Below are 144,179 nucleotides of genomic sequence, written 5' to 3' on the forward strand. Positions count from 1 at the left end.
GCGTATACTATGAGTCCTATTGTTATTTTTCCCAGCTTAATTCTTCCTAAAATATTTATTTCTCATACTATTTTTCCAGTACCAGGTTACACAACATTGGTGATAGTGCATCCCTTTACCGGATATCTGTTGTCACCTTCGAGGGTGATCACAGGCTGTGATGTTGTGTTTGCTATCTTAACCTTTATATCCGTCTAATTGATGTTGGCTCCAATGAGGTTTACAATCTTACTTGGGAATCTAAATTCTTTTAGTATTTATATTAGGCTTTCTCTATGGATAGAATCATAAGCTTTTTTAAAATTCATAAACAATATGTGTACATCCTTATTGTATTCCCAACTTTTTTGGAGGATCTGTCTTATTACGAAAATTTGATCCGTTGCAGATATATTGGACCTAAATCCTTCCTGATAGTGTCCTAGTAAAGTCTTTAGTATCTATTCAGTATACAATATGCTAGGATTTTATACGTGGTGTCGAGTAATACTATACCCCATTAATTATTACATTCCTGTGGATCATTTTTTTTTTGTAAATAGGACAAAGTAGTGCAGTGCTCCAGTCCTTTGGAAGTCTTTCTTCATGATAATTTTTTTTGATTTTTTTAAAAAAACCATAAACTTTTTATATAAAGGATCCAAAGATTACAAAATTATTAAAAAAAAGTTTTGATATTTACGAACAACCGAAATACCGTTAAGATGTTTAAAATTATTTTTCAGTTATTTAAATATTAGTATAAGTGGTGTTGTAAGTATAAAAAGGATTTATTTATATCGTAATACTTGTTATCAAATATATTTATGCAACTAGCATAAATTAAAAATAATGTTAATTATAATTTTTAATTCAATATGATACTAGTTGTGATGAAACCCAGACTTCAAATCAAAATGCAGCCAATAATTACAAAAATGATACAGTTATGAAAAACATAAGAGTTATGCAAGCCTATGTAAAGAAACGAAAACAGACTATAAACATATACCGACTTTAGCAAACAGAACTTGGTATAGTGATGTGCAAAAAAATCGATTTATTTTAAAATCAATTTTTTTAAATCGAAAAATGGATTTTTTGAATCGATATTATCAGTCCAATATTTTGATGAATCGATTTATTTTGGTCAGAATCAAATCGTTGATTTTTTTCTCCGATTTTTTACTTTTTGAAGTTACCTTGGTTAGGTTATAAAACTTATTATGTCATATAATATTTGACAATTATTTTTGTAATTCTTAACTTTGACATACTTAATGTTAAATTAACTTTTTTTATTTATTTAAAGAATAGTTAAATTAATATTTCAGCAACATCTAGCGAAAAAAATGATATTTGAAGTATATTTTGTGAGTCAATCCTGTTTTTTTTTTAGTGAGTAGATCTTTAAAAAAAATCGATTCACTTTAAAGATTTGCCCATCACTAACTTGGTGTGAATAATTAATATTAATACAGTAAAGCCTGTGTAATATGGAACTTGAATAACGTGGAAACATGACTTTTATGGAAAAATGTTACGGTCCCGACAAACCTAATGTATTTTTAAATACTTCGTTCCCTGAATAAGATGGAACCTGTTTAACGTGGAAATGGAAACGTTATTTTGTCATGTACCTGAATATCATGAAAATATGTACATACAGTATAACCCGTTTAAGACGCAATCGCTTAAGACGATTTCCCGACTAATTTGCTCATTTTTACGAGTCCCTTGATTTTGAGAACATCATTTTGCTCCTACGTAATACAATTTCCCGCTTAAGACACTATTTTTAACTGGTCCTTTGGAGAGCGTCTTAAACGGATTCTACTGTATATTTTAAAATTCAATGAAGTCAATTATATAGATTATTTTGTTGCCATAATTTTATTTTATCAATAAGTGTCGTAGTGGTATATTATTAATAATACGAATATAATTTTACAGGAAAGACAAAAAATTAATTTTCTTAATAATGATCGAATTTTTGAGACTCCAAAATTTATTTAAATATTCAAAATGTAGCACCTTATTTACCTGCATGGGAGCCAAAATTTTTTTCAAAATCCATAAAGTGATACAAAAAAAAAAAAAAATTTGACTGTTACCTTTTCCAAATCAATAAATTTATTTTAGAATTTTGTTTGGTATTAAGTTTTTTTTTTGATTTAATATTAAAATAACTCTTGAAAATAAAATATAATCATAACTTATGATATAGTCATAGTTATAATATAGTTATAATCAAGGCTCGGAACTTTAGGCATTTGCATATTTGTTTAGAAAGTGCATATTGAAATTTTGATTCGATACAAATTCTATTCATAGTATGTATATTCCAGATATAAAAATTTTTGTTGCATAATTTTGTGTATTTTGTTACTTTTTGTACCAATTCACATAATTTAGGTTTAAGTACATTTATATGCATGTTTCTTGGATTTAACAAAATTTTTTAAAAAAAAAAATGTATAGTTTAATAATATAATATAAGATATATGACAACCAAAATTCTAAGTTTTATATCGTTTGACAAAATAAATTAATTCATCTACGGCTGTTATTTGTATTGCTCCGGCTCCCAATGCATTTAACAATAATATTATAATCTTTATAGTACTCAGAACTCGTAATAATGACCACCGCCGGCCAGTATTTATTTTTATACAAATTTATCACTGTATTAATATTTTGTAACATGACATAAACAAATTGAATAACCATAGGTAATTCGTAAACAATAATCTAACCTAATGTATCAGCTTATGCATAATAGTATTTCTGTTCGTTATAATTATAGACCGGATTTTTATGTTTTTACATATTTTTACTGAGAGTATGCAGCTCCATTTGGATAAGTTATCTGGACGATTCCTTTACCTATGAACTGATATACAAAAGTTTTTAGAGCATAAAAAAGAATATTTTGAGGTTAAAGAATATTTTGTGTAAAAAACATGTTTTAGGAATATATTGGTATATTGGGGTTTAATTTGAATATTTTATAAAAAATCTAATGGTTTATAAAAAAATCCCAAATTTTTTTTTTATTATAGGTTAATATACAATATATTATTTATCTTGACGAAAGAAATATTGATAAGAACTTAACATTGATAAAAAATTCAATTAAAAATTATTATTCTCTTTATATTATCTTATCTAATTTTTATAGACGAACCATGGTAATAGTTCCCGCGTTCTACTTTGGTAGCACTTATCTTGCTCCACATACTTCATTGTCCTATGCTTCTGCGCATGTGCATAAACTACTCTAACGTCTCTATCTGTGATATACTGATATCACGGGTTACAGAATACAGATATCAAATAATCTTTACAAATTCATTAACCATTTTAATTATTGTTAAGTCTTAAGTGTACTTATAACGTACTAACGAGATGTGAACAGACCACATACTAATTGAATAATGAAATTAAATTGGAAATTATACCACAGTTGTTTTGTGATTAATCCCCCATCGACACTTGCTCTCATGGTATTACGTGCGTGAAGTTAGCCCCCCGACATTGTCTGATCTACTCCGGACCAATGCCAATATATTGTAACTCATTTGTAACTATTTGTAACACAATTTTCTGAATTTGTAACTCCTTACTTTGGGCGCTATAAAAAATATTTGATTGGGGAACTTCATGTAGCCCGCCAGCGCCTAGGAAGTTTCTCCCATTCCATATGGTCCATATAGTAGACTTCAAAAAAAATTGCTATCCCTGACTCCGGGTATTTTTGAAAATTTCATTTTTACTAACTATTTTTTAAATTTTTCATTGGGTATTATTTTTTTTTAATTAATAGACATTTATATTAATTGTATTTAATAATTGTTTTTATTAATATTAATTTAATCTTATCAGTTCTTAGAACTTCTTAATTTCACCGTAATAAGCTTTTTTAATTGAGTGGAGGATAATTCACGTAGCCCCCTACCACTTTGTTCTATTAATTCCAAACCTTCACTTATATTTTACCTTACTATCTCATAGCGTACTTATGTACCTACCTATTTTTGCTGTGTATAGTGTAAAATATACTCAGTGGCGGAACTACGTATGGTTAAGGGCGAGATTTTTCGCGGGCTTCATCGTTAAGGGGGCCTCGGCATTTCGCAGCAAGATTCTGTACTGTTTAAAAAAAAATTGATTCCTTTAAGTGAATAAAATCATTGAATACTGAAATAATACAAAGCATACAGATAAGTGATTACTGAATGTCTATAGTGTATACGGATTATCCGTTATCCACACACGATACTATTTAAACTACTAAGTACTATTAATAATTAATGTGAATAATAATAATAGTATACGAGTATAATATCATATCATATAATATATAATATATATATTATATTATTATATTCAATATATAATAAAATATATAATCATATAATATCAATATCGCGGGCATGCGGCTCGAAGTGGGCCTATAGCTGGTATACTTTTATATTTAGAAATAGATTTTAGAATACTGGTGATTTCCCTATGCTATGTTTATTGTCAAGTAAAAATAAATCATTAATTATTATTTTAATTTCATTCCAACGATTTTATGAGACGGTTGTGTGACTGGATGTTTGTCGGAGTTTGGTGACAAAAACAACGTCTAAGATACTTCGGTAAGCAGTTTTACGAATTCTATAATTTAAATTAAATAACTTTATAATTTAAAATTTGATGAAAATTAGTTAGTAAAATTACGCGAATTGTCATATTACTTTTATTAAATATATCGTGAACGTGAAATCCCAAATTTACAATCTTAGTATTATACCGTGTACGCAAATCGTCACGTTATATTATATTGTCGTGGACGCGATTATAACTTATTATTATATTATACATTTTATTAATATGTGTATATAAATAAAGTTAATTCAATATTGCCCATCAATTTCACTAAGTTAGAGATTAACCTTATGTTAACAATTAATTTTTAACTCAAGTCAGTGGGGTACATTTAATCTTGCTCTGGGGGTGTTTAACAAAAATAATCGTTATAATTTTTTTTTTCGTTGCACAGATAAATAAGATAAATAGCTGCTATAAATAGATATTATGTTATACAACTTTTTTACCAATTTACAGTTTAATTTTACATTACAGTCAGGGCTGGGCAAGATACCTCAAAAAAAAAGTATCTAAATATAGATACAAGATACATTTATAATTAGTATATAAATACAAGATACAAGATACTATTATAATAACCGACAGTCATCAGTCAGCGACCGGTGATCAACGAAGTCTTATCGCTGATATAATATTATCGCCAGATACCAAAGTTACTGTAATCTAATCTTAAAACATATAATTACTTATTGAGCAATTAGGAAAATTGTTATAAAATTGAAATATGAAATATATTTTTTGAATGTATCTAGTATCTTCATTATAAAAAGATACTAGATACAAGTCAATAAAGTATTTAAATACCCAATACATGATACATTCAAATTATGTATCTCGATACAAGATACAAGATACAATTGTATCTAAGATACGTATCTCAAATACTAGTATCTAAGATACTGCCCAGCCCTGATAACAGTAAATTAATAGTTATTGGAATATAAAAACAGCATAGTTAACAAAACTTTTCAAACACCTATCAATTTAATTATTTAATTATCATAATATTTGTATAGTTATATATTTTAAATTTAAAGCGTAATAATGAAACTACGAATATATTACACGTCATCAATAATAAAACATTTATTTTTTTACTTTTTTGGCTCTGGGGGGGGGGGGTTTGAACCCGGAACCCCCTCCCCATGTATGTACGCCACTGACTCAAGTTAAGTTAGTTAGAAAAATAATTAGTTTCTGTTCTCATATAGGTAAAATTAGAATAAAACCTTAAATTGTTTGTATAATTATGGCAAAGAACTATTTGTATTTTATATGTTCTAAAAAGTAACAACGCTTATATTGTTATAATTTTAGTGTACAACTTGAATTTGAAAATAATATTTATAATGAATGATCCGAAAAAAATATTTGAAAGTGGAGCGAATAAACGAAAACGCAGAGCAGAGGAAGAGAGAAAAACTTAATTGTTACCGTCTGTTTCAAAATTCTTTACTAAAAATCTGGAAATTGAAAAACCTAGTCCTTCAAATTCATTTTTAGCCAATGTTGTACAAAATATGCCATCAAGTCCCTTTCCTTCTTCTTCGGTCAACATTATCTCACATGAAATATCATCCAGTCCACTATCTTTTTCACTCACCACTATTGCACATGGAATATCATCTAGTCCCTCACCTTCTTTATCAACCAACGAAATTTTTGAGGAAATACCATCCAGCTCTTCTTTGTTTTCTCCAAATAGCAATATTTCAAATTTAGATTTCTTCGCTAAGCTTCTAGCATTATCAAATCCTACTGATATTGGCCATTTTAACCATTTAACGTTATCTGACGAGTTGAAAAAGTTTATTGTTAAATATGGATCTTGTCAACCATAAGTATATTATATACTAATTTTCTTGTATATATATATTTTATTATGTTTTAAAGTCTCTTGGGGGGGGGGGGATTGTTCCAGTTTTTACCCCTTAAATTACGCTCCTGTAGTATACTGCATGGCGAATTCCAAGATCTTCTCATGTTAAATGCTGATGTAAATTTATTATATACGCACCCGGCAGTAGCCGACGTGATTTGACCTGCGACGACCTTCGCCACTTGTAAAATTTGTAGATATTATGCAATAGTCAATAGGACAATGAATCACCGATAAATATTTTAAATGTGTTCACCTAAAGCCACCAAAAAAGATTCAATACAAAATAGTTTACTTTATGCCAACGATGTGTTGACACCGGCCATGGGAGTCCATTCACTCATGTCAACGACGTATTGACACTGGCGTTCAATGTTCAAGCAAGGATAATGTGTCAATATCCAATTTTAAAAAATATAGACATGTGTCTTTTACAATAAAATGGCAATTAAACAATTACACGTATTTTGTTTTGATAACGGTGTGTGGTGCTGCTGCATTATCGCAACATGTTACGCTGAAACATAAGAAAATATGGAGTTGTGTAGCCTATTCTATTTATAACTTAACGGTCAGTACAAAAACCCAACGCAGGCAATGGCGACACGTACAACTACAAGCGGCAATAATGCATCGTGTGGCCCGATCCTTAAATAAAATTATTTTTATTCTTATTATTAAACCTATTGTGTTTTTTTTTTTTTTTTTTTTGTGGTGTTGACGAGTTTTTACATGCGTGCTGTATTTCGTTGGGTTTTCCTATTTTGTATGTAATGGTATCTTCCATATATGCCGATTTCTGTAGACAATAATATTACGGGCTAGACTTTACGGTTTAATAACAATAATATTATTAAATTAAAATTAAATTGATTCTGTTCTCATTTGCATTCCAGACGTCCAGTCATATGCTAGTGAAATTTCTTCATTTATACTTAATTGCTTATATATTTTATAACAGTTGAGTGTTTTTTTTTTTTAATTTTTTTGAATACATCGTTATTATAATGGTAAGTTTAGAATTATTTTAAATTACAATAGTATGTGATTGCCTATTATTAACGTTCATTATCCTGGCTCCCTCACCTTAAAATGTATGATTTTTTTCATGCATATAATTAGTACATAATTTGTATGAATTTGTACGACAATTTTCAGAATTTCTACGGAACTCGTTCACCGAGAAAAATTTGTTTTTCGCCGGAGGGGCTGGAATAATGTTATTCCAGCCCCTCTCATCAGTAAAAATACACTTTTACAAAAGTTTATTTTGCAAATAATTAGTACGTAATTTGTATGAATTTGTACGTCATAATTCTTGTAATAATTATTGGTGTCATAGGATGGAGTCATGGTCACTATGTGTTTTATGTTAAGCGTAATAATATTTGGGAGATACATAATGATTTACAACGTAAAATTCAAAAATCTTCTTCAAAAACTAAAATTAGCCCTCCCTTAATTAAAGGTATAAACTTCAATATTATATTTAAGGTTTTTTTAATTATTTAATTTTTTTTTAAATTTTAAAACGATTAGAATCATTAAAAATAATTTTATTAAAGATGTTCATCATTCAATTCAATAAATATATGTTCATAAGAAATATAACATACAGTTTTTTTAAATTTAAGTGAACTGTTAAAAATTTATATACCATATTCGCATTCAAGGTAAGTAAAATTTAAGTTAATTTTACCAAGTTGTACTATGACCAGTAAACCGTGATTTCCGGGAAAAAAATTAAATATTATGATTACCTGAATCTAGAGGGTTAGTAAGTGATATGCCATATACAGAAATGTTATAATTATATATTTCATATAGGTAATAAAAAATTTAATCCAATCCTACTAATGGTATATCTAAATATTTTATACCAATTACCACTAACCATTTAATAATATTAAAACGAGAACATAAACTACTTCATCACATAACTGAGTCGGTCAAAAAAGAGTAAGGTATATGTTAAAAAATTCTGAATCAATATTTTTCAATACTTTAACTAGGATTAAAAAAAAAATTTGGTGACGGTCGCCGCAGGTCAAATCACGTCGGCTACTGCCGGGTGCGTATATAATAAATTTACATCAGCATTTAACATGATATTGGAATTATCCATGCAGTATACAGGGGCGTAATTTAAGGGGTAAAAAATGGAACAATCCCCCTCCCAAGAGACTTTAAAACATAATAAAATATATATATACAAGAAAATTAGTATATTTTACACTATATACAACAAAAATAGGTAGGTACATAAGTACGCTATGAGATAGTAAGGTAAAATATAAGTAAAAGTTTGGAATTAATAGAACAAAGTGGGAGGGGACTGCGTGAATTATCCTCCACTCAATTAAAAAAGCTTATTACGGTGAAATTAAGAAGTTCTAAAAACTGGTAAGATTAAATTAATATTAATAAAAAATAAAATAAAATAAAAAAAATAATACCCAATGAAAAATTTAAAAAATAGTAAAAATGAAATTTTCAAAAACACCCGGAGTCAGGGATAGCAATTTTTTTTGAAGTCTACTATATGGACCATATGGAATGGGAGAAACTTCCTAGGCGCTGGCGGGCTACATGAAGTTCCCCAATCAAATATTTTTTATAGCGCCCAAAGTAAGGAGTTACAAATTCAGAAAATTGTGTTACAAATAGTTACAAATGAGTTACAAAATATTGGCATTGGTCCGGAGTAGATCAGACAATGTCGGGGGGCCAACTTCACGCACGTCATGGTATTTACTATTTTCACAGAATATTCTTAAGATTTTCATGGGTTTATAGTGTTTATACAATAACAATGTTATAAAAATATAATAGTAAAATATAGCCCATTTAATGACTATTAGGTAAAGTTATTTTTCATATTATTTTCATTTACAGGAAATTCATATTAAAATAGTAAATTATAAATATACTAAAAACCTCATTTAATAATTTACATTATTCTTTGCACTAAAATTAACTTAAAGTTAACACGTTAATATTAAAAAAAACTAACTTATTACGTTAAAGTTAATTTGTAAAATAGTAACAAGTTAATTAACTCAATTAAAATTAACTTAACGTTTTAACTTAATTTTAATTTTTAACTCGTTCAGCCTTGATTAGATGTACTTGGACAAGAGACATTTTTTACAATCTGGAAATCGCCAAGATACTATTTGCAGAAAATATTGCTTCTATTCAAGGGCGTATTTGAGTTGAGGCAATGGGGGGGGGGGGCGAAACTAATTTTTCTTCAATACAAACTTTAAACTAATTTACAGTTCATAAAAGTGGCGTAACCAAAGGGGGAGGGAGTTTTGGGTTCGGAGCTCTCCCTATTGAAATTTCTACATACTCAATGGCTTAATAAATAATTAATAAATTTCCCTTTATCTTCAATATACAAAGTTTATAGATTATAATATATCTATAATGTATAAAACATGTTTAATTTATACTGCTTTTTTAATATTATTTATTATTGTTAATTAAACAATGTATTTTTTTAGTACATTTTACTACCAAATAAAAATTGATTTCAAATTATAGTATCTACCTTTTATGAAACCTTTGTGAAAAATATGTATGATATATGTATAACTATTGTGACTATTACTATAATTATTAACAATAATTTGTTGGTATTGAATTAAACTATAATTATAATTAGAGAACAGATAAAATAAAAAATTTGAACCCTCCCTCCTATTAAATTCTTGGTTCATTACCTAAAGCTCATGTTCCTGTTGTTAATTCGAGTGAATAAATAAAAATACAAGTACCAACCAAATTAAATTAAATATTTATTTAATAAATATATTTAAAACCTACTGCATATAAAATAAGTATTAATAATAACAACACAAATAGTTCTTATATTAAAATTGTACCTTCAGCCTGAATCCTGTATAAAAAACAACAAATACCAATCATAGTAGTAATAGTACCTATTAATTATTTTTTAAAAGCTTTAAAAACAATTAAGATAGGTAACTTTATTCAACAAATATCTAAGTATAAAACATAAGGTTGGTAAAAAGTCAAATAACAAATCCGAAATTTCTTTTTTTAATTTTGAAAAATTTGTTGATTGTTTCATCAATGGATACAATAATATTTTTATGCGCATGCAGCAAAACCAAACCTGTTGATCTATGCTGGCCTATTCTTGATCTTAAGCATGTTTTCAGTCTACAAAAATATATTTTTGGCTAATATTTGCAAGTAAAAGAATATGGAAACAAATATTGTCAGTTATTATGATTATTATTCGGGTTAGAGACTTCTAACTCTATAAAATACACAAATATGCATACATTTGTACACATGGGCACCCGTGGGGGGGCAAGAGGGGGCATTTGCCCCCTCCATGCAATTCAATAGAATGTTGAATATTTTAACTTTTATTTTGATTTATCAACATTTTATCGATATTTTTACTTTAGTGTGTGCTGTGTGGTGTTGTTGATCGTAATAACAATATATTATAAGGCGTACCGACAAAATAATGCGTATTACATTAATCGCGCAAAATTCAATACGTTTCAATTCTGTGAATTGATATTAATCACCTAGTGTGTAAACCACTTATGAAGATCGACGCACCACGCACACATAGCTTCAGTTTTTATTTAACTAATTTTTTAGGTTGTAAGGAATATATTTTTTAATGTTCTTTTTGGTGTTGAATTTCATATAATTCTAACACAATTTGTAGTTTACAAGGAATAAACTTTTTTTAATGTATTATTTTTTGTATTTGATTTCATTATGCCCCCCCCTGATAAATTTCCTGTGGGCGCCCATGTTTGTACACGAAAATGACTAAATACCTATGCATAACAAAAAGCACCAGATATTATGTTGTAAAAAAAAAAATTGACGAGTAAAATTATTAAGGACTAACATAGCTCTAATAAATACAAAAATATACAGTACGCATAAATGTACCAAAAAATGATGAACTAGTAAATATGTTGTAAAAAAAGTGTTACTTTAAATTACTTTATATTATCTGATAAATACCTCGGTTATGGTTGTAAATGTCTATAACCGTAGCAATATCCGTGGAAGATAATACCACTATTCGTTCCGCAACCAAAAATGTTAGAAAAAGATAAACAAAAATTGATACCCGTGACCAAATTGACATATTATTGAATTTATTATCATATTATATTGATAGACTAGTAATTTATATTCCTAATTATTTATACATTACATTTTTTAAATAAATCAATGTATTATATTCAAAAAAAAATACGAGTCATGGGGAGAGCAAATGCCCCCTTACCCCCTCAAATACGCCCTTGCTTCTATTCTTGGTGGTTGATAATTAGTTTGTTATAATCTTCTGTTAACTTAATTTTTCTTTATGCAGTATAATTTACTATTCATAAATTATTTACCAATTGTTTTCCTTTTTTTGTATTGGTAATTTTCATTCCACGATATGAGCTTTAAATCTTAAGAGTCTAATGGTATACTGAATCTTTTAAAAAAATTCGTAAGCTGGATTGATATGAAATCAGCGATATTTTTATTATAATAGAATATTCTTAATTATATCATAATGTATTTGTGTTAAAATGTTTCGTTTATTTTCTGATACCATGTCTAGATATATTTTTTTTGGAATTATAAATCTCTATAGTTTAAGTTATGTACATTTTTAAGATTAGTTCAATAGTTTATTAATTATATTTTATAATACACGAGTATTGTACGTATCGTATATTAAGTATACACGATCAACACACGAGTGTTATGTTACCGCATAATACTTCTCAACTTGGCGTTTTGAACAAAAATTCTTCAGTGTGTGATAACATGGCAGACATTGTAGACGAAAACATTATTTTGTTTTTAGGTTACCATTTATTGATAAAAAAGAAAAAAAAAGATCAACAGGAAAATGTGGGTTTATCATTTAATCAGTTCTCGTCCATCCGATAGTACGTTTACTTTCATTTTTTGAAGGACTCAGAAGTGATCCTGATAAGTTTTTTAATTATTTTCATATGATTTTCGTCAATTTTTTTAATTTACCTATAATTTTTTGATTCTTTATATCCAGCTCTTCAAATTCCGGTTTCATTATACAAAATGTCTCTCCAGCATTTCCTTTTATCGTTTCGGTCCGAGTATGAATCTAATGTCTTATCACATGACAACGGCCTCTCCTCTACTGATGTTATACATAAGTACTTATAAATACTGACAGTATTTGAGCATATCGACAGTATAGTTTTCAGACGACAGTCAGTATTTAACTATCGTTAGTACTCAGTATTAATTTGCTTTTGATTGCGTTGGTCCTTGTTTAAAAAAATATTTTTGTTTTATTTAATAATTATTGTTGGATATGGATGAAAAGCGAAAAACGTGTAAAGGTACGGTTTCCAATGTGCGACTGGTCGCAACGACTAGTCGCAAAGACTGATCTATATTTAATCAATGAAAGTGGTTTCCCATGTGCGATTGACACGTGCGTGTCGATAACAGTCGTTGCGGCTTGCGACTATAGTGAACCGATAGCAGTGTCGTTTATGAGTCGCATGCGTGTTTTATTTTCCTTCATAATAATTTTCTTTTTACACATAAGCTTAAATTTTAGAAACCAAAACTACAATTTTTTTTGTTGAAAACATATTTTATTTTATTCTATATTTTGTTATTCCATTATGTATATCTGTCTGTTAATATTTAAATGTTTAAATTTCTTGCTCTACTCTGTCATACGAAATATATATACATATTAATTTAAATTATAAATATTTATTTATTTAACTTAAAGTTACTGCTAATTTTTCTTCAGGTTTAATTGGTTTTTTAACTTGTTTAGATGGAGGTAATGTTATATCATTCTTTATCAATGATAGAATGAACATAAATTGATCAAAATTGATACGGAAAAATTCTCGGAATTTCGGTTTTTCTATTATTTAAATGTTCATTTATCAGAATTTCAAAAAAGCCTTCATCTACTCGAGTTGAAAAAAACTTGTCTATTGAATTTATTGAATTTCTTTTAATAGTTACTAATGGATTTTCATCTTCCTCTAGTAGAATACTAATTGAATTATTATTATTAATAATAATTTTCTCCATTGCAGTTCGTAAAGTATAACAGAAATTATTAAAATACAAATAATAAGTTAATACTAAATAAACACGTCTTTACACTACCAAATCATAGGATAAAATAGATTATTATTCCACCAGTCGCTAAGTGTAGTCGCATTAAGGAAACCAGTCGGTACGTAGCGTTTAATCATTGCGACTAGTTGTTGCGATCAGTCGTTGCGACCAGTCGCATATAGGAAACCGTACCTTAAGCAATTATATAAGCCTTATCCATTCCGAATAATAAACGGGTAGTCGATAGTGATGGGCACTACCGAATGAAAACTATCGAACTGTTTGGTAATTTAAACTATCTATTCACTCGGTTGTTTAACCGTTTAACTCGATTGTTTTCGGACTATCTAAACAATCGACTATTGACCATCAAAACAATCGACTGTTATCGTTGTATCTGAGTAATACTTAATTAGTATTAATGTTTATTTTTTGATTCGTCTATTTCACTGTATGATTTAATATTAGTTTATTATTAATATAAATATATATAATATAATATATTAACATAATTTTTATTTTTTATTATTTATTTACATGTTTAATTCATAATGCCACTTCCCAAAAAAAAAAAAAATTGTTCTATCGTTTGGAAGCATTTTAAAAAGGATGCAAATAACTCAGGCGTGGCTATTTGCACTATTTGTAAAAATAATTATTAAAGATATAATGGTACAACTAATTTATTGGATCACCTAAAAAGAAGTAAATACGCTTAGTTTTGTACTTGTGGTTTGTGACTTAGAAATTGATTTCAGCAGACCACAAATGGCATTGCAAGAATTCGATCAAATCTTCGACTGTTGTTTCCAACAATTAACTAACTAGTAGTAATAGACACTATCAAGTGGAAACTAACGGACTATTCGGTAGTTTAAACCATCTATTCACTCGGTTGTTTAAATGATTGTCTCGATTGTTTTCGGACTATCTATTCATGTATAAAATAATATTTGATGGTTTCGATTAACTCGATTGTTTTTTAAAACTGTCGATAGTCAAAACTAGTCGGTAGTGTTCATCAGGTTCAATAGTTCAATCGATATTTTGAAAAATATCGAATAATTAATACTATCATCCGTTTGAATAACCACTCGGTGTTTTATTAAACTATCGATAGACTATCGATAGTCAAAACTAGTCGGTAGCGCCCATCACTACTAGTCGACAAATGTTATGCACATCTTTATGGCCCTATAGTTCACCCGGTTTTCAGAGAAATTCTTCCGTTTCTATTTGTCGTTATTCAGTGAAATGTCCACGTGATTTTAACGGTGTCTTTGGATTTCGTTTTCGTTTATTTTTAGCAATGTTACGATTATTCTTTTCCTGGAAATCGTCGATGAAGGCGACCTGCCGCGATGATGTATTTTTGCAGCTTACTTCTTGGTTTACGTTTTAATGACTCGTACACAGACACGGTTATAATAATAGTTATTATTTATTAGATATAAGTAATTATTACACATAATTTTATATACATATAGTTTTTGTACAGTGAAACTTGTGTAATTTTACAAATTCGTATAATTATTTGAAATAAAACCCAAGTGAATTTTAAGCATAGTTTATTTTATAATTTTCAATACATAAGTTCGACAAAACGATTTATAAATTTATCATATTTATCATTCATCAAATAATAAATAATAATGAATATACCTGGGCTGTAAAAATTACGGTCTCGCGGTGGTGGCCGACGTCGACACGTAGTCGACCGACGTTGTGCGCGGTCTAGTTTAGGCGCGAATACACGGGCTGCGCACGTTAAATTACATCGAAACACTCAACGTGTTAACGAGTTTTGTTAATTGTTTACTTGCACCTCGGTGTTTATTTAGTTAAGTTTCAGTTCTTGCAATGGAGTATTTTGTCAATAAACGGGGCAAACAGTATTCAAAATGTTGCTTGACCAATTGTAAAAGTCACATGTTGAACAAGGATTCTTTAAGTTTTTTTACTTTCCCAAAAGATCGTGCTAGGTAAGTAATAATTTTATATACTTTAATTTTATATTTTTTCTCGTTTTGAATACAAAAATGTTTTAAGCATTAATAGTTCATTAATACGCTTCATTCAGCCCAATCAAACAATAGTTACTTACATATCTTAATATGTCTTGTTTTTAATGATATTTTTAAAAATTATTATAGACGTGCTGATTGGATCAAAAATTGCAAGTCTAATAAACTGAATACAATCGACAATTTGGCTGCAAACACTAAGCATCGTGTTTGTTCTTTACATTTTGAAACTGATATGTTTTCTAATTTAAAAAAAAATCGACTAAAGCCGTACGCTGTACCTACATTGTTTGATGCTTTGGAAGTTGAGAGAGTAGATGAATCAAAGAATAATGATGACCCTGCATGTAGCACATCAGATTTCATACCATTATCAAGTTCAACTCCTGGTATGTCTTATACAAATATTGAAATATATATATACAGCATTTGTATGATCATTATATTTGATAAATATTTTTTGACGGTCTTGACAAAAATATTTTATAGAATATTGTGTATATATATATGAGTACATACACATATATACTTATACATTAATAAATTAATCAATGTAATATATATATTACAATATCTTTTACATTATTGTTTATAAATAAAAGATTATGTATATTAGCAAAATATTTTATTTTAATATAATTTCTGGAGATATTGTAAATAAAAACTCAAATAATACAGTATTGTATGATGACATTAGTAATAGTAAAGGTAAATAATATAAATATGATAAATATTTAATATAGAAAACTTATGTTTCATTTTCCCTGATTGTTTAAGTTTAACATACAATTAATACATTTTTTTTTTTTTATATTACAGAAGCATTTGTAAATAACATTAAAGTTGAAACATGTTTTGATAGAAATGAAAATAAAATTAGCACTGAAATGATCAATGAAGGTATATAATTTTTATAAAATAATTTATATAAAATTTAATTTTTTCAATGGTCAAATATTCATTTTTAGATAGTTACAGTGACATTGATGTTGACAATTCAGGAGCTGATGAACTATATGAACCTGCCAGAAAGCATTCTTCAGATTTACTTGGTATGTTACACTTTTTATATTGTAATATATTATTATAATTATATAATTACTATTTCTCAAAACAACTTAAAACTACTTAAAAATTTTTGTTTATTTTTATTTTTAAATTACAACAATTAAATTTATATTATAATTAAAAGTATCCATAAATCATTATAATTATTTTATTTAGATATAATATTTTATAAAATATTTTACAGCTTCCTTTGAAATATCTAAACTAAATAAAGAATCAAATGTAAAAAATTCCTATTCAAAAACTATTGATGATAGAAAAAAATGTTCAACAAATAGTAATGGAAAATAATATTTATGTAATATTGTTAAATTTGATAATTTTTAAATTAATTTTTATTTTTTTAGATATACTTAAATCTCTAAATCTCTCAGTAACTAACCTAAGGTATGAAATAAGAGATTTAGCAACAAAATTCAATAGAATTGAGCAAGGACAACTAATGTGATATATAAACTACCACGTGAGGTATATTTCTTAACTATGTTAATTTATTTCACAATGATTTGTTGGCAAAATTCTCCTATGTTAGTCAAAAAAGAAAAAAGTATTTTCAATTCTACACTTATGCACTGTTGTATTTTTTAAGGATCAAAATAAATTATAAATTATAATTAACATAGTACCTTATTGCTTTTTATTTTAGCTATTTTAGCTAGAAGTGTACAAAATTACAAAAATTGTGCAGATATTGACATTATAAGGCCATTAAAGCCATACTTGACTAATGCTTCTATTAGAGGAATACAAAAATATATTGCTCAGTAATTTTACATCAAAACATTTTAAATAACCTTTAAATGTATTAATAAAATATATAACAATTGCAGTGACAATAGTTTATACTAGGTACCTATTATTTTATGTATATACTTATACACTATACTCTACTTGTTATTGTTATTATGTGATTATGTTAATAATTAATATATTATTACAAAAACTGACGCAACTTGGGGTGGGATTTGGGGGTTGTAACCCCCCTCCCCCCCGAAATTTTTCTGAGGTTTTTACAAATTCTACATAGGAAAATAAAATGGTTTATTTTGAAGACGCGAATTGGCTGATTGATATGAAATATGAATATTACTCGTATTATAATTCATAATTATAATAACATGACAAATGGAACGTTTTGTAACGTTCCGTTAAACTTTAAAACATCAATAATCTTGCTATTACGATTTCTCGATAGTCGATTGTATAATACTTTTTTTTTATGGTATCGCAATATGAAATAGAAGTTAAACAGTTAAATTTGTAATTTTAGGTGAAAATTATAATTTAATAAAATATTGAAAATTTGTTTTCTTTGTACCAGAATATGTATAATATTTAAAAAGATCATTAAAGTACATAAGTTTAGTATTAAATAATTTTAAATGTTTTCAACTATTTTCAGAATTCAGATTATTCAAATTGGTTATTTGTAACAATATAAAGTTTACATTGAAAACTTTATACTTTGATATGGTGTACACTGTCTACCAATTGTGCTCACTATAATAATTATTACGATTCGAAGTATAATTCAAATGTTCTAAGAAATTGTTAAAATCTCAAAATGATTTGATTTTGAGTAAAAGATAAAGTTATTAATATTACTATAAATGATTATTGGTTTCGGCTTAAACAATACAATAAAAGTAGTTTATATTTTTTGAAATGGCTTTATTTGTGAAACTACTATCTATAAAAAGAATGTTTATAATAAATAATAATTGTATAGCAAAGGGAATTAATTATTTAAACATGAGATGGAAATCACATAACTGACATTTCTCAACATTTTATAGGTACTGCAGTTTTTAAGTCGCAGCGCCAATTTCTTTTAAGTCATCTGGTAGGGAAGTAAAATTGATGTGAGATCCTTGATAAGTTAATTATTGTTGTATTAAAGTTGGTCGTGGAAAAGTTTATAAGAGTGCAGCAGTTTCGTAGATGGAAAAGAATCAAAGGTTGAAATTTAAGGTCTTATTTGAGAGAAATCAGTATGTAAATAGTTGCGACTTAAATAGTATTTATATAGGTACTAACTTATATTTACGTTTAATAAGTTTCTCGATAGTTATATTTTACAGAATAATTTTTTTATTTTAAAAGTTTTTTTTTTATTTAGATATATCGTAATTTACAAAATACAATATCAAATAACCAATAACATAAATAATTATAATATTTTTTTTAAGTTTGTACATTTTAAAATAGCTATTTACTTCTTTTTATGTAGTGTAATAGATTTTATACTCATACACAGGTAAAGTTAAATTAAATATTATGTAATACGATATTTCCACTTCACTGTAATAACAGGTTATAAGTATGTTATATGTAGGTAGGTACACTATACTTTGTATTAAATTATTAATCTTTATAAAAAAAAATAATTATTGTTAAACGTTTTAAAATATGATACGTGTACAATAATACGAGTCATTGCAAATGTAAGCTTGAAATAAAACTACCTAATAACGTATTTAAAATAAAATAATATCGCGTTTCAAATATTTCGAATATACTCTACTCAAGTAATTTAATTGTACAAAATATTTTCATAAAATGTAGAAAGTTATAGATTTAATAGTAATACGAGGAATAAAAGGAATTTTTAATTTAACTAAATGTAATATAATAATAAATCAAAATGTTTTTAATAATTAATCGGTTTTATAATAATATAATATATTTAATTGTAATTACACCTAGTAGCTACTACATATTTTTTATACAATAATAAATTATAATTTTTTTTCGTAACTAAAATATAATAATTGCATACAATAAGTGTTGATTAATTTTTAAATATCGCATTAAACAATTGGAATAATCTTTAAAATATATAATATTATACATACGAAAATATGCGTTAACCGTAGGGTAACTTCTTTAAATTACTTTTATTAAATATTATAATTTAATCTATAAATATATGTAGTTATTTAACTATTGTAATTGTAATAAAATGTAGTTTATTTATTAATTAAATTAATATTAGATAGACGAGTTCCGATATTTTCAAAAAAAACATTTTACATTAGGTACAATATGAAATATCTACAAACTATGTTATATTAGATATTAATTCAATGGCGTCATTTGGTTTGGGTCAGTAGCAGAAAAAATCCAAATGATAGAACTACAATAACTTAATTTTTTTATGGTCAATGTTTAGTATGAATACAATGCTTTTCTTTTTTATGTGATGTATTTCTAATAGTATACATTTATAAGTTACTATGCTTCCGTGACCATAGAAAATGCGGATAGTTTTTTAAACTTAGTTTTGATTAATTCACATATGTTTTAAATCTAACCAATTGCGTCTTCGTACGAAAAAAAAGGAATTTTGATAACTTGTAGAAAAATAAGTTAATGAGTATAATTAATTATGATGTAGGTACTTTAATAATAAAATAATAATAATTAATTAAATAATAATACATTCACTTATACTGGCCGTGCGTCCATAGACGCTTCCTAAGGAATCGCACCGCCTCTTATTAGACATAAACAATTTACAGATGAATTATTTATCTATTAAAAAAATCAAAATTAAAAATTATTAGAAATAAAAATGAACCACTGCATTTATTTTATTATTTTTCTTAGAACAAATATCGATAAAGGTATACTGACTCGAGATTCTTAATCCATTTGCCACTTTAACTTATTGAAAAAAATCATCATAGTCGTAAAATAAGTATACTATACGCCTGTGGCGCATGGGCAACAACAAAGACGGATGAAAATGACTAGCTACGTTTGAACGAAAGATTTTTAGTAGGATATTTAGGTTAAAAAGAAACACTAGGGGACTTCGGATTAAGAACAAACCGAGAAATAGAAAAACTATCTGGTGAAACAAATATAATTGGAGTCCTTAAGAGTAATAGACTGGGATGGGCTGGACATGAGTGGAGGTCCTATAGGATTGGCCACGAGTTGGAAACCGGACATAAGAAGATCGAAAGGATGACTCAGATAACGGTGGAAAGATGGGATTATAAGTGATGCATCGAAATTGGGAGTAAACGACGGAAAAGAACTAGCTCAAGATAGAGATAGATGGAGGTAGTTGGTTGTTGCGACAATAACCTAAATGGCCCGTAAAAGCCAAAAGAAGAAGAAGTCGTAAAATAAGTCCAATATTTTGTAGTTTTCAAAATCGTTGCTTTCTTTTTTTAACAAATCTGTTTCCGTCTACTTTTGAGAATCTAATCTAAAATTCAATATGAGTGTGGTCAATACTGCGTAATAGAACGGCTATAGATTGTTTTAAATTATTTTTAGTTGCGAGCTGTTAATGCGTTGAATTCCTACTGAAGATATGAGACGTATTTCGTATTTAACTAAATATTTACCGTGAATAATAACAAAAAAATATTTTTAATAAGTTAATAATATATATATTATACATTTATGTAAAAGCGTTTATGACCTTGAATATTATATCTATGTCGAACGATGTCTGTAAATTTCGAAATATTCGTGCACTAGTTACTAATCAACAACATGATCGATTTCCATAAAGTTTATACCGACTTATTGGAAAAAATTGTGCAAATTATCTTTAAATGCAAATGATAAATATTTTAATGCGAATTATGATACAGTATTCCGGATGACGGTGTCCAACGTTTGTCGTATTTTCATGCAATCACAACAACTGAATTGAGTAGCATAACTCGTGAATGCAATTCATTTGTACACATAATTCGATCTTTAGGAAAATTCCTACTATGATACTTCTCGAATATAAACTTTCAAATCATACATTGAAACATTGCAATTATTTCACAAATAATTCTAGCTTTTCAAACATATTAGATGTTGGCGAATTGTTTTGTTGCGTTATTTGTTTATATTTGTGACGTATTCACGTGCTAGGTAATCATTTTATTTACCATCATTTAAACGCATAATTGTCGGTCAGTTATTCCCGTCTTCGTTTAACACACGCGCAATAATTTATAGCTATTGTCGTAATTGAAACGATCGGAGATTACGCATATTCGCAATTCAATTACACACCGTAACGTCTGACTCGAACGCGCAGCTCTAGTCCTGTTACGAGTACTTTGTAACGATATGCGATTTTTGTAATAAACTTTTGCGTCGTTCGAGTTGATATTTATGAAAGTAGTTATGACAACAAAAAAAAATATACGTATACCCGTAAAACGCCGTAATCCGTTTGAAACGTTTCGATGCGGAGAAAAAAAAATATATTGCGCAATAAAAATAATAACAGTTCCCCCACTAACCGGCGCGCACCGTCAAACCGTGAAAGTACGCGCCGAGTGCGTAACGACGTCGTGCGCGTTATCTATTGCACGTCCGTAACGGTTGCAACCGGTATCGCGCGATAGTTTGGCGCGGGCGTCGAGGTGGCACTGCGGCCGCGCGCCGAAAGGTTCGTTGACGTCGCGGCACACGGCCCAACAGCAGCTGCGCGCGTGAAATCGACGACTGCGCGACGGCGACCGCGGTGTACCCTCGTGTCGCCGCTGCTACGCCGACCCGCCGCAGTTCGCCGCTCTCCGTCCGCCAAGCGGTACCCGTTGCGCGTCGGCCGACCAACGCACGTCACAACCGAACACCCGGTGAGTACACGAACAAAGCTTTGTCGTCATTAATTTTAACGCTGCCGGTCGCGCACGACGATTTTCGTACGGTACCCGATAACCGTGTCGCGTCGTCGCCGAACGAAAACGATTTCGGACCATTGCGGACCAACGATAACGTTATCACGTGTTCGAGTTGATAAGACCCGGGCTGCTACTATAGTGGTGAGGACCGCACGCGGCCGTCCGGAACAGCTGACCGACGTGTGCAACCCGGTGTTAGCGCCTCCGTGGTCTCGCGCTCCGTCGTTTATTCGGACCCAATTCCCGTGTCTTCCCGTCACCGTGCAAACGTTACGATATTACATATCGTCCCCAATGTTTGTCGTTCCTGTCCGGCACGTATTGTTTTGTTTCGTGATCCGAGTCGAAAGTAAATACATTAAACGAACGCACGATTTCGGTAAATGTTACACTATTGAACATAAAAATAGTATTGCGACGGATTGATTATTACGCCGGATACGTTTATTGAATAACATTACCCCATTTTTATGACATTTTTTTATATCGAGTTGAAAATAATACCCGCACGAGAAAGGTCCCGTTCCCATTAGTCCGGATTGTGACTGTGGACACGAAATGGCCCATCCGAGTCGACCCGGAAGAGACGTTCACTTTCTCCGGGTTCGTTCCGTGTCATAATACTTTTAACATTTTAATTTACAACATGCAGTTTAGTCGTTTACACCGAGTGCACACAAGTCTTGTCGCAACGTGTCCGACAGGCATTATTTGGCAAACCCGTCCGGGAACCTTGAGAGTTAATTGTATACGACAATATATTTCCGACATGGACGATCGGTATGAACCCGGCCCGGACGAGTGTGAATCGTCAGATATAAAATCAATAAGATAATATTTTTCTGAAGAAATGTTTTAGCTCGGAAACGAGTACTAAAATAAGATTTATAATTGATAAGGGACAAACAATATGGTTGAGTGATGTTCACTTACGTTTGAAAACAATATTTCTATAAATCATATCAAAATTCTCTACTTTAAGGTAATATTTTAGTTTATAGAGCAAGAACAATATTGTATATTATTTTAAAATGTTTCATATTTTTTTGGTATAGTAACTATTTTTCTAGCATATTAATTCTGAACATGTTTGGAATACCTGCCGATATTTTAAAAACCAATCTACTTGTTAAATAAAATTGGTATTGCATACCTACCTATCGTTAAAAATATTTAAATTAAAACGTTTTCCATGAAAGGTACGTGTTTCATATATTATTCCCGTGACAATATAATATAACGTGTTTTTAACGCAAACAATTTATGGATGAGACCATGTTACACGCATTATTGTATTATAATTTTTGTGATATAGCATTATCATAAGCGGAAATTTGGTGAAATTAGTGGGGGAGGGGACTGAGCATTATTTGCTTATTACACCTATAGGTACCCCCGTACGCCATTATTTATTTCAACAAGGCAATTTGCAAAGTTTGACAATTTGACATACTCAACAATTTAACCAAAAATACAATTAGGTGCCTTATCATAAACATTTTTGGAGTAAGTATTCTAAACAGAAATTATTAATTAATTAAATTAAACAACCGATGTGGGTATTATTACATATTATTAATATTGCATTAATTACGGTCGTTCCAAGCCATGACAATAAGTTCGTAAAATCTTACGAATTTGATCACAGAATATTTTTTTTAATTCAGTATTAAAAATGCATTTTACAATTATAATAATTATTTTATTTTTAATAATTTAACAATTTTTAGGGCTAGGGCAACTAAGACCTATACTTTACATTTCTAGGGAGGGGGGGTTTAGTCCCCTCAAGCCCCCCTCCGATTTGCGCCTATGAGTATTATATTGATAATCGCAAGGAAATGTTGTGTCGGCGTAAATGTTTATGCGAATACGAACCACTGTTTTCTCTTGCCGGCAATAAAAACAGCGAGAAGACATTGGAACGTGCACACGCGCACGCATACGCATAATTAGATATTCTGATCGTGTCTATTGTGCGTTATAAAATCGCATTATCATTGTATTTCGACACAGATGACAACGGCTGCGCCAGTCACGAAGATGAGTTCGTCAGCTGCAGACGTTGGCGGTGGCAGCGGCGGCGACAGCGCGAAAGCAACGGATCAGTGGGTGGACGTCAACGGCGTGGCCACTCGGGTGCTGTGCTGGGGACGGCCTATTGACGACCGCGGTGGCCTCGGCTTGAAACGGGTGATTCTGTGCGTGTGCGGCAACCCGGGCGTCACCGAGTTCTACGAGAGATTCTTGCAGCAAATCTACCGGGCCCTCAAAGTCCCCGTTTGGATTGTGTCGCACGCAGGTAAAATTATCATTGCGTACCGGAGCATATTTTAATATACAAAGTACGTGGCACTCAGTGGCGATTCCACCGTGGGGGGGGGGGGGTTAACCCTCCCCCCCATAAATCAGGAAAAATATATATTAGAAATCAATAATTTTATGAATTAAGGAAAAGATTTTAATAAGATTTTAAGTATATAATTTGTATTTTTATTCATACAAGAAACTAGTAGTCCTAGATTTAAATTAATGTATTATATTACTTACTATTATCTTAATCCATTATCAATCACTGACTGCAATGTTATAAAAAATATCCCAAGGGAAAACAGTTTTTAACCCCCCCCCCCAAAAAAAAAAAAAAAAAAATCCTGGATCCGCCACTGATGGTACTAGTGCTTCCCAGTGATAATTGAATGCCACTTAATGGTGGGTGATCGTGCCATTAACCAACGCATTCTCATAATTACCGTAATGACAGGAGTTTATTTTCCCTGTATGTTCCTCTGCAGAATACCACGTCTACGAACTACGACGGTAGACAATTTTATCGAAGTGCCACCCAGTGAAAATTACTTAAAATATGGTCTGTTACTTACCGTTGGAATCGGCTTAAGTTTTCGAGATTAGTATTTTGACCGTTAGAACGATAATAAAGTTTGCTAAATGTACATATTTTTTAGTACGCGTTACCTTGTAAAGAATTACGTGCACTATACTGCAATTATTATTTTTTATATTATATATATATATTGTTCGTATCGATTTATATGCATTGCAAAGCAATGTAGGTGTAACGTATGGTACCATACAGTAAAGTCATTTTTTTAGCGTTTACAATTTTAAGGCGATGTTACGGCCGTTCTCAAAGATATCATTTTTATTTGTGATGGGTGTTTTTTAGCATTCGCTACACGCAATTTACAACAATTATTTGCACTAGGTTTTAAAAATTATAGTTCGACTCCAATAGGTATTCTGTGATATCACTTAAAGTGACTTTAAAAATAATATAAGATACTTAAAATTCTGGATATGGTAAGATACACGTTATTTTATTGCCGGTGTATCCTCAAAACGATCTTTTGGTTCTTGTAACTTGTACATCTCAAGGACTACGAGTCTTTAAATGTATTATGATATTTACAGACTTCAAACAGTAGAACATGTTTTATATCATTAGACAATAACTATTTATGGTATTTTACTTGAAAGTTTTATATTTTCACGTATCGAACACTTTGAAACTTAAATTTATTTATTATTTCTGGCCGTTGTGAAAAATGTTTGAGCAAAATTTTTTTACTTACGTTATTTTCTACGTACTTCGATATTTTATTCATAATCATGTTTATGTCTAATTATCATTTATATTATCATAATATAATGTAGGTAGAATAATAATATTGTACAAAAAAAAAAACAAACTAGAATTATTTATTCATCTTTAATAGGGGCGGCTCCATAGCCTTGGTTAGGGGGGGGGGGCGAATTATAATTTTACAAAATTTTATAACAAAAAGAAAATAACAATTTTTACAACACAAATTCAAGTCGTCTATTTTTAAAATTGGCAAAAATATCAATAATAGGTATGATCTATTTTATCTAGAATATCTACTTTACAATATACATTAATTAGACGTAATGCTGATAGTCTATCTTCAGTCATCATTGAACGAAGCCAGGTTTTTTAGTCTCCGAAGTGTGGAGAAACTCCTTTCAACCGTCATACCTCATGGCTCTATCTACATACTTATGTGTGTCGTATGATAGTTTATAATTATGATATGCATTTTTTTGTTAACAATATACATTTTTTTATAAATACAATACGGGCTTAGGAGGAGGCCGCGGCTTCTAGCCCCCCCTCCCCGGAGTCGCCTCTGATCTCTGAATAGTAATAGGTTTTCATGTATTTTATTATAACACACTGCATTCAACTAATATAAATGAAGAAATATTACTTATATTTTTCCCGTTATAAAGTTAAATGAAAATTGTATTTTGTTGAACCATTACTTTTGAAATAATGAAGCACAATTTTAACTTAAAACATATATACATATATTATTGAAAAAATGTAGTGCATATAATGATATTTCATTTTAGTATTTGTTTATATTTTTTTTAAGTCAAGTAAATACATTTTATAAAAGTCGATGGTTGAAAAATAATAATAAAACTTTAGGTACAGATACCTGAGTGTTTATTTGAATTTTAACATATTAGTCATGTTTGATTTTGAATAAAAATTGTATTTAAGTAACTTGCAAAAACCCGTGGATATCAACCTGTTAAAACTTTTTTAAACATATTTATTCCAAATGAAATGCATATTATAAAAATTGAATAGTAAATACTATAACAGTTTAACCTTTAATTTTAATAAGTAATTTAATTGAATGTATATTAAATATTAAAAACGTATACATTTTCATGCATATTTAAAAATGCATGAAAACAATTTTCACTTTCAAATTTTCAACTAACGTATTATTTTTAATTTTATTATTTTTAAAGGTACCCACTTATTTATTAAAAAAATAAGTTATTAAAAAATACATTACTGTTTTAATAATGTTCCTTAAAACTTTTGAACTTTAATATACGAGACATACTTAACTTAAGAGTATATACAATATATACTTATATTTTGCAGAATAAATCATTATTAAAAAATTACTCTGCATATTCATATATGATTTAGCAGTTTCTTAGATGTAACTACTCTATAATTCTTCCAATTATCGTTTTTAAAATACATTTCCATTATTAAAAGGAACTTAATATAATTTATAATCTTTATCATTGTATTACAGTATATCACTTAATCAATACACTTAAAATAATTAAACTTATATCATAAAGATTTTTAATAGTTATATTTTTTTTTTTACTTAAAATCGATTATTTTACGATGTTTTGAAATTTAATTCGTTAATGTCATCTTTGTATATAATTTTAACATGAAAGTACTAAATACTAGATGTTGTGTTTATGGTACAACAGTATTTCTAAATGCAATTTATGTAGTACAGTTTTAATAAAGTACCTACAACAATATTTATTAATATTTAAATATATGACCTTAGTCCAAAGTTTAGTCCGTAGTAATTAATAACACAATATAGTCTACAGTAATTTATATTTATAAGTTTTATTTAAAAATTGAATATTACTTTTTAATATCTATATTATATCAATATAAATTAATAGTTTCATATTTTAATTTTCAGGCCATGAAGTTCCTCCTTCAAATTCAGAACTTAAAATCCCTGATCCTAAACAGAATCCAGACTTATACACTCTCAAGGGACAAGTAGAACACAAAATGCGATTTATTGAGAAGTACGTGCCAGACAATTGTGATTTATATTTAGTGGGTCATTCTATTGGGTCAAAAATAATATCAGAATTACTAAAAGATAAAGTAATTGCTAAGAGATTATCTATTAAACGATCAATATTCCTGTTTCCCACTCTTCAGAAAATGCGCGAGACACCGAACGGCCGTAAACTAATATTTACTGCATCAAATTTACTGTCAGTGACTATATTTTTATCATGGGTAAGTTTTTTTGTGCATTAAATTGTTATGTATTTAATTAATTAAATATACGAAAGAGTTTAAGTAAGTCTAGGTTATCGTGCAATCCGATATTATTGGTATTATATAACGAATGTCACATTTTTTAATGCATTCAATTATGGGAAATAACGTATAAACCATTTTTAATAGCGTTTCAGAAGTTGATAAGACCAAACGTATTCATTTTTTCAGAAAATTGTTTATTGTTTATGGTCGTTTCGATGGAGTTAGTAGATAAGTAGTATACATGTAGTATAAAATAGGTATACTATATATAATTAACGATAAGTTTTCAGAAATTCTCGTTTATCTCGACACTGCTTTGTGTGTTCTTCGGGTAGGTATATAAGATTACCACCCAAGGGGTACAATGCTACATGTGGCCAAAACAACTGGTTTAGGGTTACTTTGGGTTTAAGAATTATTGCTCGCATGAAGTCTCTCAGTTATGTAGCATTTCAAAAATCAGTACTTGGTGACCGTAGCACGTTCGTATGGAAATTATACTCATAAGATCACCACCTGGTGTTTAAAACTTGAATAACATATGGAATAAATTATTATTATATGTATTTTTATCAGTTTGGGATCCATAAAAACTAAAAAATGTATGATATCAAAGGAACCTAAAAGAACAGTATTGTAAAATAGTTTACTTTTTTATAGTTTATTAATATTTTTTTTTTATTTTGAAAATTGTACGCTGTGGGAAAATAATTATATTTTAGTGTCAGTTAGAAGTTATTTGATAAATTATTTAAAACATTTAAAGTGTAATTTGAATTTACATTTTATTGCGTTTTGATATCTTATTTAGTAGATAAATGAAATTAATTAAAAAGTATCGTATATAAATTCTAGAATAATAATGAGTGTTCTGTAAAAATCTGTAAAGAAAATAAAATTCAAAGATATTTAATATTCGTTTCAGCATTTTTTGAAATATATTTTTCAAACAACTTGATATTTTAAATATTCACTTAAGTAAAAATCTGTGCTCAATTTTTACTGTGGCCAATTCATAGTGTAGTAATAATATTTAAAACAACTCGGGAGAATTTACACATTTCCTACAGTCAACCATAATTTTGACCTGGGAGAGTTTATACATTTCCTCCACATAAACATAATGTTGACCCGGGAAAATTTACACATTTCTTTCGGGTAAACATAATATTGACCAGGAGAGCTTACCATCGAGAGAATTTATTATTTTTAAAAATCGGCAGAGTTTACCACCGCCCAATTAAAATAACATATAAGTAATTTTTTTAAGTGAAGTTAATGAACCTATTCCTCTATGTTTTCATATCAGAAAACATCCTTAATGTAATATAAAAATTACTTATATACATTTCACAGATTTTAGTTGTATTTTCAACGAATAAAACCACAAAATTTTATTAAAACTAAAAAGGTAGGAAATATTTTGCAAATCGGTTAGTTATTTACTGTGTAATTTTATTGGCTTTTATTAAGTTTTATACTATACAATGATGCAAATGTATCTACATCTACATAGGTGTATATTAAAATAATTTATAGATATATTTCGCATAAAGATTAAAGTAACTTAAATTGTGCCATTATTTAATGCTTTTACTACAATTCACAATCAACCAGATGACGATTTGCTGAATATTTTATTTTATAATCAATTAAATACATTTTTAATGAGAGTTATAATGCATTTTATTTTATTTTTAATTTAGATTTTTTCATTACTTCCATCTTTTATCAAAACATTTTTAGTAAATGTGACCCTTATAATCATGGAAAGAGGTCATGTCAACGATTATGTTATCAGATCAGCTGTACGTTTGGTTCATCCCATGGTTTTGCGTAACGTTTTCTCAATGGCGATGGATGAAATGGATAAAGTGTACGATCTGGACTCCCAGGTTTGTTTTTGTGCATTCGTTTTTGAAATATTAAACATTTACTTTTTGATAGTAAAAAATGTACTTTTTTTTACTTATTTTAGTAAATTCTTAAAACCATACATCAACAAAATAAGTAAAATAATTAATTAAGTATACAATATTATAAAACAAATAGCAATTTTATTTAAATATGCGCATGCCCTTGAGTCATACATATTGTATTGGTTAATACTATATACTTATATATTTTAATTTATGCTTTGATGATAATTAGTTTTTATTTTGAATAAATAGATGAGTTACTCCTTTGCATGTAACTGTAGCTACAAATAATTTTGATATATATTTAAATATGTGTTAGTGCATAATTTAAAAAAATATTAAATTATTATTCATTTCTTTAAAATGTTCAATTTATAATCAATAATAATTATTACGTTTACAGTTTAAAGTTAAAAATATTTTATTTTTGATACTGACATAGTTATTTTAAATACTATATTTTTCAATTATAAATTAAAAACGATAGGTTTATTAGCTCATCATACTACTATACTATAATCTTAAAACGTTAAAAAATATATGATTGGATTTCTGAGAATTATAAGAAAAATTCTGAATTTATATACTTGATAGTTTTCTTTTTTTTTTTTTTGTGTTCTTTATTGAAAATAATCCATATTAAAAATTTATACTAGCCAATGAATAGTGAAGAACATATATTAATTTTAGTTTACGTTTAGACAAAATTGTATGTATTAGTTTAGTAAGAATCAAATATTTAATTATACTAATGTTCAAATCTTAAGCCTTTTAAATTAAAATTATAGAATGTTTCTATATTATGTTTTGCTCGAAAGAAATAATGCTTTTATAGTATTACCCGGCATAAAATAATTGGACAAATTATAAATTATATATATGTAAACTAGTTAAAATCTGATGTACAAAAATTGCACTGAAGCTATATTTTTTATAATGTTCGATTTTTTTAGAAATGGTGGACATTATACTGCTGCTATTTACTTTTTATTAATGCTACTATTCTGTTCAAAAATTTAAAAAATAAAAAGTATGAAACCAGGTTATAGGTTATATATTAGTTAAAGATACTCAACCAGTTGATCACGATTTAGGTACCTATCAATCTTTAGTAAATTATTTTTTTTAATATAATATTTTATCGTACGGTTTGTATAATAAAATATTGATCACTACTGCTAAAAAAATAAATAATTTTTCTGATTTTTCTTAAAGATAATACGAGCATAATTAACTGTGTTTAAGTATATTGAACACATGATATTTTTATAATCGTAATAATTAATAGTCTAGAACAAATATTTAAAATTAATGCAATCTCTAATGTATAAACAAAATTACTAAAGTACATCAGCGTTTGTGTGAGTTCGTGTTATTTTTAAAATTGTATAACGATATCACTATAAGATATTTCTTAGTATGGTTTGTGATTGAATATTGTATTCGATTACTAAAATTGTCTTGGTTGTTGCAGCCATTGAAGGACAACTCGAAAAGGTTGCACATGTACTTTGGAAACTGCGACAATTGGTGTCCGACTTCGTTCTACGACGAAATCAGGAAGAGCGTGCCGGAAGTAGACGCGGTACTGTGCGACAAAGGCTACAAGCACGCGTACGTGATCCAGTATTCCGACGAAATGGCAGGCATCGTGGTCGATTGGCTCAAACCGGATCTAGGAGACTGTAAACCGCAGTGATTACGAGTTTTGTAATCATTTATTTTTATTTCAATTTTTTTTGTTACTTATTTGAATTTTTTATAAAAACTTTTGTATAAAATAATTCGTTCAAGTGCACTTTGAAAAAACATATATTTAGGCACACGTTTCTAGCCGTATTCTTTCCTGTGGTATGGATTTCACCGTTTTATATATTTTGTACACGATGACGACAATAATAAAATAGTCTCTAATGTGATCGGACGAGAGACGCTCATATATGTTGTGGCATTTTTCAGTATCTCCTTTATCTTGCGTAGGTTCCGTGTATATGTGTGTGTATGCATACGGTTAATGATAAGTTTCTCTATACCTAACATATATAATCCGCTCGGAAAACAAACATAAATGTCTACGGTTTGTGTAAGCTGGTAATCAAACACATCTAGTGTCTAGAGTGAATTTAACGAACATTCAAGCGTTGATTTTTTTTTTTTTTTTTTCATTCGAAAACCGCCTTTACGCCTACGGGTTTTCGTTACGTACCGGCACAGGTAAACACGTACGAAATATACGGGCGCGCGCACGTGTAACGTACAGAAGGGGTACGTGGTCGCGCGTACGTGCGTAAAAGGGGCCGCGAACCCGGAAAAGTGTTACAGCTTTCGCGAAAGCTCGAGGGGTCGGGAGGGGTGCTCGGGTGGCGGACGCGCGTTACCGAAAACAAGGTCATGGGAACAATCGATCGTATCGCGGCCCGCAGCCGCCGACTCTTCCCCTTGCGGTTTTCGGGTTTTTTATTCGCGCGGCAGAAGCCGTGTGCGCCCCCGAGGTTCAGTCTCGCGACCGGTCGTTGAGCAATGCGTTTCGCGACGCGCACGACCGCCGTCGGCTGACCCGCAGCCGCCGTCGCACGTGGTCGTCCCGCGCACGACAATCGGCTTCCGTACCGGACACGCGGCTTTTGTGCATTCCGCGCGCACGGCCGATTGCACCGAGTCCGTGAACAGTACGCGCCCGGGGACCGTCAAGCCGTGATCCGCAAGTGAGTGTTTTCATGCAATCGTAAACGTTCGTCGTGACGGAACCGTGGGCGTCGCTAAAGTCCAAATTTCCGGGTAGCAAAGTCTATTTTCAAAAAGTTAAAAAATACATTTTTAAAGGTTTAACACGATAATTGGCTTACTTATTGGCTAACTCTTCGTTAATCTTGGCACGACGTATTGTGTGTACACTGTCTTACTGTCCGTGTTGGACTTATCACAAAATATAATTGTTTTGGATACAATCACAATAATCGATGATCGTACACGCTTGAAAAATAAACTTGGAATATATTTTTAAAATCTATACATTTTTTTGAGGTAGCAAAAAGATACTCCTCGATACCCCTTAGTGACGTCTATGAACGGAACGATTCGGGCCGAACGGATTGCGACGAACGAATCGGAATCGACGACGCGAACGTCCAGTCTAAGGAATACCAAGACATGCGTGATTTTTGTACACTTGATTTTTCCGCGCTTTCTGATTGCTTGTTGTGAACGCAATAGAACACCGCATACGATGTAGTAGGTATAATGGGTTGAAAAGGATTCTGGTAGTTTTTTTTTTCCCCCAGACCCATAAAGCGCAATTATTGATTATTGTTGATTATTTTCACGTCTAAATGCTGCTGGTGCTGTAATTAATAATTGTACGTCGAGAAATGTTTAATACAGTTTTAAAATCTAACGTATTAAATGATTAGTAATAATTAATAAAGCCCACAATATAACTCACAAGCCCATTGCTATTCATAAAAAAATATTTACGATATTTATTATTTTTTCAATACAGTCAGTACAACATGATTACCCGTGTGTTAACGTATTCGGAATAACTTAATTTATTACTTATAAATATTAGTACTTTAAACGGATCAATGATTATAATGTATTTTGGTGTATTTGAATAAATCATTTAAAAATTCATTCAAATTCATTCAAAATATTTATCCATTTCCCGTTTCATGATAAATTCATGTGTCTTTGTTAAGTTATATAATTATGATTAGTATTAAAATCCGCAAATCGATTTCATGAAAGGTCAATTTCACATAAAGTGGATACGACGAACGCATCATGTCTGCTCTGTACAAGTATAGATTTGCGGGCGTTCGATTGCATATAAAAAGTGATGAAAATACAATTTAAATTCAAGTCCCTTCTTCATTCTCATAAATCTAGGTATTTATCGGGATTTTCGAAAAATAAGGTAATAATTTCGAATCAAAGTTTTCCATTAAGTTTAATGAAAGTTGCACTTATAGTGCTCAATTTGAATGTCCTTGATGTTTAATTAAATTAAATAATTGTTTATTATTTATTTGTTTATTAAATTAATTAATGTAATATACATTTTAAGATAGAGTCAATGCAGATATAAAGATGATAGACGGAACAGCAGACATTGAGACCGCGCTAATGACCGTAACGTGTGGAGAGGATTAATAGAAGCTGCGAAAGGTTGAATGGCCCATAAAGCAAAAAAAAAAAAAATATTTATAAACATTTTATTAATTGATTGATTAATATTACTTAATTGTTTGTCGACTTGAGCGTTTTAAACAACAGCATTATGTCGACTAAAATGTTATGAGTGTTTTTTTTTTTTTTTGTTCTACCGATTTTATAATTTTTTAATTAATGTTTAGTCATACATTGAAAATCGTCGTTCTCATATTATTGATCGTCTTAGTCAGAATAAATAGAACGGTAACTCAATGCAGGTTTTTATACATATACAATAAACAAAATTATTATTAATAATGTAATTTCACCTAAAAGCAATCACTTAAGTTATTAACTTCTTTTATATTATTTAAACCAAAATAATAAGATACATATAGTGTGTAATAAAAGTGACCATATTTATAATTGTATTTTAAATACGATTTTAATTATATGTTACTTATTAACAGGAATGGATATTTGTAAAACTAAGAGCTGGATTATTTTTCCATGAGTAATTGAGGTTCTAGTTACGCCACTGTTATAGGCTAATGTTTATGCTTTGTAATATTTGGTGTGTAGAGAATATCAAAACTAAATAATAAAAGCGGAGGTAACTATGACTACTCTATTTACGTATTATTATAAATATTATATGCAGTTTAATACAGCAAATTTAGTTCGTTATACTTTTTACTGCTATAAGTTGTTAATGTTTCAAAAGTAAAAACTTCCAAATATTAAAATTAATTTAACGATTTTTTTTATTGCGTCACTATACAAAAAATTAATAACAAATTAATGTAAACTTTTTTGTTTTTCTATCTCGTATTCAATTAAATTCGGTTCACACTGTCGTATTGCCATACGATTAATCGAAATATTTATGTAGATAAAAATTAAAGCATCTATACTCGTATTATGCATAACTAACTTAATCTTAATTGTGTCTCTAAATAAGTTAGTTACTCGCGATATTTTGACTGTCAGAAAATATTTTATTCTTTAAAACATTTATATTCTTCATTCTAAACTTCAAATATAAATTAATTTGATTCCTCTCTTTATTAATTGTAAAATTCATCGCATAGTATTGGTTATTCTAATTTGATCCATTAAAAATACATAATTCAGCTATTTATTAATTTGTACATTTTATTTACAAGTTTTTGTTTGTATAGAGTTAGGTGCTTTTAAATAATTATGATTTATACTGTATTTATTTTATACAAATTTGCTACATAATATGAAGTATAAATCAGTGTTGGGCAGTCGGGAGCGTACTGAGAAGGATATCTTTTGTGGTAAGGTGGGGGAAGGTCAGAGCTGGTGTTCGGCCAGCCCGACACTTTAATCCAGGACAAATTATTTTACCGAAGCCGTATAATAATCGCTGTTGAGGTCGATACATATTTACATTCGGTGACCATATTGTTTATGCCCAAGTCGTAGAACTCTCCCGCCGCGTCACGAAGATAGCGCCTAAAATCTCTTCTTTCAACTCCTCTCCCGTTGCAAAATGCGTTTCACACAGTTGTTTCTTCATTTCGAAGAAAATATGATAGTCACCAATGGCGTTAAACTACAAAAAATGTAGTATAGCGAATATTAAATTTTAATGGTACCTACCCAGTACTCATCCCACCCACCTTAAATATGGTTGATGAACATAATTCGTAAATTATAGACACGATAATCGTATCGACTGCAACGGCGTAGTTAAACGACGGATATTACTACAACATCTACAACACGATCCAAAATTAAATATGTTCTGTACTCGTATAACTCATCGCACTGTTTTAGTTCTACCTACATTAATCTGCGTCGCTATCGCGAGCTACGGATAGTTTCGGCGTACCGCAACCGATGTGTTTTTAAGTAATTATGTTAAATATTTTTAGGTTTCGATCAAACCACGTCGCTTTTATCGTGAATAGTTCTATATTTTCATAATACTTACACATGGGCTATGGATACCAAGCCATTAGTTACCTATCCAGTACTTCTCCTCACAGATAATTCATTATGGCAGTGGCCACACTTGGGTACAAGGATCCACTGGCGTTCACTAGAGGCTATGTCCAGGCTGTTTGGTGGGTGTGTGTGATAATATCCCATCCATATTGGTTGATGAAATTGGTTTTGACATTGGCGGTGTGAGGACGAGCGTTATCCTGATTCATACGCACTCCCCTCTTGTTTTGGATCACGTGGTGGTGCTTCCGCGACGTCGAACAATAGCGGTCGGAATTGATCGTTGTACCGGCAGGCAAGAACTCGCACAATAATAGCCCTTTCTTGTCCCTAAGGACGGTGGCAATCATTTTACCGGCAGACAGTGTTTGATTGAACTTGCGTGGCTTCGACGACTCTGGATATTACTACCGAAAAGACTGTTCTTTATTTTCTAGTGTCTTATTGTGGACCCAGGTCTCGTTGCCGTTGACAATGGAGTCCAAGAATTCCTCATCATTAGTAGTATTATCGAGTTACTCACATTGACACCACCCAAATGTGTGCAAAATGCAAATTAATATCAATTTATAATATCAGAATCATACTATATTGCCGCATTTCAAATAAAATTATTGAATTGTGTCAAAAATAGAATATATTCTTATTAGGTAAACATAAAAGATAATTGACTAATGGAAGATTGATAACATCAACGTTTCGTGCTTACATGATCATAGTTGGCAGTAAGTACATTTAAAATTATATCGTTAACATTTTTACTACGTAAATATTTTGAATGATAAATTTTATTTTACGATCTATTGTTAATATGTTTTTAAAGTTGAATAATTAAAAATAACCACTAACTTTTTTGTGTGCACGCAAAATACATGTTAAAATTTGTTCATATTATCATTTCTGACTATTACATTTAATTATCAGTTTCGATTATCACTTTCGTTCATTTTTTCGTTGCCATTCGCAATACAAATTCTTAATGACCATGGACTAAATTCAGGCAAATTTAACCTCGGCCCGAGGATTACCTTTTTTGCTGTAGACTCGGACCGTAAATATCAGGTAATAAAAAATGATTGGTTGAAAACTCGGTCTGATAAAATATAATAAACATGACAACATATTATTTCAAACTGAGGCGCAAGATTTCTAAGGATATCCGATATATTAAGAGGAATATGTAAAACGCTAGAAAAAAATCAATATCTGCACTATCAAAATCGATCAACGAAGTACACGAGGTATTAGAGAGTATGCAAATAGTTCAAATAGTTACAAATATAAAATCATATTTTTTGTTAATTAGTGATAAACATGAGAAAATAATAATTTTTAACTGTGATTCAAATTTAAAAACGTTTTGTACATCAGAATATAAACGTATATACATCGACGAAAATGTCTCGTAATGTGCCAAGTTTTTAAACAGATTTCTACAATACATGCACATATAAATATTCATTACATACCGTTTGTTTTTAGTTTATTATCCGCAACAACTATTGATACATTTATTTCTTGTTTAAAACATATCCGTGAAAAATTTAAATGTGATTTTAAACCAACAGAAATTATTTATGATTTTGAAAAAATTATCCAACGTAATTTTATTTGGCCAATATTTCTAATTACATATCGGAAGATCAGGCCATATTTTTTTATTCGATATGAGTTTATATATCAGTCATTTTTACCTGAAAAAAAATCGGGGCCGAGTTTACAAAAGACCTTTTATACCCTTTTTTTCCTTGAACCGAGTTTACAATCGCCCCTAAATTCACTACGTTTCTACGAACCGAATTTAGCCAATATTATAAGGGGTGCTTTGTAAGACAAATAAGTATTAATATATTTGAATAAATATATTAATCGACATTTTCACCTCTTATTAATTACTAACTAAAAGTTTATAATGCGTATCTATATGATAACAAAAACATGTAAAACATAGTTTAATTTTATTTGGTGGGAATCCTAACATTTATTAATAACTATCCATATTTTTTTAATGTAATATATGTAGCTATATAAATTCATTAATACAAAAATCACGAATATTGAAAAGTACCTTTGATATCCTTTCTTCCCCTCAACATACGTCAACAAATATTTTCTAATGCAAATATTCTGAACAGGTAACCCACGTAGTAAATTAGTATAATAATATGAATCATATGTATGATAAATTATTTTACTAATACATATATTACTTCAGATTTTTTTTCATTACGCTACCTTATAATTCTCATCATACTGTTTTAGGAACTGACTGATCATTAATTATTTAATAATTTTTTATTTGTGTGAAATACAGCGAACTAGCATTAAGCTGTTTAAAAAAAACATTATTTTTATTTTTATGACTTTATGACTGGCTACAAGTAAGTAAATTTGATCATCGCTCATGTTACTTTAACTCATTTTAATAATTGAGTAAAGCAATTTACTTGATTATTTCTGAAGTAAATACATGCTTATTAGTTCGGAATGACGGTATTTAGAAAAACAATTTCTGATCTAGAATCTTGAAATACGTATAGTGTACCTAACAGAATTCTCGTTTTAATAATATTAGTACCAATTATTATACGTGAATTTAGTAATAGACTACCCTAGCAATTATCTAACTATAGGCTTAAAGGGAAAGCGATAATGATTACCTCAGAGCAAGGGTCGAATGCTTCAAATGGCTGACTATGAACATATATTAAATTACCTGTACGCAATAAATACATATTATAAACTACTATACTTAATCGATTTCAAATACAATGGTTTTTTTGAAGACACTACCATGTGTATTATTTTACAACCATTTCGTATCCCTCCCTTGTCCCTGTATACATCCTAAATTATTAATCAAGAACTGTTTCCTAAAAAGGCTCGAGTTAAGTGTAAAGTATACTATTCTATTGAGTTTATATTTTAGTATCGAATAAAATAAGTTCATATTTTTTTCCCCCATCTGATTACAAATAATTTTATTACTCAATAATTTATTATACACGAGTATTATACGTAATACACAAAATCGTAGTAATAATAATGCTCCTTTATACATCAGAAGTTCATTGTGGAATTTGTTTTTTTTTTTTGTATGGTTCAACTTATAGTATTACATTTATAAATATAAATTAAGAATATGTACAACTAATGAAATGTACATTCCTTGTTAAAACATTTTTACAGGTGTATTCATCATAAAATTAATTATTAAAATATATTTTTATCTTCGAAAAATAACACACCGTAAGAAACTTATATATCTGAGAGTGTCATGGCTGGTCCATGCAACTATCTACGTCCTGTTACACACGTTTTATTTTAACAACATGCACATGCCATTTATTTTATCGAAGAACTGTGTGTAATTACTCAACATGTTTCTACAAATGGTTTTTGCCGAAATTTTTAAGTTTAAAATCGCGCCAACGAAACAATTAAATGTAGTTACATATTGCATTTAGCTCACGTTATTTTATATACAATCTACTATTTTAAGAGAAGATAAATGAGAGTTAAAAATATTTTTGAACATAAAATCAAAAATCGAATCGAATAAACAGTATGCGTTTTATATATACGCCTATAATAGCTTTGAGTACTATACGATATGTAAATAATTAATAAACGTTTTCCCATGTACAGTTAATCCTGTACAAATCTACAGCCCGTTTGTTTTTTATTTCAGTTGAATTATTCCGTGGCCGACATGTCTTCAGACAACGAACCAACTTGGAGGATATGCAGAAAAGCTGTTTGGATGTTGATCCAAAATGTTAACAACTTAGCTGATGCTAAGGATTTGTTAAACCGTCAGGAGGACCAAGATTTGCATATTGCCAGCGGGAAATGTTTTATTTTATTACTGGTTAATATATTTAATATGAATTATTTTTAACCAACACATATAAAACAATATTCATTCACATGTTGTATACACTATCGTAATTTTTAAATTGTATTACTCTACCTTTTCTCAAAACTAATAAGTTTTTTTTTAGTTAATTCGCGGTTTTTTCGTGATAAAATAATTTGTCTACTGTTATTTTTACGATTTATTGCAAATAATAAGGTAAATATGTTACAATCAATACCTGCATTTTTATATTACGTGATTTGTAATGAATTTTGTTCTAAGTCAACATTTTTTGATATAAATTTTAGTATTATTTAACTAAAATAAAAAGAATAATTAAAATGGAAAATCTATTGTGAATTCGAAAATAAATATAAACGGAAATAAATTTTTTATGAAAAAATACTAAACGTTCCATCACTTCCTTAAGTCTGTGCAGGACAGATGTCGAATTTACAAACATTTTTTCTTTAAAAAATTTAATAAGTCTACTGCATTGTTAAATCGGTGTAAATGGGCTATTTTCAAATATATTCTAACACATAACAAGTTTATAAAATAATGTTGTAAACTTTTTAATTTGATTTTTTTATTTAAATAACTATAAATTTTTTCATTAGTTTCTCCTATAGAATGGAAAATGCTACTTAATGCGTTTTAAAATCAAATCAAAAAGAAAACAATGCGAAATCATTAAGCATGTGTTATTTTAAACGATTTTTGTAGGATTTCCAAAGTATGCCGTAATATATACATTATAGAGTGTATATTGCAAACTTTATCCCCTTAATATATAGAGTTCTAAACCTGAAAAAAATGTAGATAGATATTTCTATTAGGATTTTTTTCCGTGTTTATGGTATATTTACGTTAGGAGGAAGAATTAAAAAAAATTTATGAGATTCAATAAAATATAATATTTAATAAAAACTAGATCAAAAACACAATATAGGAGTAAAGAATTTATGATGTTCAAATAAACCTTTTAGTTTCACACTTCATAACTTCTACCACCGATCCATTCCATTCACGATCACCATTTTAAAACGTATCGTATCAGGTCACATTTTTCTCACTATAAATAATTCCTACTTTTAAACAAAGAGTGTTGTTATTTGTTGTTAGAAATTATCCAAATGAATATAGCTTATGTATACCGCACTATTTGCTCTTGTTTTCGGCAAATACGTTATGATTGTAGGGCACAGTACGGTTTGCAGTCAACATCACGGGATTAGTGGACTTATTTGATAACACCGTATAGTGTTACAGTATAAATTGTGTGTTATATACGAATTGAGTTTGATTGCGTCATAAAATGAAATCGTTAACCTTAATAATAATTAATCAGGTAGAATATATGTATATCATCTAAATGGTATGGTTGTAATTTAAATAGTTGATTAACGCAAGTCATTGATTTTAGTGCATAACGAATGTAACGTAAAAATTGTTTCTTTATTTTTATCATTTTTTATTTTCAAGATTAATTTCAAATATTTATAATTTTTATGATTAAAAAAGAAGACACATTAAAAAAAAAAATACATACATAATTTCAGGAATTTTTTAGTTGTATTCAAAGGTAAATTATAACGTACATTTTTTTGTATAGTAAATATTTTGAATTTTTAATGTTTATTATAAAACACAATTATTAGCCATTAATATTTTAAAATTTAAAAATTGGAAATCTGCAATTATTTCTAAAAAAATGTATACATTTTCTAAATTAATTATTAAAATATTTCCTTACATTTCTTTCCTAAGAATTATTATAATAATACTATTTTAATTTAATTGGTGTCTTTTTAAAACCTTGAACTTTTGTTTTATGTGTTTAATTTTTCAGCGTTAGCATGCAACGAAAATTCATAAAATAAATATTCATGGCATACATTTAAAGACGAGGAATTTTATTAAACATGACATTTTAAAAAAATAATAAAATTTTTAAATTTAATAATTTAAAAAAAAATCGAAGATAAATCTCTTCATGGAGTTTATTGTTCTGAAAATGTTGACTTTTAACTCTTGGTTTTTAAATTTTTTTTTTTAACCGAAAAATACCGTATTTTTATCTAATACCAATCGTATTTGTTTGTTTTTTTTTTTAAATGATCAGAAAACGAGATGAGATATTTAATTTAAAAGCACAGTGTACAAAAAATTACATTAAATCTTGTGATTTGGAGAAACGATTGAAATTTAAAACGAACGTATTTGAACGTTTTCAGACGGCTGTTCGGACGTCGGAGAAGTCGAGTTTGGACTTGGCGCTGGCCGAGTGCAAGCGGCTTGAGGCGCGGTGCGCGACGGAATCCACGGGCGGCTGGATGGCGGCGGTCAAGCGCAAGCTGTTGTTCTCGTCCACGGCCGGCGGCGTAGACTACTACGACAGGCAGATCGTATTGGCCGACATGATATCGTGCATAGTGGGCCTGACAGTGGCAGCGCACAAGGACAGCCCGTCCGTGGGCACCGTGGCCCGAGCGGTGTACGCTCTGAGGCGCGCCTGGAAAACGTATCAGATGTGTTACGCCGCGGTGCTGGACGTCTACCGGGACGTGTATGACCTGGACCCAGGTTCGGTCAGGGAGCGGTTCGTCCCGGCGTACGTGGCCGCGTTTCCATTGAACCTTGCACTTTCCCGCGCGTGATGTCCCGCCGGCCAAACCGTTCGGTCGATGACGGGTGTTGACTGCGTGGTGTATTGGGACGGGTGGTCGGTGTTGCGCTCTCCTCCAATCCGAGATATTGGAATGCACTCGACTTTTCAACGCGTGGTCAACAATGGTCATACAGAGGCATATTTAGACTTACTTTAAGGAGGGGGGGGACGACTCAAATTTTGGCTTTAATTCAGGCTTAAAATGTACAAGTAAAATGTTTGATTAAATATTAAAAAAAATTGCATGTTTTCCAAATTTTTACTGCATATTATGGTTATTATTAGGTATTATGTTTTTAACGCATATGTACGCGCATATCCGAGTAATATTTAGTGCATTAAATGTCGAGCCTTGATTATAACCGTAACGTACACGAACGTAACCACTGACCGAATGACATTATTCAAAAACGAACACAGTGCACGGTGTATTGGAAACCCGGCTACACTTCCTACGCCAGGGCGCTCATCCGTACGTGCGCCAACCGAACCCTGCCCGAGTGCAGATCTAATATACGTAAATCAGTTAAACCTAGGCTTATTAACAACAACTTTACTGGATGGTCCATGGAATAGCTCGTGTTGTACACACTAATTAAACACACACAAAGTCCACAAAATAATTCACTTTATTTCTCCGTGTAACAAATATAACGCTCTATAATTAGAAAACGACTGTCGCACGCATCCACCGTCTTTACTAATCTCTCGCAGCTCCCACATTCTTGTCTTCTCCGTAATACAAAATTTTTTTCAATTTGTTACTTGATCGCAGCACAACCTAAAATATTTTAAACGCTAAACAATGATTTGTATGATATTTGATTGGTAAATAAAAATTTCTTCTCGGAGATTGACGAAGAAAAAGAGATTCCCATGGCTATTTTAAAATGATAGAGAACTACTGTGTTAAACTTTAGCAAACTGATTCACGTATGATTTCTGTCATTATCAGAAAAACCAACGGGACGGGCGGTTTCCTTTACGGGTATTACGAAACGAAAACAAGCATTGTTTCCCCCGAATCCGTTATAAATAATAAGATTTTTACAACTGAACAAAGAGCCCGTTATTGTAACGTTTAGCCAAAATCACGTACGTCTGTTATATCGTTATTATTATATCAGTGGCATGGCGAAAGTATTATTTTATTCCTTCAACATTTGGTGGTGACAGACCCGTCGTAAAATATTTTCCTCACTAAGGCGAAAATTTTAATGCTGCTCTTAAGATACTAAATTAAATAGTTACATGCAAAATATTACGATTAAAATTTTTTTATAAATGTATTGATTCGATTGATTTAAGTTGTTGTCTTTTTTGGAAATTTAATATTACAAATTTGCCGTTTCAATTTCTTTAAAATGTTACACCGCCTAAAGCAACGCATAGCTTGCTTGTACTCTAACGACGGGACTGGGTGGTGAGCAGAGCCGGACTGGGTCAAAAATTTCTACTGAAAAATAAAAAAACGGCCCACTTAAACATACCAAGGTATAAAAACAACCTAAAAAAAATTCATATAAAATTATTGTATATTATTTTGAGAATTTGAGCACTTAATATTATTATTGAAAATTAAAAGACAGTTTATTTAACTTTAGACAATTTGTAATGCAATCGCATCAGAAAAGCGTCACAATGAGCCTAGACCGATAAACCTAAAAAAAAACTTTCTAGCGAGTACAAGCGGCCCCATTCAAACAACCGGCCCACCGGGAAACTCCCGGTAGCTCGCCTGCCCAGTCCAGCCCTGATGGTGAGTCAGTACTAACCCGATGGTTTCTGCCGCACTACGTTTAATAATATTGTACTTAATATTGTAACTAATTACAAGTACAAGCGTATACTTGTAAAATATTAAACTTAGTGTTTTGGTGAATTACATAAAGCTACTAATATAAATTAAGGATATATTACATAAATGTTTACTCTTCAATAAAAATTTCTTCAACACACCACTTTATCGTATACATGTTGTGAAAAACAATAATTCGTTGTCATTAAACGTTTTATCATCGTACATCGTGTACGGTACACGTATTTACACTCATAACTTGCACCACCTTCCGTATCCCTTTGAATCCGTCAGGTCCGTTAGAGCCTACATACACAACGCCCCCGAATCGCGCTCGTGATCTTTTCGAATTCGCCCTGACAATTTCGTATTATTTCACCCTCTTGTATTGCAGTGAATAACAGCAGACGAGATCGATGTAACAATAAGACCCCTCCTTTTAGCTAATTGCAGTCATTGTTGTATATATATATATATATATATATATATAGATAGATAGATAGATAAACAGTATCTCGCCGCAGGAGGAATAAAGCCATACTGTATGTGACGTATTGATTTTAAGGCCATTTGGCTGTTAGAGCAAAACTCGTGGGTTCCCGTGATTCGAGCTGCAGCTGGAAACGAAAAACAATTTTCTTCCGTTTTAACAATCAAAAATAATTTCCCGAGTAGATTGGTGTTGTGCGATATTTTAACAAAGGGTTTTAAAAATAATACGATGATTCACATCGTGCCACTGATTGAAAAAATTTTTTGGCTAATACTATGGGGAGCAAAACAATGACAGTACAAATAAAAAAAATCCTAAAATCCCTCAAAAATCTATTAAAGTATGTACTCAACTAATGCACAGTAAATCTTACAACTTTAGTACATAAATGTTTTCGATTCGAAACTATTATTATTAGAAAATACATTAACCATAACGTAAACAGGATAAATAACGTGCAGATGACTGTAAAAAACAATCGTATTATGTTAATCATTAATTGTTAAGCGATGAAAACTTATGATGGTGAAAACAATTACTTTTTCGTTTCTCTTGTGCGATCGAATACGTTTTTTTTTTTTTTTGCTAAAAAATCAATCAAAACTAAAAATAATAAAATAATGACTTGTGCCATATTAATAATCAAATATTTTACGTGCATCATTTCCACTTCCGTAAACTTATTTTTACGGCGCGCCACATCATCGCGATTTAGTACGTTTTTCTTAAGTCGACTACAATTTAAACGTACAAAAATTGATCTATAATAGCGTTTTTTCCCATACATATATATAGTTATATATTTATTTTCCATAGGTCAGAACACTCCGCGATGGCCTCCGGTATTGAAACGCAGAAAATCCGCCACTTTGATTCCGGCGTCGAACATCGGAAGTCGAATGTTCCGGTCGGCCACCACGTCGTTCGAAGCCATTCGACGGAACAGGTATAAGTTTCCGTTCATCCGAACACTTGTACGTTCTATAAATAACGTCTATACCCACCAAAAATGAAATGTAGAGCAATGCTTTTGTAGCGAAAAGTGAACAACGGTAGCTGCGCAATGCACGTGTACTACGGCCACCTCCAACCCAGAGGTTTAACATTTGATTTGCGTGGTCGCGCGATCGATTCGACGCGTACAATAATTGTCACCGTCCACCGCACGTGGTCTGTTGACCATATATGTATACATTAACGATGCGCAGCTATTGTCATAACTGGAGCCCGAATATCGGGGGTGCTGAAATTGCTGAAAATAAAATTTAATGGTATTTAACTGCAATTACTGTAGGTTGTACAGATCAGGGGAAAGAAAAAGGGGTAGCGCTACATTTGAACATGCGGGTGCTAAAAACCATGTTTGCGCCCCCCCCCCCCCCCTAGTTGCGCCTATGTCCATCGTAACCGGCAGACGGCGCATCATTCGAATAACCAACTCGCGGGCGCTATTGTTGTTTTATTTTTTAAGTGTGTTTGGTTTTTCTAGCGTGTCGGACATCATGCCCAAAGACGTGGTCAGGCTGATGGCGGCGGTCAGTGTGGGATACGGGACGTTTAACTTGATGGTATCGCTACTGCCTCCGACCGTCATCTCCGTAATCGGAGTGCTGGGTTTTCGCGGAAATCGCCAAACCGGTCTAGACGCATTGGCGTTCGCCAAAAACGGGCCCGACGTGCACGCACCGTTAGCATGGTAAATATCAACGCTACGCGCTTGTACAGTGCGTAAACGTTTCGTTTAATCGCACTGACGAAAACAAAGGGTCTGCGTTTCGAGGTTTTTAACGGTTCTATAAATTACTACCGTATTATTGAACAATTACGATGGACTGAACGAATATATCACGAACAACACTAATCCGAACACCGTCGGATTTTTAATAAATGTTTGGTACATTTGTTAATCTGGTCTGGACGCGGGTGATTTTAACCGATATCGGGAAAACATTCCGTCGCATTTTGTCGACGACAAATGTTTCCAGGATGATCCGTCGAGTGTTGTGATCTCTCTAGCTTTGTGTGTGTGCAGGGGTATCCTGTCGTGGTACCGCATGATGGGGAACACGGATTTCATGTTCGACGGTCCGCAGTCGCGTGAAAACCAGTCCCACGTCGACGAGTCGGAACAACTGGTGCTCGGCCCTCCCGAGGAATTCCGAAACTCCACGGCTCTGCAATACTTCGTCGGACGGTCGCGTTATCTCAAGGGCGACTTGGACGGATCGATACAGGCGTACGAAGCGGGATCGACGATCGTCGACTGTTGTCTGGTGAACATGCGCGCCATGTATCTGCACGAGTTGGGTTTCATGTACGCCGTTCGGTTGGACTGGACGACCGCGTGTCGGAAATTCGCCCGCGTCGCCGCCGACAACACGTGGATGAGGCCGTATCACTACTTCATGGCCGCACGTAAGCACTGCACTATTAGTAATATTAGTGACGGTCGAGCGTCTAGTCGTGTTCGCATTACTACACGCGGTTTGAACAATTACACCATACCGGGACGGATCGATTTTTAAACCGACAACATGCTCCGAAAAAATTGTTCCGGCTTCGATCGATATATACATTACGGCTCCTTTAACGTTTAAAACGTTAACTATGTAGCTATGTAACTACCGAACACTGAGCTACTGATCCGAACACCCGCCCACCGCAAAATGTTTTTAACGGGGTCCCCTCTCCCCTAGAAGGTGCTTACGAGCTGCCTCTGGATCCCGGTACACTGGCACTGCACAAGTGATCTGTTAAATCCTATAGAGAACACGGCTATTTTTGATATTATTATCTACGAATTGCTTCTTGATCTTAAGACATTCGACCCGGCAAAGGGATACTCCACGATATCAGGTTTATTTATAAGATGTAATTCAGTCAAGTTACTTGATGGAATAACAATCTTTTATCGACTAAAACAATCCGTTCTGACCTATGTCGTCATATTACTAAAATAATTAGCAGCAGTGTTCGGATATCTTATTTTAGGAATAATTAATTAACAATATATTACTCTACGAATTAATAATTAAGACTTTCCTTATAATGACCATTCGAATAAACAATAATGTAGGCATAAATCATTTAAATATATATATGATTTACAGAAAAATTCCTATAAAATATATGTATTATTTTCTCCTAATTAAAATAACCATTAATACGTTAATAAACATTTAGATTTAAGTAATAAAATACATATAATTTAATTAAATATAAACCTAACTACCGCTTAAAAATATTAGTGATTTATGTACATTAGAAAGGTACATTTTTTCAATTTAACAGTCACTGTTAAAGTGAATAATTATTTTATTTTTACTGTTCACTATTAAACTTTAAATATTTTGAAAACCTAATACAATTTAAATAAATTAAAGTTTCACAAAAAGTATAAGCTATTAAATTAATGATTAAAACCGTTTGCTTCGACTGTAATTATACATAACTCAAATGAAATATTTGACGAAGAATGATAAATAAAATAAAACCAGCTAGTGACATTAATGTCGATTTTATAATGCGATTATATGTTTTTGAGGCAATGTTTACTTTACTAAAAATACAGTTTTGTATGAGGTACTGTTGATAAGTATTAAAAAATAAATGTTATTTTATCCATAACATATATTCGATCAATAATTCAATTAAATGTATCGATTTTTTGATAGATAGTATGTCAGTATAGTTTCAAATAACATAATAAGTTTTTGAATATTAGTGTAAACTTGTGAGCGACATTGAATTCTGAAATGTTCGTATCAAAATAATATCGTAAATTTGCCGTATTGTGTATATATTCAGGGGATCAAATCGGTGATGTTTTTCACGATAAACGCTAACAATAATACGTCGAAATGAAAATTTTCAATTCTCAGGGCTAATTTGTAGCTTATCAGAGAAATTTGAATATTTCTCATTTTTTTTTTTTTTTTTTTTTTTTTATCTAAAATATTTGTATAGAGAGGGGTGACATTGCGCATGCAAACCAACTGAGAGTTATCCAATAGGGTTATGTATAATATATGAACTTTTTCAATCGATTTACATATATAATGGTATGTGGTCTCGTGTTCATTATTTTCTGATTTTATGGCACGACCGCACGAGCTTATAGTTAGAATATGAGTCAGGGAAACAAAAACATCTGTTTAAATTTGAAACGATGCTTTAAAGTTCTTGAGTATTAAAAATGTTCTTATCATACAGCACAAATTACTCATTTTTATTTAAACTAAAAAACTACTATTACGCATTTGAATATTCAAAGCTCGATTCATTTTTATAATAATGTAAATAAAATTCAAGCTTATAATAGTGAAAAGTGAAAATAGTGTAAAGTTAATTTTTTTTTTTTTTAAATAAATTTATAATAAGATATTCCTAGTCTATAAGGCTATCTAAATCTATGAATAATTAGTAACGTTAATTGTTGGGTATTTTAATATGATAATAATTATAAGTAATAATAATAATAATAATAATAGCAAAACAAGCGATAATAAAACGTTAGGTTGGTTGGATATAGACATTGTTTATTAGACAATAATAATAATCTAGTTGAAGAGTATAATTTCAGTGGGTTATAGTAATTTACTTAATAGTAATTAACGTATAAGATGATGCGGACGCCCGCGTTTAAGACGTTTTTGAGGTGATGGACGTATATGTAAATTGAAGTGTAAAGAAACTATTGATTTGTGGAGTTAACTATGGAAATTTGTAGCTTATTCGATCACTTATTACTTATTTGATGTTGAATTTTAGTAATTTAGAGGTCTTTATGTAGATTTTTGTTACGTATGAAACATGGTGTGTTCGTTATTATCCTAGATATTTTATTTTGGAAAATTTGAATTTTTTTAGTGTCTCGTCGAACAGTTACCCTAGATAGGGAAGCGTAGATAATTAGTTAGCGTAATAATTGCTTGTAATTAAATATTGAACATTTTTTATGTATAATTGATTTGTTTAGAATAAGAAATAACATTGAGAGGCGATGGTATGCTTATTGTAATTTAGCAGCTATGTGAGGCCCCCAGGTTAGCCTCTTGTCTAGTGTGATACCGAGGTACTTGACAGAAGGTTTCCAAGGTATGGAATCGTTATTAAATCTTAGAGGTAGTGGAGTGGAATAGCGACGTAAGCTAAATATGACTGCTGTGCTATAAAAAATGAAATAAAAATTGGTGACTTACGCAGATTTTTAAAGCAACATTTTTATTAATTGTATAGTAATCATAACATAGAAAACATTCTAATTCGAACACTATGATTTTACATAAAAATGCATTCCTATTTAAGATGAACACTTAGGATTATCAACTATATAAAACATAACACAATGCCGGGCCCTATGGGGGCAAGCAGTGCTGTCTCACCGGGCCCCGAATATTATGAAACATGAATATAATTTTATCTATAAATAATCTCACAATAATATTCTCGTCAGAAAAGGGTTATTTATTGTAATTATCGACGAAAATCAAAACTGTACCAAAGACTTTGAAGTATATAAAATGTTATAAAAATAAAATAAGATATAAGATCTCTAAGAATAATAAAATATGAGATCTCCCGAAATTCTGCACTCACCCTAAAACCCATCGGACCGTTTCTGGCATTACAAACAAATCAGTTTTCGACGATTTCGCGGAACGTTGCATACTGAAAATTACTAATGATATTAGGAGTAACTGTAAAATTTTATAAGGATTTCCTAAACCGGTTACGAAATCGCGTAAATCATAAACGCCCTTTAAGACCTAAATGGGTGATCCAAAACGGATAGTATGTGTAAAAATGCAGTTCATTTCGTGACTAGTTACTAAACTAATTTGAAAAGGGTCGCTAATGGCGTCTTATCGAACTTAATTATTTTCGGTGTGCATGCATTACTCTCGTCACTTCGTGATTTACTCTATACAACAATTTGTATACCTACTACTTAATGGGTATTAAAAAAATCAAAATAAATGTTGTGCTGCCATCCTTTAAAGTGTCATCGTGACGTGTTTTACGCCTCTTAAATTGTATAAATAGATGGTATAAATTTGTAACAGAAGAGATACTTCACGATGACAAGTTTGTAATGCGACTGAAAAATTGTAAAAGGTTTTAAGGTGCTTAATTCGATATAAGTATAAGACTTTAAAATTGAAATGAACAATTCGAAAACTTGTAGGTTAATTACATACCTTCAGTTTCTTATGCCACAAGTCTAAAAACAGTTATTGAGGTAAAAAAAAGGTTTTAGAACGAACCGTCATAATTCATGCGTTAAAATGAAAATTATTATTAATTTTTTCTTTTTTTGTTACATTATTATTGTAATCTGATCCGTTTATTTATATAAGCCACAGTAGATCGATCGAACAACGGTCGCGTGTTTTTATGGGTCAAATAAATAATTATAAAAAGTAAATGAATTAATTTACATGCGATTTATAAATTTGTGTTCCATTCTTCTTTTTAACACCGTGAAATAAATGCTTTAAGTAATAAAAATATCACGATTAGTTAATATTCCATTACTTTATTGTTATATTACATTATATTATATTATACTAAGTAAACCATTTACCCATCGTGTAGGTATTGTCTACATTTTTGTTAGTAATCGATTTTTAAGCATTATGTTGACGTTCAAAATGTATCACTTCTACTATTAAATAAATTGACCACTTAATTTTTTTACGAGTATAATACAGACGTATAAGTCCGAATTTCCGAAAAATAAATTTATGATTTATTATATTATGATTCTGTACATATTTATCTGTCAACGTTAAATTCACTAAAATATTACACCACAAGAATTTAAAGGTCAATAAATCTTAAGTTAAGAAAATTTGCCATGTAATATTTTATTTTATTTTATACTGCATTACGGGACGAACCCATTACAGGAATGATACAAATAAAAATGAAAAATGCTCTTCGGAAAATTAGAAACTTATATTCTTTACAAACCATCATTTGATTAGGATCGATCGAATATAATATAAGAACATTACGATAGTTTACTTTTACCTCAAATAATCCTCTACGGAATAGGGTTAATTTTAGGTTATACAATGAAATTTCTGTTTATGAATCACTCGGAACAAAGTGTAATTTTTTTTATTAAATATCAAACTCATGACTTTATGAATTGAATAATGTTATTGTTCAAATAAAAATATCGAATAAATTTATAAAAGTTGAATAGTGCTAGGTTGTAGAATGGTTGAAAATCATATTTGCCTGTTGTTTAGTATAGCTAATTCGCTTGTTCAAACTCGGTAATGAATAAGATATCGCAGTTGCATTGATTAGACGAAAAATTAAATATTTACCAAAAAAAAATTATTATTTATTATTAATCCTAATATCTCTGTTAAGATTAAGCAACAATAAAATCTTAGTCGGAACTAGAGTAATCTACTATAACCAAAAAATACCAAAAAACCTAATTCCAAAATTTTTTATATTTTATTTCCTCAAATTTGTATTTATAATAAAATTACGATGTTTTATCCATGCATTTTAAATATTCCAAGTTACAAATTATTATTATTGAATAGTGTTGTAAAAAGTGACAATACACTTTGAAAAGAAAGAGGATTTTTTTTGTTTTCGACAAAGCAAATCAATTTTTCATTTTTTCCCTTTTTAACCTGAAGTTAGTTATTTTATTAGATTCAATAACTGTGCTCACGAAATGTTTTTATTTATCGTTTTACACTTTATTTTAAATTATAGTTTACTATACACTTTTTCGTACTTTTTGTAAAACGGCAACTTTTCACCGCTATGCAAATTCCGCGTAAATACGTATAATTTAATTTAGAAACTATATGCTTAGTATATGGTATCGTTTTATGTATAAAAAAACAATGATTTAATTAAATATAACGTATATCAACACTACTCGGCTGACGATAATTATTGCACGTTGCTTTGTTACGATGTTTTGTTTCAATGGCGTCACGCCATTCCAAACCGCGCATATGAATTCCACATATCATGCCCAATATGCAGAACACCAATTTTATCTTCTTATTTACCTGAGCCCCCAGTACAACTTTAAACAGTATTTTTTTTACATATCTTATAGTTTCTTGAGCGTATAAAACGATTATATTCCTTTTTTTTTTTAATTTTATTGACATTCTAATCGGTTCAAAGCTCGCACATTATGATGAAAACCAACGAACAAAGCTCGTAAGCTTACGCGCTGCAAGCACAGAAATAAGCATTTAGTAATGCATTGAACTATGCATTGGAAAAAATGTGCACTTTGAAAACGTTGAAATGTCAAGAAATATTCCCATTCGTGTTTTTCAAAGTTATATTTTATTTCTTTTGGTATAATAAATGTGTTTTAACACCCAAAAGAAAAAATAACACATCTCGTGAAGTTCAAAGCTTTGACATCTTCGTGGATTCGTAAAAACACAATTACGAAAATCGATTTTCCCGAATCCAAATCTTTCGCCGGGCACGGTTATTGTGCCGAAACGGATTCGTACCCTGAGCGAGTTTTCCCGTGTGAAAAAATAAAAAAAACTATACACTAATGCACGAGACCCGACGAACTCTGGCCGTGACATATTTGCTTAATAATATTGCTTAGTACGGATTAAATGACGCTCGGACGCGGGTACAGTGTGCGCAGGTGCGGCGGGCGACGCGGCCACGGGGTTGCTGATGTCGCGGCAGGTCGACGAGTCGGTGGACAGCCGGTGGCAGAGAGCGGAACGCGACATGGTGGGCAGGTTCGTGATGGACAGAAAGCGGCCGGTGGCCGAGGCTCTGCGGCGGACGATCGGGGTGGCGGGTGACGACAGATGCGGCCGGCGCTGTCGTCTGATCGTCTACGAGATGCTGTACGTCAAGTACGGCGCGGCCAGGTGGCCCGCTGACTCGCTGCGCGCCGTCCTAGCGGGTAAGCCGCCACCGCGGAACGAAACGTCACCGGCCCCAGTGGCTTGATCGCGGTTAGGGTTCTGGACGTCAAATCCGCCTCCCGGACGTTACTCTTTCCCTCGTACCCGGTTGCAGCAAAACAAAGCGTAATTGTTTTGAACTCTTGACGCGATATCAACAACGATTGCTTACGGCCCAATCCGTTTACCTTTTGTTATCATTTTTTTTTTTTTTTTTTTTTTACTGTCAATTCGTTTAAAAACTTACGTTTTCCGTATTAATATTGATGTACTTTTATGACAAAACAATTGACCCTCCCACTCCCTGATTTCGCCATTGGCCCTGGTTCGCTCTCGAGACGATTCTGTGAACCCGATAAACGGCAATGCTTCCCGAAATCTTTCTGCTCGCGACGCCTAGAAACAATATTTATTTTTTCCGAGCATGTATGTAACCCGATTCAAAGGACGAGTAATCGCGGCGTTAGGAACATATAAGAAACATATAAGAATTCAAATAAAAAAAAAAATTGTAAGCAAAGTATACGCGGTTATATTTATTTTATTAATTATTATAATCTATTTAATTAATTGGTTGACGTTAATCTAATAAATGCCACTGCTCATTTTCTCAAAATGTTCAATCAAATTACACGCACACTGTCGTTTAATTTTCCGCGATGATTTCGATTCGAAGACGGAATTAGTTACCGTTTGTAGAACCGGATATTATTGAATATGAAAGTTCTGCGCATAACGTTAATTTTACGATTTGTACACAGTGTTTGTCCATAATTTATCAAAACGTTTAAATTCAATTATACCTACGTCAAGTCTCGACTTCCGTACCAAACGCAAAGCCTGCATTCGACCGATTCATTGAAAATATTATTTTTGTCAACATTTGGTGCTCTGTCAATAATTTCATCTGGGGTAGTGTTATACAGCGCAATATGTACACATCATGTACAAGTTGAAAAGCGATAAAATAATATAATTACTCGTTTACATTATGCCATACACTACAGACACACATATGTATATTGTAAAAGGTAACTAGTAAAATAATAATACTAATAATTTATGAATTTTTAATTCGGCCATACCATAATGGGGTAACTGAAAACACTAAATTTCAATTACACTCCGTGATTTTGGCATAAATTATTAAAATCTTTGACAGTCACTGGCCTGCCCGAAAAGATGCAAGGAATGAAGTGTATACATCATTTAATTTAAAAACAATCTATTTATAATTATACAGCTTGATGTTTTTGTTTCAAAAAGCGTATACCGGACGCATATATATGAAACATAACTTTTTTCCAATTAAAATAAACGCACGTAATCAGACCTTACTCATATACATTTTAATTATATCTTCTCTGAAAATATTTTTTTTTCAACCGACACAGCACTGCAAAATCCACTACAATCGAATACTGTCGATAAAGCTTTTTGCAATATTGATGAGTCGATCAATATTTTTTACCTTCCATTTCTTAACAATTATTCTCGTTGTTCGTTATTTTAACGTACATATGAATAACGAATACTTATTTTTCATTGGTATATTTTGTAAATATTTAAAAATAAAACTAAGAATTAAAAAAAATATAATTAAAATTTTTTTATCTATCTTAGTCGTTGAAAAATCATAACTATATTATATGAGCAATGTATTTCATCGATAAACATTTTTTATTCAATACGAATATTAATGGATTTTATGAAACGCAATGAATATTTCATTTTAGTTAATTTCTCAACAAATATGACCAAATCAAATTATATGTATCTATATAAAGAACTTTAATTTGTTTGCGATTTTTAATTTATGTCTTTTAATATATCATTAAAATAAAAAGTTATTCGTAATATTCGTGCACTAGATATACTCGTTTCATTAATACCAACATAAACCGATAATAATACATTAAGGTAAAATAAAAATCGATTTTTGGCTATGTCTAAAATACAAAATACATTTGGTAAATTATATACTCACACTTACTTTAACACTCTCCTACAATGTTTTAATTAAATTATGAAAGTTACGAAATTACGTTTCTTATTTGTTTTCTTTGTGTCAAATTCAAATAAATAAACTATAAACAAAAGGGAAACATTTATTTTAAACATTTTATTGTTTTACTTTGTTGTTCATTTCAAAATAAATAGACTATAGACAGTAAAATAGAGACGCAATATTAAACGAAACACCCTCTTATTACTTTTTAATCCAAGTACATCTATGGAACATTTTAAATGGTGTATTTATTTTTATCGAATTTCTAAGCTACATGCGATACGATTTTATATAATGATTAATTACGGTTCTCAATTAAACTACTAAGACCATTTATTGAATTAGATTATTCATTAATTATCAGTAATTAGTTTCCAGTAATAATAATAATCTAATGGATACATGCAACGTACTCATTAAAATGTTTTGCGTTGAAGTTTAAATTTATCCATAAATTATTATAAAACAAATATAATACTTATTCCAATAAACGCATAGACTGTAAAAACGGCACTTGCATTAACAGTGATAACATTTTTATGCATTTTAGTGGTAAATAATTTTAATTTAAAATTGTTATTTTGTTGTTTTTAAAATTTAATGAGAAAATTTACAATTTCTGTGGAATCGGAGTGTTCAAAAATTAGACTTCTATAGAGCACAAGATAATATCGTTTACATTTACATAATCTGTATTAATATTAACTTTATCACGGAACATAATCAAATTCTTAACGAGTTTATACCGTATGTCATATAAATCGTTATACTTCGTCAAGTTCGAATATTTTCCGACAGAGGTCAACCATCATCAGATGTTTCGGATGATTTGGAAAAATTGAGAACAAATTACATAGAATATTTGATATCGGCGAAAACGAAGCACCATCGTCATCGTCGTGCAATGAGTGAAAACTAAAAATGTTTACAACATTTTTATAGCTTTTAGGCGACTATGTTTTATTACTTATATGACCGTTCGGGGTTTTTTTTACGTTAACAAATTATATTAATTTCGCTAATGATACGTCCAAACAGAAGAGTTATCTCGAAATCATGTCGGTATTAAATGTCATGACCAAAATACTTCAGACTCATGAACACGCATGTGAAAAAATTTATTTTATAACATGCATAAATATTCATACTCTTACGCGAATATTTATTATGTGGACGTATTATTTTATTAATATATGCATAAATAATCAGCAAAAATAATTTCAATGTATAATAACGTAAATAAAAAAGTAATAATACTAATAACATTTTGACAGTAAGTTGACATATTTATATATACATGTATAACCCGAAATATATTAATACTTTTTAACGAAATAATAATTTACAATATTAAAGAGTTGTTCAAAAATAATAATGTATCTCTTCGAATATATTGTATAGTGATTAGGTGGCGATTTCAATTCTTCAGTTATAAAATTATAAAATTTATGTATTTTATTATGTAAGTTGTATGACATCAGATAAAGTAGTTTTCGATTAAACCCGAAACCGTACTATTTTATATTTGTAGAAGATAAAAAAAAACATCAAATTAAGTAATGGTATAGCCATAGCCCGACTAAATCGATAAAACTCTTTTGTCAACGTATAATTTACATAGCATAAAATAGATTATTTTCTGTGAAAACAATCAGGATCAAATATAGCACTATTTTTTTTATATAATTACATACACTATTTTTTCTGTATTATTACATGCTTTTTTTTTTCTTATCATTGCTTATAGTAAAAATTAAATAATACCTAAATACCTAGAAAAATATTCATTTTTATAAAAGCAGTTATAAAAGCAAAATTTTTTCACAATAGCATATATTAAACAATTATAACTTTTTTTTGCTTTCCATGACTAACGAAATTGAAATAGGTCGCAAAAAATAAATGGTAAGAAAAGTGAACCGTGTGTTACGTGGTACCCAATAAAAACAGGTACCTATCGTAATGATGTTGTTGGATCGGGATAAATTTGATTAAACAATTATTTCAAACACTTGTAAATACTTTAATAAACACAGACATAGATACAAAAATATAAATTATAAATTCGTGCACTAACAATATCGAGACGCAACTCGGAAGGGCTTAGTCTGATAGCTGGACACGTCTGCCGTTGGTGTTGAAACGGAGCCTTTATATACTCTGCTGATTCTGTTTTAATCGTGTTGTTTTCGACACGTGGCTGTCCTTGGTCTTGGTCTTCATATCCAAGTGTTGTTTCATCACTTGGTTGCCCTTGGCCTCGAATGATGATGTTGTTGTGGTTGTTTGAAATTCGCGCGTGGCGCCCATTAAAGGTTTTGCAATAGTACGTTTTTTCCTTATACGACTCAGGAATATGCGTACTATTATTTCTCAATAATATATGCATATTACACGTGAGTTAAAAAGATTTAAGAGCACTATCATCTAGTTTATCATTTATACATAATATACAATTTTTATATTATATAATAGATTTATGATTATAACATACAACATAAGTTATAATTTTTTTTTCCCACAGTCTTATACAAATTAATATAAAAATTTCCTAATTTGTTTCTAGTGATGTGAGTATTACAATCATTAAATTCATTTTTCATCATGTATATATTATATTTTTTTAATATATTTTTTACGACAAGTACAATGGACAATGTTTAGATAACTATGTAAGATAATATATAGCTTGCAACTAACATAAGTTTGAATCTTATATCTAACTATTTTTTCTCTATTTAAAACTAAATATTTGTTTTGTGTTTAAACAAAACGTTATCGTCGACTAATTTAACTAAATTTAATCCAGTGTTTTATTCGGGAAACTAGACAACCGAATACCCTAACAAATAATAAAAATAACTAAAAAATAACTAAAAATATTTACGTTGTTCATCAAAATCGAACAAAAAATGTCAATAAAGCCTATACTACACACAGGTGTATATGATGGTATGTGTGAAGTTTTATGCAAGGTCTATGGACATGGCCCTCGCAGCAGCTCACGATGGTTACTATACGCAATATGCGTAAAGATTCCTAGAGTTATTAGTAATTTAAATAATATAGTGCGTAGTAAAAGTGCACGAGATACGTATTGCGTCGGAACGAGAAGCCGGCTGATGATTGTTTTTAACGATTTGTTTTCGTGCCCAGTGAAAAATAATAAGTAATATACGCCGACGTGCGACGGTGCATTACTTATTTATAAAAATATTATGCACATGAAATTTCCAAAACTATACGGTGAGATTTATACGCAAATATAAATTACCGAGAGACGAAGGTCGCGGTGTGAACTTTATTAATGTTAGATTTAATTATTGTGCCGGAATTTCACTACGAGTAGATTATTCACAGAATAACGATAGATGGTCAGAGAAGCCTCGAGAAAGTGGAGGGGTGGATGTGTATAACAAGGTGTGATGATTAATATAGCCTACGGGTATATGGGTATTGTAATAATTCTTGGTCTTTGTTATTATAAAATTCTAATAGAATGTTCTGTGTACATCATAACATTATCTACATCAACAACGTACACGCGAAAACCAATTAATATTATCAAGGAAAAATGATGAAAAAAATAAATGCCTATTTTCTTTATCGCGTAAGTATACGACGGTATGTGTGTATAGTACGTGTTTAGGGTCAAAAGAAATCCCAGAAATTTCATTTGTAATCTGTCCTTAAAAATAATCTCTCTCACACTCCTCCCTAACTGGGGTTAAGTGAAGGGGTCAAATAATGACTTGCAGTCTTTTTAGTTCTGCAACCATGTATAAAAAAAAACATCTTCTATAATCTTTTTTTTTTTTTTGTATGGAGAAAATTAAGTTTAAAATTACTACAATGGAATACCTTCTATAATTATTTGTTTTACGAATTTTTTCATCATTCGAACCTTTTGAACATCAATCCGTAGTAGAATACCTCTATTAAGTCTTAACGATTAGAAATCAACAGTATCGTTATTTTTAGTAATAAATAGTGTGTACTGTGAATTTTTTCATCTTCATCCTTAGTATTTTAAACACTCATGAGTACGGTGGAAATTTTAATGCTCTAAAAAATAGCAAAAAATTCTCTAAGAAAAATGCAAAAATGGTTTAAAAATTATAAAAAAATACACTATAAAAATGCGCTAAAAATTGTATTTATTATAGTTTATAGAGGATAAACGTCGTTTTACCAAACATATTTAATCATATTTATTTAACAATTATAAAATAGGTACCTATTTGTGTAATGTTTATACTTTATTTAACTTTATTTAAATATGATCGTCGTTGGACTTCTTGTAAATAGAAAAATTTCTTTCGATTATTTTTATTGTGTTCTATTTTTATTAGAAAATATGTACATTTGCCGATATGCTCGTATTTATTAGTTTATCAATTTAGTAGATTACATACTAAACAAGTGCAAGTTTTGAGCGAACAAACTTCGAAACGCGTGAATAAATACTCTAATGTATTTAAAAATTATTAGATAAATTCTGAAAAATGTTTTAAAAACTTGGAAATATATGCCATAAATACAGCAAAATATGCCATAAAAATACATATGAAGTTAAAAAATAAAATGTAATGCAAGAAAATTCAAAATAAAAATTAGGTTAAATTAATCAGTATCACTTGAAACACATTTTCTGCTTACGGATCTACATGTTGGAGCATTAGAAAAAAATGCATTTGTATCAAAATCCCAGCCCTACTCATGAGTGTAATTGGATGCAATTTATTATTCGGAAGCCTTGGTCATCTCTTACCTATTTTAAATTGAAAACTATATCGCAGCTAGGAAATGGAATTATCGAAATGGTATAAGTCCAAATGTATAGTAGTGAATGTGCTCTAGCGGGGTTGTTAACCGCCTATCATTACCCTTCGAGCTATTATTTTTCATTGTAATTGCTCTAAAAAAATCGCATTTTTTTTTTTTTTTTTGCTATACGTTGGTCAGTTGATATCACTCCCGTTAATACGTTTTCTGAGATGGAAATATATTTTTCAACTTTGAAAATATACCATTATCAAGGCGAGTATAATGAAACTTTGTGGATCGATTTGTATAATATTTATGCAGCGTAAAAATCAAAATAATGTATCTATGCGAATTCGATTACGATAAAATGTCGTTTAAAAAAAAATCAATTATTATTAGGTCTTGGAAAATCTCTTAAAGAAAATGATCTCTAATCGGCCGAAATTTGATATCTGTTATAAGATAATATGATATGACTAAAAAACGTTGTGCGGTTCTTTTTCATTTAATTACAACCGATATTCGGTGTCTCTCGTGTGTATTATGAATCCGATGAATCGTAAATGTATACAAAACGGGCAGATCGCATACATTGATTGTTGTTAGATACCTAAAAAATACCCGTATTCCGCAGATTGCGACGAGTCGGATGACGACGACGATGCGACACGGTTCGCGAAACAACTGTTGACCGTCATCTGCCGGAAAGCTTTAGGGGCTTCAGTGGGCCTGCACTACGCTAGTCGTTCTCTGGCCGAGATCGTCGAACGCATGGACCGGGACAAGAGACGTGATCACCTGTACGTGTATGGCCTTTACGAACTTGCCGTCGAGCAGATCGGTCACCCTGAGGTAAGCACGCGCACAAATTACAAGCCGATACGACCGCATAGAATACGGTCAGGTTAATGATACGTCAATCGAAATTTCCGCAACGACGGAATAGTATAAAAGTAGGGTTAGAAATGTAAACTGAAAACCGATTGCATTGAAAACAAGATTCACGAAAGTATATATATATATATATATATATATATATATATATATATATATATATAGCTTAAAGGAGAAACTGAAAATCTTCGACAGAAACACAATGTTGTATACAACTGAATAAAATCCGTTAAGATTAAAATTAGGGAAAGAATTGTTACTCTTCCTGCACCGAAACCCAACCTTAGGTACATTAACTTATGTTTGTCGGAAAAGTGAAAATTACGCCTACGAACTCGGCCAACGAGGTCGACGTACAGTTTTATTTTGAAGCCATTCAATAAAAGCGTTGGTCGATGTCGGATTTTTATTAATTTGTGCAAAATACTTAGTTGCTGTATAGGTTCGCGTTGGTCGAGCAAATCAAACGAAAAAGATTCAACAAATGTGTTTGGTGATGACTTCAAAATAAAACCGTGTACCGTAGAGTTTACAACAGCGGTTAATGTTTTTATGAGCGTAAATACACCCATGTTCAAGCAAACGATCATAACTCGCGCGTATCCGTGTTAGATTGCATACGTGTTACTTTCATTGGAATGCGTAGAGTGCGTTTAAAATATTAAAATCAAACGTGTTTATTTTTTTTCCGGTCCTCCCGAACAGACGATAGAAGAGGGAAAACGGACGATACAAAAACTGAAAGATTTCAAAGGACCGTACCAATTTCAGTACTTCTTCGAAATGCGATGTGCTTCGCTGCAGGCGCACGTTCAAAACTTGCACGTCAGATGACGTTTTCCTGCGATGGTCACGAGGAGCTGCAGTCGCACGGCGGGCCGCGTAAACGCGTTCCTAAGCACGGCGACGAACTTTACCGCTGCATGAGTGGTTTAGCGGTTCGCTGCAACGGAATGCATTTCGATCGCTGCACTGTGCATTATGCATTATTTATTGAGCGCGCATATACGCATATGCGTAGTCCAGTGTTCTATTTTCATAATCGTCGTAATAATGTAGGTCTAGATATGTGTGCCGTCCGTAAATGAATCGGTATCGTAAGTCTAAGCATCGATGTTACGCGTTTGAATCATTGCGATCTGAATGGGAAAACGATTTAAAACTTATTAGTAGTTACGCTGAATATTTTCATATTCTTTTAGTCGTGGTTTTTTTTTCCGCGTAAACAATTAAACACGTACACTCGCACTATCACGAAAATATAACATTTAAACACTATTTCGAACATTGAACCTGAAGAAAATATGCTACATAATGATAAAAAATATTTCATTTCTCAAGATATATGTATAATATGAGAAAACGTAATCTTAATAACATTTAATGTAGGTCTGACACTATAGCATACAGTGCTACTTGCGTCTATGGTGGTCGCGAAAATGAGATTACCCACTGGATCTCATGAATGTTTCCTGAGTCGATCAACTTGGTATTATTATCGATTGGATTATTCGTCGACTAAAATGTTTTTGTTATATTTTCTCATCGCAATTTTTGTGCATAATTTTTATTCTCGGCAAACACATACACACCAATAATTATCAGCAATTAGAGGTCATAACGTATAGAATTGCGTTCATTTCTTTCTCGTTCTACACGCGTAATGTCGTTGCTAAAACTCTCTGATTTATATCGGACGTAATTAGTTATACGTATAGAAGAATTCGATAAGTAAAATAACGTGAATTAATTTTTTTAACAAAAGTACTCTAGATGTCATATTTAGATAGGTAAAAACAATCGAGATGCAGATTGATATTAAAAGCACCAAAATCTCTTAACTGTAGGTCAATTATTTCATTGAATTTGTTTAAATAATTTTGTAATATTGTGTTTCATAAAATACCGTATAACTGTATCGATGCAACAGATATATTAGCAACTTATTTAAGAATCCTGAAGAGTTATAGTAATTGTAGTAACATACATATAAATGTAGAGAAGTACAATTTTTGTAATTAATTTGAATTTGTTGACCGGTGGTTTATTTCGATGGTATATTTTTTGATAAGTGTATTTAGATTTTAATGATATAAACGTATTTTCACCGAGATATACGTATAAGCCTCTTATAGTTTTCCCCGTAACCCTTCAATTATTGGTTTTCTTATTTCATCCTTGTGGTTCGCAATGCACCGTTTTTGCAAAATGTTCTAAAACTTTCTTTGTTTCGTATTTCGTTTTGTTTTAAACGTTGAAAACATTTTATTCGATACGATTGATATTTCCGGCCTGCCGCATCATATTGACGATACGATCGTCTTAATTATAATTTATTTGAATGTTCGCATCGCTCGCTAATCGTGTTCCGTCAAGTTTTTCCATTAACCTTAAACCTCGATGTCTACCACGTATCACTATCCACACCGCGACGCGTGTCACTCGCCGAATGTTCGACGGTACGTTTATTCCTAATTATTATTCCTTTGTCGGCGCGTTAAGAATATACCGCACGCGTCTTATTAAATCACCTTTCGTCCTTTCGGGTCCGCGCGGTCAATATCAATATATATATTATAACGTTAATTCGTAACGGAATTCGTATTCGTCCGGAATCCGATATCGCAGAACGCTGCCTTTTTTTTTTTTGTATCTATGTAATTTTTCATTTTATCTGTTTTATCTACGTTTATACGTTTACGTTTTTCTCCGGCGTATTTTGTTTCTCAATTATATACACACTACGTATACTAACGTATAAATATCGGTAAATTATACAAAAAAAAGATCTTTAGGAAGACCCAGAACCTGGTGGATCGATGTAGTTTCCAAGGATTTGAAAACCATAGATCAGAATGTGACATATGAGTTGACTTACAATAGAGAGAGATAGAGAAACCTGTTGAAGGCAGCAATGGTCCTTAATGGACCGGTAAGCTGAGAAGAAGAAGAAGAAATTATACAGCATACCGACACACACGCACAATGTATATACGTATAAATACAAGTGCAGATTTCTGTATTACTTCGAGTGACACGAGTGTTTGTATGATAGTAACGATAATTAATTATAAAAAAAATACCAACGCGTAGTGTGTATGTATAAGTAGGCACGCGCGAAGCTTTACGCTGGAGAACAGTAATTTATTACACGACTTCGGTTGTTTTCAACAGCTCTTGGTAGCGATATCTCGAAATTTCAGTAATTATTTATGATTAGGTTCTCCGACTATACATAAATATACTCGTTAAAATTATATTCTTTTAATTATTTTTTATAAGAATAGAAATTACTTTTTCTATCGTTAAAACTCAAAACCACCCGAACTCCTAATTGGTTTTATTTTATTCAGTATCATGATATGTTTTCAATAATTTTTTATTTTTTTACTTAAATAACTTATCACAAATACCAAATTATTGAACTCTAGTTTTTTTTCGGGAATCATAAAATCTTGTGAACACAACACATAACGATTTTTATTGGTATAGAATATACGGACAAGTAAAACGTGATTGGTTTTTGTTAGAAAATTAACAGCAAATTCAGCATTTTTTTCTCCCACGAAAGTAATACGATGTACCTATTGGAATAACAAAATATTTATCTTATTTCAACATAGATATAACGTTTATATAAATTGGTATGGAATAAAAATAGATACGCAATATAGAAACAAATTTAATTTTAGATCTGTGTATGTTTAGCTGATTCGTCTGATTCGTTCGGTTCGATGTGTAAGTTATTAATTTAGTATAGTTTTAAATGTTGGAGCTGTGATAAATATTTTTGTATTGAAATAATAAAACAGTTATAAAACATAGAATATGATTAACTCGAAAATAAGCAATATTTCTCAATGTTTAAAAAATATATTAAAGCAACGGGATGAACTTGAAAAAGAATACATTAAAGTATTAATAAATATTTTTTCGGAAAACACTGCGAATTTGCACACGAATATATAGATCATTGTTACTAAGTTGTAATACAAAGCTATTAATGTTATATTTACGTATTTAGTGTCGTCAATGAAATATATACTATGTAATGTGGAATTATTAATCGATAAACGTATAGTATACATAATATTAATAAATTTACAATACCTACACTAAACGAATTAAAACATGTATGCAAATAGGTATTATACATAATATTTTAGTCATAACAAGAGTTTTTGTTCTTATATCATTGTTTATTATTATAATTCTATATCGTATATAAATAGTTAATTTTTTATTTGTATTGTATATTCTAATACGTAATGTGTTCTTTTGATGATAAATAATAATATAAATATTATTTAAAAATATGTAAAATATTAGATTTTGTTACGTACTATAATATGTTTGAATTATAAAATACGGGTGACGATGATTTAGACCCAAATGTAATTTATATGATATATTCTTCGACTTTTAGCTAAACCAGATTTTGACCAGGTTTATCTTGGATAAAAAACAAGTAGAAATGTAAAATTATTGAAATATGCAGCGTACCGAATGTACATTCGATATGGAAAAGATAAATAATTTTGTAAAAAAAATTGTTGAAAATTTAAATATTGACCAAATCAGGTATTTCAACGAATTTCGATGAAACGATGCTAGTTATTAAATTGCTTAAAATTTAAACTTAAGTGACTTGAAACATAATCAACATTGGCGTATTTACTAAGGGTGCCAGGGGTTATCTAACCTAAGAATATCACCTTCAAGCTCATAATTGGAAGTATATCAATTTGATTTGTGTAGCAATATTATTTTATTCTAAAAATTCGTCATCATTATTGTATAAGATTACATTTCGGGAAATTTTTCACACCCATAAGTGATATTTTATTTTTGATTTATTCAACAAGGTCGAGTGTAATGTTTATCACAAACTAATAAATTAATAACAATCTTAATAATCAAGAAACCTAATTGGTTATATTCAATATAATTTTATTGCATTTTCTTATCACATATTATGAGAATATGTTTGTTATAAACCAAGTCTAATTAAGTTATTCATAAAACACATTTTTTTAATTATATTAACAAAAATGATAGAAGCAAAGTAAAATATTTATTTTTTTCAAATGAAAGTTAATTTGCTCAACGCTCGACGTTATATTCATACCGTTAACGATTTAAATAAATATTTGATTTAAGGTATTTCACATGTTTGTGAGATATACACAGCCAGTGTTTTAAATCTTTGAATCATTTTGAATGAACCAGGATGGTTGCAATATACTCGTATACATAATATTTTAATTAACTAAATCAAAGTGTCAAATGATTATACTTGTTTTTTTTTTAACAAACCTAATCTAACTTAACCAACCAACTTGATTAGAAAATCTTACAGATTTCCTTCACTCAAGATTGTTTTTCAAAACCAATAGTACAAATGTATCAGAATCATTTACCTATACTAATGACTAATCGGTAAACAAAATGTTATAATATTTAGAATGAATAACATTCGATGTTCAAAAAATTATAAAAACGTCCACTGAATGCTTTTATCACTATTTACTATAAATGGTATGTTTTTTAAAAATATTTTGACTTTTTTGAGATATTTATAAATATTTTACAATTTCATGTGTTCTTGTTTTTTTTTTATAAAATGTCGATAAAATAATTTTGGTTTGATCAAAAGTCTTGAAAATAACGAATTTCTCAAATACCCTTTGACAAGTCAATGATCAAAAATTTTGCTTAATTAAAAATAAAAAAAATATGAACGCTCGAATATTAAATGTTGACAGAACTCGATAAAAACCTCAAAAATCTGCCACATTATTCTTGTTAAAAATTCATAAAATTTGAAAATAGGATATAAGATTTTGATTAAAATATTCTTTGTGATCAAATTTTTAACGAGAAGTTGCAAAAAAGTCTTTTAAGCGATAAAATAGGAATTTCGACAAAATAGGGTGTTTCAACGAATTTTAATTTCATAATATTCGATCACACCGAATTTGAGTTATTTTCTTACAACTTGAACATTTATAATATACAATATGTGAATAATATTTGAACACTCAACTTTATCGTAGTATTGAATATTTAAATACAGTTTTTTTTTTATTACTTTTAAACATTCATCAATTAGTATTTGAACTTTAAATTGATTATTTGAAAAGTATTTAAATTACTATTGCTACTATGTTTGTTTAAAGTTTTTAGTTTTAAAGTGATAAAGAGAGAGAGAGAGAGAGATGCAGTATTACACATAATTTTCCTCCTACTATTGAAACAATATTTTTTTATTCTTCGTTCCTATACCATCGTCTCGGTGTGAAATGGACTATCATACGCGCACGCATATGGTTAACTTGTATTATGAATTTAATGACCTGTGTATACGCGGCATCACCGACAGCAACAATAACAACGGGACTCCTTCCACGTTAAAGTATACGTTATAGGTATATTTATTACATATACGTGATTTGAGATTCCCGGTGCCGATAACTTTTTCTATGTTTTTCGCCGCTGCACGACGACGCGTAAATACATGTGGTTTTATTTTTTAATTTTATTTCACGCGTTCACAATATGATACATAAATTTGATATATTTCGCGCGATTATTATTTTTTACAATGTCTTAGGATTGTGATTTGTTTGTGTTTTTATTTTTACCACGATTTTACGTTTGACGTAACGGTCAAACAATCGTTAATATAGGTGCGACGACGGTCTTTTGCGCGTGCACGGTCGAAGAATCGCTCGGAGCGAATCCAGACCAATATAACAATGGACGGGGTGATTTTTATGGTTGCGCATTACACGGGTTGTACTAGGAATCAAAATTATATAATTAATATTCAATACTTCTTAAACCGTGGCCGAGACGTCTGAAAAAAAGTCTCAAATTCCGTAGAAAGTTTTTTTTCCGATTGCTTCACTCCCCCTCCGGATTCGCTCCTGTCTCACACAACTTGGAGGCGAACATTTCGTCTTTACAACGTTCGATTCGTAAATATTTAATGCCGTTCGGTTTTTTATACAGTCGTTGGATGACGTGTCACGCTACGTCGCATCGTTACCTCGTTTCGCAAGTAATTACTTACCTATCATATATATATCGAGCCGTACCGAATATCCGAACGCACCAATTCGTAGGTGTAATAATATGTATACACATGTACATACGCGCGGCGTTAATAAATTATATATTACGTACACGTTTTTATCATTCGAAAACATCTCCGAACTCGATCGGCATTTAAATAATTCTGACGTCCTATACTCGTGTGTGTGTGTGTGTGTTTCTTGTAACGCCGTGAACCGTGTGTAATAAAATATGTACGCACGCGCGCCTTGATCAACATTTAGTGTTGTTATAGTGTTAAATTATTAGTTTGAAACAGACGCATGATATTTTCTCAATAATAATACGTATATAAACCAGTAACGTGTAAACCGACGAAACAGAATTTAAAATCTCAATCGCTTTCTATAATCAAATTTGCGTTCTTGTTCGTACCTTTAATTTATGTGACTATTTATTATTATTTATTCGCACAATATAATAAAGGTTTCGAAAACAACACTGAAGCAGTATGATTAATATTTGGACCAAAACCAATTACAGCTATTATCAGCTTAGGACTTTAACCATTTAAGTCCAACATTAATTTAACTAACTGATTATGGTTCTTCTAAATTAATTTAATTAATCTAAATTATCTTTATTTTGACAGTCCCATTTTAAACAATTTTTTTTCACCTAAAAAATGACTTAGCAGTGCCATAACTACCTTCCATGACGCCCTTGGCGAATTTATTCTGGCGCAAGATGTAAATAAAAATAATCAAACTTACCTCTAATGCACCCCCTTACTTTGCTGCGTCCATGGCAACCGTCCATTTCACTAACATCTAGTTACGGCACTGTCTATGCGCACACTTAAATTTCGTGCCTAAACTACGCCGTATTGATAGTTAACAAATGTTGATAAAAATAAATATTCAACGCTCAGATGAAGTGTTTATAGATTTGATTAATAAATCAAAATATTTATCTTCTTAACCGAGCAATTCTGAGGTTAATTTCTAAACAGACTTTTGAAACGAAATTTCTCTTCGGCCACCGCACGTTTGCATATTATTTTGTTGATAGTATATGTCTATAATATAGACGAATTATGCATAATATTTATTTAAACAATTTTAAACAATTTATTTTAAAAATCGATAAATATATATTAATCGTGTATTTAATTGATTCGTAATTGTTCTGTACACAATTCTGCGATTTATTTATTTTATAAAATGTTGATCTATTATAGTATGTTTTATTAAAAAAAAAAAAATTCATTGCTTTTTATTATTTTTTTTTAATGAGTAATACGTGTAAAATAATTTTTTTTATATTACTATAAAATACAATATCCAAAGTATTTAAAGCATACAAGAGTATTATTAAATCAATATGGTTAAGGGTTATAGGAACCAAAATCTAAAATTTAATTTTGACATCCACATGTTAAACTTATGGAAGAACCTATCTAAACCACCGGTATGTACAAATTGATCAGCCCCCCCCCCCCCAGAAGAAAAATCCTAGCTACACCACTACCGTTATTATTACCCCTCAGAGAATACGTCCAACGCACATACACACGACGCCGTGGATCAGGGGTCGGCAACCCGCGGCCCGAGAAACCATTTTTTATGGCCCGCATAAAGGTGGTTAATTTTTGTGTTTTATTTTTGTTCAGTAAAATTGTTCATACAATTATCAATACTATTCAATTCTTTTTTCTTTATAAATAAAATCTAAACTAATTGTTAATAGTTGATGTCTATTCTATGTAATTATATAGTCAGTTTAATTTATAAAATTGTTATTATTATCTAATCGGAGTCAAAGATAATGATGGCTGTACTACTCAGTCATAGGATAAATTAAATATACTTATATTTATTTAAAATTTTAAACTATGGGCATAGTTACTTTGCGTTTGTAGTAATTAGTATTACACTGTGATTAAGCCCGTACGTGTGACTGTTTGCATTTGTAATAGTTTAATTTTACAAGTAAATCCAAACATTATAGCGACTAAAAAAAGAAAAATTTGTCATGAACATCGTTTTTTTAATAATTCTTGGGTTGATTTATACTTTTTTGTCGAAAACAAAGGTGAGGCATTATTTTTAATTTGTCAAAAAATTACATTTTTTCTTAAAAGCAATTTTTCCCAGCAACATTCGTATGTTTTACATTCATATTTTTATGTAAAATAATCAAATATAATAGCAATACAATTATTAGTATATATCAGTGGTGGCCAAACTACGGCCTACGGGCCAACTCCGGCTCGCCGTCATTTAATATCTGGCCCGCGAAAGTCTTCTATATTACAGCACTTATTTGTATAACTGTAATATTTTGCATTTACGTAAAAAAAAATTTAGAATGCATTTTTTTATGGCCCACGATAAAAAAAAAGTTGTTTTTTATGGCCCGAGGAAAAAAAAGTTTGGCCACCACTGGTATATATCATATGTAAAATTTTTTTTTAATGTGGTCCTTGATAAACATTTGAAAAAAAAATATTACCTGCCTGGTTCAAAAGGTTGCCGACCCCTGCTGTAGATCATAAGCGAATCTACAGGTGTGCCAGGGCACACCCTGCGATTCGTGTAAACCTATGTAGGGCCCATAATACTAATTTCAGTTATAATGGTTTTAAATATTAAACAATTTATGCTTTTTAATACATTTTTAAATATTGTCAATAAACATTACCTCATTATTATTTAATAATTTTAATATTGTTGTTTCAAATGGGAAACATCTCTTAAACGTATGACAACTGAGAGGTATTTTGAACTACATAAGGCCTCTTTGAAGTAAAGGCACACTCTGCGATGAATTTCTAGATTCGTCTATGCTATAGGTACATCGCGATGGCGTGTTTTCCGAACATCCATCCGAACAACACTGCTTCGGCATTTTCATTATTATTGCCACACGGCCGCCGTCGCTGACAAGTTCAGCACACCATTGACGCGTGCACAAAACGAATGCAAGTTCATCGTGGAGGACGTTATTCCTGTACGTACGGACGCGACGTGTCATTCAGTAACGCCCAGGACGGAATTAGACCCGAGTGGAGGATCTGCCAGCAAAATGAGCCTTCCATGAACTCCAGTCGTATGCAGTGTTTTTATGTTGATTGTAAGCCGTTCAGATTAAATTGTTCGTGGAATAGCATAATTGTACACGGTCGTATAACATTTGTAATCTCCAGGACCGATTAGACGTCCGGTTCTTTTACGTTGTATTGTGTGTGGGCTAACGTAAGTGAAATATTCGTCCTTACGAACAAATTTTATCATGTATGTAAATTCTATAGTTACTTACGACCAATCAAAGCGTGCCTGAGACCCACTCTAAACTCTGGAATTTCTCCGTACGAGGGCACGTAATAGGTTTATCAGTGCCATTAGCACTTTTAGTTTTAGAAATTTTTGTGGTGGTGAGGGAGTTCTTTAATATTATCTCATAATAAGACAAAACAATTTTTAACCCATTAATAATTTATTACTTAAAGTTGAATTCTTATATTTAATTTCTGATATTCCTAAACTTAATTCTTATAAACGAAAAAATCATAACATAGCATTTTAATGCTAAGCGTAGAGCGTCTCGAGCTAATAATATTTCACAACCGAAACTCCTCGAGACCGGGACCAGACCTCTCTGAACCCCCCCACCATCGTAAAACCACCACCGATGGGTGCGACAATGCAGATACATATATATGATGTACAGCCAGCACAGTACGTTCAATAAAGTTTGATTGTTGCTCGTTTTTACTGACGATTGTTCAAGTATAAATATAAACTTTCCTATTACACGCATGACTTAATCTACGATGCTTAAATACAATATTGTTGACATTTGCCAGGAAATAAAAATACCACGTGCACGATTTTTATTCGGAACGGAATCAGACCGATTGCTTCGTCCGTGTGAAAATGTATTAGTCATATTTTATCTACACTGCGAATATCATTAATGCACTCGTTGCAATTGATGCAAAACCTTTTATTACTTCGGAATCAATCCGCTGCGTGTGTATAATACTATGCGCACTTCTCGTTTATGTTTTTTTTTTTCGTAAACGAACCGCAAGAGCGGATATCGTGGGCGAGGGTTACGGCAAAAACTGCAGCGCAAGTGGTGTAACCCATATGAACGCGTGTGCGGACACATTATATTATCATCTTAAATACACATATTATGTTACACATTCATTAGCGAAATCGCAGGAATATTATACAATAAAAACACAAGTTGGCGTTCTCACACGTACGTACCGATAAAATATTGAAACACGACTTCCCACGAACAAACTCAGATACATTTGCATGTTTGTGTAACTGTGCACGTGAAATCGTTTACAAGTTCTTACCGTACAATACGAATATTGAATATTGCAATACGTGGGCGATCACTCGATGTAATGACTGCGAAAAATTTGTCCGCGTGTACTATATATCAATTATATTCGTCGGAATCTTCGTTCGTTATTACAGGGCTCGAATTCCATAGCGGGCTTGCTAATTATTTTAAGGGAATTTTAAATTTGTTTTATATTTCAATGATTTAAAATCTAAAATTGTATTTGACATGTTTTGCATGCGTTTAGAATTTGAATTTATGATGCTTTTTTTTTTTCTTATATGTATTAGATTTGATTTACTTTGTGTTATTCATAAAAATTGTGATTATAGTTAAAGTTTAAGGAAAAAAAATTTTGACTAGAATAGTCATATTCTCTATTCGAATCCTTACATTACCGTCTAACTTTTTAAAAATCTACTAATTCATAAGTAATCATTCAACAAATACAAAAGAATGGTGTTTTAATAAATTGTATTTTTCTTGATTTAATTCCTATATTTATCAGCGCCATAATATCCGATGTTCGATAATTCAAACAATCGCGCGTAGGTGCCGAAGTATATACTCGATGAAATATTTATGTGTTAATGAATCAATGAAAAAAAAAAAAACTAAAGAACGCGTACAGTGTGTATTATGCACACCTATTGAAATCGCTGACCCTCGGATCGGATGCAGTGCTGCGGCAACATACACGTGTATGGTTTTAGTTGATTATTAAGGTGTCAAAATCATTACTGGCGCGATCAATTATGCGTAAATATACAGTGAGCAAACAACGGTGTCGGCAGCGGTTACAAAAATCATAAGCCCCTCGGGCCCGTAAATAATGTATGTACACGACGAGCCGCGGCCGTTCTCCGCACCGTGTCCCGCGTTAACCACGTGTACTACGCATTGTTAAAATGGTGTACAACGGCGTGAAACTATTTTCGCCTATTAATAAATTTATCTCGTGCGTTGTACAATAAAAACGACCGGCTTTGATCCGAATCATTCGTTTTGCCTGTTCGGCACGTGGATAAGAGTACGCCGTTTCACAGGAGACGATGAATTGCGTGCCCGACATGATATTACTCCGCGACGTAAATCGAGGCTCAAGGCGTTGAATGGTTTTCAGGAAAGCGTGTCCGCGACAACGGATCGGGGAGACCGTGTGTGTATACAACACTTGGTTGGGTTTACAAATAAAAGTCCAACAATCCCGGTTTGTCTCTAATCGTCGCGTTTTTCACTGGAAAATGTACATTTGTTTTTTTTTTCTTACCGTGTACACATTACTTGTTTTATTTTTTTCTCTCGTATAAAATTCTCGGATAAAATCCGAAGTGGTGTTGCCCGGACGGGTATGTGTTCGCACCGTATACCGACGGAAAATCGAACGCATGCACTCTGTGTACAAGAATAATTACGAGAAGAATTGTAACCTAACCTATTACACGTACCGTATCATTACACCGTGGTGAAACAACTTAATAGTGTTATGGCTTAGAAAGTACACGCATCAGCTGCCGTACATTGGTTGAAGTGCACTTGTTCTTTATTTTCCTTTTTTTTCAATTTCTCGTCACCGCGGCATTTACGTACACGCAAACACACGTCGTTACGACCGCAGTGGCAGTTTACGTACCACGGGACGTTCATCGGGACCGTTTTTTTTTTTCATAACATACGCACGTGATTTACCTACATAGATATTAAAATTCGACTCCGTTTCGTGGGGTGGCCGACGAAAACCTGCTCGAAACGACCGGCGAACCAGCCATTTACTGCATCGTATTCAATACGTGGTCACCGTGACCGGACGTCCGGTCCTACCCGCGTGCACGTCCGGAAAACGTCATCAAAGCGCAAGTACGTGACACGGAATTTATTCATCGTGCCTCCGTTTAGCCCATAAGCCAACGAACTTGCGCGTATACCAATTCGGAAAGCACTTTTGAACGCGTAATGAATGCGAGTTTACGTGTAATAATGTTATTCGTAGCGGACCGTACGGTTATCATTACGAACCCACCGATCCAGACGTTAGGATACGTCACAGGTTGCAGTGCAGTGGAAAACAAATCGAAAAATTAGTATCTTCTACCGTCAATGTTTACATATTTTATCAGCTCACGCGTTTTCAGCGGTACCCTCTATCTGAACAAGTATGTAAACTCGAAATGCTGCTGTGGAAATCCGTTGTTATTGGTTTTACTTATCTTATTCCATAGGAGTAGCAGTGCATTCATGTTTTAACTTTTCCATTTTAATATTTGTGCAGTCCTTTCCTTTGCCTCTCTCTCTCTCTCTCTCTCTCTCTCTTTTTCTCTCACACCTTCACATATAGTGTATAAATAAAAAGTATCAAAAATATTAGAATATTTTTACGTTTTAAAAATTAGCGATCATCAAACTATTCCATGAAATCCGAACAGTAGGGGTAAACGAACGACGACTGAGAAACATTTTAACGTTTTGAAGACACACAAATCGATGTGCTGCTACTATATGTATACACCCGATGCACTCTACAGGATGTACGGACGATTAATGAACGGTTAAAAAACGCACCTATACACGTGTATTTAAGTAAGTACACACAAGTTATTGTTCCCACGTTTGTATGCACCGCAGTGGGATACAGTACACCGTATCTTAACGGGACTATTTATTTCCATTCTAAATCTTAATTATATCAGCTACAGTGCGCGTATATGTTTACAATACTCATTATGTGGTCCACAGATGTTTGTTTACTGCGTTGTGACCAAATAGTATACGCGCATGTATATTTTATACGCGTAACAATGTTTTCCTTTTACTAACCGAACTGTTATTTAAGATCAACGTCATGATATATACGAATCGTAATAATTTATAATGTTTACAGGCGCAATCAACTCAATATTTTTAATGCGTATTATAATATAATGTGTATTTAGATCGTATATTTAGGATTCTTAAGTTTAGGATTTTTTCTCCACATCCAAAAAAAAAAACATTTTACAAGCGTTTGTTCGATATAGACATGTTCCCAAACAAAATTGTTTGCCTCATTATTCAAACATTATGGTATACATTTTTTGGGAAGCAAAACTATTTCATAGTATATGACTGCTTATTACAATAACTGCTTATTTACAATATGTTACTATGCATTATTTTTTAATTTGATGTATACATTACCTCAAATTAATTTATTTGGTAGTGAGGTTGACATTTTAATTCACCCTCCCTTTCTTGAAGTTTTAACACTGATATTATCTTAAAATAATACTTACAAGTAACATAAAAAATAAATAAACTGTAATTAATAGTCTAACAAATCATTTGCGTGTAAATCCAAAACGAAATGCTCACCATTATCAGTTTTTCGGGGCTGTAATGATTGTCTTACTCACCATCGTCTCTTACTTCTATACCTATTTATTTTTATTTTTAGTGATTATGAACATTTTTTAACGCAGCTCCTTCACTCGCGACTTGCTTTAGAGATGCCATAATCATAATTGTAGATTAATGAATCGAGTAAACATGTAGGCGAACAAATACAATTTTTGTTTCGAAAAACTGTTCAACATAAGGCAAACATTTGACAAAGATAACGAAAACATTCGACAAATAATGTTTCCCCAGATGTTCGTTTGGTGTGGACACAGCTTTAGTAAACTAAGTTTATTAGTTATTGGTTCTACAATAAATTATTTTTATTTTTTCAATAAAAACTTTTGCATTTATAAAATTTTCATTGATATTTCACACTGCAAACCCTATAGATACCTATAAATATAGACATATATAGTGCATTAAAAAATAAATTGTAAATTTAAATATTTTTCTTTTAGCAGTACCTTTTTAGCTACTAAAATATAAATTGAAAATAATGTTATACAGGAAAGTTTTTATTTCTTAAGACGGGTCAGATCAGTACATGTTTTGAACATTATACTACTTATAATAATTGATAAGAATTACCCTCGTACATTTTTTTTTTGCCTTTTTTAAGTTGAAAATAATCTACGATTGTTTACACTAAACATATAAATATATATTTTCTTCTTTTTTTATTATTTTTTTAAATTATTTTCCATATATATTCTCAGTTATTTATATCCATAATCATTTTTCAAATTAATTTTGTTTTATCATAGTTTTCAAATATTTACAAATTATTATAGTACTAACATAATATTATAACTAGGGCTCGTAAGTTGATGACCTTAAAAAAATTATAAATATTTGTTTTAAATCAATAAAAATACATTTTATCAAAAATATTTTACTTAATTTTAATATAAAATATTATCAAAATTTACAAATTACTCAAAATATGACATAAAAATGACAACAAATTTCCTTAAAAAATGAAATAAAAAAATTACAAATATTTGTTTTATACATTTTTCAAAGCTTACAAATTATTCAAAAATCAAAATCATTGCATTGTACAATTAGAGCGTATTTATGTTATCAAAGTAAATGAACGACAATTATTTGTTTATGAATATTTATATTTGGAAAAACTTCTCTCCACGGCCACTGAAGTAATTGGAAACGCAGACGAGTACTAATAGACGTTTTATTTTTCGACATTTCGATACTATTACGAAAAAATAATAAAATTTAGGTATAATAAGTATTATCCACTATAACACAACATCGACGCGATGACTGTAATCGGCGAGATTAAATCGGATACTAATCGAATATTAGGAAAAAATAATAAAATGTAAGTACCTATAAAAATATTCAATATAACATGACAACAACGAATGTAATTGACGAGATAGAATCGTACAGGTACTATTCTAAGTCCATGGTAATTTCCAAGTCTTAAGTTATCGGCATAATGGCCGATAAGAAACAAAGTGAACTAGTGTGAAATCAGTAAAAATTACTAAAAATGTGGGAAAATTATCTAAAAATGTCGAAAATGGCTTAAAATTAATAAACACCAAAAAAATTAAAAAAAAAAGTGCAAAATAAAAATTAATTATTCGGATTCACATGTTAATGTAACATATTTTTGGCCAGGAGAGCATCGTCTAAAAAGTTAAAAAAAAAAAAATGCAAATTGCATCAACTTCCGAGTCCTAATTATAACAATAAAGGATTTGCGCTGTAGGAATCATCACCTTCCGGACGTTTTATTTACCGTAGTTTAACTTCATAAATAACGATATAAGCATCTTGTATTTCTACCAAATATATAAATACCAAATAATAAATGAGTGTTTGAGTTGAAACAATTATTTTTTTTTTTTTTACAAAAATGTATATTGTTAGTAGTATAATATCACAAAATAAATTACATATAAATGATGATTACCGTTATCTGGTGTTTTTCAAGAAATGTTTTAACAACAAATCTTCTAGATCTGACATTTTTTCGTAGGCTTCTCGACTACACATATTACAATAATACACTTACCGACCCTTTTTTCCCGTCGTATTTTTTTTGCTAAAAAGTGATGTAACGAATTTCTCAAAAGATTGTGCTGCTAGTGGTACTGCACTCCGTGCTTATAGACGAGTTACTATTTTTAATTATTTCCGGATGACTATATAATGTGTTTGTTGGTATCAAATCTTCGAGTGATATACGAATACGCACTCGCGTGACTGCACAAAATATGGTAGTACGTTTACACGAGGACGTTTTGTGCGTTATTTGCATATAATTTTATTAATATGTCGGACGAAAAACTGTTGTTTGAATTACGTCCGTACCGAAAACGTGAACTAGACAATATTTTTATCGTGTACACTGTGTACACATTGTCAGCACTATTATTAGCCTAAACAAACCAAACGAGTTAACGCGCATCATCTGTGCACAACAATATTTATTTATATACGTGTCCGTATGGATAAAATATAATTGTATAATACATAATATTCCCAGCGCGGTCGTATGTTTGTGCTGCATAATACATACGAAACAGCCTGAATGAAGTATCTTTTTCTCTTCACGTGTCCAATTATACATATTATAATTCAAACGCGCGCCACATGTGCTCGAGGTCTGGTTATTTTTTTCACCGAGAAAAATAAAATCAATGACGTCGGCCGTCTTCGTTGGAGGCATCTAGAAAAGTCCCCTCCCCCATCCGGACACCTTTCTCGCATGGACGAAAAAATTATTTTGTACGTTTTCGGTGCACTATAATATTGTTGCTAGCATGCACGTTCGTGCAAAAAATGTAAATGACAATTTTACAACCATTTAATCACAAACGTTCGCAGTATTTAACTGCAATATTTGATTTTTTTTGTCTTGTTTACTAAGTTTTAGCATTTAAATCGCATTCTACACTGCGCATCGTGACAATGTTTGAACATAAACGAAGTACTTGTAATACAAATACAAATTGTACTTTTTTTTTTACTCGTGTAAAATTTGATATAAACATGACACGATCTCTACACATACAACATACATCACCTGACTGTGGGTAGTGCAACTCGCGCGTATATGATTAAGGATCGACGCATTGAACCGTTCAGCCGAAACTTTTACTGTATATCAGCATCCCTTCGTCTCTCCCATCTTCACGTATACAAGAAATGGTCTTATGTACGTGCACGAAGTGACTGTAAAAGGCGTATGACGAATTATTATTATAGCTAGTGAAAATGACAAACTCGTTGCAACAGAATTCTCCATCTTGTACCACTTGGTTTCTTCTTTAAAATTTATTTTTAGAATAATATAAAAAAATTAAAATAGCAACATTTAATTTACAGTATAATCTCAGGATCCCCATGTATTATATACGTTGTTGGCGTGAATACTGAAAAAAGTTTCATAAATATAAAGACTATTTTTTTTCTAAAAAATATATTTTCTGTGTAATTACAATGTGTCTTAAGACATAAATATCGTTAAAAAATTTTAAAGTCAAATTTCAAATTAATTAGTTATTTATTTCCTCACAAGATCGTTAACCGTTTCTTAGAGCTCTAATATATTTATATATATGGTATATATCAACGGGTATCTACCCTTTTACAAATTGTATAATATGTTGAATATTAAAGACTTATTTGTGATACAATACAATCATAAGTTTTGATTTCGTAAGACATTTAATTTCACTGTGAATAATTTAATGATGAAAAAAAAAATGATCTATGTGAAATATTTATTTTTATTTTTGAGGGGAATGAATTTGAATTTTGTGTTTTTATCATTTAAAAATTAAAAAAAAATTAATATGGACTATGATTTTTAAAATCGAGTTAAAATCTGTATTTTCAAACCTTAATCGATTTTGAGTTTTACGTTAATATAGCTGTCACGTAATACTTGAAATGCTATTTTTATGCTATTTTACGTAGTCTATACTATATATTGATGTTATGACGTAATTATAACGTGAAATAAAATTCATCCAAAAAATAATTGTATTTAAATGTGTACGAATTAGAATAGCGTCGGTATATATATATATATATATAGGGAAGTATCATAAAGATTAAAGTAACAGTAAAAAACATGTTTCACTATGAACTCCATTATTTCGATGTTTAATCCAATTATATTTGAATGAAATGTATAAATAATGTATAAATATATGTATATATATATATATATATATATATCTAATCTGATTTAATGATTCCAATTAATGTTCGACAAGTATTTTTCATATGCCTGCAATTTGTAATGTGTATAAAATCGATTTGTGTTATATTATAAAATCGAGTTTAAGTTCACAAAAAATAATCGTGAAATATTTCTCACGAACCCAACGCCAAATATAACGTCCATTAAGTACGTCGAAAAAATAATTGTGGAGACATTAAAAGTCTATTAAACAAAAATGAGCAGTATAATTCGCGATACACATGTGTACCTGCCTATATTATAAATTATGTTAGAAAATCAAATCAAGATTTGATTTTTTTGAAAGAAAAAATATTCGTTAAAACCAGTTTATAGAATATGATTTTTACGTTGTTGTAAACACACAACTTATTTGTAACAAGCTATTATTGAATATCGTGTATACTTCAACGATCGTAAATAAATCATTTTCAAAAAAAACATTTTGTATATAAAATAAAAAATTGTGTATAATTGATATGATAGATGTAAATTCTGATAAAAATTTAAAAAATGTAAACTTACTTGAGTTTTACGTATACGCTCATTATCATGTAATTATATTTAAATATTTTAAAATATAGGGTTACTGATTCCGAATGCGCGATTATTTTTGTCACTAAGGGCACGTGAATTATGTTGTAGAATGTTTTAATACATAATTATATATATTTTCCTATGATTTAAAAAAAATGTTTGACTGACGCGGTGCCTATTTTAAAACGCGCCGTAGCTTACCGTAGCATGTATAATTATGTTGGATTGACATTTTGAAAGGATGTCCATTAATTTCTCTTGTATATGCATGCATATTAGTATATTTTGCAAACCCATCAGTTGGTATTTATAAAAATGCCGGTCAAATATGAACATCGCAATATGTTCGTCTTTCATACCGTTATGTCCTCCAGACAAAATGTTGTTGGTGACCGTTCGGGAGGTAGGTTATTATTATTATAAATAATTTTTTTTTAAATATGGTATTAGAAACAAACGTGATAAGTTAAGTTGCATTAATAATATACAAGATTAGTATTTGCGTTTTGCATTTTATGAGAAGATAAAATATTAAATAGTTTAGAGTATATTATTATAGATAAAATTAATTAATTCAAATTTCTAGCATTGAAACACGATCGTTTAGATCTGTTTGTCCAAATTATATATGGGAACTATTGTAGTGACTTACATAGCATTAAAATATAGATATTCATCATCTTCTTTACCTCCAATGCGAACATTCTTATCTGAGGAAGTAATCGCCTTGGAACAAAATCTGTTTATAACATTCAACTGGCAGCTTATTTCAATCGTCGTATTGAAGTATTTGCTTTTTAAGCATTCTTTGTATATAATTATTTACAACTCTTGTTTTAAATGATTTTACAGTGGGAATTGATGTTTTTACTCGACAGCATGTCCATATTTAAACAATTTTGTTTATGTTATGACTATTTTAATAAATAAGATAAGACAACTATAATTAAGTACATCGAATGCACAACGACGAAACTTTATAAACTTGCTAGGGTGGAATGCCAATAATTGGCAATTTGTACAGATAACAATAACCTGATTTTGTTGTTACAGTGAATATCGTTCATCACGCGATTATGTACAAGTTAAACACTGAACAATCGAAACAACCGTAATGGAATCAACTTCAGAAAACATTAAAATAAAAGGTTGAAAACTATTCTAATGAGCACATTACAGGTAACTTAAAAACTTTGGCATACAACATTGATTTTTATTTTTTATTTATTATTGATGTTTATTTTTTAAACCATAAAAATATATTTTTAATTTGTCAAAATATTAATTTGTCTAAATGTCCATCCGTCAAAGTATCCCTTAATATAATGTCCAAAAACTATAGTCATACAGGATTAAATCACCGTGTGCAGTTGAATTATTATATTTACGCTTTCTCAGTTAAATATCAAATAAATAAATATAAATATATATAAAAAAAAATATTAAAAATTCGTGAATAATTTGGGTTAAAAACCTGACCTAGCAGTAAAACATAACTTTTCCTCGTACAGAGATTAGTGATAATATATATACAAAATTAATAATTGTGTATAATTGTGTTTGTTTTAGTTACGGTTTTAAGATAACTATTTATAAACTAGATCTCGTTCTACATTTTTAATAATAATATAAAAATATTGCCCTCGTTTATCCATATAGTTGGTGAAGGTACGTTCAATTCATACTGTAAAATTGTAAAATGCGTAATTCTAAAGTTACGCAAGGTGAGGTTCCAATCCCATAAATTGTTATTTTCTAATAATCTACAATGGATAGCTTATTCGTCTCTCGTTAAATCGAGTCGTAGCATTACGTCAGATCTATATATAGTATTGTAGGTGTATAACAACAATAGGTGTGCAATTCGTGTATATTTGTCGAGTAAAATGTTTTGTTGTTGTACGACGTAGGTAGAGGTTATAATAATGTGCACACCACTACAATATATGATGTATAAAACCTGAGAACGACGATAATTGTAGACGTGACGAGGGCATTTCCTTAACGTTGGCGACACACAATAGCAATAATAACACACCCTTATTTCTCCGCAGAGAGCTGCTCGCGAGCAACGCACTTATCGCTGTTTTCGCTCATAACAATGTCTCCGAGTATTATTATCTACCTACCGTCAATCACATAGCGTGTACGCACATTTACGCCGATATTTGCGAGTAAACCCATCCGTTCTTGACCACGATACTTCATATAAAAGCGTATATACGTATAATGAAAATATCAATCAAATGTAAATTAAAAATAACGATCATCAAATAAAATCGTTGTGTACATTTCGAAAAATTACATTGCATTAAAAACAGCTCTTCGTAGTTTAAAAATAATAATGTATTTCATAAAATCTTTCTTCGGTTGTGTTAAGTATATCTATAATATACGAGTAGTTGAACTTCAGGTTGTTCGAAACCAATGTCTTTTCAATATTCTTTGATATCCGTCGTAAGGACGTAGCCCACATAGTGTCTGAATTATATACATAAATGTATGTATTCTATATAGAATGTAGACTATAATCTGTTGTGCTGAGTATTTCAAGTTATTTGTACAGAAATTGACATTGTAATATATCTATATTTGTACAGAAAAAATGGTACTTACCATATCACCTGTAATTTTATCTTCCTTATTTTACTATTTCAATTTGAGTTGGATCAAATCAGTTATTTTATTATTGAATTTTTATATCGCGCTACCCTATGCTTATGGGAATCGAAGATTTTAATGGTTTATTTGAACTCGATCGGCATGAAAATTGTGCGTATGTATCTGCAGTGTATTTCAATTGAAATGATTTATCATCTATTTTAGAATAAACATAGAGGTACATAATAGTTACATAGATGTGTATAGAATATAATATATTCAATGATTTTAAAGTAGTTTGTAAATATTACATGTGTAATGTTATTAATGTTGGATATGTGCCCAAGTATATGTATTCAACGTATCTATAAAAATAATCACGGTGAATTCACTGCTATAAAATTTTCAATTCACTTCGTTCAAGCCTATATGCGTAACGGGCTGGGTTGTAATATGTATGTAATTTCGTTACTCCATATTTTTATTCAATTTTATCAATGAGTAAAATACATAATTAGTGACTATCAATTAAAACGTTATATTTTTTACGGATAATAATTATAATATAATACATATATTACAGATATACGATTACATAGAAAGGTGGTTACAATCATTTAAAAATGATGTTTAAAATATAAAAAAAATATCAACCTCCTTGCTAGAATAAAATCATTTTATTGGCTCTGAATGTATGATATATACCTAGTAAAGGTATATTAAACTATAGTATAATATATTTAAGTATTATATTTTTGCGTTACAACTCTGAATCTGCTATTTTTAAATTCTTATAATTATTTTCGTCCAATCATTTTTGATTAAGAAAGAGAATAATTACATACTTTTTGAACATCGAACATTATATTTTTCATTCTTAAAAATACAACATTAATTTTTGATTATACATATATCTACGTTTTTGTAGGGCTGTATAACCTATGTAGATTGTAACACAGAAGTAACAACAAAACAGTTGCATCATGGCGTTCATAGAATAATTAAGGGTTAACACGATATCAAAAAAATATTATAACTATGTTTTTATTACGCATTAACAACATTAATTAAATTATCTTTATTTTATTTTTAACAGAAAACTAACGGCCGTATATAAATTGAAAGTGCTCCAAAAAACCGCATTATAATAATATAACGTAACGATGTAAAAATGACGGTTCATTATTCATTACTATTGTGGAAACTAAACGAAACACGTGGCACGGAATAATAGTACGAAATATCTAAAATAACTTCCTGTATATTTCATCGTGTGCGCGCGCGTGTACCCGCAACGAGTGCAAAAAATACTATTTGAATATGCGGCACTCGCGGAAGCGTAATACTGTTACGGCCGAACGTGGGTCGATAAATATTAATTAGTGTTGACCAAGAGTGTTAAGTTAATTGAACGCGTCCGCCTACTTATTAAGTTTTTCCCTGCGGGTCGTAAGGACGCGCGCAATGTCCAGAAGGAAAACGAAGCGAGATAAATCGATTCCGATCAATTTACATTTAAAACGCGTAAACTCGTGTACGTATTTGATCGGACTGCGTCCTGTTGACTGCGTGCAGTCAGTGCGACGGTAAAAACAACAAGAAATAATATTTCTCCCACGAACAGTTGGTGTGTTTGCGTAGCCGGAAACGATACATTATAATTGGTCGGACGTTTATGATGTTTGCCCTAACTAAGGGCGGCAACGGCGGCGGTAGCGCAGCCGTTCCGTCGGAACAACAGTAATCATACGTTTTACCAAATCGGTCGATTTGTAAACAGTGCTGGAGAGTAGAAGCGAGATAAACGGGTACCGAAGCGTACTCCCGTAGATGAGCGAATTCTGTAATAAATTTTTATTTTCGTAAAAAATCTTTAGCGTCTTCTGCCGGTATACGCCGCGAAATCTGAAAATTCGGTCTCTGAGAGGGGATCTGATGCGCAGCAGAAGGCTTTTGCACAGTACGTAAAACGTACGTTGCGTTATTGTTACCCACCTGTTAGCGGCGGCGGCCTCTGGGTGTACGCACGCAGCGCGCACCCGAGGGCGTATTATTATTATTATTATTATTATTAGGACGACGAGGTGATGTAAAAGACGAACCGAAGTGCGTGCGGGCGCGTGCCCCTTCTCGTCCCCTCTCATCGCCATCTCTTATCGCTACCGGCGGACGGCCATGGTCCCCTCCGCCGCGTCGCAACGAGTCGACGTGCCGAACGCTCCGCCGCCCGCCCAACCGTCCGGTAACGCGGGCACAAAGACTGCTGCGGTTGCCGGGCGGGCGGCACGATGTTCGCGCGGGGAACTCGAGTGCGGGCGCGTGCGCGTGCGTGCCGTCCCCGACCGACTGCTAGCGAGACCACCAAATTCCAATCTCGTCCGCACCGCATCACACGTATCTCGCCGGCCGGTCGACCACGACCACGACCGCAGTACAACGTCGTGCGCCGTTTCTTAGTTTGTGTGGTTTTTTTTTTTTTTTTTGTGTTCGCGTGTGCGCGCATATAAACGAGTGTGTGCGAGCCCGCGTTTTTGGTGATATTTTTTTCGTTTTCCCGTCATTCAACGGAAACGCGTGTCGGTCGTTTCCGCGTTTTCTCGTCTAAACGAGATCGTGTTCGCGCCATTGTTTCCGAACCGACTCTCCGGCTTGGCGAAGTGGCAGCTGATGATAACCAGTTGTGACAAGATTTCCATCGGGTAAGAAAGCCGCATTAAATGCACGCTCGGTACGCTCTCGAAAAACGTTCTTCCGTGTTTTTCTCGGAATCGCATTCGTGCCTGTCCAGGTACCCTGACCCGGTATCATTATAATCCGGACGATCACGTATTGTATACGTCTCTCGTGTCTTGATATCGTGTTAAAGTATCCGGTTCGGTACCCACCCCGGAGGTACCGTTCGCCTAGAGTATCAGCGCGTTCGATCCTCTGACAACAAAAAAAAAAAAAGGCTCGAAGGTTGCCGTTTTTCGTTTCCCGACGCTCCGCAACAGCAGCAGAAAATATTCGATTAAAACGATGATAATAATAATTTCCAAGTGTTGTACGTCGTCCCTCTTCCCCGTCAGCGCCTTCTTCGTGCGCGCGCGAGGTGCCGAAAAACAACGGACTCGTTAATCGGTTGCGCGCAGCCGACCTCATCAATCATTTTCCGTACCGAGAAAAAATCCGTCTACACGCGACCTACGGGCATATCGCACAATATAATTTTAGCGCGTTACGCGGAATACGCGGCCCCGATAATACCATGCACTCGTGCACTATCGCGGTTCGACCATTAAACCGGGTTCAAACATCGCGAATCGCGTCCGGTGGCGTACATCGATTTAAACCAACATTTCTCCGCACATCAAGGGGACCGTTCGTCGTCTTACCCGTTTTTCCGAACACTCCGTCGAACCGCCCGTCATCAGTATTATGCGGACAATGTCGTGTCCCCGTGCATAATAATGGTCCCAAGTCTCCAGTCACTGTTATTGTACGGCCCCGTGTTAGTAAATAATAACAGTAATATATATATATATATATAACGATGTTGCATAGTATTACTATTATAATAACGTTTTGAATTTATGAATTATTCATTCGCCCGCGTCGCGTACGTGCATTACACAAATTCGTCGACATTTAAAACAGCCGCCGTCGTTGTTAACACCGTTCAAGTAGTTATCTCACGAAAGTTGAAAAGTCGAACCTTCCCCCTCTCCTCGACAAACACACCAGGACATGTTGCATTAGTAACTAATTAAAATTATTGTATATAATTATATAGTTTTCGTCTGAATCTTGCACGAATTTATTCTTGGATTTATTATAAATACGTGCTGCGAATTGCTTAAAATTAGTGAGATTGGTACATTCATAAAATTTAAATCTGTACACTATTCAATGAACATCAGTCACATAAGTTTTAGTTTTTTTTATTAGGAAGCGCAAGATGTTCTCTAAAAAACCGGGTAATTAATTTTAATTTACAGTCTAGATCCAATTGCCTAGCAATATATCATTGAATCCTAATTAACTCCTATGTTAAAATATCTCCTTACAAATATGTTAATGTACTATCAGGAAATAGTTTGCTTAAGTATATTACTGTTAAAATGAAATTATTTGTCAATACTTATTACTCTGTAGTAAATATAAAATATATATTTAACTAAATCGTTAGCACTTCGATCACTGCAAATGATAAAAATAAGTTTTTGTGTTGAATGGACGTTAGTAATTCGTATGTAATGTGTTATAAATAAATGAACTAATTATTCTTTAATACTAAATTAATACTAGACGAAGGTATATTATATAATATTGATTTTAGAATTTTTTAAACTTTAACCTCATCTGAAAACGTGCATATTAAAAACAATTACGGACTGTTACTTATCATTGTTTTTATATGCTCTTGAAGAACCGCCCAACGTACGTTTTTTTGTGTGTATGAGCACTGATCGAATTTTCCCCGAGTTCTGCTTGACAATACATTATTTTCAGAATTATTCTCATTTACCTAAATCTATAAAAATAATAATTGTTATCGTTAACTCGTAAGCACGATGGATTTAACTCTGGATGTACTGACTACCTGGTAAGAGTATTCATTTTTAATCAAGCTTGTTTTTTTTTTTTGTGTGGCTAGGCGAGGGGGTATTCCGGAAATATTGCGATAACAAATTTCATAGAAAAAAGCTATTCATTGGCGGTGGTCCATATTATATTTTAATCAACATATGACGTGCTTCTCTTTGATCCTCGCTTTGATCAGTTCCTATTACAAAATACTAATTTATACCGAAATTAATATGTATATTATATTATGTTTAGGAGCTTACATTATACGATAACCATTCCTGTATACTATAATCAATATATTATATATCAATATTATTCTTGTCGTATAATCGTATACACCTTACGTATACTGGCAACTAATTGATTAATTAAACAAATATATGTGTCAAAACATTCAAGTATTTATTTTTCTGTGTCACAGACGTATTGTTTTTAATTGTAGAGATTTTTTAGATAAATTAATTAGGCATGATCGGATTGGGATTGTCAACAGATATTGTACCTATTTTGCGACATCCTTTCCAATAGAATAAGGATTTGATTATTAATTATTTTGTTCGCCCCTCTGAAAAATGATGAAGAATTAAGTTTTTCATTTTTTTTTTTTTTTTTTTTTTTGTCTACTCGGCAACCGTCGTCCCACTTATTTTACCCTCTGTTGCTGTGGAATCGAATTTTTACATTATATAGATCGTATGTGTGTGTATGTTTTTACAAAAGACTCGCACACATGTACATTATTTGTGCGTGTTAAATATTTTCTGGGACTGTACAAAAGTCTTTGTGTCTACGTCGTGTGCCATTGTATTGTACGATGAATACGTTTCGTGGAGGAGATTTAACCGGAATGAACACGAGGACAAAAAAGAATCGCAGTTGGCGTCGACCCTTCTACACAGGTTCACCCTGTATGTGCGTCAGTCGTGTATTAAACGGGGACACCTTTCCAGATGTTTTGGCATGGAGTTTTCGGCATGGATATAAATTCCTTTCTACAACGATGGTAACTACCATCACGTGATCGTTTAAGTCTTGTGATTCTAAGAACTGCGTTTCATTTCGTTCGTACATTATTATTATTACGTATTGTATAATATCGTCGCGTACACACAATGTTCGAAACATTCATTAACCGTGTCGAATTCATATGTATAGGTTGTATTTTATTATGTGCAGTATATATAGTTGTTGCTGCTGCTGTAGTTGCCGATGTGATCGAACCGAATCGTGTTAAAAAAAGGATTGACTCCAACACGACACGCAACCGTGTCGGTGTCTGAGCGGTGGCGGCAGTTTCCCTTTGAAATCGATCGAATTGTTTGATGTGTGTCCTTACGACGTACATGTACAATATAATACATAATAAATAAATATGTATATATACATGTATAATATATGTTAGATTCTTCTCGTATCTCGTACGAGAAATTTTGAAATTGATAATGCACTTGAATACCGACAACTAACTATAAATTTTAATCAAACGATATCGTTAGTTTATAAAATTTTAATAAAAAAAAAGTAACGTTTTGTTAGAAAATTCGTCCAACGAGAAAATTGTAACTCCAGTTTTTATAATAATGTGTTATAATAATTTTTTTATACCATAGTGCGAAAAAATTCACTTCTATTATTCTTTCTACACTTGTGTATTTTTTAATTATTACGTATAATTAATGGGATACAAAACTGTGAATTCAGAAGGAGCGTAAAAAAAATATTAAATTGCTGAATGACTCCTTTGTACGAAAGTAAAAATCGTGTCTGTATTGCTAGTCCAACGGTCATTGCTCATAATAAATCTTTAATATGTATAGAAAGAAAAAGGAATTTCATTAGTAAAATATAAAAATTCGGAGTGATTTTTTTTATTAATTTAATTTTGAGTAAAAACAAATAGCTAAAATAATTTTTGAAAATTAAATATATAATCTTGTTGTGTTATTAATTATCATATTATTTTGATTTAGATAAAATACATACAAAAGAATCTTTATGATTGAAAGTAATGAATGGAAAAGTGGACTTTCAACACTTTCAGTCGGAAAATAAAAAAGGAATGGGTTTGCAAAAATTTATTTGGTCTGATCTTATTATGTTTTTTTTTAGTCTTACAAGCCTTTAAAACTTTTTACCTACTTCTACCAAGTCTTTCCAATTGTTTTGATTTCTTGCTGTTTCTATTGTTAACCAATTGTTAACTTATTTTGCATCCTTAATAGTGATCAATACTATCCAGCTACCGTTTATGGGGTCTTTATCTTAAACGTTTTTTTTCCAGGGTTCTTGATCAATATATTGAGAATAAGGCTTTCCATCACACATGTCAGTTCATTTGCCATGAGATACTTTCCGATGTATTGTATAGGTTTTCTATGTCTATGATTTTCCTTCTTTCATACTCTTCGTACTCTGATTTTATATAACTAACATAAAATTTGACTCATCGATAAAGTTCTGGAGATCTCAATATGACGATATATTTGGTCTAATAATAATCAATGCAATTTTAACATTTGTATTCTTTTGTCATGATATAACATCATATTTTTGATTTTTAACTTATTAAATTCATATATTTTATCGTAGTTTGAGTAATTTATAGTAAATCGACTGATTTATAATAGTTTATGAACTTGTATGTATTGCGTCATGTAATTCTTTTTTAAATTATGATAGACATTATAAAATTAGTATAACATTAAATGGATCATAAAGATTCTAATACACGATGATGCTGAGTTTAACTGTTTATAAAAATAATGGTTTATGAGGTAATAAAGATGGTTTTACAGCTTTACTTGATTAGTACATTTTAGTTGGCCATTTTTAAATTTTAAATTTAATTTAGTGTTTTTCATTATATGTAATTTTTGTATTAGGTACAGTTGGTATATAGCATACTTTTTAATAATTAAATTTTTTTAAGTAAAGTCTCAATATAATGAGCATAGATATTAGTGTAGGTACATGAATATTTATGAAACATTTCTTTTCTCATTTGCTTTACTAACTTTGGTTACAATGGATTGGTATTGTAACATTCAAAATATATATTAACTTGTTTTAATAAAAGTATTTAATTTTCTTATATGGAAATCTAACGGGCTGATATTATTTTACATAGAAATAAATTTTTTTTTTTTACTTATTTAAATACTTATATTTTTAAATCGTTATGTCCATCGTTTAAATATTTATTATTGTTTAAATCCTTAAAATTATGTGTTTTGTATAATTTCATGAAGACCATGTTTAAATTTTTACCGCTAATTAAATTATTGTTATTACTTCGTTAGATAAACGACACACGGGGTTACATATTATTCTTTATTGGTATGGTATGGCATCATTTAAACAAAATATTTCAGTTAAAAAGTATTTTTTTTTTTCAATTAGTACGACCTCTTCATATAATCTGTGAATTGTACAACAACCTTTATCTCAATTTGTTTGTTTAGTAAAACATGAAATATATTTTATCTTATTTTTTTTTCTCGGTTTTTATGCTCGAACTACTACTTACAGCTGTTAATTTCGGAATATTGGAAAGGTTCAAACGATAATAATGGTCTTGAACAATAATAATTATTGCCCGTCATGTGCGACCCATAAAAGTAGGATCCCATTTTACGTTTGGTTTGTTTTTGAACATTTTTCTAACCGATTTCTCTTAGGTATAATTTGTTTACTTTTTTAAACGGTCCAAATACACAATTAAAGTCAACGGATATTATTCGCCTTTTTCCGAACCTTATTAATATTAATACACATTTCTAGGAGTAGTTCTTCTCTGTGTATTGTCGTTGCGCATACCCACAACATTAATAATAACATTATAGTTTCGCTTAACTCGTCGTATGTTGTTGTATGAGGAGTTACTATATGCATCGTGGAATAACATGGTGATGAGGTGATTACCATATAATTCGCCCGCAGCGCTTTTTAACTGCCTATGGCGGCATTGATGAAACGACCGTAGTCTTTTTTTTTTAATATTTTTTATTACAATCGATTTAAATATTATTCGTGTGCTCTGCAGTAGACAAATACAAAAACAACATCGGAGAAAATAGCTTCAGTGTATAATTGTATGTGTATACTAGCTACTATAGTTGTAATACTAGTCTTCTTAGTGAACCTCAGTATGAATTTTACGTATATATATATATATAGGTATTATAAGTATATTAGAAAATTTCAAAAGGAAAAAAATCCATATGTATATTATTGTACACACACAGATTGTTTGCATTGGACGCTCGTTAGCCGGTCCTTGTTCTTTCCATAATATTATAACTGCCGCCACCGCCGCCGCCCACTCCTCTTCTGCCGGTCGGCGGCCGCGGCGCGATCGTCTCTCATGCGCGCGTTCGTGTAGTCTAGTTAAGGGAACATTTGAGGATTGATAAATTATAGGTCTGCGCTCGCAGGACAACCGGTTTTTTTTTCGGCTCTCCGGGGCACTTTCCGATCCGTGCGGCCGAGGTACCTACACCTGACGTGTGTACGCGTACCTAATATACTGTTTAGTAGTATTAGGCACCGGTCACACAGCATCAATTGAACTGCTACGATTAAGCCTTAACGGAGTATAAACGACATGTAAATAGCACGGTAAAATTAATTTTGAAAAACTCTCAATATTAAAAGTAAGTTTTTACTTCCCGTTTGATGATAATTTTTCCCTTTGGGTTACGAAGTTTCAAGATTTCATTTCTTATATTCCCTCCGTGTGACCTTCGTGACCCGGCCCATAAAATGTGAGCACGAGTTTGTATTCGCACTGTACATCACCCGCGTTTGCCTTTAATTTATTCATTCCGAATATATATATTATATTACTTTTAAGTAAGTGCTTGCGTCAAATAACGATTGTTGTCAGAACGCATCGTTAAATGAGAAAACTCGAATTTTTCCCCCCTGGATGGTGGGCAGGTGGTTTTCAACAGCAATTAATTTTACGTTATTGTTATACCAGTATCGTGCCTGTGAGTGCTCGCGCGCGCGAAGAATACTCAAAAACATTTATCGTATGTATAGTTGAATAGGATTGTTGAAAAGGAACGTGTCGTGTGCGGTAGCTATCGATTACTCGTCCGTATTTCATGTAAACACGGAATATCTTTAAGAAACATAATTTTATTTGCAAGTTACAGTTAAAATAAAACTCAAAACTATACTTAACTCATATAGTGAACTCTACGCATATTTATTTCGCAAATAAAGAAAAAAAGAACAGTTTTCTGTTTTTACTGTTTATATGTTATAGAAATCACTATTCATTGTTGATCATTTGGTCTTTTTTGATGAAACCACCGCAAATAATAAACGTTCAAAGCTGCAACGAGTGTTTTATGAATTTATAATGTTTTGTAAGCCTAAGTTTTGTAAAATAAAAAAAAATAAAAATGTTTTGTAGTCAATTCTTTAATCGTCAGTGACGAAGACTTGGTCTTGTTATTTAAAACCGGAAATTATTATCTACAATTATAATGCTGTGCGGTCGTCTTTGTGTTTTTATAATGGCTTTCCGTGATGCATTATTTTTATTCCTATTCATTATTACAAACGAGATAAATGATTCATGCGATAAAAACATGTTATAATGTACACTTTCGTCGAATGAAGCTATAACAGTATTATATAGCGTTCTACGAGTTACTGTGAGGTGGAAAATATTCGATTTTTATTTCTTTGCTAAGAAAAACCTAAAATACGAGTATAAATTTGTATTATTTTTCTTGTGAACTTATACAAACAAATTCAGTAAATAATCTAATTTAGGCGAGTTGACCAAAAATACGTATAGACAAGTCTACCAAATACAAATGAACTGTTTGGGGGATATGTACCTGACCTCAAATATATGACAAAAACTGTTCAGTATATTTGCAAATAATATATTTTACCCTCAAATAAACATACCTTATACATATCGTTTGTTGTTACATCTGCAGTTTGACTGCCTTTATTATTTGTAGGGAATTATTATATCAACAAGTAACGCAATGAGTGACATATACGGGTAACTTTCTTGTTCTCAAATTTAATAATGGGCTACTTGGTTTTAACATTATACTCTTACCGCCTACGCCCAAAAATAAATTTAATTAAAATAATATTCTTATATAAGTATCCAATTAATAACTAATGATTTTGAGCTATGTGTATATAGGTGTATATGCGTGTGTGGTTAGGGTGTGTCACACATGCTCATATTCACTCTTTGATCTTTTTGTGTATGTCATATACTTAAAATTTATTAATGTATGGATCTGTGACGAAGAAAAAGTATTTTGGTTCACTTGCTTACATTATATTGAGCAATGATGATGTAGTGTAATATTTAATGAATTATGATATTTTGACATTTTTGAAAATAGCATGAGCAAATAAAATTCTTGTGATTTTAACTCCTATTCAAAATACAATAGTTAGTGAACAACCTAGATCTCTTATAACTCTAAGTCTTTATTAGACGGTGACAGCAAGCTCAGCTGTTCAAACTGTGGTGTACACCACGCTAGTCATAAAAATACTCTTATGCCTAACTTATTAATAAATGGTTATTGTACATTTTTTATTTCTGACACAACGAGATAGTTATTATAAGAGTTATTGATTTAAGAATTGGTTTTTTAAAACTGATGAAAACTTCTTATAACAATACAAAATATCAATAGTAGATGTACTTTGTTGTAACCACGGAGAGCTACACTGGGACTTCAGTCTCCCTCTCTTGAAACGTCAGATACGTTTTTTTATTTTAAATATAAAATACTATTCTACCATATTTAACTTAGATTTAACCTAAATACGTATAACTATTGTAAAATTCTGTCTTATGTAAATATTTATTGATTTTAATTTCATTAAAAACTAAACAATGAAAAAAAATTCAGTACTTAGACCAAGTAGTTATTCAATTTTCCCGAGAAAATCATTGTAAAGTAATATTGGGAAACGCTACTCCTACTTTATAAAATTAATTTTAATTAGCTCAAAATTGATTTTTGAACTAAAGATTTATTTATTTTTGCATTTATTTTGTTTACAATATTTCTTTGTTATCTCGATATTACTCTTGTATTTTATCGACGGTTGTTTCTGGAAATGATCAAGCATTATAATTACACTTTTTATTATCTTTATATAATACCTCAGTTCAGACAATAAATATCTAATATTAACAAAACCGTATACACCTATAGTTTGTATTTTATATTATTAATTTGTAAAGCCATTCGTTTATATTTATAAATATATATAACATTGGAACTTTCTGAAATAGCAATATAAAATGGGTTCTTATTAAAATGTGTACCTACACCTAGATGTGAACAAACCTATATATTAACATAATTTTCAATAGAATCTCGTATATTTTCTTAAATATTAAATATATTGTCATAAATGAAAAATTAAAAGAATATGCACTATTTGATGACTTAAACATTTTTAAAATAAACTCTATAATCTCTAAGCATGAAAAATAGCAAAAAAAAAACTAATTATTTTTACGTAAGAAATATAATAACGACGTGGGGTCGTGTTAGATATTAATATATGTCAGAATAATATAATAATAATAAATAATAATTTATGGTTATTTCTGGCTTTTTGTTGATTGTGATGACAGTGATTGAAATATTATTTTATAAGCCGATGCACGAGTTGCACAACTTGTTGTCCTCAAATCAGTATTCTTTCGAGATAGAAAACTTATAGAAAATTTTTTTAAGGTAGGCATACAAATGTGTATTAAAAAAAAAAAAAAAAAAATTAATTAAATTAAAATAAAACGTTTTTAAATATTAATAGTTTTATTTGTAGGCTACAGGAAAATCAGACTAAAACCACTGTTCCAGTATTAATATGATTTTTTAATTTGAGATATTTTGTAAAAAAAATTCATGTGTGTATGATAGTCTTAAAAAAATACATCTAAAATTTTTTTTTTGGTAAATAAAAAAGTTTATTGCAACTTTAAGTCCAACTTTGGATACTTTTTTACTGAAATAATGCAATTTTTATTATCTTTTACTGCAATAATGCAATCAATTGTTATCATTTTTAATGTAATAACTTCCGAGTCCGAGATATCAGCAATAAACAGCACAAAAACTGCAAAAATATCACTATAAAATAAAAATATAAAATTATAAAAAGTACCTATAACATTTTCGATCGAAAATCCAATTATTACTTGAAACCATACATCTTAAAATACCCTAAGTCTATGCTTAAAACCAATGTGTAACCTATTCTCATATTTTATCAGTATTTTGTAATAAATAACAAATGCTGTAGAATCCGAGTCGTTATCATATTATTATTGCTCGTGCCTGTTTATAAAACAGATTACAATTGAACAAGGTTTTTTTTTCCACAGGCATGCCAGTGACGAGTGCATACGACAACGACGACGGTCGAGCCACGGCGACATGTTGATGCGCCATGTCAAGGCATGGACGCACTAAACAATACGGTCCGGAACCGCCGGCGGGCGTCTACACTAAGCCGCCACCGCCGGTGCACGGCAACAACACGTACAACGGCCGTGCTCATCACCACTTCCAGCAGCAATCCCAGCAGCAACACCAGTCACAATTGCAACAGCAATTTTACAGCGTTCAGCAACAACAGCCTAACATCATCGGATCTAGGCCTTCGTCTAATAACTACCACCACCACTCGCTGCCCAGGTAAATCATTTTATTTCCAATATATATGTATACCTAACATTCGAAATGGTCAAAATATTTGTTGTATGTAATTAACATTTACAAATTATGTAAAAATCTTCAAAAATATATCTATTGAAAACACATATAATGGTGTAGAGGTGTTAGATATTTGCAATTTACTTAAATTGTATCTAAATGTATTTGAATTTCAATTAGAGATACAATTACTCCCAGTCATTATTCTCGCTACTACAGATGTATCCAGTTAATACTTGAATCAGTGAGACAACAGAGCGTATAGTGTCGGATTTCACTGATGGTATGTTGTCTCAAGTTTCTGAAGACAAATGTTAGTTTTCGTCTTAGACAAGTTATATTTCCTTATGAAACTTTGTTTACACATCAATTAAAGAATATCGTTAAATTCGTTCTTAAGAAAACGATTTTTTGCTTTTTAAATAGTATCAATGTAATTGTATATTGTATATATATTTATTATACAATGCCAAAAGGCAAAAATACTGACCCAGAGACTTGTACAATATTGATTAACGCTCGGTTCATAAATTTACTTGAGTGTCTGTGTGCGGTATTTCTTTTACGACAGGTGAGTGGACGACAAATAACCTCGGGGTTCTCTTTTTAATGTGCGAGTCGATTGGAGTAGGAGACGATGAATTTGGTATTCACTCCAACAGTAGTCGGGATATGTTGCATGAACGATCTAAAAATCGACGAAGGTTTTGCTTTTCATACAGAATACCTAGTTTTACAATACTACTACCCCGAGGTAATTTCGAATACTACTCTGATTAAAATTCGTCACGTACCAGGTATAATAACAATAGTAAAATTGATGGATTATAATATATTATAATCCATCGTTTTTATTATAGTACAGACGACAATCGTGTCGAACTCTTTATCATTATATTGGCGGACAATAAGCAAAGAATTCCTTATTGTTTTCATTCACATTATTTTATTGCCTTTGGCCTCTTGCGAAAGTTTTTATATATTTAAAAAAAAACCCTTTAACATAAATGTATATAACAGCTCTATTAGTGGGGAAGTATTTGATAGTGGAGTTGGAAATAGGGAAAGATCTCTCGTAATTCGGTGCTGTAGTATATTTAATATACATATCTTAATATACGAAGTATGTATATAATAATAAAATGTGAATTGGGAGAGAAAAGGGTCTCTGAAAAATATATTAGAGCCAAATATTACTTTATAAATCAAATATATGGTTAAATAAAAGATAATGGAGTGTCTCGCCTCGTTTCCCTTTTGAATTTCGAGTTTGTTCCATAGTGTAAAGTTATATGATTCGTTGATCGTTTAGGCAAGACCATAATTTTCGTTGGCGCGGTTGATTTTGTGCGTCACAAGTATGTACCGTGTACGAGACTTTTAACTTTAAAATATAAATATAATAATAAAATTACTGAAGTCGTATCAATTGTTATAAACTCTATGCGTGTAAACGTATGAAATTGTACCAATATCACCGATAACGAAATGGATTATGACTTGAAAAAAAAAACCATTATTATAAATATGTTACGAAACGGGGTGTGTCCCAGGAATTTATGAACATTGTTGGGATAGGTTTTATTAACAACGTCCTTATCTATGTGGATCCATCTTGCAAATACTCGCGCAGAATATACATACGTGTAATGTTATCGATTATAAAATATAAAATTGCGACGACGGCAATAATATCTGAACTGTTGTTTTTTTTTTTTTTTTTTCCGACAACAGAAATGCTTGGAGCGCGGACAGACATTCTCCGGTTGCCGGAGGGTCGTCGTCGAACAGTTCGAACGAGCGGACGTACACGAGCAACCGCCGGGCCAAACATCACCGGGTGTACAACAGTCACCGGCAGACGGCTCGGACTCTGCATAAGAACGGTGGCGGCGGAGCCACTACCGACCCGGACGCCCTGTCGTCGGTGACCACGACCGGCATCAAGTATAATCAACAACAGTCACCGCCACAGTTGCACCACCAATCGCAACATCAGCTGCACCACCACCACCAACAGCAGCAGCAGCAGCGGCCGCAAATGACCGCGGCAGCTTGGCCGTCGGACCCGTCGTCGTCTTCGGTCGTCCATCACCAGCAGCCAGCCGCGAACGCGGCCACGCAATACTTACCGCCGTTGCCTCCGCAGAACGCGACCGTAAGACAACCCCAGACCGCGGGACTGCCGACGTCGGCCACGGCCGGCAGCGGTTTGGTGCTTCGCCATCACCAGCAGCAATCCTCCGGGGCCATGCCTCTGCTGCTGCCCTCTTGCGACGTGGCCGTCGACGCTTGCGGCGGCCACTGTCCTAGGTTCGAAAACTTTTGCCATTTCTGTTTGCTGGTAAGTCGTGTACATGACACACATTATACACCCATAATGACGTAACGAGACTTGAAGAAGTCGGAACGCGTTTTAGTGGCTTTTTATAAACAAAACATGTACAGCGTACAATATTGTTTTACATAACGAGACAAAAAAGTTAGTCACGCTTTCCACCACTCCAGTACGCTATTATCACTCTAAAATTTAGGAATTCCAATATTATTAACTCAACGTTTTAGTGCCAACATGCGTGATTATTTTAATACACTTTTATTTCTCCTTCGTGGAGTTATTATATTACGTAACACGTCCAGTTGGGTTTTATAAATAATACATATATAAAAACATTTTGTTATTAGCATTTTAGGTATTTAATTATTTAGCGATTAACAGTCATTGAAATGGTAGTTCGGTAACCTTCAATGCATATGGAACTCGTTGTTTAATGCCCCAATATTTGATCTAAATTCCATACTGAGTAGAAAATAATTTGTAATTTGGAACCCAGTCACTTGATAAATGGAGTAATAAATGTGTATTAGTTTTTTAAAATTAACTCGTTAATGTGTAATGCATTTCTTGTGATTAGGAAAGTATGTGTTCCTGACCCATTACTCAAACGCTGTCGTCAAAAACGATAATATCCAAAATCTGATGTTTAAATTAAATTAAATGTGTTTACATTAAATTCTCGTATGGATCCATTATATTTGATATATCTCATAATTTCTTGGACTAATATATAAATGTCTTGTATTAATTTTGATTTATTCGGTGATCGTTTTTGTCCATTAAGCAATTGTATTTCTTGTACACATGCCGACTATTGATCGCAAGTAAATAATGACATTATTATGTTATTCATCTGCATATGATTCGTATTAGTATTTGTGAAAAATGACCATTAATTGATGTAAATCTGTTGGTTTGCGTATATATTACCATAAAGGGACAACAAATAATTTAAAAGGGTATTTTTTTCTGAATAATTAATCACTTTAGCAGCTGGGACCGTTAACTGTTATATTTTATTTATATTTTTTTGATATAGTAAATATAAAAGTCAGTTTACTACTTAATTGTATTACTACATACACAGCAATATTGAATATATATCATTGGATGACTTAAGCTATAGGTTTCAAGTATTAGGAGCGGTTCTTGCAGTTATATTCTTCTGTACAGGCCGAATACGTCCCTAAATCCGCGCGTACATTATAAACACCGAAATTAACTTTTATATTGTAATAACAATAATAATAACCACTGATTTTTCCTTCGCAGGCATTTTATTTTTCGGGCATCACGGTGGGCTTTCTGTTGATCATGGCAGCCATCGTGACGATCCAAGATCCGAGGTTCTTTTACATCGGCGGTCTGCTGCTCCCTGTCAGCGCGTTCCTGATGGCCGTCCAATGTCGTGTGCGGCAAGACGCGGACCGCCGCAAACGTCACCGGCAGCTGAACGGCCGGCACCACCAGCACAACAGGTCCAATGCGGCCGCGGTGATGGTGATCAACAATAGCAACAACGCCGCTGGCCAGTCGTCCGCCGCGGCCACCGAAACGATACCGCTGCAGAACATAATGGCGGCTGGTGGCGGCGGTGAAAACACACTCCGGCGGCAGTTCCAGGGCAACGTTTACCAGTACGTGGGGCAGAGGGATAACGAGTCCAACTACAACGCGCATCACTACGAAACGGCTTCCATCGACCCGCAACAGTGAGTGCATATCACCGGTACACGTGTCCGCAGGGAAGATGTCTCGGGTGTTGTATTATGCGCGTACAGATTTGTGACCAAATCGAAACGTGTGTGTACGCGTCTATAAAGAAATGTCGGTTAACAACGAAACATATATGTTAATATAGGGCAGTGGTGTCAGGTTAGGCCTGTCGCTATGACACAACCAAATCATGCGGTCGCTTTATAAGTGGCATATCGTTTTAAAGAAATCTAAGCGGCAAAATTAGATAAATATCCAAAACAGACGATAATAATCACTGTTACTGTGGGTTTTTTACGATTTCGTATTGTCTAAAGAGCGACAGTAAAATTTTTGCTTTAGGACTGAAAATGTCTAACGACGGGCCTGACAATGGTCACCTACAGGAGTGTATTGGTATGTAAACACGCGGGTATACGGCGTATATCCATTAGCAGATTTTCGATTTTCGACGTATACCTAATGTAAAATATTCTACGGGTATACGCTTTTAAAATAACTCGAAAATAAAAAAAAATATAATAATTTAATAGTTCTTTGGAAAAAATTGTTATGAACTATGAAATCGAATGAAATATTTATCTGTTGAAGATTACAGTGTATGCTGTGTTCAATGTATTTTGTTAAATGAAATTAATGACATTGAATAAAATAAGTGATAAGATTAGAAATTATAAACATGTAGGTACAAAGGATTAATTAAATGTTTTCTCGAGAGAAAAAAATTGTCGAGCGAAGCAAGAAAATTTATTTTAGGATTAATGTAGTATTCATATTTTTTAGTGCGTATACCCACGAATATATTTACCAATACACCACTGGTCACCTATAAACTGTAGGGGTGTTTATCATCACTAACCACATTTTGGTCAGTTTTATTACAAATTTTCTTTCGTCCGAGCTTGGAATTTAATTTTTAGCACCACTGCATGTTAAACTACCCTCCTTTGCGCCCATGACGAATATTAATTTATACAAAAATATCAATGTTAATTTAACTCAAATGCGCCCCTTCACTTTGCTTGGCGTCCGCTCATTTCGCCACCTCTAGTTACAGCACTGACTGTACAACTTGCACAGTGGTCTCTACGTAAATACGTTGTTTTCCTTCTTCGCAGTTGTGAACTGTTTAGACTTTTTCGTTACTATCCTCATTATTTTGTTGAATTCGTTTATTTATAACGCTTTTTGTTGTTTCATTGGATATTTTATGAAAGTATATAATTATAATTTCTTCTCGTAATTTGCTCCACTCGTTTTATTCATATAATAATAAATAAAATAAACAAACAAACAGGTAATAAATAAAATAACAATTGACTTCATTTATTAATGACATTTTTACCATCTCTAAAAATCGAATGTTTTGAGCAATCTAAGATCCGTTTAAATATGTGGTATAGCCCTTTAGATTATCCTTTTTTGAGTTTTCTGTATAATATTTCGTGTTCATTAATATTTTAAATTAGATGTGTTAATTTTTTATGTGTAGGTAAATGTATTAAAAATCGGTTCTGGTGGTAAAATATGTAAAATTAAGGTATCGATCAGATTGTAACACGGTGGATAGAGCAGCTATATTATTGAGGTTGTTTTTGGATTAGGAGATTTTTTACGTAAAACCGCCTGATTTACCTATAACCGTTATGGAATGATTACTATTCGTCGAACGTTATACGAAAATACGTTTTAATTTTGCATCTGGTTTTTTTTTTTTTCAGAATCGAAGGTGTGCCATGGTGGAGACGAGAAGACAACAGACCGTATCACGGCCGTGTACCTCATGCATAACGATACCAACTGCCCTCCTACACATTGGTTATAATTATTATTTTTTCTATCATCTTATGTATTAATTGTATAATTATTCATTATTATTATTTTTTCTTTTGTCATTAATTTGTTCTCGCCCAGTGTGCGCACAACGTGTACATATTATATAGTATTATGTTTCAATTAAAATTCAATGTATCCTAAGAGTTTGGTTGGTATACGAATCGTAACGATTACTCGAGTGGTAGTGTACCTGTGTCTTTCATCACGTGAAAAATCTTTTTCGAACGCGAACCAAACTAATGGTAACATTGCACAGTATTATTGAACTAACTGTTCCCGGCGGTGTTTTAACACAGAAATGTTGTTCGGAATACCGCGATCGAAATGATTGCGTGTCCACGACTATCGCGTCTTGTGTGAAGTATTTCGATTGAGACGACGTGTACAGCGAATGATATCTGGGAGAAAAGACGTGGTATCGGAATGGACCTTGAAAACTAAAACCTTGTTTATGACCACAAAAATTGTTGGAAAATAATAATAGTAATAATAATACTAAATAAAATGGAAAAAAATCTAGTCTATGAACAGTTGAGAACAATAATCATAACCGTGTTGCCCTTGAAATCAATTGGCACGTCATATAAATATTGGAGTACAATAGCTTCTCCTTTGATTTCATCTATGGAAATATTGTTATCTACATCAACTAGTGAATACCATTGCACGTGTAAATATAAATTCAATGCTATATTATACGATACATAACAGATGCTTATGATCAGGGTTCATAAGTTCATGCCCTAAAAACTGCCTAAATAGCATGCGGTTAAATTTGGCAAAAACATGCCTTGAAATGTCTTAAAAAGTTAAAAAAAAAAATGCATTTATATGCATTAAATATCTAAAATTATGCATTTAAAAAATTCTAACGAATTATCTATTCATTTTTCTTATAGCTATATTTTATTTTTTTATGTCATAATTAAAAAAAAAATAGGTTTTAAAAACTATTTTAAACTATTCTTGAACCTTCATGAACTGCGTATAACATCTTTGTCAGTAATTCATTTTGAATCTGAAACTTATGAAACAAATTTATTCATTAAATGTACGAGTATCAAGAAGATAAAAAAAGGAAAAAATAATACAATTTCTATTTTTAATTTTATATATATTTTCCATTTAGATTTTCGATAGATTCTAATAGAATGTTGTATAATATGCCTGATGAAATAGAAATATGCATAAATGTGCCAAATATACAAAAACATGTAAAATAAGATTTCACATATTTAACCGTGGTATCTTGAAATGGATTTCTGTCATCTAGCATTAAATACAACTTTGCAAGATTGATATGCTAGTGCATGTACGAGCCCTGCTTTTGATAATAGGTTAAGGAAAAACAAATGGAATACTAATATTTGTATACGAATGCAAAATAAAATTGAAAGTTTGTAAAGCGTCTTAGGTTTGTATTTGAGTACAGAGTATAATAGCTATATATATATGTATAAACTGTAATCTACTTTTTGCAATTCAATGCTATAATTATAAAAAAAGACAAATATACTTAGCAATGGGTGGATGGTGAACCGTCAGTGTATCAACATTTTTATTTGAAAATGTATTACACAAAAACCAACAGAAATATTGGAATAATATTATTTGTTAGATACAATATATCAGTATTTTTTTTTCTTCTCATGTTCTTAAAATATGCTTTTTGGGGATAGTTGCACAAGACTTATAAATATTAATGCTTAGACAGTATTACATATAAACTAAGATCACATTAATTAATGGTAACATTAATCCTTAATAATGTTAACCAAAATATTGTTAAGAGGTATAAAAAAAGAACTAAATTATGTATTAGAATTAATATTTTTTTTTTTTTTTTAAATTACTTAATTTCGAAACACAAAAATGGACATAGTCAAAGGTAATAATACAAATGGTAAGTATACAAAAGTACATATTAATGAGGTTAAATCACATCCATTGTTGTTACGATACAATATCTTATACAATATTATATAATAATATGTTATAACATTATGACAACATAATAATATCATTAAAAATAAATGCTGTTGTTGAACACTCGAATTATAAATACTATAATATCTTATGACGTCAAATTCGTTATAATACTTTATTTGTTATTATTAAGTTTACGCTTATTTTACACTCAAAAAGATGCAAAAGTTTAACAATAATAAAAAGTTTTACTTATAGACATAATAGAAACTTTACAATTTACTCACGTATACATAATAAAATTATTAAAAAATAATAGAAAAGGTTAAATTGTACACAAATATATATATGCATATAAAAATTTTTGTTGAATAATACCATTGACTGCTAAAGAAAAAAAAAATAATAATAAAAAAAAAAACTTATTTCAATAGTACTGTAAAATTGTTAAAAAAAAAAAAAAATTGTGTGTTCACAAACATCGGCTGTACAATTTGATAACCAAATAAGAACAATTTCAAAAATAAAACTGAAATATTTGGTAAAAGGATTTTATTTCACCTTATCCAAACTACAAACAGACGAACATATTGATGGTGTCAGGTCGTCATGCAATGCAAGTGGTGCAGTCCAGCAGCTGCGTGGTTGTGCTTTGTTGTGGATGGGTGTTTGTGGAGAATAGTGATTGTGAAGTGTGGGAATGTTGTATCTACAGAGAACAATAATGTGTATGTGTAAATCTGTTAATGCTTTGTTTTGGGCAAGATATAAATGTATTATACGATTTAATGGCATCTCACTTGTAATAATAGTCATTGATGCCCGATAGAGAGTCAGTGAAATTGGCCTCAAGTCAAGCATCTTCACCAGAAAGCGGCGAAATACCACTTGGTACATGTGTGCGGAGCGCCGCTACTGGAGGGTTGCTTGTTACCAACATGTGATCCCTTTCATCATTGCTGCACACACAATATAGTAAAAAAAAAAAGAATATTTAGAAACTTTGATGAAAAAAATAAACACCCTATTATGCAAAATAATATTTTATATTCAATATATATCATTTATATTTATTAAAAAAAAAAAAAAAAAAACAATAATTGTTCTTATAAACTAAAAAACCAAATAAAATTAAGTAGGCTTAGAAAACAATTAACTAACAATCACATAAACAATATTTAAATACAGCAAATATAATTAATTTAATCATTATCAATGAAGATTAAATTTATACCTAAATAATAACCATCATTAGTTATTAAGAAGGTTTTTTTATTCTTCTTTCCTACAATGTTTTAACAAAGATTAAAAAAATACATGATGTCCTTCAGAGTGTATAAGAATGAGTCATATTCATAAATGACATGAAAAAATAAAAGTTTAAATATACTATAACATAACTCTATGGTTAATGAATAATAGGTAAATCTTATAATAATAAATTATTATGACGTTAACTTAGTTTTACATTTTTGTTCAATCATGGATTTAATAACATTAATTTTTTTTTTCTTAATCCATACTAAAAATGTAGTTTTAAACAACATTTAGTACAGGACACTTGCTTAGACAACACTTACCAATCTTTGTTATCGTTTCCCATTAATTTTCTGGTTTCATCTTCTTCGATAATTGTTGGTGGAGCTTCTGATGATGGTCCATACTGGGCAGATGCCATCAAAAGATCAGTCGATGGATTCAATGTAAGGACCTTGATAAATAATAATATTTATTATTTTATATAAATTAATGCCTCCATAATAATAAGACACATACTTGTCCATTGGAAGATTGTGATTCCAGTTGTCGAGCTTTACTATTGAAGCAAGGGCAACTTTCTTTGTCCTTGATGTATCGGAAATAACCGATCAATAAAGCGACACCAAACACAAAACAGAAAGAACCGATAACCAAATATGCTATATCTTCTGTATAGTTATCTTTAGTATCATCAGAACGAACAAAGTTGGTGGTAATGTACAGGAACAAAAATACACCGATGGCGATCAGTATCCAACTGATCAGAATGAATGACCAATGAAACCATCTTGGGTTACGGATGTGATTCAGGGTACGATTGAGCAAACCATTTGATTGTTGCGACCATTCGTTTTGTTGTTCATAACTTACTGTAGTTGGCTGGTACACGGGACCTGATGCTGGCATTTTGATTATTGAAATTCCAATTAAAACCTGTAATTGTATTTATTGTTAATACTTTTAAAAGTTGAATCATGTAGACTTGTACTTATTTCTGACAAAGAGAAACTATACATTTGCTTAAGATAAGATTTTATAACACATTATATAACTTATAATAAAATATCTAATATATGTGCGTCTTGAGTAATTATGAGTAATCTCAAGTTTTATCATCACACACGGGTCCAAACAATTATTGCTAACAATGCGTATTATTGAATATGTACACAGGAATGTAGATAATGTTGTTTTCGTCTACTTGGTAAAACGATAAAAAATTAAATAACGCCTCAACAGAAATCAATTGACCGAACTCCATGGACAAAGAACGACATCCTTGGGAGGAAAACAGATAATTCCAAAATAAAACGCGTTTCAAAGCGATCGAACGCAGCAGATGTTGATGCGCGAGCACGCGTTCGCGGAACGAATCAGGCAATTGTTTGATATTCTTCACGAAACGTACGGAAGTAAACTTACGGAACAAGCGGCAAGGTTCGAGCTGCGGCGGGCGGTTGACGAATCGCGTTATTTCTCTTGTCGGTGAAATCCCTCTAAAAGTTGGCCGACGCTGTACCCATAATAACAAGCTTGTGTGGTCGAGCGGACGCAGCCAGTTGTGACAGCGGAGGAGTGCGATAAGTTCACGACCGGATCGGTAAGACGATGATGCGGTGACAGTCGTGCCGTACAAGCCAGGTGGTCGGTACAAGTATTACAGGTGGGTAGTAGGTACGGCCAACGGTATCTCGGGGTAGCAGCAGCGGTTGGGTTTGACGTGTTCGAATTTTTGTTCTGCTTTCACCGGTTTTATGTTCGTTGGCGAACGGTGGATTTCGAGACGCACGACGGCGGCCGACTGGTGTTTTGGACGTACGACGCGAACGTAACGGGTGACGGCCGAGAAGCGCGAAAAACTGTCGAGACGAACGGCGACGGACGACGGAGCGAGTGCACCTCGGAACGGTATAACAATGCTAATAGCAATAATATCGTACGCCTCGCCGCGGCCCCCGCCCGTCTGATAAAACACGTCGGCCCGCCCCGGTCGTCCCCACACCGCGCGGTCGGCTGCCTCGGGCTACGGCCGCGCAGTGTGACCAACCGCGTTCGAACGGCACCCGGTTCGCTTCCGCTCTCGACGCAGCCGCCCGTCTCGCAGGACTATTACTACGCGTTATTGCGCGCGTACTCGGATGGTCGCGTTGAGGGCGCGTCTACACCGGCGAGGAACGCGTTGGGAACGCGTTGCAAACAATCAACACGCGAACTCGCCTTAGGTCTCGGGGCGTCGAGCCGACGACGTTCTAAAAAATCCGTCCGGGACCAGCGGCGTACTTTTTGAGGGTGGGGGGCCGATACCCCTCGCCCGTCACTTGATATGTTCGTGTGGGTATCTGCTATGATAGAATTACAAAAATTGAAACTTGGAAGTCATTGTTCAGCAAGATTACCCATTGTCGATTATTATTTTAAATAATCGTTGTTTTTTCGGTACCGAATGTTCGATGCACAGTGGTGTATGGGGGAGGCGCTTAACATTTTTCCAAAAAAGAAGCGATTTCATAGTATTACAAAAAATGCGTATAAAGTATGAAATATCAAGTAACGTGCATTATATTACGGGCGGATGAATTCGATGGGACAAACACCCGTTCCGATACAGGATTATCCAACCAACTTTTGCTCCTCCGCTGAGAGAAGTGCCCCGAGAAACGTTTAGGAAATGTTACGTCTGACACAACAACACACGTAGCACTGGGCTTGATGTCGACGCGAAAATAAGTTGGGTGTTTTATTTTCGGAACTCTTCCATTACACGGCTGCTCATCGGCGTTTCCTACCGGTGGTTAAACGTGCCACTATGTTTTTAAACAGCTCGACAACTACTCGCGAACAGAAATAACACTAAAGCTAAGCCCTGTTCTATTCTATCGATGACCCGAGTGTTTGACGACCGCAGGACGTGCGCACACGAGGAACGAATAGCGGACGCCGAAACGTACTGGAGGGCTATCCCGGGACATGGGGATGAGATGATGATGTGTGTGGTACATTTTTCGCACGTCGACGTATAAACGAAACAATACGCGACAACTGTTGCCAGCAATAGTATTACAAATATTATATTCATCGTGTCCAAAACTAGTGTTAATATAAACACGGTAGGTACATTGGTACTGTTCTCCAGGATATTGTTTCAACTGTGGTTCGAAAGACATAATATTATTATTGATAACGTTATCTTTTCTGAATTGTAATATTTGGTGATTTGTTTTTCTGTTGTGAGCTCTACTTCCGCGAGGCCTTGTGCAGCTCCACTGTCTGCATGTTTGTCCTATACACAGTGGCGTATTGGAGGGTATACGCGGGTATATACCATATACCCGGATCCCTATTTTTAGATTTATGCGTATACCTTTAAAAAAATTCGTCTATCATGGGTATACGCTAACTAATCATTAGAACATAATGGGTATACGCAAGCTTCTAATTTTTAATCACCATAAGGTATACATTATACAACAACAACAGTATAGAATTTATTATTATTATTATACACTATAGCCACTATCCAAAAATAGCCTTGTGTTCGCATAAACTTCGATTAAATTTTTCCCGACTTCGGGTATTTGCAAAGACGGTGGGAAACTGCCAAGCGTCTACATACTGTACATCATAATCTCGGTGGACGCGTGCGATATTATATTATCGAGCGGATATTATAATTGTTAAAAATAAATCAACAGTCAAAAAGTTCTGTTTATCAATTTATCACAATATTAACCGATCTGTATACGATGTTTTGGATAGATTGTGATTATTAATTATTATATTGTTGTCAGTTTGTCACTTAATTAATATTTATTCGTCACATGTTTGTGCAAATTATTTTAAATGAATACTAAAATATTATTTTACATAATAAAACATTAGGTTTCATGAAAATAAATATTAACATCAGTATAATATATTATTCAATTTCATATATGATACATACCTATGAGTTAAATAAAGATAAGTTTACAATGTAGACTTCCATAGCAAGCGTAGATCCAAGGGGACTATGGGGGCGCGCACCCACTTCAAATCCCTCAAAAAATATTTTTTGACATTTTGTACTTTCTCTCCCTCATGAGAAAAATGTTTGGCGGTGGTATATCCCACGTCCTCATCATATTATGTAATTTTGAGTTTAGGTAGGAAGACCTTTTTTTTTTAAGGAGTTTAGTCCCCCTCTTCCCACCAATAAACGCTTATGTGCTGAGCGTATACCCTAAAAAAAAATGCGAATACATCACTGCCTATACATCCATCTTACGCCATCAACGGCCGAGATTATTACTTCATTTTTTCTACGAACCAAATATATTCGTTTATTCCGAGTTCGTGTAGTGCAACATATAATATTATCGTCATCAAACGATAACGGAACAAAGCTGTGCGTGGGAAAAAATAAAAACCTATCGTTGTTCATACATTGTACGCAATGCCGCACGGATTTATTGTTATCGGGATTTCAGTACGGGATTTGTTTTGGTTAAAAGTATCACAGATTACATATGTTCTGTACCGCATCGACACCTTAACGACTTTTAAACGTGCACGCGCCCGCTAAACCGTATTTGTCGTCCGTCATCCTGCTTTACCCACGAGACGCTTCTGAGCACTGGATCGTCCGCGAACACCGGTCATCGTTATCGAAGAACGTGTTGAAGAACTCTATGGGCGCAACTAGAGCTCGAATATTGAGGGTGCTGAAATTGCTGAAAGTAAAATTAAATGGTATTTTACTGTAATTACTATAGATTATATAGATCTGAAAAAAAAACAGAGTGCTACATTTGAATTCAAGGGTGCTAAAAACCCTGGTTGCGCCTATGAAAGAACTCTTATTCCGTTGTCGGACGGCCCGGATCACGGTTATTCGTAGACATTCTTATTATTATATTATTATTATATTTGAAGACATCATACGCCGAATGCGAATCCCGCGAAAACGCTCGTTTCTCGTGCAATCCCGCCGCCGACGGATACGGATAATCGATTTCGTGGCGGTTTTATGCTAACGCACGCACGCATTAATTCCGCACATAATACATATTGCATTGTATCAATTGACATTGACATTTAACCGCGATTGTCGCGAGCCCGAAGTGCGTGTACGTTGCATAAACGCATTTCGAGCTCACCGACTTTGAAAGGAATACCTAATGTGGAAAAAAAAACGGAGGTGATAATCTTTCGCCCGGCGGCGCGCAACGCGTGCCACGGAATATGATTTGGTCTAAAAATAAATTTTAAATCCAAATGATCCGTTCTTAACGATTAGTCGTGCCACGACTTTGGGGGACGGCGCTCCGGGAAATCCTTGGTTTTCGTAAACCAGAGTGCCCGCGACTCGAAGAAGTTTGGGAACCGCTTATCTCGCCAGTCCGGGGGGCGCAGTGCGCGAATGATTTTCGATTGCGAATCGTATCGTTATCGCACCCTAACCTTACCGGTTTGACAGGACGCGGTTCTCGTGGCTCGTTGTGCGACTGCAAACGCGAAGAAAGTAAATCTTGTCACGATGGGCAACTAGCGCAAGGACGCGTGATTCTGGTAGTCTACAGGTTAGTTTATCGTTTCCGAACGGCAGCGTAGTTTGGATAATATTCACGGGCCACTTGTTTCAAAGACGTTTTAAACGTATTTCGAACGTTTACGGGACAATAAAAGTTTTCGAACAACCGCAGAACGGATTTCGATGTCGTGGCGTACGCGTAATATGTGGGCGTATGAAATGGGAACATTTTTCGTGTTTTAGCACATTCGTTCGGCACATCGCCCCCATGTGCGTGACGCAATATTGCGCGGATTACCATTGACTGTTAAAAACGGAAAATTCAATGTTATTGATTCGTTTTCAGTGGAATATTTCGGTTTCCGAACGTGCAATCGTAGACAGTCATGTGACCAAAGGTGGCAGAAATGGTGTTCGTGGACACAGTTCCGCTTTCAATGATGGTGATGGTTTTATAGGTCTTTAGCATTTCGCGGAAAACATTTTGTTGATTTGTATGTAGCGTATTTTAAGAGTGTTCAGAGTGCATTTTATATTTTTCCTTGACGATTTACATAATTTATTCATTCTGATAGGTAAAATAAATAAAAAAAAACGTCCACTTGGAAGACCGAGAACAAGAATGAAAGACACAGTAGAAAAGGATATGAGACTGATAGAATGCAATGTTAGACTAAACTTTGGACAGAGAAAAACGGAAAGGCTTACTAGTGGCAGCGCAGGTCCTTAATGGATCGTTAAGCTGTTGATGATGATGATGATGATGATGATTTACATAATTCGAATAAATATAGAATAAAAACTATAAACATAGGTATATTTATTAATTATTATTTACAATTCAAATGTTTCCATTGCAGTATGAGCGTAAACTGTTCGTGTGCTTAATATACATCAATATACATCAACGAGATGGTGCTGCGACGAAAAAAATATGTACAAATATTTTAATATTTTACGTGCGCAATAAAAAAATAAATAAAACTGGCGAAATCGGTAAAATTATTTTAGTGACGTTTTAAATTATTCGTATATAAAGTATTCCATTTTTTAACTCCAATTTAAAATTTTCCATTAAAAAAAAAAAAAAAAAAAAAAAAAAAAAAAAAAAAACTTTCTCCGTAATCTGATGAAGTAATGGTCGTGAAAGAAAACAACGACAATGCATTGTCTGCAAGTAATAATACACAAATCATTTACCTCGTGGTGCAGGAATGGGTAATGCTGAACTGACAGTGCCGCATTCGGGCGATAATGAACATGTATAATTTTGGGAATCACCCTTGGGGGAGCCGGCCTCCTTCTCTGGGCGGGTTCAAAACGCGCTCGCGTTTATACAATTCTAAAAATGTCATCGTATTTTCTATATTTAGCTCTACTTTTGTAACATCACGACTCACGAGTACTAGAGACATCATTACATAACATTATAGTATTATCATGGCCAGGAGGTGCGTAAAAAGTTGAAACACATACGGTGGGACTGGTATTTATCTGGAAAAATATTTGATCGGAAACTCATTTTGTCGGAAACGCATTTCGTCAGAACCGCATTTTATTTGAAACATATTTGGTCGTAAATGTATTTCCCATGAACTATTTTTCTAGGAACCATAAATTGTTGGATACGTATTTTTCATGAAACGCAATTTATCGGAAAACTATTTCTTTGAAAAAGTATTTTCTTTGAGCCGTACTGTATTTTCTATATATATATATTACCACTATTCTTTAATCGTATTTGTTGTTCTATCTTTAGTAAACATTCTACGTTTTTGTTGGATAACAAGGTGGTAATGTGAAATGTGGTCCTTAAGTCACTGCTCCTAGTTTTATAAAATCAAAATTGGATCCTAAGATAAACGTAATATCATAAATAACGATGCATTAAATATTATTAGAATTTATAAGCTTGTAATAGTTACTGTTTGCATTTCGATAAGAGAATATACGATGTCTTCCATTTAACAAAACGACAATTTTTTTTTATGTGGATGACATACGCATGTCAAAAAAAAAAAAATGATAAGTTATTTAACTAATCAAACACATGAAAATTATTATTTTTTTATTGAACTCAAAAAGCACTTTCTTCCTATCCCCCTCTCTCCCTCGTGAATTGATGCCTTTTTCATTCACATTTGAAAATGCATTTATTTCGTAAACCGAAATGAAAAACTGCGAAACTAATACCCTAATTTTTTGTTATAAGATTCGAGTTGTACACTAAATATTAAAGAGTTCTAAATTATACTTTTCCAACTGAATCCAAATCGATTCCAAATTATCGTTTCAGTGGCGGCGTGACGGCAGATTTTTGAGTCTCTGGACTCAACTCAGTGGATGGGTAGGTGGGTGGGTATTGACTATTGGGTATCGAGTGAGTATGTAACATGTAGAACGAATAGTGGGGGAGCTCTTTTAACAAGCTACCCTTAAATTTCTTTTTAGGTGGGTGGGTGGGTGGGCAAAATTCTAACAGGACTTATGAAGTAAAATATTTCGTGCTGCCACTGTATCGTTTGAATTATTATAATTATTTTTTCTATATTTTTCTTCTCCAGAGCTTAGAAGGTGCATCATGTATGCTAATGCAGTTGATGAATCGGTTTTTCGCATTCCAGGGACGTTTCCGTGCGTCTGTGATCACAGACCGTTCCCTAACTAATCTACATACATTCACGTATGTATATACCGCTGCGGGTGACAAATTTGCTTTGGTCTCAAGCATCTGTCCGAGATAATACCCCCGATAACAAAGCGATCTGTATTATCATCGAAATTGTTTATTATCTTCAACGTTATGCGTTTAGTATACATAAGCTAACAGTTTTCGTCAACGGTCCGGGGCTACCACACTTACATTACGGTTTTCTCCGTCTTTAGTATACTTATACATAAATGATTTAGTACGACTATTTTTCAAATACTTAAGCAACCGACGAATATGCAAATACTATCCGCTGAACGCGAACGCGTGCCGTTATTGTGTTTATAAACGGTTTTACGTTTCTCATCGTTGTATACGTTCGTTGAGTCACGGTTTAGTACAATAATAATAATAATAATAATAATATTAAAACGTATGATTTTAAGCACGGATGCTGTCACACGTGAATACCGCGGTGCCGTATTTCTTTTTTTATTACATGAACCGTTGTCGAACAAATTATTATTTTACAATAAGGGATGATAATGATGAATCGACCGCCAACATCATCGATTTGCACGTTATTCCATAAATATTTAAAACATATAACGTGTTATTCACATTCACATATTTTAAGTATTTTTCCCGCTTGATTAAGAGAACGTGTGAGACCAATAAAAATACATTTCACGCTGGACAAAATCATTCGGTTTAAATGCGTAGCAGATTCTCCATTTTTTTATTATTTCTTTTTTAACGAGAAGAACATTACTTATTCTTTTTATTCGTTTTTATTGTTTTTCGCTAACAAAAACGGACTCAAAGTTATTCGTTAACAACACTTGTAAAATTTATAGTTTTGTGTTTAGCTATAAAAACTATTGAAATAAGTTTAAAATGAAAACGTTACATCATAGATAATGTTTTCTTTTTTAAAACGAAAAATAAAAAGAGCTTTCACTTTAAGTTTACTCTGAATGGTTTTGTATCGCGCAACACATGATTTTTCTGTGAAAAAAATCGTATATAAATGATTGATTAATTAAAATGGATCCACGTGGATCATCCACTCGCACTTACGCGTCCGTACTGTAGCTCCTATCGTCGTCGATCTATACGGAGCGTTAAGCCCGGGTCACGTTTTTGAGTATGAAGACCTTTTAAACGGGATTCGATAAGAGTTATCGTAGTCTTTCACGCGTGCCGTAAAACCTATCCACTTTTCGTCCATCGTTACATCGTCGATGGATCGGACTGACGAGGATTCTTGAAACGGAATCAATACATGGGCGTAAAATTCGCCTCAGATCGATCGGGCACAACATTTGAATCGAACTATTAAACACGCGCATACGTTTCTGAAGCGTTGGAATTAAACGTACTACGGAAGCTGAGGGAGTAAATCTAGAAAAAAATTCAACCCGATCGATTGCGATGCACTTGAATGCGTTTCCGGAATCCTTGTGCCGCTCAACTACACCGACAGAAACGCGGACGAATTTCGTACCGCGGCTTGCGAAACACGAACGACAACCTAACCGGTCGGCACAAGCGAAACGTACGCGCCTTGATCAGTGACCGGCTGGAAACGTGACGTAGGGATCCCAGATTTATTTTGTAAAAATACGGGACATTTTAAATCATACCTATTCTTGAAATTCACATTGGTGTTAACTCGGGGAGGGGATCTATGTTAGCAATTAACTTATTACAAAATTAAATATGTGATGTTTGTTATCTCTTTGTAAACATTTGGGAGCTAAAATTACATTTGGCCTCGATGTAAAATTTCATTTTCCTCACAGTTACTAAATATACCTACTATAAAACAAAGTTAAACACAATATTTGATACTTCGAATAAATATAAATTTCAATTAAAATTAAAATCCAATAATTAGGCGGATTTTCCTATTTTTTTTTAGATTTATTTTTATTTTTATAATCGATTATTATTAATTATCGTTCGATTTAGATATTTTTGGTTTATCATTGATATAAGATTTAAAAGACTTAATGGTATTAAACAATTTAATTTTCAAAATAAGGTGCATTGGAAATGGATTAAACAAAATACGGGACAAAAGTATTATTTTTATAACTGTACGAGGGGCACAGGAACAGAATCCCGTAAAATACGGGACGTATGGGTTATAAATATATAAATACGTGACGACCACCGATCGTGTCGCGGCGCTGAAACTCGCGTGCAGTCGGGACTCGTCACAAGTCGCGTGCGATGTACGCGCGCGTCGAAGACGGTCCGCTGTCCAATCCCTTCCACCGCGGCGGCAGCAACGGCGCGCGTTGCGTAACAAGGACATTCGTCACGTCGGCGCAACAGTCCAAATAAGTCAATTACCGAACCGTTCGGGGAGACCGGTCGCGCCGTGTTCACGGGCTTCATCCGACGTTCGAACGTGCGCGCGGATTTTAAATCGCAGACATTCCGATCAAACGTGCGCGCGCGCGAATAGACGTTTTCCGAATGCGGTGCGTAAACAATGCACACGCGTGCATGTGGCGGATCTAGAAATCAAAAAAAAAAAAAAAAAAAAATGGTTAGAATAGTGAGTAACTGCCATAGTTCGTTGCGTATGTCGATTCGTACGAAGTCTTACGTCTAATTTTTGTAAATACGAGTATTTTAAGTACTTACGTTCGATAAGGTTCTACCTAATGACTATAAGGGGAGGGGAAAGGATTTAGACCCCATAACTCTCCTTGTTCCGCGCCTGCACGCATGTATGTACGCGAGTTTAACGATGTTTCTGGCGTGTACGTTTCAAACTGATATTCCGTTTTCGAATTACGTAGCGTATACGTTTGCCCGCGTACAGGCAATAGGTTTCCTTATCGTCCCTTCCGTGTTTACCTCGCGCGAGTACGATTATTATTATTATTATTATTATTATTGAGGAAACAATTTGCAACTTCTCTCACATTCTCCACAGTCTGCCCATCACTCTCAAGTTTCCGATCAAAATTATTTCGCTTTTTACATAATAACAATATTATGTCATTAGAACCAACAATTATTCTTAATTCCTTTTCAAGAGCCATCATTATTATTATTATATTGAAGTTTTTCGAAAATGCTGTTATGCTGTTATAATTTTATATTCGTAGCTTCAATAAATAAAAAAATAAAAAGTACGTTTATATCGTTTTAGACGTTTTTCAAACATTTCTCGGTCACGGTTTTCTTCGAGTTCGTTTACCGTAACGTCCAGTGCAATACAAATCTATAAACATGTTATACGGACCAGTGCTTAAATGTGAGGGGAAAGGGTGTGCATTTCTGAAGGGGCTTTATTTATCACGGAGTAAATCAAATTATTTAGATTAACGAGTAGGGGGGGGGACGAAAAATCAAAAAAAATTAATTTGTTTTTTTTTTTTAATACTACTTAAATGTACTCATATAAAATTAATTATTAAAACAGAAAATTATCATCAACTTTGTAACATTATCTTTTCCAATTAAAACTCTATAAAGAAGATGTTAGAATTTTTTTTTAACTTAAACTAATTGGAGGTTCATGATATTTTTGAAAAATCTACAAGTGGGCATATATAAAGGGGAACGAATGAGGTTGGTAGACACTGGTCTAGAATCATTTGTGCGTGTCGACCAACGACTAAGTTGCGTGGCGTGAATTACCCGATGCAGTTTTTCTCTTGTGCGCTTTAATGAACCGTTAATAATACACCACAAACCTATGTATTATGCACTGACTATAAGTGTAGACTAGTGGCTTTTATATAACCTCTAGACGCAAAGATATTACACCTATATACTTATATTTATTTGTACAAATAATACGCCTCCCTTTTTTTGTTCATTCACGTTTACGATGTGTCTATATACGTATACGTATACGTATGATATATGTATAAATACGTACACGAGGGAGCCTGATTTTCATTCAATTCCATTTTTACAGTTTTTATAATTTTAAACGATTGTTCATTACCATATATATACTTATTATAAGTGACTCTAACAGCGATCCTACTTCTCTATTCACTCCGGTATTAATATCTATATCTTTACTATTAGCTAGTCCAAAAAATACTCAACTCAAAAAATATCGTCGAGTTATGCGGTTCACTTTACACACGGGTTTAACTGATAACAAAGAACCCGGCATATTAAAAAAATCAAACAATATCATCATCCGAATCATCTGGAACAAAGACAATTTCTTACAAATATATATTAAGGATAATCAATCGAATCTCCATCCAACAATTTCAATACCAATGAAACAACATAATAAACAACATATTAAATATGTAAAACTGTCTAAAAATTATTACCACTAGAGCCGGAATATTCTAATGTCAACTCTTTATCCACAAGGAACAGATGATTTGCTTACAAGGTGATGCACCGCTGACAATCCAACGCCCTATAATTACGATGAAGAACGATACATCCTAATCTAGCAATGTGGACGAAGATGCAATCTACAATACAGATTTCATTTCAAACTTTTAAAATGCCACTAAACTTAAAAATCTATTATAATAATCGATTAAATATAAATATGTATATATACTAAGTATACCTACGCAAGAGTTAGGCTAGTGATCTTAGATATAAAAATCTTATCCTCAATAAAAATAAATTATAATAAACTAATGGCCTATGATGCCGGGTTGTAAAATAATAGTTCAATAAAAAAAAAAATTATAATAATATATTCGTTATTATTATTGTTGCGTTCGTTGTTTTGTTCCGGTCAATTGATATATGGTTTTTGATGAGAGCAAATCTTATTGTTTCATATGTGCATATAATTTTATACACGTGCTTAGAAGACATAATATACGCCTTTAAAACTTGCACATAATATGGAGAGATCAAACTCTAAACATATTGATGGAGTAAAGTGTTAAATATAGAACCTTGTATTGAGTCTAAAAAATGTCTAAAAATAAACCTAACATTAACCTAAACTTTCCAGATGTACCTAACGTGACGGCTCTATCGGTGGTTACATGACACATGTGATCTAATGCAATTGATGTATACATTTGAACATTTATTTATTTATATTTTTTTATGTAACTTATTTCAACACATCAGACTGCACTCGTATAATTATTACCACTGAGAATATCAATGAGTAGTCAATCGATTGAACTCAATTAGAGCATGTCTACGTAATTTACAATGATTATGTAATATTTTTCAAATCATCTTAAAGGAATTTAAATTAAAAATGGACCGATGGTTAAATTTTAAAAGGAAGAATTATTGAGAAAACATCATGTATGAAAAAATAAAAATAAAATAAGGTATCTCCCTGAGTTTCACGTGCAACGGCTCTGAAAAAAAAAACTTCAATGTGTAGGTAATATGTTTTGAGGTATTTATTAAACAAGATATTGAAACCATAAAAACTAAAAACAACATCTTGAAGCTAAACATAATGAATATGTAACAAAAATGATTGATTTTTTTTTAAAAAAAACAAAGAGAAACGTTGAGAAAAAATACGAAATGTTTTAAAAAAATTGCAAATGAATGTATAAATGGAAATATCGTAAAATCATATTCTGTCACACGAAATCACACGATTGCAGAAGATTACCTGTTGTAAGAGCTATGGTTTTTACAATGACCGGTGAAGAAGATACAATTAACATCAATAAAATTATATAAAATAAAAACGAATCGACAGTTTAGCAGGAAATATTAAAAATGTATAGATAAAATACATGTTCTATGCGCATTTCTGGGTACCGCATCTATATTTAAGACGTGAAACCGTTTAACGTTTTGAGTTTGGCGTTACCACTCACTTTTACTGTAATATTTTACATATATATATATATATATATATATATATATATATATATATATACATATGTATATATATATACATATGTATCGTATACATACGAGTATGGATAAACTATTTACAGGGCGATTTTTTCATCCGTAGATGCTTGTCCTCTTCGAAATCTGTGAGTTCATTTTTTTTTTAACTATTTCATGTACTTGTTTGAAGCACGCACATTTATGAGAATTTTATTCTCAAAGGTTTGATTGTAAATTGCCATACTTTTTCAATAAAAAATAAATATAATACGGTACGATGTAGGTCATAAAAGTCAACGTAAGATATTATGGATTGTATAATTTTACAAATAATATCATTATTAATTTATTTATTAATAGTTCATCGGTAGGATTTCTTGTTTTCCGCACTTTATAAATTTAAATGATAATTCTACTATAATTATGGTGGGTATGGTACTTTGTATGCATATTGATGCAATAATATACTGTATTATACAGTTCAATAGTTTGCGTGATATTTTTTTTAGCCTAAGTACATATAAATATCAATATTATTTGATTATTTAACAAAGATATCGATTTTTGGAATAAGTTAGAATAATAAATATTTTTAACAAATTGATGATGGGAAATTTTCAATATCAGTTTCAAACCAGAGGTGATACTGCTACATACTCTGTTAAATAGAGTTATCGAGTACATATCTGAGAACAATATTGGTAGATGCTCTAAAAAGTAATTATATTTGAAAATAAGTATAATTGTTAGCTTTGCGAATAAAAATAATTTACTATTTCTGATATTATTATTTTTTAAATTATTTTTATTTCTGAATTTCAGGTATTTTAGAACCTATAAATAGTATGTAAATAGTATATAGTACAATAAGTGATGATTATGAATCATTTATTTTGTTATAATATGGTGGGGGTGGCCAAATTGCGGCTCGAGATTCATATTGTGGCTCTTGTCATTGTTAGATGCGGCTTGAGTTTTATTTCTAAAATTAAAATCGACTTATTATGTTATTATTATTCTGAATTTTTATTTTTTGGTCTAAATTTATTAAAAATTATCAAATTATTTAAAATTAATCTATAAACATTTTGGCTCTTGAAATTATAGTATTTATTCATGTGGCCCGTGAACCTATTCATGTTGACCACCCCTGTAATACGGTAATAAAATATACTATCATGTGTAAAATGTATCTCTATTCTAGGCTATAATAATAATAATAATTATAATAATTATTATTATTATTACTATTATTACATTAGATTATTTTTATTACATTAGATCAATTACAGTAATATAAAATTGTAATTACATATCGTTGGGATTTATTGAATATAGATATATAAGTGGTATAAGTATAAAAGGTTAAAAGGTTGCTAATTGTTAGATATATCATTTTATTTAAAACATACAAATTTATTTTTTATTTATCACAGAAAAAAATTAAAAAATTATTAGAACATAGCAAAATTGTGATGTAAATACTCATATAATAAAATATATTAAAAGTATAATACATACACGCTAAAAGATCGTGTCTTAGATTAATTTTTTTAAAAAAAAATTAGAAACCTCAGGATCAGATAAAATGTATATGCAATAATGTGTATATTATTGAATTACGAACTAACGATTTTATTGTTGAAATCGTAAAAAAAATTTGATGTATCCCGATGATGAATACCATCACAATAATCTAATTTTTATATTTTACAGATCGCACCAACTAATATAATAAACCCTATACGATGGACACATATAAAGATAGCGAAGTTATCATTAACTTGAAACTATTAAAACTAAGTCGTTACTACAACCTTATCGATCCTAATGGAAAAAAGATATTTGGATATAATATCAGTCGATTAATTTTCACTATAATCTTCGTGATTAATTTTACTCTTTTCGTTTACTCAAATTTAGGATTTGTTGTCAATGTGGATTATAAGCTTAGTAGTGCCGATTTTCTATTGATCATAGTGATTAATGTGATAATATTTCTTGTTTTTTTTGAAACATGCTTACTTTTATATCGTCTTGAAAATCTTGTGGATTTGCTTGACGTTACACGTATTGACTTTTTGAAGAGTGAACTATGTTGTAAAAACAATAACATACTATATGATTGTCGAAACAGAATTAAAAAGTATACCGACTTTTATTTTATTTTTAATGCGACAACTGGAATTCAATGGATATTATTTGGTCTTCTGAAAAACGTATTATTTTTTGATCATGAAAACGTAAATACACGCATCCCGAACATAATAAACATGCCGTTCCCGGTTAACACGGCCGTATACAATCAGTACTATATTTTATTTTTCATAATAGAATTTATGTTTATACTGATGTTGGCGTACTGTTTTAATATGATTGATATGTTTTTGTTGTCTTACGGTTGGATTTTAGTTTTTCAGTACAATGTACTCTGCTTGACCTTCAAGGACCTAAAACACGAAAATAAACGGCTAACGGGTAATAATATTTTAAAATTTCTTTTGATCCATTTTATTGTACTAGAGTTAAGTTCAACAACTATATAGTACAGACTTCGAGATAATTGCACTTTTTTTTTATCGAAAATATAGCTATATAATAATCGTTGGAAACATAATTATAATATATTTTTTGACACTTAATCCATCCGGTTAATATTTTTTAATTATTCTGTATAATTTTTATATAATTCTATATATAATTTTATACTAACCTACTCGAACGAAAGTTTAAATGAATTATGTTGTAAGAAATGTAAAACGTAAATGAATAAATGTACAAAAACTATAGAATCATTTACTTTAATTTTCAGAAAATGATATTGGTCACATGGATGTAAATATTGAATTAAAAAATGTTCTTTATGATCAACTTAAACTATTTTTGTAAGTATTTTTTTTAAATACTTTTCTTGGTGTACTACATTTTTTTTTTTTATAAAAATGACTTAAATATATATATGAATTTGTGTAAATTTTGCGTAATGAAATACAAATAATATACTTGTAATATATAAACAAACAAATAGTTTATGTATAGAAATAAATAAATATACGTATTATTATATTTGTTATGTACAGTTTTGACCGGTTTTGAATTAAAAATTCATCGCCTGGTATAGTTAAATTAAGTTTAATACAAAGTTAATAAAAATGTGACCGAAGGGGATTGCATGCTATGCTATTATTTCTCTTTCTAACAAGTGTGCACTAGAGGGATTTAGATGTTTTCTATTTCCAAGGTACCGATCAAATTATTGATGCGATAAGGACTTTTAAAACTGATGTAAATTCGTCGTAAAGTCTTCTTTAGATCGACTTTCCCACTTTTTTGCTTTTGTCTCCCAAAATTTAACAAAATAGTTTAATAGGATTAAACAAACACGAGAACACTTAGGGACCAGAAAAAAATTATAGTTATAGTGGAAGTAATTCGTGTATAGCCTATTTACGGGACGCAACTAAAGTGTTCCATATAACGAAGCAATAGGGAACATTGCAAGCCAGCAAACTAATTCGGCCTATAATTTATTAAAGAGTGTAAGATTTCTATTCTTGTGTATCCTTGTCCTATAATTAAGTTTTTGTTTCTTAACGTGTTCTAATTTTTTGTCTAAATTGTAGACATAATAAAAATATACATATTTTAAAATTATGAATAGTGAAATACATTTTTATAGAGTTTCAATATAATATATGTTACATTAATAGCATTTTTTTTTTTTTTAGAAAAATGAAATCGTATTATAAATGTTCAAGATTAATAGTTTTGGCGAATACTGTATTTTGTTCAAGCATTATTATAACAATGACGTTCACGTTTATTGTGGTAAATGTAAAAATATTATATTATGTATAAAAAATGTTTCATATATTTTAAAATTACAAATATGCTTTGCTGATAGACTTTCTCTTCGTCAGAATTGTCTTCAGTCTTCTACTTAGTGAAAATCGCAAGTACAGATCTCTACGTGTGTTTTCAAATATATTTATACTGTAAATTATTTGAAAATTTGAATAATAAAGTAAAAAATTGTATTCATAATATTTACTATTTATTTATAAACTTGATTAAATAATGTAAATTACTTTATGCAGAAAGACTCTGTCAACTTCAGTATATATTCTAGTGATTGGACGAATATGAATTTGAAATCCAAAAAATTATTATTATTAGCCATGAACATGAATAACGTCAATTGGTTGCAAATGAAAGCTTCGCCCCGAAGGCATGTCGACTTACAACAATTCTTAAACGTAATCGTTATCTTAGCATTTTATAAATTACCGACATTTTTTTTTTTTAAATAGTAAATGCCTATAAATTATTAATTGAACCTGATTTTAGGTATTAACAACTTGCTATAATATAATCTCTGTTATGGTGAATACGTTGAAGAAATAAAACTAAACATTCAAGTGCATACAGCAGTTGTTCGTTATTTAATGTTTGTATGAAAATTATACTTAAATAGTCAAATTTAACTAGGTAATTATTTACAAAATTCATAAACTAATGATCGTTGGTCAGTTCTTATCTGATATAACAATATCTTATACTGATGAATATTTTTAATATTTTTAGCACCTTTTTAAGAAAAATGGACTGATTGTTTTGTGAAAATAAGATATGTGAGTAATTTCCTTAAGAACTAAAACTTTTCCAGAACTTGATAAAAATATATCCAGAAGGCTTATCAGAAGTCATATTGTCAACGATATTTAAAAATTAATTGTGATCAATACGATTAGACTAAACAATGATTTAACCAATATTGACTATATTATGTGACATACGAGGACGAAGACCATTTATTTATTTATTCTATCAATTTTTTCACAGTAGCTTTTTCATCTTTAACTCAAAAAAAAAAAATGGACAACACATACCAAAGTTGACAAAACAATATTTGATTATAAATATTTAACAAAAATCTATAGCAATTAATGTAATACATTTATTATTAAATAATCTTTAAACACGAGCTCTCATAACTAACGATTTGACATCTAATTAGTTTGAAAAAGACCACGTTCAATTCATTGCAGAATAATTCACCACGATTTATAGTAAAATATATATGAGTTATAATGCATTTATAGTGAAATTAAAAAACAAATAAAATTAATTTTGAATAAATGGCAAACGGCTAAAAATAATAAAATCAATTTTATTATGTTATTAATTGTTCGATTTCTACAGTTGTTATATTTCTCGAATTCAATTAAATTATTCTACTTTTTAGAAATGTAATGGTTATTTATTTTTCTTTTTTATTTTGTTAACACTTTTTCTCCCTCTAAACTTGCTCAAAAGTATCAAGTGTAGCATTATTTCTGAAAGGTAATGTTCTTGAGTTGGTATTTTAGAGAGGTCATTTTTCGATTTTCGAAACGTTACTCGAAATAAAAGCGATTAAAGGAGAAAAAATGTACGATTTCACGATTTTATAATATTAAATAATTACGGATAATTTTTTCTACCAGAAATATTGCTTCAAATGAAAAATGACAAGAGATCTTTTTTATTGTATTTTGGATTTTGTTCCTTGTGGTTTAAAGTTCGGAAAATGTTAACCATTTTTAAGCTATTTATAGACATTTTAATTTTGGGAGTTTTTGTTGTAATTCGGTTAAATTTAGGTTATTTACTTATATTATCCTAACCAAGACACGGTAAAATTTTCAAAACATTTGAGCGACTTTTGAGCTTTTTCTTTTATTTTATATTTTTTTTCGTTTTTATGATATTTCCTAATTATAAATTATAATTATAATTATATAAATTACCTATTTATATAAATCGTTCTTAAGCTGTTCTTAAAACGCTTTGTTTATCACCATAGAAACAAATAAAATTAAATAAAAAAGATTCCTTCGTCCGCTCAGAATCGTTTTTTATCGAATGCAATTATTGCATTCAAATCAATTACAGTAAAATTACATTATCCTGTCCGAGTTATTTTTAAATATTGCGATAAATTTCCAAATGTTAAAATGTTATGATGACGGATGTTTTGGGCAGGAGGAATTGTATAGACATAAAAGTTATAATCATAGTTGTTTGTATCTTTTAACTCTGTGCAACGATTATTAAGAAGTTTATGAAGACGACATGCCGATGATATCAATAAATAATCTACTGTAGTTTGTTAATGTTGTTAAAGAAAAATGTATACAGATAACTCAGTGGGTTGTGGCTAAAAAATCCAAAACTGTCGTCTCAGATAATCTATAGTTAAAAATTATTTTTTCCTGTCTTTTGGATCCAATCAATAAGTTACGGTTAGTAGTTTGATAGGAAGTAGCTAAGGAGCAGGCATGATAATTATACTTCCTGTTACAAAATTTTTAATGTCAGGCGACTACAGTACTGTTGGTAAAGTGATTACCATCTATAACCGAACCGTGTTTGTAGTTACTTCTGACAATACGCTTTTTTATACAGTTGTACATATTTATGCATTTACGAACAATTGTATCCGCTCGAATCACCGTTTCGTTTTACAATGCATTATTATAGATGCGTATGAATTCGAATGGCGTTTACGCTGTATAGTCTTAAACGGTAAATATATATTGTTTAATTCGTATACCTATATAATATATATTTATATTATATAATATATAACGAACACGTGATGTTTACTCATCCGTAATTTTATTTTATTTTTATTCCGACGATGAAAATAAATATATGCGAGGACACGGACTTCCGGAAATAGTATCAAGTTGTTTACGTCGTGGTGCACGTGATTATGTATTAGGCGAGTATTATAAATACGACGAACCGATACTGGTAATCATCGTCGAATGTATCGGTTACGAATTTTGAGATGAATAATGATAATTATGAAAATACGTGTGCGCGCGCGTGTACTACCGAATAAGCGCCAAAAGTTTTTTTTCATAAATATAAATAATATAGGCATGTAGAGATTGCACGTTAAAAGCACTTATACAAATAATGATCTTAAATGGAAGAATTGATTTTTCAAAATGTAGAATGTTCGGATGGATTAGTCATTGGTTGTTTACACGAACGTGAAGTGATCGAATAAGTTTACGCCATAGCAGTGACGTATTTAGGGGAGGGGCGATCGCCCTGGGTGGTATTTTTTTAGGGGTGACATCAGATTTTTACACAGCTCATGAAATGGGCTGTGTAAAAAACATTAAAAACAAAAATGTAACAAATAAGTTAGAAGGCGCTCGAAAAGATAACGATAATGTAAAGTCTGTTATACGGCCTACGGCTGGTTACTGGAAAGTAAGTTCCGACGCGCTCAGTAAGTGAAAAAAGTTAAATAATTTTTTTTTTTTGGGAGGGGGAACGTTAGCACCCGAGCGCCAAATTTCTGAATACGTCTCTGTGTCATAGAATTGGTGCGAGAAAACTTAAATAATTCTCCTTTCCCAAAAAAAAATTACACTAGGACCAAATATCATAGTACCTTTTATTTATACTATCATTTAACTATCATTTAACAGAAAAAAAAAATATTGGACCCAACTGTTTACGTCGCTTGAAATCGAATAATCCAAAATGAGCGCGCGTGTACAGCATATTGATTTTCTGTATAACTCATGACGAAAATTGGTAAAAATCAAAACCATTTCTATGATGACGACGGTCACGTATGTATTTTAATCGGATACATTGGTTGACATAACATCCTGTCGTAGGACAGGTACTTTTTCCTTGTTCATCTTCACACGATGATGTCTGTTTACGAATCGTCTTAGATCCTGCAGTGCTACTCTGCGCAATCGTTCATATTAATCGTTGATTATTATTAGCCCTATTGGTCTCGTGAAGGTACCGCAATCAGTGCGCGTACATCGCTGCAGCAGCTACAAGGTCGAAACTCGAGATTGAAAATTGTAGCCGACGACGTGTGAAGAAGAACAACGAGAATTTAGTGTACCAGGAATTCATAAACGAAAACCTATGTATGACTCATATTCCGCTCCGCGATGATGAATTCTTACAAGCCGGTCATATCCTTTTTTTCCCCCGAATCCTATGTTCTTTTCTCGGGAACGATGCACATAATATTATTACGATTTTCGCTGACCGAACGACCGAGCTAGCCTGATAATATAAAATAATATTTGAAATCGGATTGGACTCGGTGCATTAAACAGTTACCTTTTCGACTTGTTGCTGCGAAGTGAGGACGGCGGTAGCGGTAGACGGACGGAAGGAAATCGAACGGAAAAGGAAAATATATTATTGTTACATCGTTAATGGAATGTACACGGAATACAAGAGCACGCGCACGTAATGACGAGAATAACGATCCGATTTTTCCGAAGAAAGCCGATTCCCGTGTAGTGTACATAATTATTATGTACAAGAACGTTTGTATGTATGTATATTTGTATACGTTATTATTATTATAAGAGCGCGTTCTGTTCGTTCACCGTGGACGATTTTCGGTCGATCGAACCGTATTGAATTGGAACACAATAGAATGTTGAAGGCGATGCGCGCTCGCGTAAACAATTATATTTCACACGTATTATCGATAGATGCACATGCCTGTAGAGGGCGAATGTTAACGCGACTCGCCGGAAAGAGATGAAAAAATATTATTTGAACACCGTGTGCACACTCGCTTGTGTGTTTACCCGAAACACGCGGTGTACAATATGAAAAATCGAAAAACGCGTCGTGCGTACGGTTTTCGTACGTGTTGCCGCGCGTCCCGTGGAAATTGGTAGAAAGAATAAAAAAAAAATAACACGCATTACAATAACAACGAAACCGGTTGCTAGGCGTGTATGAGTACTGCGTGCTTGCATGCGTACGTTTTTCAGGTAAAACATACGCGTAGAACAGAAGTATTAGTTTTTGTCGGTTACAGTGCAATGCAATTTGTTCGTGTCTTTGTACAAGGAGTAGAGGACATAAAAGGTGGAGGGTTTGTACATTTTATGGGAGTTATATTTTGAAACCGTTGTATTTTGATTGCGTCGGAAACTTTCGCTGTGCCCCACGTTCGAAGACCGTAGATCCATTTAAGGTTTAAAAAGAGTTTTGTACATGAGAACTTTTATTTTTAGTTTGGTATGTTTATTGCCAACCAAGGTATTTATTAAGGTACATTTATAAAGCAAGGCGTTTGTCCAAGTTGAGTCCTAAGTATCTATCTGTGTTAAACATTGGAATAGGAACGTTATGTAGGGTGACACAAGGGCAGAAGGTGTGATATAAAGTGAATGTAGTACAAATTGATTTATTTGAATTAGGTTTAATACGCTATCTTGTTTACCACCTGGACCTTAGATTAAGATTCGCAGAAGTAGTTAGAAGCAGTGCTCGACTTGAAGGGGACGGAGTACGCCAACTAATTTTCAGAAATGTTTGCGTCTCCCTACTATTATAACGCTTAAAAAGTTTTAAGGATGCTCTTTTTTTTTTTTTGAGTAAACATAGTCTCCCTTTTTTAATTTTGCCAAGTTGAAACTGGTTAGAATATTTTTTTCTATTGGTACAATAGCTTTATCGTCAGCGTAATCGGCTACAATATATTTTGGTATATCAGCTGGTCTGATGTGTATATATTGAACAATAAAGAAGAAAGGATTTCACCTCGAGGAACTACAGTAGAAGTTCACTCCATTGTTGAAACTGAGGATCCTAGTCGGATTTGAAAGTAGCGGTCCGTTAGATAAGATTCAAGTAAGATAAACAATAACGAGGAAAGGATTTTTTTTTTTAATTTGAAAAGTAATTCTTCATATATATCATTATATCAGTATCCTTCATAACTAACCCTATCGAACGTTTAGCTAACGCCAAGGAAAGCGCACAAATGCATTGGTATTTTACTTCTAGAGAAAAAGAGATCGTACCGACTGGTCTAAGTACTTGATGTTCCGAGCGAAAACCGAATCGATTCCGGTAAGATCTAATATGTATCTAATACAAGGTAATAATCGTTTCAGTATTAGCGTTTTTAAAATACCTAGAAACCGATTGGTCCGCACGGGGATGGGTAACGAAATAAAATAAGATCGAAGAATGTGTACACGTGGATTATTATTGTAATTATTATTATTGATTAAAGCAGGTATGGTTATAATATGTATTCATGTGATACGTATGAAATGTTCGTACGCGGGTTCTAGCGACGCGTGTACACCTAATCATTACATGCATAGGCGGTACTACGGGAGAGACAAGGTGGGTGGCTGCCCCCCCCTGCGAGTTCTTACTCCCCCTATACATTTAAAATATTGGTTGGTAACCCCTCATATTACATGCTTATTTGGAGTCTACATGGTTGTATGTAACAATATTATTATCTACAACCGTAGGAGCCATTCATGTAAATATGCTGATAAGATTTTTTGCACCAAAATTTTCAATATTTTCATAATTTATTTTTATCAGTTGACAAATCATGAACCAATATTATTACTTTATCATCATCTGTATCACAAACGCTTTGTATGATTTTATACATTGATGTGAAGTGAGTATTTTATTTAGTATTCTAGAGATTTTTGGATAATACTAATTAATAATAAAAATTATAAACACAAACCAAAGTAAAAAAAAAAAACTTTAAACGAATTTTTCATACAAGAACCGTCACGGGTGAATTGTGGTAAGTTATTATTTTAAAAACGTATAAGATAAAATAGTATAAATATAGGTGTTTGTAAGTGTATTGTTCATTTTACAAAATAATCTTATTCGAAATGAGTTAAAATAGTTATCAATAAAATACTTTTTTTACAGTATTGCTGGTCTAAAGATTTAGACAGAATAGTGCTAATATTTAAGCATTTCCTGGCTACCCCTTCTGGGGTACCCCTTCCTGGCGGGGGGCCTTGGCCTAACCTAGACTTGTCTAGTACCGGCTATGGTTACACGTGTATCACCCGATATCGCGGGCAGGTGGCGCGTGCGACGTCTCGTTACCGACGCGTATAACATCCGCGGGCGTACGGCACCCGGTTATTCGAAATATTAAACGCGCGTTCCCTCGTGATACACCACCGAACGCGTGTTACGTTCGTAGCCTCGAATGGTAAACGTGTACATAATTTTTTCCGTCATCATTCGGTTACGTTGTTGCACAGTTGACAAGGCTGTGGTGTTTTTTTTTTTTTTTGTTCTCATCTACAACAAACCTATCGACACGCACCGACGGAACGGGTAATTACGCATGACGTGTACGTCGTACACACGTGTGGAGCCCGACCTGCTGCGTGTACACACGTACGTCGTACGTGTACCACGGGCTTACCGTACGCGACGCGCGCGCTCATCCGGCCGTCAATCCGCACTCTTTCGCAGTGCACTGCGGCCGCGGTCACCAAACAGTGGTATCTCCGGGGCGCCTGTAATTGTTCCTTCGGGGTCGGCCCGGTGATATTTTTCGACCGGAGAATAAAAATGGCCAACAGTTTATCTTCTCCATTTTTTTTTTTTTTTTTTATATAAAAACACGAAACAAATGAACCGGTCCACACGAAGATCATCACTCCCTCCCGATGTTCCAATCCATCACTGGCCGGTTCCCGTGGACAGTGAAACAGTGAAGCTATTCCGTATACAATATTATGTACTCGTTATAAACATACGATCGACGGTGGCAGTCGTCGTGTCACCGATCCACACACCGCGTCTAAGTTTTCCTCGCGCGAAAAATTACTTAATACGATGGCGCGTTACTATTCTGAAACGACAACGTGTAAATATAATTTCGTACACGGATGATACGCACCATATCGTGTTGGGCGCAACGTCGCGTTGTAATAATTGTTTCAACCAGGCAAACGACCCGTCGGTTTCGGTCTTTACGTACCCGCTCATATGACACGTCCAACTCATATGTATAAACCAACCGAGAAAAATGTAACAGTGTGCTCTGGCGGACGTTCCACGTTTCAGGAAAAACGTCGGATTCGACATTTTTTTTTCAATCGATTTTTCGATCATCTTCGATTTGGTATCGGTGCAAAATCGAGAAAGTGAAACCACGGTCGAGTGTTTCGCATACCTAACATAGTTCTAAAGCCGAACGTATATTTTAATTTGACTTGTATTTTTACTTGTAATACTCTTTCAATACATTCATAGTTAGGTGCCAAACTATAAAAGTACGATCCCCAAGTGCATGAATTGTAGTGTGAAATAGGTATATATTATTAAGCGATATAATGTAATAGGTGAACAATCAATAGCACAACAATTAAAAACATTTTTACAACATATTCATTGTTCCATTTATTTTGAAACTGATGGTTTTCTATAAAGTTAAATTTATTTTCAAAATCCGTTTCACTTTGAATTTTCATAATTATGTAAATTATTCGATTTACGTGATTTGGTGTTATTTAAAAACCGCAATTCGAGCCGACTTACCAACTCAATTATTTTTGCTTGCGTAAACTACTGTACACGTGTAGTGTTTCAATTCGAGTTCGGGAACGGTTTTTGCTTAGTGTGTGAATACGGTTCTAAGCACACACTGTATAAATGTATATAAATATATTTATGCGTGTACGTATGCAATGGTATTGTAACGATGTTATCAATGTATATATCCTGCAGACGGTGCTGCACACACGTGTCGCCTTTTATCACAGAAATCAAATCCCAGCTATGTGTGCAGTGTGTTTTATTTATACAATATACATAAACATGTGTATATAAGCGATCATATGGACATATGGATAAGTATTTGAAATATGTACGTAACATTGTGCGTGCGTGTGTACGAGTGTGTGTGCTGTCGATGTCAAAAGTACGTCTTGTTTGTTAATAGCGTAATTATATGTAAGCGAAAGTTCAACATCACGTAATATTGGTACCTAATTATATATGCTGTGCACCAGTGGCACCCGCAAACTATATTTAAGTGTGGCTCAGACCATACTTATTTTTGGGATATGGAGTCTTATGGTTTTAAACACTGACCATTGAATTTAATTGTATGACTTATGAGTATTAGTACCCGAGAGATGATAACGTATTAAACGTGATACGTACCTGATCAGTGGTGGGTTCAGGATTTAATTTTGGGGGCCAATAGTCCAGGGATATTTTTGGGGAGATATTTCCTTATTCACATTAATAATACTTGTGTGATTTAAACTTTGGTTATGTTGTTTTTAAAAACCTTTGAACTTGTATATCATTTGGATCAAAAGTAATCTCCCTACTCCAGTGTACTCACTCACTCAGTTACACGTTCACACGTTCCATTACTTACCTATATATAGTATTGAATTAATTTAATTTAATTTAAGCCAATGAGGGGGGGGGCGTAGCCACTCGGGCATCCTCCTTAAATCCTGATTGATCATTAGTTATCGTTATAGGTGGTGGGGTGGTGTATATGCAAATATTTTAATCCTACTAATTCAAAAATCTATGGGCGCCACTGCTCTGCACAACGGCTTAAGTAATTTTACTATATCACGCGCGTAGTCTGCCTGATTAGTTATTATTGTAATTGCAGTGCGTGATCAATAATATTTTACGTCTAACTGATATTGTGCTGATATTAAAAAAACTTTTACGTTACTATAGTAATTATGTATATCGTTGGTATTCGGAGTAAAAAAAAAAAAGGATTTGATATTTTTTACTGTTTACCAGGTAACTAGTTAAATTGGAAATTATACCTAAAAACACAGCATCACAGCATACACGAATAAACTAGTTATATTTTCGTTACGTTACATGCGTACTGCTGACTATCACACTGAACTGTTTATTGATATTGTACATCACAATTTTATCAGTGTGTTGTTGCACATTGCACTATGCTGCGGCCTGACATGGTGATTCTTAAGTCAACACTATCTTATCAGTAGTTTGCAGAGGCTCGACGTAGTCAGAAATGTCCAATGATCAGAGACGTAATATATATGTGCACCTTTACAGTTTATTTTTAAAAAAGAAAATCGGAAAAATTATTATTTTAATCAAAACTAACACTATATTACACACTTATACATGTGTGTATATATATATATATTCTTATGTATATGAAACATTATGTACATTTATTATATTTATATTTTTTCCAAGTGAACAACACAATACCTTAAATATATGTCGCTTGATATTTAATAATACCATATAGCTATTGCTATAAAAATATAGTTTTTGTCTTCCTGTTTTATTAATAATTTATTAATTATTTTTGTGTATTTGATATTTGAATTTAAATTATACTCCTTTGGATCGTGGATTTAAAAGGTGACCTCGAAGTGTATAGAAATACGTTTTTAAAAGTTCATATTGTTCCTCAACTACCTACGCTATTAGCTTTTCAGGCAACGAAATTAAACCAACATTTATTAATATTAAAAAAAAAACCACTATACACTTCGAAGTAAATAGAAAATATATTGCTAGTACTTGTTTCTATCTTCGTTTTCGAAAAAATAGAATAGAGTATTTCGGAAAACAATAAACTTTTCACATTTGTAATTTATTTTTCGAACAAATCTAAGCTTCTGTTATGATGTGTCAATAAAAATTATAATACAAATAGTATAAACAAGTTTCGAAAAACTTAAAACATTATAAAACCTTTCGCAAAATCTCAAATATAATCCTATTGATCGGCCTTAATTTTCTTTATCGATAATCTAGCTTATATTAATACCGGCTCGTATGTGGAAGTTCTTACATTGGTATATTTTATATTATACGTTTGATTGTGTTTGAAAAAGTTATAAATGTATCTTGCTTTGAATAGTGTTCGTCGACATTTGGCATTGCAGTGGGGATAGGTCGATCAAAGGAAAACACATGGTATTTCATATACTACACTGATTCATCTATATTACCGAGAAGAGTCTTGACTTTAGAGAATATATTATGTTAATTAGATTTTGAGCTCAGAATTAGTACTAACAAAACTGCAAAAGATCTGAATTTAATTACTCATATCCTTAGCGAAAATTCTGCTTTTGATCGACGACGTGTAATGAAATTAAATATACTGTGTACGGCGTGTGTCTAGAAAGTTTGCGAAGTATACGTGTGATATAATCATATTAATTTGTAGCATTCACATTACACTATCGATAACTTGTGTAACTCGAACATCGAACAGAACTTATATTGGCGAAAATATCTGTATGGATGTGATACTTTCGAGAAGTTTGTTTAGTAAACGGGTACAAATATGTGTAAAATAAATCGAGGTACTTGTTTGTTAGTGCCGGGTCAATTATTCAGCAATACAAACACAATCCGTTCGAGGAAGAGGTGTTCTCATGAAACTCACCTCATAATGTAATATTGTAGTAAGAAATAATTCTATATTTTCTCATAACCAATATTGTTTACTAAGTACAGTTTTTGTTTGACTCCAATCATTAAAGTAGCATTCGAATTCAGATCTGTGATTAAAATATGTTATTACGTTATTACGGATTTAATTCTTTAGAACAATGATTTTTTTTTCTTCAAGCTAAGCTAAATTTATAAATCATGGACATTTTTTTATTAAATTTACTTGACTGATACGTTTGCTGGTGGAAGGAGACTACGCTGGAGACTGGTAGATTTAGTCTAAGGCTTTCGAACAAATCATCAGATAATTTGTTGCAGGACAGTACACGGTATGTGTCACGTTCAGTTATGTGTTATATTGAAAGATCGACACTACAGGATATGCATGTAGGGGTTCCTCTCGGGACATCAGGTAGGTAAGTATAGTATGATCTATTCGTGATCATTGATGGCAGTTTCTATTTTTCTATTTTAATGTTCGGCCAATGTAGATTTGAATGTTTTATTTCAATAAGTTTGGACCAGAAGTTTTGTCAGGATTGTGCTGAGATCAATTTTATTGTACCTTTGACATCCTGTAAAGAGATGAGTGCAATATTACCTGTGGGGCTGTTGGTATTCTTAGCGAGAATTTTAGCTTTTTCTTTGCTTTTTTCTTCGAATAAGTGCCGTTATTTATATAAACATTTTGCTAATACAGGTGGATAACAAACAACAACGGTAAGGTTACTATAATATAATGACGTATTAAGATACGCTATGCATAGGATAAGGTACACTTATATAACAATTGTATGTAGATATTAGTATGTAGTAATTGTTTTTGAATTACATTTTTCATATCATCAAGATACCGGAGTAAATGTACATTATTTAATGAAATATCTTCGTCAGGCGTTGTCAGTTTAATATTGTACTGTAAACATGCATCGAAGTGATATTATTGTACAGTGAGCGGTTAAACAAAATTATACGTGTTACATCGATAACCGTGTTATCTATACGTTCGAACGAAACCAATTTAACATAATTTTTAATTTTAATTTGTAACCGTTCTATGTGACCACTTACGCGATAACCAAATTCTAAGCACATTTAACTCGTATTAATGTATGCTGTATCATTCATATTGATATACAATGTACTGTGCAGCGTAGACAGCAGTATAACCTACTATTATGTACATATGTGTTTTCTGCCATAAGGTCTCACCATACGCGTGTCAAATAAGCCTATGCGCTGCGTGTGTCCATGTTAGCAATCATTGTACTCGATGTATACACATCATGATTGAAGTACTCTTATACTATTACGTACTGTTGTAATGATTCAGGCACGCGTGCAATATATTTTCAATGTTAATAGTCATCCGCCGAGACCGATCCTTAAGAATATTTGGAATTCCACGTCGGTCGGAGTCGGCATAAACGAGAATTTCAAACGTATTTTACACGTAAGTACTACATCGTACACGCAACGAACTCGTACATAGTTGTGCAGCGAGCTTAGTTGTTCAGTTCAGTAGCACGGGAAGACATATTTAAATCATGGTTTTATTTTTACCGTACAGATTTAAATAACACATAAAATACAAGACGTTTATTTCCAGTTAGTAGGGTGGTTTTACGTTTATAAAAATGAATGCCGAACGAATCGAAACCCGGAACTCGATGGGAAAACGATTCTAAAATATTACACATATTATTATGTATTATTAATAATATATATGTTACCGGTAATATGGATAATCCGGTATTTTGCAAAATGCCTAGGCATTATACAAAATGCCAAAAATCACTAGGCAATAAATTATGTATACATAATACGAGCTTTGCCTAAATATTATGTATAATGCCAATCGTGAAGTAGGCAATATGAAAAAAACTAACAAAATTGGACATCGCCTATTACCAACGACTTTACTTATCGTTTATCATAAATTTGCGTTCACGATTTAACGCAATAAATATTAATATTCTTTTACTGCTATAATAATAACTCTGAGATACAATATTGAACATACTATTAATGTTATTACAATATCGTAATTTTTCGAAATTTTTGTGTCTCGTTTTGATGTTGCAATTATGCATACGATTTATATAAAGTCAAATTTTTAAAACAAATTACTAATTTTTTTTAAAAATTTGGCCACTTATAATAGTTTTTTATCTGATGATTAGTATGAAATTCAATCCACAAGAATTGGCCAAGGACTTTTAAAATGTGTTTGTAAGTCCAAGTGTCAAAATAAAAAGCGTATATGCCTTAAAAATAACATTTTGTGCACTTCAAAATGTCACTTTTCTACAATATGTTGTAATAAATAAATAGAACTTTAAGTAAAATATTTATATAATAGTAATAGATAAAATATAATAGTAGAATATAATATAATATAAAAATAATAGATAAAAATTAAATTTTGTTCGTAATATGAGTAATAATGTATAATAATTATAAGAATCTTAATATAATATAAAATAAAATGCTTTGTACTTTGCCTAAAAAAAAGTTGGCATTTCGCATAATGACTAGGTATTTTATAAAATACCTAGGTTATATGTAAAATAATATTGAAAATCATATATATATTTATATATATATGTTTTATTTACATTGTCTAAAATGGGTCGGCAATTTGCATAATGTCTAGGCATTTTGCAAAATACCTGAATTATCCATATTGCCGGTAACATATATATAAATATATATATATATTATTACATTACAGGTGCGAGGTATTATGAGCATATATAAATATTTATGTACCGTACATGCCGTGTAATATGTTTGTTTCGTATTTAGAGTGGTGTAGGTTTTACGAAAGTGAATCAAATTGTTTGTCTATAGCCAAATTTAGATTTTGGTTGCATACAATTAACGTTAACCAATAATTACTGAGGTGTTTTTCTTAAGAAATATATTTTCATTAATAACTCTCTTATGGCAATTATTTTTTGAATTAGAAACACATTATGTCATGACTTATTTAGTTAAATACGTATCCGTCGTTCTGTGACGGTGCTAGAGTTTTCAAGGTTATAGGCAAAATTAATGTTTAGTCTTATAATTTATATTAATAAAATATTTTAAGTTGAGTTAAATCAGAACCGCGGGGCCCTGGGCAATTGTCCCTATTGCCCACCCCCTCGAGCCGTCCCTGCCGTTGTTCTACGTGATCGTAAACTTGTTATATTTTGAACGCGGAAAAATTATTATTATAACATTGATGTGTTTTTAATAGAAAAAAAATTGATTTTCAAGTAAAACCTGAAATAGATTTTTTCGTTACATTGACCCCGAGGAAAAAGCATTGTCGTTGACGTAATATTTTTGCGAAAAATATGATTCGATTTATTTGTTTTCAATTGTTATTCAGTAAAATCGTGACATATTTTTTTGAACCCTTAAAAGTTATCGCCTTTTATTGAGTTATTCAATATATAAAATGGCGTATCGAAAAAAAAAAAGAAAAAATGTTTTAGTAAGGTGTACTAACGACTAAATAACAGTTTAAATGGTTTTATTAATAATAAAGTATCCAATAGTTCTCTTCGACTCCATTGATGATAATGGTAAAATAAATGTACTTATTATACGACTGCCTGTATATATATTATATGAATGTTTCAGTTATCTTTACTGAGCCAAAAGAGTTGGCATTGCTCAAGTTGCTGTCCTCGATGACATTTTACCAATTCTATTCTTATACGGCATTGTTGTTAATTTATAATAGAATCATAATAATATATTTCAGTAGTGGTTCCTTTTGACAGCGAACGATTACGATGAATTCACAAACATATTCATTGCGGACGAAAAAGAAATTTTCTAATTACATCCGCACTGTTAAAAACGTGTCCACTTCGAAGAGGTGTCCATTTTAATAGTAGTTTTACTGTGCTCAAAATGATATATACATATATAACGATTATCATTATATATTTAAATAATTTAATATTCATATCATTAATTCGTTTGTTCTTAGTTAAGGCAGTCACAGACGGCGAGGGCAGTTTGTTTTCATAGAAGTATCCCAACATTGCAGATCGACTGACGTCGGAGCAGAAAAACCCGTTAGGGTGTACAATTACTGAAAATATAATATAATGTCTTGCACAGTGGTCCGCAAATTAGTTTAATGATCACAAGGTGGTATCATAGATTATATAAATAATTTCATATTAAAATCCGTGGTATTATAGTCACTTATTGGTACTATTTTATATAAATATTACTTGATACTATTTTCCGAAATAATGATGACGAACGCGACATCTAGTCGATTGGTTGAAAATCATCGCTGCTTAGGTACATATTTAGCCGTTCACCCGACGATATGTATTACCCACACGAGCGTGTAAATTAATACTAAAAAACGACGTTACGCATTGTTGGTGGATGTAATTGAAATTATCAAGATCCGTGTATTAAGTCCGTTGGTATTAGTAACGTAAAACAATTTTTTTCGGTTTCGATTTTTTTATTTATACGATTAACGAGTATTTGCACAATACGTAAATATATTTAAAAAACAATATTTTTTCATTCTCACCTTCGCTCTTTTACGTGTACAAGTGCTTTAAGTGTGTTCGATTTTTGATTTTCAAACTGAACTTAAGTTTATTGTTTGCTTATATAGAATAATATTTTTCCCGCTATCATATCGCTATAATATATGTTCAGTGTTATCGTTTTTTTTTTTTTTTTTTTTAATTAATATTTTTTGAATTAAAAGGATAATTACCTATAATAACATTTTGTATTTATACCGACTCTTATCGAGTACATCAATTTTTTTATGACCATTTAAAATGTAAATTATGCTGCACTGAACAACAGTTTTATAATTTAATTTTGTTTATACACAATTTAAGAGTTTTGATATCAAAATGTAAACACAATGAGCCATATAATTTAATTTTTTATTAAAAAATTATTCAATTATTTATAAATATCTTACCATTCTAATCCAAACAATACGTCGAAACAATTATCTCTATTTGTATTCTGAAAAAATATTTTTTTTCCACAACAAATACGAGGGATCGAGGCACATTTTAAAAATTGTATTTAGTTAATTAAATATTTAAGTTTGAAATTCTGTATTTTTTTGAATTTTCAACAATATTTATTGCAATTCAAATTACAAAAATTAAAAATGTGACTTGACCGTTTCCTTGTACATATTATGGAGAATCCGTATATTTTTTCAAAATGAAAATCGTGATAATTTTCGACACGTAATGTTGGAATTAGAAACAATAGTTTTTGTTAAAAAAAGACGTGGTGGTGAGGCCCCTTAAATTTATAATAAATGGTGGTCCCATTTTATCAATGCTGTTTGAAAAATTTCATCATACTACTTATTTATATTACACATTTAAGGGTGCATGTAAATTCCACCGATTGCTACCTTTTAGACCTTTTTTCATATAAATCCTACCGGTACGTTTTTTTTTGTCTGAAAAAATAATGTAAATTCCACCGGTAAGTTTTTTTTACCTGAAATAAAAGTAACATTATTTAGGTAAAATTTTAATCCAAATCCAATCTGATTAATTAAGATTAGATCATTTATGTGGATATAGATTTATTATAATATATTTAATGTATTTATATACAATAATTTAAAATTTAAAATTTGGCTGGTTAATGTTTAGATGCATCTTTGATGAATTGCATGATGGTAATATTATTTTCTTTGAATACCGAAATTATGGTGTTTAAATATTTTTGGCGTGATTTTGATTGTGAATTTCTAAGATTATTAGGTTCATTAATATTGTTTAATTTAATTTAAGTCAATGATTGAATATCTAATAGAGCTTTTGTAAAGTGATATATATTTGGATGTGTGTTCTTAAAGGAGTTTTGTGTTTTCAGGTCAAAAATAAGTACCAGTGAAATATACATTTTTTTTCAGGTAAAAAAAAAGTATGGGTGAAATTTACCGGTGAAAAACAATTGCGCCCGTCCTATATTTTTACATGAAAAAAACACAACACTATTGCGCCCAGCTAATTAGCTCGATAGCACCAGGTTTTACCTTTTTACCTGCAAAAAACGCAACACGATTGCGCCCAGTGAAGTAGCTCAATAGCACTCCGTGAAATATAAGGTCTTGCCTTTCTAACAATTTTCAAATATACTATTTAAAAATACGGTCAGTGTGTAAAACTCAAAATTGTTAGAAATGTAAGACCTTTTATTTCACAGAGCGCTATCGAGCTATTTTGCTGGGCGCAATCGTGTTGCGTTTTTTGCAGGTAAAAAGGTAAAACCGGGTGCTATCGAGCTAATTAGCTGGGCGCAATCGTGTTATGTTTTTTTCATGTAAAAATGTAGGACGGGCGCAATCGTGTTACAGCCGAAATTTACATGTTATCAATCCAACCCTAAAATCAACTACCTGTAAATCAGTGGAATTTACAATCGCCCCATTTTACTGAATGTTTATAAAATTGAAGATAATTATTATTATTTATGCTACACTGTAAATAAAATTACCTTTAAATATATGGTCATTGTTTACCATAGAAACTGCACCTAGAAAGACAATAATAATAACAATTATCTTGTGACTGAATTGACTGAACTATTTTCTTGCACTTCTTACGAACGTGATTAAAACCTGTAAAATGAAAATGTTTAGATTTGCCAGAGCTATCAACAGGAGAGTGCGTGGCTTAAAAAAAACTGCGTAAAAATAGCGGTAAAGATGATTATCAAACGGTCTTAAATGACTTAAAAATCCGAACAAGAAGTATACCATAGTTCAACAGAATCTCCTATTGCTGTTCAGACTAAAGAATCAAGGGCCGGTCAGTCATTGTACGGTAACAATCATTATCGACCGGCATCCACACACTTGGAAAGACACGGTTAACTTGATAATAGTTACAGAAATGTAAGTGACTTTTCTTTTTCAAGCGGAACTCTAGCTATGACAATGCCTATGCGCTAGCATTCGCTAAGGAACCTTTATTATCCAATGGCTTCGGAGACGTCATTGGACCCCGGCTACAGTAGTAACAGGTCGACAGCAACATAGGTTGCCAGTGAAATCCGAGAATTGAAAACAAATGTAAGAATAACAATAATGCCAGTGTATCCAATGAATCATTGGATATGACTGTACCTTTGCGTCGTTCGAAAATGTTTAATCCGTAAAACAGGCGATTTAAACTCGGCATGTCCGGCTCGTAACTACTTGACTTAAAACGGATGAAAAACGACTGTCAGAACTCAGTATTCATACAGAAATCGTTACTATTGACGGTTTCGGAAATTTCAGTCGAATACGATGAAAGAAGCAGTGATAAAATCCGATTCGATAAAAGCAATTCGATAAAATCCGTTAGTGTCCGAAATGTCCGATCCATCCACCTAACGAACTGGTTAGGCTATAAGTATTTATTTTATCGGCCACTTCGAAAAGTTTGATAACAAATATTATTAAATTACTGTACAATAACCAGTAAGATATCTAAAATATGTAAATGTGATTGGTTTTGATATAATATAATTAATCATCATAATTTTGGTATTATTTTTATTTTCAATCGAATGGTATTTATTGAAGTGCATTTGGATAAACAATATTTATTGTTTTTCTGGCGCGTAAACAAATAAATTGGAATGCTTTCTGATGCGTTAGGATGCCACACACAGCTGTCCATTTGAAAAGCATGGATTTTTCAAATTTAGTCCACACACTTGTAGCGATTGTCCTTATCTACCTAATCTGGCGATTTTAAATTTGCATCTCGTTGCTCAGTTGTTTCAAATGAACGGAATCGAGCTTGACGTTCTCTGGCGATTCCCAATCTTGTATCTCTTTGCTCGGTTGTTACTGAAGCTCGTAATGCCATTTTCTTTCGTTCTTAAGGCGTAGAGCTACCGATCGATATATTTTCGGGAGGCATAACTGCACGTAAATGGCGTAATTATAACAAAAAATAAAAATAAAAACAAAAACAAAATATCAATAAAAACTTTTAATGCCAAGACGCACGTGTCATGAAAACAAATAATAAAAAAAAATAATAACAAATTCAGGGATAATAATTTCTTTTGCACTAATTATTATTATTATTATTATTGAAACTAATAGCAACCATATAAAAACAAAAACGTCCACCATAAATCTCAAAATGTCTGTTTGAGCACCTCCCGGGGTTGGGCTTATCTTATGGCCATAGGCCTAATATATCTCTGTACAAAATTTCGTCGTAATCGGTCTAGCCGTTTAGGAATGCATAAAGGCCAAACAGATAGAAATCCATTTTTATGTATACAGATGGATTGATAGATTGTTTTGTTTTATTTCAAAATATTGAAATACAATACGGTAAAATGCATGGCCTCGAAGCAAAAATATTAGCACTAAATATTATCCGTCTATTATAATATATTACACCCAAGTATTAATTTACGGATATTATTTATAAATATGATTACCACTAAATTCGGATAATTATATTATCCAGTTTAATGGGTTACCTTCACATGATTTTATGATTTCTTATATTATACTTCATTTTAATCTTGTACAATTTCCATATGAAAACCAAATATTTTATGGTATTATTTTCATTTAAAGTTATCACGCACCACTATAAATATTAGAA

At 31.7% G+C, this 144,179-nt stretch overlaps 6 protein-coding genes across 10 annotated transcripts; 5 read left to right on the forward strand and 1 right to left on the reverse strand.

The window, feature by feature from the left end:
- Positions 1–13,342: 13,342 nt before the first annotated feature.
- On the forward strand, positions 13,343–16,568 carry LOC112685176 (52 kDa repressor of the inhibitor of the protein kinase-like; the record flags this gene model as incomplete). Its single annotated transcript, XM_025556977.1, has 5 exons — positions 13,343–13,367; positions 13,633–13,775; positions 15,499–15,639; positions 15,811–16,070; positions 16,501–16,568. Coding segments are annotated over exons 3-5 (450 nt in total), but the record flags the coding sequence as incomplete, so codon positions are not given.
- A 5,548-nt stretch (positions 16,569–22,116) lies between these two features.
- Positions 22,117–32,136, forward strand: LOC112685173 (lipid droplet-associated hydrolase). 2 transcript variants are annotated; one of them, XM_025556975.1, is made up of 5 exons: positions 22,117–22,352; positions 24,414–24,699; positions 27,920–28,251; positions 29,985–30,173; positions 31,672–32,136. In XM_025556975.1, the coding sequence occupies exons 2-5, from the start codon at positions 24,414–24,416 to the stop codon at positions 31,894–31,896; spliced, it is 1,032 nt and encodes a 343-aa protein (XP_025412760.1). In that variant the 5' UTR covers positions 22,117–22,352; the 3' UTR covers positions 31,897–32,136. The 2 variants fall into 2 exon arrangements, with proteins under 2 accessions (XP_025412760.1, XP_025412759.1); XM_025556974.1 differs by lacking the exon at positions 22,117–22,352 and adding an exon at positions 22,359–23,379 and having other exon boundaries at positions 31,672–31,896.
- Positions 32,137–32,228: 92 nt separating this feature from the next.
- On the forward strand, positions 32,229–65,919 carry LOC112685172 (tetratricopeptide repeat protein 39C-like). 4 transcript variants are annotated; one of them, XM_025556970.1, is made up of 9 exons: positions 32,229–33,428; positions 40,018–40,197; positions 42,423–42,771; positions 45,964–46,093; positions 46,637–46,843; positions 47,180–47,562; positions 53,801–54,079; positions 61,490–61,707; positions 62,455–65,919. In XM_025556970.1, exons 2-9 carry the CDS (start codon positions 40,039–40,041, stop codon positions 62,581–62,583), a joined length of 1,854 nt encoding a protein of 617 aa, XP_025412755.1. In that variant the 5' UTR covers positions 32,229–33,428; positions 40,018–40,038; the 3' UTR covers positions 62,584–65,919. The 4 variants fall into 4 exon arrangements, with proteins under 4 accessions (XP_025412755.1, XP_025412754.1, XP_025412758.1 ...); XM_025556969.1 differs by having other exon boundaries at positions 32,229–32,902; XM_025556971.1 differs by lacking the exon at positions 32,229–33,428 and adding an exon at positions 35,546–37,051.
- A 20,330-nt stretch (positions 65,920–86,249) lies between these two features.
- LOC112685164 lies at positions 86,250–103,134 on the forward strand. Its single transcript, XM_025556956.1, has 5 exons — positions 86,250–86,604; positions 96,870–97,182; positions 98,935–99,544; positions 100,811–101,250; positions 102,976–103,134. Exons 2-5 carry the CDS (start codon positions 96,935–96,937, stop codon positions 103,043–103,045), a joined length of 1,368 nt encoding a protein of 455 aa, XP_025412741.1. The 5' UTR covers positions 86,250–86,604; positions 96,870–96,934; the 3' UTR covers positions 103,046–103,134.
- Positions 103,135–105,551: 2,417 nt separating this feature from the next.
- Positions 105,552–108,217, reverse strand: LOC112685167. The gene is made up of 5 exons (XM_025556961.1): positions 107,699–108,217; positions 106,793–107,209; positions 106,597–106,727; positions 105,817–105,975; positions 105,552–105,725 (listed from the first exon to the last, which is right to left on the reverse strand). The coding sequence occupies exons 2-4, from the start codon at positions 107,180–107,182 to the stop codon at positions 105,870–105,872; spliced, it is 627 nt and encodes a 208-aa protein (XP_025412746.1). The 5' UTR covers positions 107,183–107,209; positions 107,699–108,217; the 3' UTR covers positions 105,552–105,725; positions 105,817–105,869.
- A 3,371-nt stretch (positions 108,218–111,588) lies between these two features.
- On the forward strand, positions 111,589–125,139 carry LOC112685168. The gene is made up of 6 exons (XM_025556962.1): positions 111,589–111,834; positions 123,996–124,095; positions 124,172–124,291; positions 124,365–124,523; positions 124,615–124,755; positions 124,852–125,139. Exons 2-5 carry the CDS (start codon positions 124,000–124,002, stop codon positions 124,669–124,671), a joined length of 432 nt encoding a protein of 143 aa, XP_025412747.1. The 5' UTR covers positions 111,589–111,834; positions 123,996–123,999; the 3' UTR covers positions 124,672–124,755; positions 124,852–125,139.
- The last annotated feature ends 19,040 nt before the right edge of the window (positions 125,140–144,179 follow it).

Source organism: Sipha flava, unplaced genomic scaffold (assembly GCF_003268045.1).
Source record: "Sipha flava isolate LNK unplaced genomic scaffold, YSA_version1 268_pilon_pilon, whole genome shotgun sequence".
Taxonomy (NCBI): Eukaryota; Metazoa; Arthropoda; class Insecta; order Hemiptera; family Aphididae; genus Sipha; species Sipha flava.

Bases quoted from the DNA above. Each gene is read 5' to 3' on its own strand.
- LOC112685173 (XM_025556975.1), top strand. From the start codon at position 24,414: ATGACAACGGCTGCGCCAGTCACGAAGATGAGTTCGTCAGCTGCAGAC. The intron at 28,252-29,984 runs GTAAGTTTTTTT...TTTTTAATTTAG, and splicing joins TGACTATATTTTTATCATGG to ATTTTTTCATTACTTCCATC. The intron at 30,174-31,671 runs GTTTGTTTTTGT...TGGTTGTTGCAG, and splicing joins TGTACGATCTGGACTCCCAG to CCATTGAAGGACAACTCGAA.
- LOC112685172 (XM_025556970.1), top strand. From the start codon at position 40,039: ATGTCTTCAGACAACGAACCAACTTGGAGGATATGCAGAAAAGCTGTT. The intron at 40,198-42,422 runs GTTAATATATTT...GAACGTTTTCAG, and splicing joins AATGTTTTATTTTATTACTG to ACGGCTGTTCGGACGTCGGA. The intron at 47,563-53,800 runs GTAAGCACTGCA...ACGCGGGTACAG, and splicing joins TCACTACTTCATGGCCGCAC to TGTGCGCAGGTGCGGCGGGC.
- LOC112685164 (XM_025556956.1), top strand. From the start codon at position 96,935: ATGTCAAGGCATGGACGCACTAAACAATACGGTCCGGAACCGCCGGCG. The intron at 97,183-98,934 runs GTAAATCATTTT...TTCCGACAACAG, and splicing joins CACCACCACTCGCTGCCCAG to AAATGCTTGGAGCGCGGACA. The intron at 99,545-100,810 runs GTAAGTCGTGTA...TTTCCTTCGCAG, and splicing joins TTTGCCATTTCTGTTTGCTG to GCATTTTATTTTTCGGGCAT.
- LOC112685167 (XM_025556961.1), bottom strand. From the start codon at position 107,182: ATGCCAGCATCAGGTCCCGTGTACCAGCCAACTACAGTAAGTTATGAA. The intron at 106,728-106,792 runs GTATGTGTCTTA...TTATTTATCAAG, and splicing joins CACAATCTTCCAATGGACAA to GTCCTTACATTGAATCCATC. The intron at 105,976-106,596 runs GTAAGTGTTGTC...TTGTGTGTGCAG, and splicing joins GGAAACGATAACAAAGATTG to CAATGATGAAAGGGATCACA.
- LOC112685168 (XM_025556962.1), top strand. From the start codon at position 124,000: ATGAAATCGTATTATAAATGTTCAAGATTAATAGTTTTGGCGAATACT. The intron at 124,096-124,171 runs GTAAATGTAAAA...CTTTGCTGATAG, and splicing joins TGACGTTCACGTTTATTGTG to ACTTTCTCTTCGTCAGAATT. The intron at 124,292-124,364 runs GTAAAAAATTGT...TACTTTATGCAG, and splicing joins TTGAAAATTTGAATAATAAA to AAAGACTCTGTCAACTTCAG.